This window comes from Vipera ursinii, assembly GCF_947247035.1.
Source record: "Vipera ursinii genome assembly, chromosome: 10".
Taxonomy (NCBI): Eukaryota; Metazoa; Chordata; class Lepidosauria; order Squamata; family Viperidae; genus Vipera; species Vipera ursinii.
In genome coordinates, this window is record NC_139520.1 from 605,193 (window position 1) to 749,371 (window position 144,179).

The window sequence follows — 144,179 nt, forward strand, 5'->3', positions numbered from 1 at the left end:
CTTTTGCAGATCTGATGTTTCCTTGCGGAGATAGCCAATGTTATATCTTGCATTTGTTAGGAAAAAGTGCTTATAGAATGAAAAGTACTCATTGCAGAAAGAGCTCAAATTCGAAAAACAAAAACATATTCATGTTCCCCATCCTCCCCGAAGACCAAAAAACCATAACGTTTGCAGATCTCATGTTTCCTTGCGTAGATAGCCCATGTTATATCATGCATTTGTTAGGAAAAACTGCTTATAGTATGAAAAGTGCCCATTGCAGAAAGAGCTCAAATTCGAAAAACAAACACATATTCATGTTCCCCCTCCTCCCCGAAGACCAAAAAACCATGAGTTGAGCAGATCTGATGTTTCCTTGCGGAGATTGCCAATTTTATAGCTTGCATTTGTTAGGAAAAACTGCTTATAGTATGAAAAGTGCCCATTGCAGAAAGATCTCAAATTCGAAAAACAAACACATATTCATGTTCCCCATCCTCCCCGAAGACCAAAAAACCATGAGTTGTGCAGATCTGATGTTTCCTTGCGGAGATAGCCAATGTTATATCTTGCATTTGTTAGGAAAAACTGCTTATAGCATGAAAAGTGCCCATTGCAGAAAGAGCTCAAATTCGAAAAACAATCACATATTCATGTTCCCCATCCTCCCCGAAGACCAAAAAACCATGAGTTGTGCAGATCTGATGTTTCCTTGCGGAGATAGCCAATGTTATATCTTGCATTTGTTAGGAAAAACTGCTTAGAGCATGAAAAGTGCTCATTTCAGATAGAGCTCAAATTCGAAAAACAAAAACATATTCATGTTCCCCATCCTCCCTGAAGACCAAAAAACCATTACGTTTGCAGACCTCATGTTTCCTTGCGGAGATAGCCCATGTTATATCTTGCATTTGTTAGGAAAAACTGCTTATAGTATGAAAAGTGCCCATTGCAGAAAGATCTCAAATTCGAAAAACAAACACATATTCATGTTCCCCCTCCTCCCAGAAGACCAAAAAACCATGAGTTGTGCAGATCTGATGTTTCGTTGCGGAGATAGCCAATGTTATATCTTGCATTTGTTAGGAAAAACTGCTTAGAGCATGAAAAGTGCTCATTTCAGATAGAGGTCAAATTCGAAAAACAAAAACATATTCATGTTCCCCATCCAACCCGAAGACCAAAAAACCATAACGTTTGCAGATCTCATGTTTCCTTGCGGAGATAGCCCATGTTATATCTTGCATTTGTTAGGAAAAACTGCTTATAGTATGAAAAGTGCCCATTGCAGAAAGATCTCAAATTCGAAAAAGAAACACATATTCATGTTCCCCATGCTCCCCGAAGACAAAAAAACCATAACTTTTGCAGATCTGATGTTTCCTTGCGGAGATAGCCAATGTTATATCTTGCATTTGTTAGGAAAAAGTGTAATAGCATGAAAAGTGCTCATTGCAGAAAGAGCTCAAATTCGAAAAACAAAAACATATTCATGTTCCCCATCCTCCCCGAAGACCAAAAAACCATAACGTTTGCAGATCTCATGTTTCCTTGCGTAGATAGCCCATGTTATATCATGCATTTGTTAGGAAAAACTGCTTATAGTATGAAAAGTGCCCATTGCAGAAAGAGCTCAAATTCGAAAAACAAACACATATTCATGTTCCCCCTCCTCCCCGAAGACCAAAAAACCATGAGTTGAGCAGATCTGATGTTTCCTTGCGGAGATTGCCAATGTTATAGCTTGCATTTGTTAGGAAAAACTGCTTATAGTATGAAAAGTGCCCATTGCAGAAAGATCTCAAATTCGAAAAACAAACACATATTCATGTTCCCCATCCTCCCCGAAGACCAAAAAACCATGAGTTGTGCAGATCTGATGTTTCCTTGCGGAGATAGCCCATGTTATATCTTGCATTTGTTAGGAAAAACTGCTTATAGTATGAAAAGTGCCCATTGCAGAAAGATCTCAAATTCGAAAAACAAACACATATTCATGTTCCCCCTCCTCCCCGAAGACCAAAAAACCATGAGTTGTGCAGATCTGATGTTTCGTTGCGGAGATAGCCAATGTTATATCTTGCATTTGTTAGGAAAAACTGCTTAGAGCATGAAAAGTGCTCATTTCAGATAGAGGTCAAATTCGAAAAACAAAAACATATTCATGTTCCCCATCCAACCCGAAGACCAAAAAACCATAACGTTTGCAGATCTCATGTTTCCTTGCGGAGATAGCCCATGTTATATCTTGCATTTGTTAGGAAAAACTGCTTATAGTATGAAAAGTGCCCATTGCAGAAAGATCTCAAATTCGAAAAACAAACACATATTCATGTTCCCCATGCTCCCCGAAGACCAAAAAACCATAACTTTTGCAGATCTGATGTTTCCTTGCGGAGATAGCCAATGTTATATCTTGCATTTGTTAGGAAAAAGTGCTTATAGCATGAAAAGTACTCATTGCAGAAAGAGCTCAAATTCGAAAAACAAAAACATATTCATGTTCCCCATCCTCCCCGAAGACCAAAAAACCATAACGTTTGCAGATCTCATGTTTCCTTGCGTAGATAGCCCATGTTATATCATGCATTTGTTAGGAAAAACTGCTTATAGTATGAAAAGTGCCCATTGCAGAAAGAGCTCAAATTCGAAAAACAAACACATATTCATGTTCCCCCTCCTCCCCGAAGACCAAAAAACCATGAGTTGAGCAGATCTGATGTTTCCTTGCGGAGATTGCCAATGTTATAGCTTGCATTTGTTAGGAAAAACTGCTTATAGTATGAAAAGTGCCCATTGCAGAAAGATCTCAAATTCGAAAAACAAACACATATTCATGTTCCCCATCCTCCCCGAAGACCAAAAAACCATGAGTTGTGCAGATCTGATGTTTCCTTGCGGAGATAGCCAATGTTATATCTTGCATTTGTTAGGAAAAACTGCTTATAGCATGAAAAGTGCCCATTGCAGAAAGAGCTCAAATTCGAAAAACAATCACATATTCATGTTCCCCATCCTCCCCGAAGACCAAAAAACCATGAGTTGTGCAGATCTCATGTTTCCTTGCGGAGATAGCCAGTGTTATATCTTGCATTTGTTAGGAAAAACTGCTTAGAGCATGAAAAGTGCTCATTTCAGATAGAGGTCAAATTCGAAAAACAAACACATATTCATGTTCCCCATCCTCCCCGAAGAACAAAAAACCATAACTTTTGCAGATCTCATGTTTCCTTGCGGAGATAGCCCATGTTATATCTTGCATTTGTTAGGAAAAACTGCTTATAGTATGAAAAGTGCCCATTGCAGAAAGAGCTCAAATTCGAAAAACAATCACATATTTATGTTCCCCATCCTCCCCGAAGACCAAAAAACCATGAGTTGTGCAGATCTGATGTTTCCTTGCGGAGATAGCCAATGTTATATCTTGCATTTGTTAGGAAAAACTGCTTAGAGCATGAAAAGTGCTCATTTCAGATAGAGCTCAAATTCGAAAAACAAAAACATATTCATGTTCCCCATCCTCCCTGAAGACCAAAAAACCATAACGTTTGCAGACCTCATGTTTCCTTGCGGAGATAGCCCATGTTATATCTTGCATTTGTTAGGAAAAACTGCTTATAGTATGAAAAGTGCCCATTGCAGAAAGATCTCAAATTCGAAAAACAAACACATATTCATGTTCCCCCTCCTCCCCGAAGACCAAAAAACCATGAGTTGTGCAGATCTGATGTTTCGTTGCGGAGATAGCCAATGTTATATCTTGCATTTGTTAGGAAAAACTGCTTAGAGCATGAAAAGTGCTCATTTCAGATAGAGGTCAAATTCGAAAAACAAAAACATATTCATGTTCCCCATCCAACCCGAAGACCAAAAAACCATAACGTTTGCAGATCTCATGTTTCCTTGCGGAGATAGCCCATGTTATATCTTGCATTTGTTAGGAAAAACTGCTTATAGTATGAAAAGTGCCCATTGCAGAAAGATCTCAAATTCGAAAAAGAAACACATATTCATGTTCCCCATGCTCCCCGAAGACAAAAAAACCATAACTTTTGCAGATCTGATGTTTCCTTGCGGAGATAGCCAATGTTATATCTTGCATTTGTTAGGAAAAAGTGCTTATAGCATGAAAAGTGCTCATTGCAGAAAGAGCTCAAATTCGAAAAACAAAAACATATTCATGTTCCCCATCCTCCCCGAAGACCAAAAAACCATAACGTTTGCAGATCTCATGTTTCCTTGCGTAGATAGCCCATGTTATATCATGCATTTGTTAGGAAAAACTGCTTATAGTATGAAAAGTGCCCATTGCAGAAAGAGCTCAAATTCGAAAAACAAACACATATTCATGTTCCCCCTCCTCCCCGAAGACCAAAAAACCATGAGTTGAGCAGATCTGATGTTTCCTTGCGGAGATTGCCAATGTTATAGCTTGCATTTGTTAGGAAAAACTGCTTATAGTATGAAAAGTGCCCATTGCAGAAAGATCTCAAATTCGAAAAACAAACACATATTCATGTTCCCCATCCTCCCCGAAGACCAAAAAACCATGAGTTGTGCAGATCTGATGTTTCCTTGCGGAGATAGCCAATGTTATATCTTGCATTTGTTAGGAAAAACTGCTTAGAGCATGAAAAGTGCTCATTTCAGATAGAGGTCAAATTCGAATAACAAACACATATTCATGTTCCCCATCCTCCCCGAAGAACAAAAAACCATAACTTTTGCAGATCTCATGTTTCCTTGCGGAGATAGCCCATGTTATATCTTGCATTTGTTAGGAAAAACTGCTTATAGTATGAAAAGTGCCCATTGCAGAAAGAGCTCAAATTCGAAAAACAATCACATATTCATGTTCCCCATCCTCCCCGAAGACCAAAAAACCATGAGTTGTGCAGATCTGATGTTTCCTTGCGGAGATAGCCAATGTTATATCTTGCATTTGTTAGGAAAAACTGCTTAGACCATGAAAAGTGCTCATTTCAGATAGAGCTCAAATTCGAAAAACAAAAACATATTCATGTTCCCCATCCTCCCCGAAGACCAAAAAACCATAACGTTTGCAGATCTCATGTTTCCTTGCGGAGATAGCCCATGTTATATCTTGCATTTGTTAGGAAAAACTGCTTATAGTATGAAAAGTGCCCATTGCAGAAAGAGCTCAAATTCGAAAAAGAAAAACATATTCATGTTCCCCATCCTCCTCGAAGACCAAAAAACCATGAGTTGTGCAGATCTGATGTTTCCTTGCGGAGATAGCCAATGTTATATCTTGCATTTGTTAGGAAAAACTGCTTAGAGCATGAAAAGTGCTCATTTCAGATAGAGGTCAAATTCGAATAACAAACACATATTCATGTTCCCCATCCTCCCCGAAGAACAAAAAACCATAACTTTTGCAGATCTCATGTTTCCTTGCGGAGATAGCCCATGTTATATCTTGCATTTGTTAGGAAAAACTGCTTATAGTATGAAAAGTGCCCATTGCAGAAAGAGCTCAAATTCGAAAAACAATCACATATTCATGTTCCCCATCCTCCCCGAAGACCAAAAAACCATGAGTTGTGCAGATCTGATGTTTCCTTGCGGAGATAGCCAATGTTATATCTTTCATTTGTTAGGAAAAACTGCTTAGAGCATGAAAAGTGCTCATTTCAGATAGAGCTCAAATTTGAAAAACAAAAACATATTCATGTTCCCCATCCTCCCCGAAGACCAAAAAACCATAACGTTTGCAGATCTCATGTTTCCTTGCGGAGATAGCCCATGTTATATCTTGCATTTGTTAGGAAAAACTGCTTATAGTATGAAAAGTGCCCATTGCAGAAAGAGCTCAAATTCGAAAAAGAAAAACATATTCATGTTCCCCATCCTCCTCGAAGACCAAAAAACCATGAGTTCTGCAGATCTGATGTTTCCTTGCGGAGATAGCCAATGTTATATCTTGCATTTGTTAGGAAAAACTGCTTAGAGCATGAAAAGTGCTCATTTCAGATAGAGGTCAAATTCGAAAAACAAAAACATATTCATGTTCCCCATCCAACCCGAAGACCAAAAAACCATAACGTTTGCAGATCTCATGTTTCCTTGCGGAGATAGCCCATGTTATATCTTGCATTTGTTAGGAAAAAGTGCTTATAGCATGAAAAGTGCTCATTGCAGAAAGAGCTCAAATTCGAAAAACAAAAACATATTCATGTTCCCCATCCTCCCCGAAGACCAAAAAACCATAACGTTTGCAGATCTCATGTTTCCTTGCGTAGATAGCCCATGTTATATCATGCATTTGTTAGGAAAAACTGCTTATAGTATGAAAAGTGCCCATTGCAGAAAGAGCTCAAATTCGAAAAACAAACACATATTCATGTTTCCCCTCCTCCCCGAAGACCAAAAAACCATGAGTTGAGCAGATCTGATGTTTCCTTGCGGAGATAGCCAATGTTATATCTTGCATTTGTTAGGAAAAACTGCTTATAGCATGAAAAGTGCCCATTGCAGAAAGAGCTCAAATTCGAAAAACAATCACATATTCATGTTCTCCATCCTCCCCGAAGACCAAAAAACCATGAGTTGTGCAGATCTGATGTTTCCTTGGGGAGATAGCCAATGTTATATCTTGCATTTGTTAGGAAAAACTGCTTAGAGCATGAAAAGTGCTCATTTCAGATAGAGGTCAAATTCGAAAAACAAACACATATTCATGTTCCCCATCCTCCCCGAAGACCAAAAAACCATAACTTTTGCAGATCTCATGTTTCGTTGCGGAGATAGCCCATGTTATATCTTGCATTTGTTAGGAAAAACTTCTTATTGCATGAAAAGTGCCCATTTCAGATAGAGGTCAAATTCGAAAAACAAACACATTTTCATGTTCCCCATCCTCCCCGAAGACCAAAAAACCATGAGTTGTGCAGATCTGATGTTTCCTTGCGGAGATAGCCAATGTTATATCTTGCATTTGTTAGGGAAAAGTGCTTATAGCATGAAAAGTGCTCATTGCAGAAAGAGCTCAAATTCGAAAAACAAAAACATATTCATGTTCCCCATCCTCCCCGAAGACCAAAAAACCATAACGTTTGCAGATCTCATGTTTCCTTGTGTAGATAGCCCATGTTATATCATGCATTTGTTAGGAAAAACTGCTTATAGTTTGAAAAGTGCCCATTGCAGAAAGAGCTCAAATTCGAAAAACAAATACATATTCATGTTCCCCCTCCTCCCCGAAGACCAAAAAACCATGAGTTGAGCAGATCTGATGTTTCCTTGCGGAGATTGCCAATGTTATAGCTTGAATTTGTTAGCAAAAACTGCTTATAGTATGAAAAGTGCCCATTGCAGAAAGATCTCAAATTCGAAAAACAAACACATATTCATGTTCCCCATCCTCCCCGAAGACCAAAAACCATGAGTTGTGCAGATCTGATGTTTCCTTGCGGAGATAGCCAATGTTATATCTTGCATTTGTTAGGAAAAACTGCTTATAGCATGAAAAGTGCCCATTGCAGAAAGAGCTCAAATTCGAAAAACAATCACATATTCATGTTCTCCATCCTCCCCGAAGACCAAAAAACCATGAGTTGTGCAGATCTGATGTTTCCTTGCGGAGATAGCCAATGTTATATCTTGCATTTGTTAGGAAAAACTGCTTAGAGCATGAAAAGTGCTCATTTCAGATAGAGCTCAAATTCGAAAAACAAAAACATATTCATGTTCCCCATCCTCCCCGAAGACCAAAAAACCATGAGTTGTGCAGATCTGATGTTTCCTTGCGGAGATAGCCAATGTTATATCTTGCATTTGTTAGGGAAAAGTGCTTATAGCATGAAAAGTGCTCATTGCAGAAAGAGCTCAAATTCGAAAAACAAAAACATATTCATGTTCCCCATCCTCCCCGAAGACCAAAAAACCATAACGTTTGCAGATCTCATGTTTCCTTGTGTTGATAGCCCATGTTATATCATGCATTTGTTAGGAAAAACTGCTTATAGTTTGAAAAGTGCCCATTGCAGAAAGAGCTCAAATTCGAAAAACAAATACATATTCATGTTCCCCCTCCTCCCCGAAGACCAAAAAACCATGAGTTGAGCAGATCTGATGTTTCCTTGCGGAGATTGCCAATGTTATAGCTTGAATTTGTTAGGAAAAACTGCTTATAGTATGAAAAGTGCCCATTGCAGAAAGATCTCAAATTCGAAAAACAAACACATATTCATGTTCCCCATCCTCCCCGAAGACCAAAAACCATGAGTTGTGCAGATCTGATGTTTCCTTGCGGAGATAGCCAATGTTATATCTTGCATTTGTTAGGAAAAACTGCTTATAGCATGAAAAGTGCCCATTGCAGAAAGAGCTCAAATTCGAAAAACAATCACATATTCATGTTCCCCATCCTCCCCGAAGACCAAAAAACCATGAGTTGTGCAGATCTGATGTTTCCTTGCGGAGATAGCCAATGTTATATCTTGCATTTGTTAGGAAAAACTGCTTAGAGCATGAAAAGTGCTCATTTCAGATAGAGCTCAAATTCGAAAAACAAAAACATATTCATGTTCCCCATCCTCCCCGAAGACCAAAAAACCATAACGCTTGCAGACCTCATGTTTCCTTGCGGAGATAGCCCATGTTATATCTTGCATTTGTTAGGAAAAACTTCTTATTGCATGAAAAGTGCCCATTTCAGATAGAGGTCAAATTCGAAAAACAAACACATTTTCATGTTCCCCATCCTCCCCGAAGACCAAAAAACCATGAGTTGTGCAGATCTGATGTTTCCTTGCGGAGATAGCCAATGTTATATCTTGCATTTGTTAGGGAAAAGTGCTTATAGCATGAAAAGTGCTCATTGCAGAAAGAGCTCAAATTCGAAAAACAAAAACATATTCATGTTCCCCATCCTCCCCGAAGACCAAAAAACCATAACGTTTGCAGATCTCATGTTTCCTTGTGTAGATAGCCCATGTTATATCATGCATTTGTTAGGAAAAACTGCTTATAGTTTGAAAAGTGCCCATTGCAGAAAGAGCTCAAATTCGAAAAACAAATACATATTCATGTTCCCCCTCCTCCCCGAAGACCAAAAAACCATGAGTTGAGCAGATCTGATGTTTCCTTGCGGAGATTGCCAATGTTATAGCTTGAATTTGTTAGCAAAAACTGCTTATAGTATGAAAAGTGCCCATAGCAGAAAGATCTCAAATTCGAAAAACAAACACATATTCATGTTCCCCATCCTCCCCGAAGACCAAAAACCATGAGTTGTGCAGATCTGATGTTTCCTTGCGGAGATAGCCAATGTTATATCTTGCATTTGTTAGGAAAAACTGCTTATAGCATGAAAAGTGCCCATTGCAGAAAGAGCTCAAATTCGAAAAACAATCACATATTCATGTTCTCCATCCTCCCCGAAGACCAAAAAACCATGAGTTGTGCAGATCTGATGTTTCCTTGCGGAGATAGCCAATGTTATATCTTGCATTTGTTAGGAAAAACTGCTTAGAGCATGAAAATTGCTCATTTCAGATAGAGCTCAAATTCGAAAAACAAAAACATATTCATGTTCCCCATCCTCCCCGAAGACCAAAAAACCATGAGTTGTGCAGATCTGATGTTTCCTTGCGGAGATAGCCAATGTTATATCTTGCATTTGTTAGGGAAAAGTGCTTATAGCATGAAAAGTGCTCATTGCAGAAAGAGCTCAAATTCGAAAAACAAAAACATATTCATGTTCCCCATCCTCCCCGAAGACCAAAAAACCATAACGTTTGCAGATCTCATGTTTCCTTGTGTTGATAGCCCATGTTATATCATGCATTTGTTAGGAAAAACTGCTTATAGTTTGAAAAGTGCCCATTGCAGAAAGAGCTCAAATTCGAAAAACAAATACATATTCATGTTCCCCCTCCTCCCCGAAGACCAAAAAACCATGAGTTGAGCAGATCTGATGTTTCCTTGCGGAGATTGCCAATGTTATAGCTTGAATTTGTTAGGAAAAACTGCTTATAGTATGAAAAGTGCCCATTGCAGAAAGATCTCAAATTCGAAAAACAAACACATATTCATGTTCCCCATCCTCCCCGAAGACCAAAAACCATGAGTTGTGCAGATCTGATGTTTCCTTGCGGAGATAGCCAATGTTATATCTTGCATTTGTTAGGAAAAACTGCTTATAGCATGAAAAGTGCCCATTGCAGAAAGAGCTCAAATTCGAAAAACAATCACATATTCATGTTCCCCATCCTCCCCGAAGACCAAAAAACCATGAGTTGTGCAGATCTGATGTTTCCTTGCGGAGATAGCCAATGTTATATCTTGCATTTGTTAGGAAAAACTGCTTAGAGCATGAAAAGTGCTCATTTCAGATAGAGCTCAAATTCGAAAAACAAAAACATATTCATGTTCCCCATCCTCCCCGAAGACCAAAAAACCATAACGCTTGCAGACCTCATGTTTCCTTGCGGAGATAGCCCATGTTATATCTTGCATTTGTTAGGAAAAACTTCTTATTGCATGAAAAGTGCCCATTTCAGATAGAGGTCAAATTCGAAAAACAAACACATTTTCATGTTCCCCATCCTCCCCGAAGACCAAAAAACCATGAGTTGTGCAGATCTGATGTTTCCTTGCGGAGATAGCCAATGTTATATCTTGCATTTGTTAGGGAAAAGTGCTTATAGCATGAAAAGTGCTCATTGCAGAAAGAGCTCAAATTCGAAAAACAAAAACATATTCATGTTCCCCATCCTCCCCGAAGACCAAAAAACCATAACGTTTGCAGATCTCATGTTTCCTTGTGTAGATAGCCCATGTTATATCATGCATTTGTTAGGAAAAACTGCTTATAGTTTGAAAAGTGCCCATTGCAGAAAGAGCTCAAATTCGAAAAACAAATACATATTCATGTTCCCCCTCCTCCCCGAAGACCAAAAAACCATGAGTTGAGCAGATCTGATGTTTCCTTGCGGAGATTGCCAATGTTATAGCTTGAATTTGTTAGCAAAAACTGCTTATAGTATGAAAAGTGCCCATAGCAGAAAGATCTCAAATTCGAAAAACAAACACATATTCATGTTCCCCATCCTCCCCGAAGACCAAAAACCATGAGTTGTGCAGATCTGATGTTTCCTTGCGGAGATAGCCAATGTTATATCTTGCATTTGTTAGGAAAAACTGCTTATAGCATGAAAAGTGCCCATTGCAGAAAGAGCTCAAATTCGAAAAACAATCACATATTCATGTTCTCCATCCTCCCCGAAGACCAAAAAACCATGAGTTGTGCAGATCTGATGTTTCCTTGCGGAGATAGCCAATGTTATATCTTGCATTTGTTAGGAAAAACTGCTTAGAGCATGAAAATTGCTCATTTCAGATAGAGCTCAAATTCGAAAAACAAAAACATATTCATGTTCCCCATCCTCCCCGAAGACCAAAAAACCATGAGTTGTGCAGATCTGATGTTTCCTTGCGGAGATAGCCAATGTTATATCTTGCATTTGTTAGGGAAAAGTGCTTATAGCATGAAAAGTGCTCATTGCAGAAAGAGCTCAAATTCGAAAAACAAAAACATATTCATGTTCCCCATCCTCCCCGAAGACCAAAAAACCATAACGTTTGCAGATCTCATGTTTCCTTGTGTTGATAGCCCATGTTATATCATGCATTTGTTAGGAAAAACTGCTTATAGTTTGAAAAGTGCCCATTGCAGAAAGAGCTCAAATTCGAAAAACAAATACATATTCATGTTCCCCCTCCTCCCCGAAGACCAAAAAACCATGAGTTGAGCAGATCTGATGTTTCCTTGCGGAGATTGCCAATGTTATAGCTTGAATTTGTTAGCAAAAACTGCTTATAGTATGAAAAGTGCCCATTGCAGAAAGATCTCAAATTCGAAAAACAAACACATATTCATGTTCCCCATCCTCCCCGAAGACCAAAAACCATGAGTTGTGCAGATCTGATGTTTCCTTGCGGAGATAGCCAATGTTATATCTTGCATTTGTTAGGAAAAACTGCTTATAGCATGAAAAGTGCCCATTGCAGAAAGAGCTCAAATTCGAAAAACAATCACATATTCATGTTCCCCATCCTCCCCGAAGACCAAAAAACCATGAGTTGTGCAGATCTGATGTTTCCTTGCGGAGATAGCCAATGTTATATCTTGCATTTGTTAGGAAAAACTGCTTAGAGCATGAAAAGTGCTCATTTCAGATAGAGCTCAAATTCGAAAAACAAAAACATATTCATGTTCCCCATCCTCCCCGAAGACCAAAAAACCATAACGCTTGCAGACCTCATGTTTCCTTGCGGAGATAGCCCATGTTATATCTTGCATTTGTTAGGAAAAACTTCTTATTGCATGAAAAGTGCCCATTTCAGATAGAGGTCAAATTCGAAAAACAAACACATTTTCATGTTCCCCATCCTCCCCGAAGACCAAAAAACCATGAGTTGTGCAGATCTGATGTTTCCTTGCGGAGATAGCCAATGTTATATCTTGCATTTGTTAGGGAAAAGTGCTTATAGCATGAAAAGTGCTCATTGCAGAAAGAGCTCAAATTCGAAAAACAAAAACATATTCATGTTCCCCATCCTCCCCGAAGACCAAAAAACCATAACGTTTGCAGATCTCATGTTTCCTTGTGTAGATAGCCCATGTTATATCATGCATTTGTTAGGAAAAACTGCTTATAGTTTGAAAAGTGCCCATTGCAGAAAGAGCTCAAATTCGAAAAACAAATACATATTCATGTTCCCCCTCCTCCCCGAAGACCAAAAAACCATGAGTTGAGCAGATCTGATGTTTCCTTGCGGAGATTGCCAATGTTATAGCTTGAATTTGTTAGCAAAAACTGCTTATAGTATGAAAAGTGCCCATTGCAGAAAGATCTCAAATTCGAAAAACAAACACATATTCATGTTCCCCATCCTCCCCGAAGACCAAAAACCATGAGTTGTGCAGATCTGATGTTTCCTTGCGGAGATAGCCAATGTTATATCTTGCATTTGTTAGGAAAAACTGCTTATGGTATGAAAAGTGCCCATTGCAGAAAGAGCTCAAATTCGAAAAACAATCACATATTTATGTTCCCCATCCTCCCCGAAGACCAAAAAACCATGAGTTGTGCAGATCTGATGTTTCCTTGCGGAGATAGCCAATGTTATATCTTGCATTTGTTAGGAAAAACTGCTTAGAGCATGAAAAGTGCTCATTTCAGATAGAGCTCAAATTCGAAAAACAAAAACATATTCATGTTCCCCATCCTCCCTGAAGACCAAAAAACCATAACGTTTGCAGACCTCATGTTTCCTTGCGGAGATAGCCCATGTTATATCTTGCATTTGTTAGGAAAAACTGCTTATAGTATGAAAAGTGCCCATTGCAGAAAGATCTCAAATTCGAAAAACAAACACATATTCATGTTCCCCCTCCTCCCCGAAGACCAAAAAACCATGAGTTGTGCAGATCTGATGTTTCGTTGCGGAGATAGCCAATGTTATATCTTGCATTTGTTAGGAAAAACTGCTTAGAGCATGAAAAGTGCTCATTTCAGATAGAGGTCAAATTCGAAAAACAAAAACATATTCATGTTCCCCATCCAACCCGAAGACCAAAAAACCATAACGTTTGCAGATCTCATGTTTCCTTGCGGAGATAGCCCATGTTATATCTTGCATTTGTTAGGAAAAACTGCTTATAGTATGAAAAGTGCCCATTGCAGAAAGATCTCAAATTCGAAAAACAAACACATATTCATGTTCCCCATGCTCCCCGAAGACAAAAAAACCATAACTTTTGCAGATCTGATGTTTCCTTGCGGAGATAGCCAATGTTATATCTTGCATTTGTTAGGAAAAAGTGCTTATAGCATGAAAAGTGCTCATTGCAGAAAGAGCTCAAATTCGAAAAACAAACACATATTCATGTTCCCCCTCCTCCCCGAAGACCAAAAAACCATGAGTTGAGCAGATCTGATGTTTCCTTGCGGAGATTGCCAATGTTATAGCTTGCATTTGTTAGGAAAAACTGCTTATAGTATGAAAAGTGCCCATTGCAGAAAGATCTCAAATTCGAAAAACAAACACATATTCATGTTCCCCATCCTCCCCGAAGACCAAAAAACCATGAGTTGTGCAGATCTGATGTTTCCTTGCGGAGATAGCCAATGTTATATCTTGCATTTGTTAGGAAAAACTGCTTAGAGCATGAAAAGTGCTCATTTCAGATAGAGGTCAAATTAGAATAACAAACACATATTCATGTTCCCCATCCTCCCCGAAGAAGAAAAAACCATAACTTTTGCAGATCTCATGTTTCCTTGCGGAGATAGCCCATGTTATATCTTGCATTTGTTAGGAAAAACTGCTTATAGTATGAAAAGTGCCCATTGCAGAAAGAGCTCAAATTCGAAAAACAATCACATATTCATGTTCTCCATCCTCCCCGAAGACCAAAAAACCATAACTTTTGCAGATCTCATGTTTCCTTGCGGAGATAGCCCATGTTATATCTTGCATTTGTTAGGAAAAACTTCTTATTGCATGAAAAGTGCCCATTTCAGATAGAGGTCAAATTCGAAAAACAAACACATTTTCATGTTCCCCATCCTCCCCGAAGACCAAAAAACCATGAGTTGTGCAGATCTGATGTTTCCTTGCGGAGATAGCCAATGTTATATCTTGCATTTGTTAGGGAAAAGTGCTTATAGCATGAAAAGTGCTCATTGCAGAAAGAGCTCAAATTCGAAAAACAAAAACATATTCATGTTCCCCATCCTCCCCGAAGACCAAAAAACCATAACGTTTGCAGATCTCATGTTTCCTTGTGTAGATAGCCCATGTTATATCATGCATGTTAGGAAAAACTGCTTATAGTTTGAAAAGTGCCCATTGCAGAAAGAGCTCAAATTCGAAAAACAAATACATATTCATGTTCCCCCTCCTCCCCGAAGACCAAAAAACCATGAGTTGAGCAGATCTGATGTTTCCTTGCGGAGATTGCCAATGTTATAGCTTGAATTTGTTAGCAAAAACTGCTTATAGTATGAAAAGTGCCCATTGCAGAAAGATCTCAAATTCGAAAAACAAACACATATTCATGTTCCCCATCCTCCCCGAAGACCAAAAACCATGAGTTGTGCAGATCTGATGTTTCCTTGCGGAGATAGCCAATGTTATATCTTGCATTTGTTAGGAAAAACTGCTTATAGCATGAAAAGTGCCCATTGCAGAAAGAGCTCAAATTCGAAAAACAATCACATATTCATGTTCCCCATCCTCCCCGAAGACCAAAAAACCATGAGTTGTGCAGATCTGATGTTTCCTTGCGGAGATAGCCAATGTTATATCTTGCATTTGTTAGGAAAAACTGCTTAGAGCATGAAAAGTGCTCATTTCAGATAGAGCTCAAATTCGAAAAACAAAAACATATTCATGTTCCCCATCCTCCCCGAAGACCAAAAAACCATAACGCTTGCAGACCTCATGTTTCCTTGCGGAGATAGCCCATGTTATATCTTGCATTTGTTAGGAAAAACTGCTTATAGCATGAAAAGTGCCCATTGCAGAAAGAGCTCAAATTCGAAAAACAATCACATATTCATGTTCCCCATCCTCCCCGAAGACCAAAAAACCATGAGTTGTGCAGATCTCATGTTTCCTTGCGGAGATAGCCCATGTTATATCTTGCATTTGTTAGGAAAAACTGCTTATAGTATGAAAAGTGCCCATTGCAGAAAGAGCTCAAATTCGAAAAACAATCACATATTCATGTTCCCCATCCTCCCCGAAGACCAAAAAACCATGAGTTGTGCAGATCTGATGTTTCCTTGCGGAGATAGCCAATGTTATATCTTGCATTTGTTAGGAAAAACTGCTTAGAGCATGAAAAGTGCTCATTTCAGATAGAGCTCAAATTCGAAAAACAAAAACATATTCATGTTCCCCATCCTCCCCGAAGACCAAAAAACCATAACGTTTGCAGATCTCATGTTTCCTTGCGGAGATAGCCCATGTTATATCTTGCATTTGTTAGGAAAAACTGCTTATAGTATGAAAAGTGCCCATTGCAGAAAGAGCTCAAATTCGAAAAAGAAAAACATATTCATGTTCCCCATCCTCCTCGAAGACCAAAAAACCATGAGTTGTGCAGATCTGATGTTTCCTTGCGGAGATAGCCAATGTTATATCTTGCATTTGTTAGGAAAAACTGCTTAGAGCATGAAAAGTGCTCATTTCAGGTAGAGGTCAAATTCGAAAAACAAAAACATATTCATGTTCCCCATCCAACCCGAAGACCAAAAAACCATAACGTTTGCAGATCTCATGTTTCCTTGCGGAGATAGCCCATGTTATATCTTGCATTTGTTAGGAAAAAGTGCTTATAGCATGAAAAGTGCTCATTGCAGAAAGAGCTCAAATTCGAAAAACAAAAACATATTCATGTTCCCCATCCTCCCCGAAGACCAAAAAACCATAACGTTTGCAGATCTCATGTTTCCTTGCGTAGATAGCCCATGTTATATCATGCATTTGTTAGGAAAAACTGCTTATAGTATGAAAAGTGCCCATTGCAGAAAGAGCTCAAATTCGAAAAACAAACACATATTCATGTTTCCCCTCCTCCCCGAAGTCCAAAAAACCATGAGTTGAGCAGATCTGATGTTTCCTTGCGGAGATAGCCAATGTTATATCTTGCATTTGTTAGGAAAAACTGCTTATAGCATGAAAAGTGCCCATTGCAGAAAGAGCTCAAATTCGAAAAACAATCACATATTCATGTTCTCCATCCTCCCCGAAGACCAAAAAACCATAACTTTTGCAGATCTCATGTTTCCTTGCGGAGATAGCCCATGTTATATCTTGCATTTGTTAGGAAAAACTTCTTATTGCATGAAAAGTGCCCATTTCAGATAGAGGTCAAATTCGAAAAACAAACACATTTTCATGTTCCCCATCCTCCCCGAAGACCAAAAAACCATGAGTTGTGCAGATCTGATGTTTCCTTGCGGAGATAGCCAATGTTATATCTTGCATTTGTTAGGGAAAAGTGCTTATAGCATGAAAACTGCTCATTGCAGAAAGAGCTCAAATTCGAAAAACAAAAACATATTCATGTTCCCCATCCTCCCCGAAGACCAAAAAACCATAACGTTTGCAGATCTCATGTTTCCTTGTGTAGATAGCCCATGTTATATCATGCATTTGTTAGGAAAAACTGCTTATAGTTTGAAAAGTGCCCATTGCAGAAAGAGCTCAAATTCGAAAAACAAATACATATTCATGTTCCCCCTCCTCCCCGAAGACCAAAAAACCATGAGTTGAGCAGATCTGATGTTTCCTTGCGGAGATTGCCAATGTTATAGCTTGAATTTGTTAGCAAAAACTGCTTATAGTATGAAAAGTGCCCATTGCAGAAAGATCTCAAATTCGAAAAACAAACACATATTCATGTTCCCCATCCTCCCCGAAGACCAAAAACCATGAGTTGTGCAGATCTGATGTTTCCTTGCGGAGATAGCCAATGTTATATCTTGCATTTGTTAGGAAAAACTGCTTATAGCATGAAAAGTGCCCATTGCAGAAAGAGCTCAAATTCGAAAAACAATCACATATTCATGTTCCCCATCCTCCCCGAAGACCAAAAAACCATGAGTTGTGCAGATCTGATGTTTCCTTGCGGAGATAGCCAATGTTATATCTTGCATTTGTTAGGAAAAACTGCTTAGAGCATGAAAAGTGCTCATTTAAGATAGAGCTCAAATTCGAAAAACAAAAACATATTCATGTTCCCCATCCTCCCCGAAGACCAAAAAACCATAACGCTTGCAGACCTCATGTTTCCTTGCGGAGATAGCCCATGTTATATCTTGCATTTGTTAGGAAAAACTGCTTATAGCATGAAAAGTGCCCATTGCAGAAAGAGCTCAAATTCGAAAAACAATCACATATTCATGTTCCCCATCCTCCCCGAAGACCAAAAAACCATGAGTTGTGCAGATCTCATGTTTCCTTGCGGAGATAGCCAGTGTTATATCTTGCATTTGTTAGGAAAAACTGCTTAGAGCATAAAAAGTGCTCATTTCAGATAGAGGTCAAATTCGAAAAACAAACACATATTCATGTTCCCCATCCTCCCCGAAGAACAAAAAACCATAACTTTTGCAGATCTCATGTTTCCTTGCGGAGATAGCCCATGTTATATCTTGCATTTGTTAGGAAAAACTGCTTATAGTATGAAAAGTGCCCATTGCAGAAAGAGCTCAAATTCGAAAAACAATCACATATTTATGTTCCCGATCCTCCCCGAAGACCAAAAAACCATGAGTTGTGCAGATCTGATGTTTCCTTGCGGAGATAGCCAATGTTATATCTTGCATTTGTTAGGAAAAACTGCTTAGAGCATGAAAAGTGCTCATTTCAGATAGAGCTCAAATTCGAAAAACAAAAACATATTCATGTTCCCCATCCTCCCTGAAGACCAAAAAACCATAACGTTTGCAGACCTCATGTTTCCTTGCGGAGATAGCCCATGTTATATCTTGCATTTGTTAGGAAAAACTGCTTATAGTATGAAAAGTGCCCATTGCAGAAAGATCTCAAATTCGAAAAACAAACACATATTCATGTTCCCCCTCCTCCCCGAAGACCAAAAAACCATGAGTTGTGCAGATCTGATGTTTCGTTGCGGAGATAGCCAATGTTATATCTTGCATTTGTTAGGAAAAACTGCTTAGAGCATGAAAAGTGCTCATTTCAGATAGAGGTCAAATTCGAAAAACAAAAACATATTCATGTTCCCCATCCAACCCGAAGACCAAAAAACCATAACGTTTGCAGATCTCATGTTTCCTTGCGGAGATAGCCCATGTTATATCTTGCATTTGTTAGGAAAAACTGCTTATAGTATGAAAAGTGCCCATTGCAGAAAGATCTCAAATTCGAAAAACAAACACATATTCATGTTCCCCATGCTCCCCGAAGACAAAAAAACCATAACTTTTGCAGATCTGATGTTTCCTTGCGGAGATAGCCAATGTTATATCTTGCATTTGTTAGGAAAAAGTGCTTATAGCATGAAAAGTGCTCATTGCAGAAAGATCTCAAATTCGAAAAACAAACACATATTCATGTTCCCCCTCCTCCCCGAAGACCAAAAAACCATGAGTTGAGCAGATCTGATGTTTCCTTGCGGAGATTGCCAATGTTATAGCTTGCATTTGTTAGGAAAAACTGCTTATAGTATGAAAAGTGCCCATTGCAGAAAGATCTCAAATTCGAAAAACAAACACATATTCATGTTCCCCATCCTCCCCGAAGACCAAAAAACCATGAGTTGTGCAGATCTGATGTTTCCTTGCGGAGATAGCCAATGTTATATCTTGCATTTGTTAGGAAAAACTGCTTAGAGCATGAAAAGTGCTCATTTCAGATAGAGGTCAAATTCGAATAACAAACACATATTCATGTTCCCCATCCTCCCTGAAGAACAAAAAACCATAACTTTTGCAGATCTCATGTTTCCTTGCGGAGATAGCCCATGTTATATCTTGCATTTGTTAGGAAAAACTGCTTATAGTATGAAAAGTGCCCATTGCAGAAAGAGCTCAAATTTGAAAAACAATCACATATTCATGTTCCCCATCCTCCCCGAAGACCAAAAAACCATGAGTTGTGCAGATCTGATGTTTCCTTGCGGAGATAGCCAATGTTATATCTTGCATTTGTTAGGAAAAACTGCTTAGAGCATGAAAAGTGCTCATTTCAGATAGAGCTCAAATTCGAAAAACAAAAACATATTCATGTTCCCCATCCTCCCCGAAGACCAAAAAACCATAACGTTTGCAGATCTCATGTTTCCTTGCGGAGATAGCCCATGTTATATCTTGCATTTGTTAGGAAAAACTGCTTATAGTATGAAAAGTGCCCATTGCAGAAAGAGCTCAAATTCGAAAAAGAAAAACATATTCATGTTCCCCATCCTCCTCGAAGACCAAAAAACCATGAGTTGTGCAGATCTGATGTTTCCTTGCGGAGATAGCCAATGTTATATCTTGCATTTGTTAGGAAAAACTGCTTAGAGCATGAAAAGTGCTCATTTCAGATAGAGGTCAAATTCGAAAAACAAAAACATATTCATGTTCCCCATCCAACCCGAAGACCAAAAAACCATAACGTTTGCAGATCTCATGTTTCCTTGCGGAGATAGCCCATGTTATATCTTGCATTTGTTAGGAAAAAGTGCTTATAGCATGAAAAGTGCTCATTGCAGAAAGAGCTCAAATTCGAAAAACAAAAACATATTCATGTTCCCCATCCTCCCCGAAGACCAAAAAACCATAACGTTTGCAGATCTCATGTTTCCTTGCGTAGATAGCCCATGTTATATCATGCATTTGTTAGGAAAAACTGCTTATAGTATGAAAAGTGCCCATTGCAGAAAGAGCTCAAATTCGAAAAACAAACACATATTCATGTTTCCCCTCCTCCCCGAAGACCAAAAAACCATGAGTTGAGCAGATCTGATGTTTCCTTGCGGAGATAGCCAATGTTATATCTTGCATTTGTTAGGAAAAACTGCTTATAGCATGAAAAGTGCCCATTGCAGAAAGAGCTCAAATTCGAAAAACAATCACATATTCATGTTCTCCATCCTCCCCGAAGACCAAAAAACCATGAGTTGTGCAGATCTGATGTTTCCTTGCGGAGATAGCCAATGTTATATCTTGCATTTGTTAGGAAAAACTGCTTAGAGCATGAAAAGTGCTCATTTCAGATAAAGGTCAAATTCGAAAAACAAACACATATTCATGTTCCCCATCCTCCCCGAAGACCAAAAAACCATAACTTTTGCAGATCTCATGTTTCCTTGCGGAGATAGCCCATGTTATATCTTGCATTTGTTAGGAAAAACTTCTTATTGCATGAAAAGTGCCCATTTCAGATAGAGGTCAAATTCGAAAAACAAACACATTTTCATGTTCCCCATCCTCCCCGAAGACCAAAAAACCATGAGTTGTGCAGATCTGATGTTTCCTTGCGGAGATAGCCAATGTTATATCTTGCATTTGTTAGGGAAAAGTGCTTATAGCATGAAAAGTGCTCATTGCAGAAAGAGCTCAAATTCGAAAAACAAAAACATATTCATGTTCCCCATCCTCCCCGAAGACCAAAAAACCATAACGTTTGCAGATCTCATGTTTCCTTGTGTAGATAGCCCATGTTATATCATGCATTTGTTAGGAAAAACTGCTTATAGTTTGAAAAGTGCCCATTGCAGAAAGAGCTCAAATTCGAAAAACAAATACATATTCATGTTCCCCCTCCTCCCCGAAGACCAAAAAACCATGAGTTGAGCAGATCTGATGTTTCCTTGCGGAGATTGCCAATGTTATAGCTTGAATTTGTTAGCAAAAACTGCTTATAGTATGAAAAGTGCCCATTGCAGAAAGATCTCAAATTCGAAAAACAAACACATATTCATGTTCCCCATCCTCCCCGAAGACCAAAAACCATGAGTTGTGCAGATCTGATGTTTCCTTGCGGAGATAGCCAATGTTATATCTTGCATTTGTTAGGAAAAACTGCTTAGAGCATGAAAAGTGCTCATTTCAGATAGAGCTCAAATTCGAAAAACAAAAACATATTCATGTTCCCCATCCTCCCCGAAGACCAAAAAACTATAACGCTTGCAGACCTCATGTTTCCTTGCGGAGATAGCCCATGTTATATCTTGCATTTGTTAGGAAAAACTGCTTATAGCATGAAAAGTGCCCATTGCAGAAAGAGCTCAAATTCGAAAAACAATCACATATTCATGTTCTCCATCCTCCCCGAAGACCAAAAAACCATGCGTTGTGCAGATCTGATGTTTCCTTGCGGAGATAGCCAATGTTATATCTTGCATTTGTTAGGAAAAACTGCTTAGAGCATGAAAAGTGCTCATTTCAGATAGAGGTCAAATTCGAAAAACAAACACATATTCATGTTCCCCATCCTCCCCGAAGCCCAAAAAACCATAACTTTTGCAGATCTCATGTTTCCTTGCGGAGATAGCCCATGTTATATCTTGCATTTGTTAGGAAAAACTTCTTATTGCATGAAAAGTGCCCATTTCAGATAGAGGTCAAATTCGAAAAACAAACACATTTTCATGTTCCCCATCCTCCCCGAAGACCAAAAAACCATGAGTTGTGCAGATCTGATGTTTCCTTGCGGAGATAGCCAATGTTATATCTTGCATTTGTTAGGGAAAAGTGCTTATAGCATGAAAAGTGCTCATTGCAGAAAGAGCTCAAATTCGAAAAACAAAAACATATTCATGTTCCCCATCCTCCCCGAAGACCAAAAAACCATAACGTTTGCAGATCTCATGTTTCCTTGCGTAGATAGCCCATGTTATATCATGCATTTGTTAGGAAAAACTGCTTATAGTATTAAAAGTGCCCATTGCAGAAAGAGCTCAAATTCGAAAAACAAATACATATTCATGTTCCCCCTCCTCCCCGAAGACCAAAAAACCATGAGTTGAGCAGATCTGATGTTTCCTTGCGGAGATTGCCAATGTTATAGCTTGAATTTGTTAGCAAAAACTGCTTATAGTATGAAAAGTGCCCATTGCAGAAAGATCTCAAATTCGAAAAACAAACACATATTCATGTTCCCCATCCTCCCCGAAGACCAAAAACCATGAGTTGTGCAGATCTGATGTTTCCTTGCGGAGATAGCCAATGTTATATCTTGCATTTGTTAGGAAAAACTGCTTATAGCATGAAAAGTGCCCATTGCAGAAAGAGCTCAAATTCGAAAAACAATCACATATTCATGTTCCCCATCCTCCCCGAAGACCAAAAAACCATGAGTTGTGCAGATCTGATGTTTCCTTGCGGAGATAGCCAATGTTATATCTTGCATTTGTTAGGAAAAACTGCTTAGAGCATGAAAAGTGCTCATTTCAGATAGAGCTCAAATTCGAAAAACAAAAACATATTCATGTTCCCCATCCTCCCCGAAGACCAAAAAACCATAACGCTTGCAGACCTCATGTTTCCTTGCGGAGATAGCCCATGTTATATCTTGCATTTGTTAGGAAAAACTGCTTATAGTATGAAAAGTGCCCATTGCAGAAAGATCTCAAATTCGAAAAACAAACACATATTCATGTTCCCCCTCCTCCCCGAAGACCAAAAAACCATGAGTTGTGCAGATCTGATGTTTCCTTGCGGAGATAGCCAATGTTATATCTTGCATTTGTTAGGAAAAACTTCTTAGAGCATGAAAAGTGCTCATTTCAGATAGAGGTCAAATTCGAAAAACAAAAACATATTCATGTTCCCCATCCAACCCGAAGACCAAAAAACCATAACGTTTGCAGATCTCATGTTTCCTTGCGGAGATAGCCCATGTTATATCTTGCATTTGTTAGGAAAAACTGCTTATAGCATGAAAAGTGCCCATTTCAGATAGAGGTCAAATTCGAAAAACAAACACATTTTAATGTTCCCCCGCCTCCCCGAAGAACAAAAAACCATGAGTTGTGCAGATCTGATGTTTCCTTGCGGAGATAGCCAATGTTATATCTTGCATTTGTTAGGAAAAAGTGCTTATAGCATGAAAAGTGCTCATTGCAGAAAGAGCTCAAATTCGAAAAACAAAAACATATTCATGTTCCCCATCCTCCCCGAAGACCAAAAAACCATAACGTTTGCAGATCTCATGTTTCCTTGCGTAGATAGCCCATGTTATATCATGCATTTGTTAGGAAAAACTGCTTATAGTATGAAAAGTGCCCATTGCAGAAAAAGCTCAAATTCGAAAAACAAACACATATTCATGTTCCCCCTCCTCCCCGAAGACCAAAAAACCATGAGTTGAGCAGATCTGATGTTTCCTTGCGGAGATTGCCAATGTTATAGCTTGCATTTGTTAGGAAAAACTGCTTATAGTATGAAAAGTGCCCATTGCAGAAAGATCTCAAATTCGAAAAACAAACACATATTCATGTTCCCCATCCTCCCCGAAGACCAAAAACCATGAGTTGTGCAGATCTGATGTTTCCTTGCGGAGATAGCCAATGTTATATCTTGCATTTGTTAGGAAAAACTGCTTATAGCATGAAAAGTGCCCATTGCAGAAAGAGCTCAAATTCGAAAAACAGTCACATATTCATGTTCCCCATCCTCCCCGAAGACCAAAAAACCATGAGTTGTGCAGATCTGATGTTTCCTTGCGGAGATAGCCAATGTTATATCTTGCATTTGTTAGGAAAAACTGCTTAGAGCATGAAAAGTGCTCATTTCAGATAGAGGTCAAATTCGAAAAACAAACACATATTCATGTTCCCCATCCTCCCCGAAGAACAAAAAACCATAACTTTTGCAGATCTCATGTTTCCTTGCGGAGATAGCCCATGTTATATCTTGCATTTGTTAGGAAAAACTGCCTATAGTATGAAAAGTGCCCATTGCAGAAAGAGCTCAAATTCGAAAAACAATCACATATTCATGTTCCCCATCCTCCCCGAAGACCAAAAAACCATGAGTTGTGCAGATCTGATGTTTCCTTGCGGAGATAGCCAATGTTATATCTTGCATTTGTTAGGAAAAACTGCTTAGAGCATGAAAAGTGCTCATTTCAGATAGAGCTCAAATTCGAAAAACAAAAACATATTCATGTTCCCCATCCTCCCCGAAGACCAAAAAACCATAACGTTTGCAGATCTCATGTTTCCTTGCGGAGATAGCCCATGTTATATCTTGCATTTGTTAGGAAAAACTGCTTATAGTATGAAAAGTGCCCATTGCAAAAAGAGCTCAAATTCGAAAAAGAAAAACATATTCATGTTCCCCATCCTCCTCGAAGACCAAAAAACCATGAGTTGTGCAGATCTGATGTTTCCTTGCGGAGATAGCCAATGTTATATCTTGCATTTGTTAGGAAAAACTGCTTAGAGCATGAAAAGTGCTCATTTCAGATAGAGGTCAAATTCGAAAAACAAAAACATATTCATGTTCCCCATCCAACCCGAAGACCAAAAAACCATAACGTTTGCAGATCTCATGTTTCCTTGCGGAGATAGCCCATGTTATTTCTTGCATTTGTTAGGAAAAAGTGCTTATAGCATGAAAAGTGCTCATTGCAGAAAGAGCTCAAATTCGAAAAACAAAAACATATTCATGTTCCCCATCCTCCCCGAAGACCAAAAAACCATAACGTTTGCAGATCTCATGTTTCCTTGCGGAGATAGCCCATGTTATATCATGCATTTGTTAGGAAAAACTGCTTATAGTATGAAAAGTGCCCATTGCAGAAAGAGCTCAAATTCGAAAAACAAACACATATTCATGTTTCCCCTCCTCCCCGAAGACCAAAAAACCATGAGTTGAGCAGATCTGATGTTTCCTTGCGGAGATAGCCAATGTTATATCTTGCATTTGTTAGGAAAAACTGCTTATAGCATGAAAAGTGCCCATTGCAGAAAGAGCTCAAATTCGAAAAACAATCACATATTCATGTTCTCCATCCTCCCCGAAGACCAAAAAACCATGAGTTGTGCAGATCTGATGTTTCCTTGCGGAGATAGCCAATGTTATATCTTGCATTTGTTAGGAAAAACTGCTTAGAGCATGAAAAGTGCTCATTTCAGATAGAGGTCAAATTCGAAAAACAAACACATATTCATGTTCCCCATCCTCCCCGAAGACCAAAAAACCATAACTTTTGCAGATCTCATGTTTCCTTGCGGAGATAGCCCATGTTATATCTTGCATTTGTTAGGAAAAACTTCTTATTGCATGAAAAGTGCCCATTTCAGATAGAGGTCAAATTCGAAAAACAAACACATTTTCATGTTCCCCATCCTCCCCGAAGACCAAAAAACCATGAGTTGTGCAGATCTGATGTTTCCTTGCGGAGATAGCCAATGTTATATCTTGCATTTGTTAGGGAAAAGTGCTTATAGCATGAAAAGTGCTCATTGCAGAAAGAGCTCAAATTCGAAAAACAAAAACATATTCATGTTCCCCATCCTCCCCGAAGACCAAAAAACCATAACGTTTGCAGATCTCATGTTTCCTTGTGTAGATAGCCCATGTTATATCATGCATTTGTTAGGAAAAACTGCTTATAGTTTGAAAAGTGCCCATTGCAGAAAGAGCTCAAATTCGAAAAACAAATACATATTCATGTTCCCCCTCCTCCCCGAAGACCAAAAAACCATGAGTTGAGCAGATCTGATGTTTCCTTGCGGAGATTGCCAATGTTATAGCTTGAATTTGTTAGCAAAAACTGCTTATAGTATGAAAAGTGCCCATTGCAGAAAGATCTCAAATTCGAAAAACAAACACATATTCATGTTCCCCATCCTCCCCGAAGACCAAAAACCATGAGTTGTGCAGATCTGATGTTTCCTTGCGGAGATAGCCAATGTTATATCTTGCATTTGTTAGGAAAAACTGCTTATAGCATGAAAAGTGCCCATTGCAGAAAGAGCTCAAATTCGAAAAACAATCACATATTCATGTTCCCCATCCTCCCCGAAGACCAAAAAACCATGAGTTGTGCAGATCTGATGTTTCCTTGCGGAGATAGCCAATGTTATATCTTGCATTTGTTAGGAAAAACTGCTTAGAGCATGAAAAGTGCTCATTTCAGATAGAGCTCAAATTCGAAAAACAAAAACATATTCATGTTCCCCATCCTCCCCGAAGACCAAAAAACCATAACGCTTGCAGACCTCATGTTTCCTTGCGGAGATAGCCCATGTTATATCTTGCATTTGTTAGGAAAAACTGCTTATAGTATGAAAAGTGCCCATTGCAGAAAGATCTCAAATCCGAAAAACAAACACATATTCATGTTCCCCCTCCTCCCCGAAGCCAAAAAACCATGAGTTGTGCAGATCTGATGTTTCGTTGCGGAGATAGCCAATGTTATATCTTGCATTTGTTAGGAAAAACTGCTTAGAGCATGAAAAGTGCTCATTTCAGATACAGGTCAAATTCGAAAAACAAAAACATATTCATGTTCCCCATCCAACCCGAAGACCAAAAAACCATAACGTTTGCAGATCTCATGTTTCCTTGCGGAGATAGCCCATGTTATATCTTGCATTTGTTAGGAAAAACTGCTTATAGCATGAAAAGTGCCCATTTCAGATAGAGGTCAAATTCGAAAAACAAACACATTTTAATGTTCCCCCGCCTCCCCGAAGAACAAAAAACCATGAGTTGTGCAGATCTGATGTTTCCTTGCGGAGATAGCCAATGTTATATCTTGCATTTGTTAGGAAAACGTGCTTATAGCATGAAAAGTGCTCATTGCAGAAAGAGCTCAAATTCGAAAAACAAAAACATATTCATGTTCCCCATCCTCCCCGAAGACCAAAAAACCATAACGTTTGCAGATCTCATGTTTCCTTGCGTAGATAGCCCATGTTATATCTTGCATTTGTTAGGAAAAACTGCTTATAGTATGAAAAGTGCCCATTGCAGAAAGAGCTCAAATTCGAAAAACAATCACATATTCATGTTCCCCATCCTCCCCGAAGACCAAAAAACCATGAGTTGTGCAGATCTGATGTTTCCTTGCGGAGATTGCCAATGTTATAGCTTGCATTTGTTAGGAAAAACTGCTTATAGTATGAAAAGTGCCCATTGCAGAAAGATCTCAAATTCGAAAAACAAACACATATTCATGTTCCCCATCCTCCCCGAAGACCAAAAACCATGAGTTGTGCAGATCTGATGTTTCCTTGCGGAGATAGCCAATGTTATATCTTGCATTTGTTAGGAAAAACTGCTTATAGCATGAAAAGTGCCCATTGCAGAAAGAGCTCAAATTCGAAAAACAGTCACATATTCATGTTCCCCATCCTCCCCGAAGACCAAAAAACCATGAGTTGTGCAGATCTGATGTTTCCTTGCGGAGATAGCCAATGTTATATCTTGCATTTGTTAGGAAAAACTGCTTAGAGCATGAAAAGTGCTCATTTCAGATAGAGCTCAAATTCGAAAAACAAAAACATATTCATGTTCCCCATCCTCCCCGAAGACCAAAAAACCATAACGCTTGCAGACCTCATGTTTCCTTGCGGAGATAGCCCATGTTATATCTTGCATTTGTTAGGAAAAACTGCTTATAGTATGAAAAGTGCCCATTGCAGAAAGATCTCAAATCCGAAAAACAAACACATATTCATGTTCCCCCTCCTCCCCGAAGCCAAAAAACCATGAGTTGTGCAGATCTGATGTTTCGTTGCGGAGATAGCCAATGTTATATCTTGCATTTGTTAGGAAAAACTGCTTAGAGCATGAAAAGTGCTCATTTCAGATACAGGTCAAATTCGAAAAACAAAAACATATTCATGTTCCCCATCCAACCCGAAGACCAAAAAACCATAACGTTTGCAGATCTCATGTTTCCTTGCGGAGATAGCCCATGTTATATCTTGCATTTGTTAGGAAAAACTGCTTATAGCATGAAAAGTGCCCATTTCAGATAGAGGTCAAATTCGAAAAACAAACACATTTTAATGTTCCCCCGCCTCCCCGAAGAACAAAAAACCATGAGTTGTGCAGATCTGATGTTTCCTTGCGGAGATAGCCAATGTTATATCTTGCATTTGTTAGGAAAACGTGCTTATAGCATGAAAAGTGCTCATTGCAGAAAGAGCTCAAATTCGAAAAACAAAAACATATTCATGTTCCCCATCCTCCCCGAAGACCAAAAAACCATAACGTTTGCAGATCTCATGTTTCCTTGCGTAGATAGCCCATGTTATATCTTGCATTTGTTAGGAAAAACTGCTTATAGTATGAAAAGTGCCCATTGCAGAAAGAGCTCAAATTCGAAAAACAATCACATATTCATGTTCCCCATCCTCCCCGAAGACCAAAAAACCATGAGTTGTGCAGATCTGATGTTTCCTTGCGGAGATTGCCAATGTTATAGCTTGCATTTGTTAGGAAAAACTGCTTATAGTATGAAAAGTGCCCATTGCAGAAAGATCTCAAATTCGAAAAACAAACACATATTCATGTTCCCCATCCTCCCCGAAGACCAAAAACCATGAGTTGTGCAGATCTGATGTTTCCTTGCGGAGATAGCCAATGTTATATCTTGCATTTGTTAGGAAAAACTGCTTATAGCATGAAAAGTGCCCATTGCAGAAAGAGCTCAAATTCGAAAAACAGTCACATATTCATGTTCCCCATCCTCCCCGAAGACCAAAAAACCATGAGTTGTGCAGATCTGATGTTTCCTTGCGGAGATAGCCAATGTTATATCTTGCATTTGTTAGGAAAAACTGCTTAGAGCATGAAAAGTGCTCATTTCAGATAGAGGTCAAATTCGAAAAACAAACACATATTCATGTTCCCCATCCTCCCCGAAGAACAAAAAACCATAACTTTTGCAGATCTCATGTTTCCTTGCGGAGATAGCCCATGTTATATCTTGCATTTGTTAGGAAAAACTGCTTATAGTTTGAAAAGTGCCCATTGCAGAAAGAGCTCAAATTCGAAAAACAATCACATATTCATGTTCCCCCTCCTCCCCGAAGACCAAAAAACCATGAGTTGAGCAGATCTGATGTTTCCTTGCAGAGATAGCCAATGTTATAGCTTGAATTTGTTAGCAAAAACTGCTTATAGTATGAAAAGTGCCCATTGCAGAAAGATCTCAAATTCGAAAAACAAACACATATTCATGTTCCCCATCCTCCCCGAAGACCAAAAACCATGAGTTGTGCATATCTGATGTTTCCTTGCGGAGATAGCCAATGTTATATCTTGCATTTGTTAGGAAAAACTGCTTATAGCATGAAAAGTGCCCATTGCAGAAAGAGCTCAAATTCGAAAAACAATCACATATTCATGTTCCCCATCCTCCCCGAAGACCAAAAAACCATGAGTTGTGCAGATCTGATGTTTCCTTGCGGAGATAGCCAATGTTATATCTTGCATTTGTTAGGAAAAACTGCTTAGAGCATGAAAAGTGCTCATTTCAGATAGAGCTCAAATTCGAAAAACAAAAACATATTCATGTTCCCCATCCTCCCCGAAGACCAAAAAACCATAACGCTTGCAGACCTCATGTTTCCTTGCGGAGATAGCCCATGTTATATCTTGCATTTGTTAGGAAAAACTGCTTATAGTATGAAAAGTGCCCATTGCAGAAAGATCTCAAATTCGAAAAACAAACACATATTCATGTTCCCCCTCCTCCCCGAAGACCAAAAAACCATGAGTTGTGCAGATCTGATGTTTCGTTGCGGAGATAGCCAATGTTATATCTTGCATTTGTTAGGAAAAACTGCTTAGAGCATGAAAAGTGCTCATTTCAGATAGAGGTCAAATTCGAAAAACAAAAACATATTCATGTTCCCCATCCAACCCGAAGACCAAAAAACCATAACGTTTGCAGATCTCATGTTTCCTTGCGGAGATAGCCCATGTTATATCTTGCATTTGTTAGGAAAAACTGCTTATAGCATGAAAAGTGCCCATTTCAGATAGAGGTCAAATTCGAAAAACAAACACATTTTAATGTTCCCCCGCCTCCCCGAAGAACAAAAAACCATGAGTTGTGCAGATCTGATGTTTCCTTGCGGAGATAGCCAATGTTATATCTTGCATTTGTTAGGAAAAAGTGCTTATAGCATGAAAAGTGCTCATTGCAGAAAGAGCTCAAATTCGAAAAACAAAAACATATTCATGTTCCCCATCCTCCCCGAAGACCAAAAAACCATAACGTTTGCAGATCTCATGTTTCCTTGCGTAGATAGCCCATGTTATATCATGCATTTGTTAGGAAAAACTGCTTATAGTATGAAAAGTGCCCATTGCAGAAAGAGCTCAAATTCGAAAAACAAACACATATTCATGTTCCCCCTCCTCCCCGAAGACCAAAAAACCATGAGTTGAGCAGATCTGATGTTTCCTTGCGGAGATTGCCAATGTTATAGCTTGCATTTGTTAGGAAAAACTGCTTATAGTATGAAAAGTGCCCATTGCAGAAAGATCTCAAATTCGAAAAACAAACACATATTCATGTTCCCCATCCTCCCCGAAGACCAAAAACCATGAGTTGTGCAGATCTGATGTTTCCTTGCGGAGATAGCCAATGTTATATCTTGCATTTGTTAGGAAAAACTGCTTATAGCATGAAAAGTGCCCATTGCAGAAAGAGCTCAAATTCGAAAAACAGTCACATATTCATGTTTCCCATCCTCCCCGAAGACCAAAAAACCATGAGTTGTGCAGATCTGATGTTTCCTTGCGGAGATAGCCAATGTTATATCTTGCAATTGTTAGGAAAAACTGCTTAGAGCATGAAAAGTGCTCATTTCAGATAGAGGTCAAATTCGAAAAACAAACACATATTCATGTTCCCCATCCTCCCCGAAGAACAAAAAACCATAACTTTTGCAGATCTCATGTTTCCTTGCGGAGATAGCCCATGTTATATCTTGCATTTGTTAGGAAAAACTGCTTATAGTATGAAAAGTGCCCATTGCAGAAAGAGCTCAAATTCGAAAAACAATCACATATTCATGTTCCCCCTCCTCCCCGAAGACCAAAAAACCATGAGTTGAGCAGATCTGATGTTTCCTTGCGGAGATAGCCAATGTTATATCTTGCATTTGTTAGGAAAAACTGCTTATAGTATGAAAAGTGCCCATTGCAGAAAGATCTCAAATTCGAAAAACAAACACATATTCATGTTCCCCATCCTCCCCGAAGACCAAAAACCATGAGTTGTGCAGATCTGATGTTTCCTTGCGGAGATAGCCAATGTTATATCTTGCATTTGTTAGGAAAAACTGCTTATAGCATGAAAAGTGCCCATTGCAGAAAGAGCTCAAATTCGAAAAACAGTCACATATTCATGTTTCCCATCCTCCCCGAAGACCAAAAAACCATGAGTTGTGCAGATCTGATGTTTCCTTGCGGAGATAGCCAATGTTATATCTTGCATTTGTTAGGAAAAACTGCTTAGAGCATGAAAAGTGCTCATTTCAGATAGAGGTCAAATTCGAAAAACAAACACATATTCATGTTCCCCATCCTCCCCGAAGAACAAAAAACCATAACTTTTGCAGATCTCATGTTTCCTTGCGGAGATAGCCCATGTTATATCTTGCATTTGTTAGGAAAAACTGCTTATAGTATGAAAAGTGCCCATTGCAGAAAGAGCTCAAATTCGAAAAACAATCACATATTCATGTTCCCCCTCCTCCCCGAAGACCAAAAAACCATGAGTTGTGCAGATCTGATGTTTCCTTGCGGAGATAGCCAATGTTATAGCTTGAATTTGTTAGCAAAAACTGCTTATAGTATGAAAAGTGCCCATTGCAGAAAGATCTCAAATTCGAAAAACAAACACATATTCATGTTCCCCATCCTCCCCGAAGACCAAAAACCATGAGTTGTGCATATCTGATGTTTCCTTGCGGAGATAGCCAATGTTATATCTTGCATTTGTTAGGAAAAACTGCTTATAGCATGAAAAGTGCCCATTGCAGAAAGAGCTCAAATTCGAAAAACAATCACATATTCATGTTCCCCATCCTCCCCGAAGACCAAAAAACCATGAGTTGTGCAGATCTGATGTTTCCTTGCGGAGATAGCCAATGTTATATCTTGCATTTGTTAGGAAAAACTGCTTATAGTATGAAAAGTGCCCATTGCAGAAAGATCTCAAATTCGAAAAACAAAAACATATTCATGTTCCCCATCCTCCCCGAAGACCAAAAAACCATAACGCTTGCAGACCTCATGTTTCCTTGCGGAGATAGCCCATGTTATATCTTGCATTTGTTAGGAAAAACTGCTTATAGTATGAAAAGTGCCCATTGCAGAAAGATCTCAAATTCGAAAAACAAACACATATTCATGTTCCCCCTCCTCCCCGAAGACCAAAAAACCATGAGTTGTGCAGATCTGATGTTTCGTTGCGGAGATAGCCAATGTTATATCTTGCATTTGTTAGGAAAAACTGCTTAGAGCATGAAAAGTGCTCATTTCAGATAGAGGTCAAATTCGAAAAACAAAAACATATTCATGTTCCCCATCCAACCCGAAGACCAAAAAACCATAACGTTTGCAGATCTCATGTTTCCTTGCGGAGATAGCCCATGTTATATCTTGCATTTGTTAGGAAAAACTGCTTATAGCATGAAAAGTGCCCATTTCAGATAGAGGTCAAATTCGAAAAACAAACACATTTTAATGTTCCCCCGCCTCCCCGAAGAACAAAAAACCATGAGTTGTGCAGATCTGATGTTTCCTTGCGGAGATAGCCAATGTTATATCTTGCATTTGTTAGGAAAAAGTGCTTATAGCATGAAAAGTGCTCATTGCAGAAAGAGCTCAAATTCGAAAAACAAAAACATATTCATGTTCCCCATCCTCCCCGAAGACCAAAAAACCATAACGTTTGCAGATCTCATGTTTCCTTGCGTAGATAGCCCATGTTATATCATGCATTTGTTAGGAAAAACTGCTTATAGTATGAAAAGTGCCCATTGCAGAAAGAGCTCAAATTCGAAAAACAAACACATATTCATGTTCCCCCTCCTCCCCGAAGACCAAAAAACCATGAGTTGAGCAGATCTGATGTTTCCTTGCGGAGATTGCCAATGTTATAGCTTGCATTTGTTAGGAAAAACTGCTTATAGTATGAAAAGTGCCCATTGCAGAAAGATCTCAAATTCGAAAAACAAACACATATTCATGTTCCCCATCCTCCCCGAAGACCAAAAACCATGAGTTGTGCAGATCTGATGTTTCCTTGCGGAGATAGCCAATGTTATATCTTGCATTTGTTAGGAAAAACTGCTTATAGCATGAAAAGTGCCCATTGCAGAAAGAGCTCAAATTCGAAAAACAGTCACATATTCATGTTTCCCATCCTCCCCGAAGACCAAAAAACCATGAGTTGTGCAGATCTGATGTTTCCTTGCGGAGATAGCCAATGTTATATCTTGCAATTGTTAGGAAAAACTGCTTAGAGCATGAAAAGTGCTCATTTCAGATAGAGGTCAAATTCGAAAAACAAACACATATTCATGTTCCCCATCCTCCCCGAAGAACAAAAAACCATAACTTTTGCAGATCTCATGTTTCCTTGCGGAGATAGCCCATGTTATATCTTGCATTTGTTAGGAAAAACTGCTTATAGTATGAAAAGTGCCCATTGCAGAAAGAGCTCAAATTCGAAAAACAATCACATATTCATGTTCCCCCTCCTCCCCGAAGACCAAAAAACCATGAGTTGAGCAGATCTGATGTTTCCTTGCGGAGATAGCCAATGTTATATCTTGCATTTGTTAGGAAAAACTGCTTATAGCATGAAAAGTGCCCATTGCAGAAAGAGCTCAAATTCGAAAAACAATCACATATTCATGTTCCCCATCCTCCCCGAAGACCAAAAAACCATGAGTTGTGCAGATCTGATGTTTCCTTGCGGAGATAGCCAATGTTATATCTTGCATTTGTTAGGAAAAACTGCTTAGAGCATGAAAAGTGCTCATTTCAGATAGAGGTCAAATTCGAAAAACAAACACATATTCATGTTCCCCATCCTCCCCGAAGAACAAAAAACCATAACTTTTGCAGATCTCATGTTTCCTTGCGGAGATAGCCCATGTTATATCTTGCATTTGTTAGGAAAAACTGCTTATAGTATGAAAAGTGCCCATTGCAGAAAGAGCTCAAATTCGAAAAACAATCACATATTCATGTTCCCCATCCTCCCCGAAGACCAAAATACCATGAGTTGTGCAGATCTGATGTTTCCTTGCGGAGATAGCCAATGTTATATCTTGCATTTGTTAGGAAAAACTGCTTAGAGCATGAAAAGTGCTCATTTCAGATAGAGCTCAAATTCGAAAAACAAAAACATATTCATGTTCCCCATCCTCCCCGAAGAACAAAAAACCATAACTTTTGCAGATCTCATGTTTCCTTGCGGAGATAGCCCATGTTATATCTTGCATTTGTTAGGAAAAACTGCTTATAAGCATGAAAAGTGCCCATTTCAGATAGAGGTCAAATTCGAAAAACAAACACATTTTCATGTTCCCCATCCTCCCCGAAGACCAAAAAACCATGAGTTGTGCAGATCTGATGTTTCCTTGCGGAGATAGCCAATGTTATATCTTGCATTTGTTAGGAAAAACTGCTTATAGCATGAAAAGTGCCCATTGCAGAAAGAGCTCAAATTCGAAAAACAAAAACATATTCATGTTCCCCATCCTCCCCGAAGACCAAAAAACCATAACGTTTGCAGATCTCATGTTTCCTTGCGGAGATAGCCCATGTTATATCTTGCATTTGTTAGGAAAAACTGCTTATAGTATGAAAAGTGCCAATTGCAGAAAGAGCTCAAATTCGAAAAACAAACACATATTCATGTTCCCCCTCCTCCCCGAAGACCAAAAAACCATGAGTTGAGCAGATCTGATGTTTCCTTGCGGAGATAGCCAATGTTATATCTTGCATTTGTTAGGAAAAAGTGCTTATAGCATGAAAAGTGCTCATTGCAGAAAGAGCTCAAATTCGAAAAACAAAAACATATTCATGTTCCCCATCCTCCCCGAAGACCAAAAAACCATAACGTTTGCAGATCTCATGTTTCCTTGCGGAGATAGCCCATGTTATATCATGCATTTGTTAGGAAAAACTGCTTATAGTATGAAAAGTGCCCATTGCAGAAAGAGCTCAAATTCGAAAAACAAACACATATTCATGTTCCCCCTCCTCCCCGAAGACCAAAAAACCATGAGTTGAGCAGATCTGATGTTTCCTTGCGGAGATTGCCAATGTTATAGCTTGCATTTGTTAGGAAAAACTGCTTATAGTATGAAAAGTGCTCATTTCAGATAGAGGTCAAATTCGAAAAACAAACACATATTCATGTTCCCCATCCTCCCCGAAGAACAAAAAACCATAACTTTTGCAGATCTCATGTTTCCTTGCGGAGATAGCCCATGTTATATCTTGCATTTGTTAGGAAAAACTGCTTATAGTATGAAAAGTGCCCATTGCAGAAAGAGCTCAAATTCGAAAAACAATCACATATTCATGTTCCCCCTCCTCCCCGAAGACCAAAAAACCATGAGTTGAGCAGATCTGATGTTTCCTTGCGGAGATAGCCAATGTTATATCTTGCATTTGTTAGGAAAAACTGCTTATAGCATGAAAAGTGCCCATTGCAGAAAGAGCTCAAATTCGAAAAACAATCACATATTCATGTTCCCCATCCTCCCCGAAGACCAAAAAACCATGAGTTGTGCAGATCTGATGTTTCCTTGCGGAGATAGCCAATGTTATATCTTGCATTTGTTAGGAAAAACTGCTTAGAGCATGAAAAGTGCTCATTTCAGATAGAGGTCAAATTCGAAAAACAAACACATATTCATGTTCCCCATCCTCCCCGAAGAACAAAAAACCATAACTTTTGCAGATCTCATGTTTCCTTGCGGAGATAGCCCATGTTATATCTTGCATTTGTTAGGAAAAACTGCTTATAGTATGAAAAGTGCCCATTGCAGAAAGAGCTCAAATTCGAAAAACAATCACATATTCATGTTCCCCATCCTCCCCGAAGACCAAAATACCATGAGTTGTGCAGATCTGATGTTTCCTTGCGGAGATAGCCAATGTTATATCTTGCATTTGTTAGGAAAAACTGCTTAGAGCATGAAAAGTGCTCATTTCAGATAGAGCTCAAATTCGAAAAACAAAAACATATTCATGTTGCCCATCCTCCCCGAAGAACAAAAAACCATAACTTTTGCAGATCTCATGTTTCCTTGCGGAGATAGCCCATGTTATATCTTGCATTTGTTAGGAAAAACTGCTTATAAGCATGAAAAGTGCCCATTTCAGATAGAGGTCAAATTCGAAAAACAAACACATTTTCATGTTCCCCATCCTCCCCGAAGAACAAAAAACCATAACTTTTGCAGATCTCATGTTTCCTTGCGGAGATAGCCCATGTTATATCTTGCATTTGTTAGGAAAAACTGCTTATAGTATGAAAAGTGCCCATTGCAGAAAGAGCTCAAATTCGAAAAACAATCACATATTCATGTTCCCCATCCTCCCCGAAGACCAAAATACCATGAGTTGTGCAGATCTGATGTTTCCTTGCGGAGATAGCCAATGTTATATCTTGCATTTGTTAGGAAAAACTGCTTAGAGCATGAAAAGTGCTCATTTCAGATAGAGCTCAAATTCGAAAAACAAAAACATATTCATGTTGCCCATCCTCCCCGAAGAACAAAAAACCATAACTTTTGCAGATCTCATGTTTCCTTGCGGAGATAGCCCATGTTATATCTTGCATTTGTTAGGAAAAACTGCTTATAAGCATGAAAAGTGCCCATTTCAGATAGAGGTCAAATTCGAAAAACAAACACATTTTCATGTTCCCCATCCTCCCCGAAGACCAAAAAACCATGAGTTGTGCAGATCTGATGTTTCCTTGCGGAGATAGCCAATGTTATATCTTGCATTTGTTAGGAAAAACTGCTTATAGCATGAAAAGTGCCCATTGCAGAAAGAGCTCAAATTCGAAAAACAAAAACATATTCATGTTCCCCATCCTCCCCGAAGACCAAAAAACCATAACGTTTGCAGATCTCATGTTTCCTTGCGGAGATAGCCCATGTTATATCTTGCATTTGTTAGGAAAAACTGCTTATAGTATGAAAAGTGCCAATTGCAGAAAGAGCTCAAATTCGAAAAACAAACACATATTCATGTTCCCCCTCCTCCCCGAAGACCAAAAAACCATGAGTTGAGCAGATCTGATGTTTCCTTGTGGAGATTGCCAATGTTATATCTTGCATTTGTTAGGAAAAACTGCTTATAGTATGAAAAGTGCCCATTGTAGAAAGATCTCAAATTCGAAAAACAAACACATATTCATGTTCCCCCTCCTCCCCGAAGACCAAAAAACCATGAGTTGTGCAGATCTGATGTTTCCTGGCGGAGATAGCCAATGTTATATCTTGCATTTGTTAGGAAAAACTGCTTAGAGCATGAAAAGTGCTAATTTCAGATAGAGGTCAAATTCGAAAAACAAACACATATTCATGTTCCCCATCCTCCCCGACGACCAAAAAAACCATGAGTTGTGCAGATCTGATGTTCCCTTGCGGAGATAGCCAATGTTATATCTTGCATTTGTTAGGAAAAACTGCTTATAAGCATGAAAAGTGCCCATTTCAGATAGAGGTCAAATTCGAAAAACAAACACATTTTCATGTTCCCCATCCTCCCCGAAGACCAAAAAACCATGAGTTGTGCAGATCTGATGTTTCCTTGCGGAGATAGCCAATGTTATATCTTGCATTTGTTAGGAAAAACTGCTTATAGCATGAAAAGTGCCCATTGCAGAAAGAGCTCAAATTCGAAAAACAAAAACATATTCATGTTCCCCATCCTCCCCGAAGACCAAAAAACCATAACGTTTGCAGATCTCATGTTTCCTTGCGGAGATAGCCCATGTTATATCTTGCATTTGTTAGGAAAAACTGCTTATAGTATGAAAAGTGCCCATTGCAGAAAGAGCTCAAATTCAAAAAAGAAAAACATATTCATGTTCCCCATCCTCCCCGAAGACCAAAAAACCATGAGTTGTGCAGATCTGATGTTTCCTTGCGGAGATAGCCAATGTTATATCTTGCATTTGTTCGGAAAAACTGCTTAGAGCATGAAAAGTGCTCATTTCAGATAGAGGTCAAATTCGAAAAACAAAAACATATTCATGTTCCCCATCCAACCCGAAGACCAAAAAACCATGACGTTTGCAGATCTCATGTTTCCTTGCGGAGATAGCCCATGTTATATCTTGCATTTGTTAGGAAAAACTGCTTAGAGCATGAAAAGTGCGCATTGCAGAAAGATCTCAAATTCGAAAAACAAACACATATTCATGTTCCCCCTCCTCCCCGAAGACCAAAAAACCATGAGTTGTGCAGATCTGATGTTTCCTTGCGGAGATAGCCAATGTTATATCTTGCATTTGTTAGGAAAAACTGCTTAGAGCATGAAAAGTGCTCATTTCAGATAGAGGTCAAATTTGAAACACAAACACATATTCATGTTCCCCATGCTCCCCGAAGACCAAAAAACCATAACTTTTGCAGATCTGATGTTTCCTTGCGTAGATAGCCCATGTTATATCATGCATTTGTTAGGAAAAACTGCTTATAGTATGAAAAGTGCCCATTGCAGAAAGAGCTCAAATTCGAAAAACAAACACATATTCATGTTCCCCCTCCTCCCCGAAGACCAAAAAACCATGAGTTGAGCAGATCTGATGTTTCCTTGCGGAGATTGCCAATGTTATAGCTTGCATTTGTTAGGAAAAACTGCTTATAGTATGAAAAGTGCCCATTGCAGAAAGATCTCAAATTCGAAAAACAAACACATATTCATGTTCCCCCTCCTCCCCGAAGACCAAAAAACCATGAGTTGTGCAGATCTGATGTTTCCTTGCGGAGATAGCCAATGTTATATCTTGCATTTGTTAGGAAAAACTGCTTAGAGCATGAAAAGTGCTCATTTCAGATAGAGGTCAAATTCGAAAAACAAACACATATTCATGTTCCCCCTCCTCCCCGAAGACCAAAAAACCATGAGTTGTGCAGATCTGATGTTTCCTTGCGGAGATAGCCAATGTTATATCTTGCATTTGTTAGGAAAAACTGCTTAGAGCATGAAAAGTGCTCATTTCAGATAGAGGTCAAATTCGAAAAACAAACACATATTCATGTTCCCCATGCTCCCCGAAGACCAAAAAACCATAACTTTTGCAGATCTGATGTTTCCTTGCGTAGATAGCCCATGTTATATCATGCATTTGTTAGGAAAAACTGCTTATAGTATGAAAAGTGCCCATTGCAGAAAGAGCTCAAATTCGAAAAACAAACACATATTCATGTTCCCCCTCCTCCCCGAAGACCAAAAAACCATGAGTTGAGCAGATCTGATGTTTCCTTGCGGAGATTGCCAATGTTATAGCTTGCATTTGTTAGGAAAAACTGCTTATAGTATGAAAAGTGCCCATTGCAGAAAGATCTCAAATTCGAAAAACAAACACATATTCATGTTCCCCCTCCTCCCCGAAGACCAAAAAACCATGAGTTGTGCAGATCTGATGTTTCCTTGCGGAGATAGCCAATGTTATATCTTGCATTTGTTAGGAAAAACTGCTTAGAGCATGAAAAGTGCTCATTTCAGATAGAGGTCAAATTCGAAAAACAAACACATATTCATGTTCCCCCTCCTCCCCGAAGACCAAAAAACCATGAGTTGTGCAGATCTGATGTTTCCTTGCGGAGATAGCCAATGTTATATCTTGCATTTGTTAGGAAAAACTGCTTAGAGCATGAAAAGTGCTCATTTCAGATAGAGGTCAAATTTGAAACACAAACACATATTCATGTTCCCCATGCTCCCCGAAGACCAAAAAACCATAACTTTTGCAGATCTGATGTTTCCTTGCGTAGATAGCCCATGTTATATCATGCATTTGTTAGGAAAAACTGCTTATAGTATGAAAAGTGCCCATTGCAGAAAGAGCTCAAATTCGAAAAACAAACACATATTCATGTTCCCCCTCCTCCCCGAAGACCAAAAAACCATGAGTTGAGCAGATCTGATGTTTCCTTGCGGAGATTGCCAATGTTATAGCTTGCATTTGTTAGGAAAAACTGCTTATAGTATGAAAAGTGCCCATTGAAGAAAGATCTCAAATTCGAAAAACAAACACATATTCATGTTCCCCCTCCTCCCCGAAGACCAAAAAACCATGAGTTGTGCAGATCTGATGTTTCCTTGCGGAGATAGCCAATGTTATATCTTGCATTTGTTAGGAAAAACTGCTTAGAGCATGAAAAGTGCTCATTTCAGATAGAGGTCAAATTCGAAAAACAAACACATATTCATGTTCCCCCTCCTCCCCGAAGACCAAAAAACCATGAGTTGTGCAGATCTGATGTTTCCTTGCGGAGATAGCCAATGTTATATCTTGCATTTGTTAGGAAAAACTGCTTAGAGCATGAAAAGTGCTAATTTCAGATAGAGGTCAAATTCGAAAAACAAACACATATTCATGTTCCCCATCCTCCCCGAAGACCAAAAAACCATAACTTTTGCAGATCTCATGTTTCCTTGCGGAGATTGCCAATGTTATATCTTGCATTTGTTAGGAAAAACTGCTTATAAGCATGAAAAGTGCCCATTTCAGATAGAGGTCAAATTCGAAAAACAAACACATTTTCATGTTCCCCATCCTCCCCGAAGACCAAAAAACCATGAGTTGTGCAGATCTGATGTTTCCTTGCGGAGATAGCCAATGTTATATCTTGCATTTGTTAGGAAAAACTGCTTAGAGCATGAAAAGTGCCCATTGCAGAAAGAGCTCAAATTCGAAAAACAATCACATATTCATGTTCCCCATCCTCCCCGAAGACCAAAAAACCATGAGTTGTGCAGATCTGATGTTTCCTTGCGGAGATAGCCAGTGTTATATCTTGCATTTGTTAGGAAAAACTGCTTAGAGCATGAAAAGTGCTCATTTCAGATAGAGGTCAAATTCGAAAAACAAACACATATTCATGTTCCCCATCCTCCCCGAAGAACAAAAAACCATAACTTTTGCAGATCTCATGTTTCCTTGCGGAGATAGCCCATGTTATATCTTGCATTTGTTAGGAAAAACTGCTTATAGTATGAAAAGTGCCCATTGCAGAAAGAGCTCAAATTCGAAAAACAATCACATATTTATGTTCCCCATCCTCCCCGAAGACCAAAAAACCATGAGTTGTGCAGATCTGATGTTTCCTTGCGGAGATAGCCAATGTTATATCTTGCATTTGTTAGGAAAAACTGCTTAGAGCATGAAAAGTGCTCATTTCAGATAGAGCTCAAATTCGAAAAACAAAAACATATTCATGTTCCCCATCCTCCCCGAAGACCAAAAAACCATAACGCTTGCAGACCTCATGTTTCCTTGCGGAGATAGCCCATGTTATATCTTGCATTTGTTAGGAAAAACTGCTTATAGTATGAAAAGTGCCCATTGCAGAAAGATCTCAAATTCGAAAAACAAACACATATTCATGTTCCCCCTCCTCCCCGAAGACCAAAAAACCATGAGTTGTGCAGATCTGATGTTTCGTTGCGGAGATAGCCAATGTTATATCTTGCATTTGTTCGGAAAAACTGCTTAGAGCATGAAAAGTGCTCATTTCAGATAGAGGTCAAATTCGAAAAACAAAAACATATTCATGTTCCCCATCCAACCCGAAGACCAAAAAACCATGACGTTTGCAGATCTCATGTTTCCTTGCGGAGATAGCCCATGTTATATCTTGCATTTGTTAGGAAAAACTGCTTATAGTATGAAAAGTGCCCATTGCAGAAAGATCTCAAATTCGAAAAACAAACACATATTCATGTTCCCCCTCCTCCCCGAAGACCAAAAAACCATGAGTTGTGCAGATCTGATGTTTCCTTGCGGAGATAGCCAATGTTATATCTTGCATTTGTTAGGAAAAACTGCTTAGAGCATGAAAAGTGCTCATTTCAGATAGAGGTCAAATTCGAAAAACAAACACATATTCATGTTCCCCATGCTCCCCGAAGACCAAAAAACCATAACTTTTGCAGATCTGATGTTTCCTTGCGTAGATAGCCCATGTTATATCATGCATTTGTTAGGAAAAACTGCTTATAGTATGAAAAGTGCCCATTGCAGAAAGAGCTCAAATTCGAAAAACAAACACATATTCATGTTCCCCCTCCTCCCCGAAGACCAAAAAACCATGAGTTGAGCAGATCTGATGTTTCCTTGCGGAGATTGCCAATGTTATAGCTTGCATTTGTTAGGAAAAACTGCTTATAGTATGAAAAGTGCCCATTGCAGAAAGATCTCAAATTCGAAAAACAAACACATATTCATGTTCCCCCTCCTCCCCGAAGACCAAAAAACCATGAGTTGTGCAGATCTGATGTTTCCTTGCGGAGATAGCCAATGTTATATCTTGCATTTGTTAGGAAAAACTGCTTAGAGCATGAAAAGTGCTCATTTCAGATAGAGGTCAAATTCGAAAAACAAACACATATTCATGTTCCCCCTCCTCCCCGAAGACCAAAAAACCATGAGTTGTGCAGATCTGATGTTTCCTTGCGGAGATAGCCAATGTTATATCTTGCATTTGTTAGGAAAAACTGCTTAGAGCATGAAAAGTGCTCATTTCAGATAGAGGTCAAATTTGAAACACAAACACATATTCATGTTCCCCATGCTCCCCGAAGACCAAAAAACCATAACTTTTGCAGATCTGATGTTTCCTTGCGTAGATAGCCCATGTTATATCATGCATTTGTTAGGAAAAACTGCTTATAGTATGAAAAGTGCCCATTGCAGAAAGAGCTCAAATTCGAAAAACAAACACATATTCATGTTCCCCCTCCTCCCCGAAGACCAAAAAACCATGAGTTGAGCAGATCTGATGTTTCCTTGCGGAGATTGCCAATGTTATAGCTTGCATTTGTTAGGAAAAACTGCTTATAGTATGAAAAGTGCCCATTGAAGAAAGATCTCAAATTCGAAAAACAAACACATATTCATGTTCCCCCTCCTCCCCGAAGACCAAAAAACCATGAGTTGTGCAGATCTGATGTTTCCTTGCGGAGATAGCCAATGTTATATCTTGCATTTGTTAGGAAAAACTGCTTAGAGCATGAAAAGTGCTCATTTCAGATAGAGGTCAAATTCGAAAAACAAACACATATTCATGTTCCCCCTCCTCCCCGAAGACCAAAAAACCATGAGTTGTGCAGATCTGATGTTTCCTTGCGGAGATAGCCAATGTTATATCTTGCATTTGTTAGGAAAAACTGCTTAGAGCATGAAAAGTGCTAATTTCAGATAGAGGTCAAATTCGAAAAACAAACACATATTCATGTTCCCCATCCTCCCCGAAGACCAAAAAACCATAACTTTTGCAGATCTCATGTTTCCTTGCGGAGATTGCCAATGTTATATCTTGCATTTGTTAGGAAAAACTGCTTATAAGCATGAAAAGTGCCCATTTCAGATAGAGGTCAAATTCGAAAAACAAACACATTTTCATGTTCCCCATCCTCCCCGAAGACCAAAAAACCATGAGTTGTGCAGATCTGATGTTTCCTTGCGGAGATAGCCAATGTTATATCTTGCATTTGTTAGGAAAAACTGCTTAGAGCATGAAAAGTGCCCATTGCAGAAAGAGCTCAAATTCGAAAAACAATCACATATTCATGTTCCCCATCCTCCCCGAAGACCAAAAAACCATGAGTTGTGCAGATCTGATGTTTCCTTGCGGAGATAGCCAGTGTTATATCTTGCATTTGTTAGGAAAAACTGCTTAGAGCATGAAAAGTGCTCATTTCAGATAGAGGTCAAATTCGAAAAACAAACACATATTCATGTTCCCCATCCTCCCCGAAGAACAAAAAACCATAACTTTTGCAGATCTCATGTTTCCTTGCGGAGATAGCCCATGTTATATCTTGCATTTGTTAGGAAAAACTGCTTATAGTATGAAAAGTGCCCATTGCAGAAAGAGCTCAAATTCGAAAAACAATCACATATTTATGTTCCCCATCCTCCCCGAAGACCAAAAAACCATGAGTTGTGCAGATCTGATGTTTCCTTGCGGAGATAGCCAATGTTATATCTTGCATTTGTTAGGAAAAACTGCTTAGAGCATGAAAAGTGCTCATTTCAGATAGAGCTCAAATTCGAAAAACAAAAACATATTCATGTTCCCCATCCTCCCCGAAGACCAAAAAACCATAACGCTTGCAGACCTCATGTTTCCTTGCGGAGATAGCCCATGTTATATCTTGCATTTGTTAGGAAAAACTGCTTATAGTATGAAAAGTGCCCATTGCAGAAAGATCTCAAATTCGAAAAACAAACACATATTCATGTTCCCCCTCCTCCCCGAAGACCAAAAAACCATGAGTTGTGCAGATCTGATGTTTCGTTGCGGAGATAGCCAATGTTATATCTTGCATTTGTTAGGAAAAACTGCTTAGAGCATGAAAAGTGCTCATTTCAGATAGAGGTCAAATTCGAAAAACAAAAACATATTCATGTTCCCCATCCAACCCGAAGACCAAAAAACCATAACGTTTGCAGATCTCATGTTTCCTTGCGGAGATAGCCCATGTTATATCTTGCATTTGTTAGGAAAAACTGCTTATAGTATGAAAAGTGCCCATTGCAGAAAGATCTCAAATTCGAAAAACAAACACATATTCATGTTCCCCATCCTCCCCGAAGACCAAAAAACCATGAGTTGTGCAGATCTGATGTTTCCTTGCGGAGATTGCCAATGTAATATCTTGCATTTGTTAGGAAAAACTGCTTATAGCATAAAAAGTGCCCATTGCAGAAAGAGCTCAAATTCGAAAAACAAAAACATATTCATGTTCCCCATCCTCCCCGAAGACCAAAAAACCATAACGTTTGCAGATCTCATGTTTCCTTGCGGAGATAGCCCATGTTATATCTTGCATTTGTTAGGAAAAACTGCTTATAGTATGAAAAGTGCCCATTGCAGAAAGAGCTCAAATTCAAAAAAGAAAAACATATTCATGTTCCCCATCCTCCCCGAAGACCAAAAAACCATGAGTTGTGCAGATCTGATGTTTCCTTGCGGAGATAGCCAATGTTATATCTTGCATTTGTTAGGAAAAACTGCTTAGAGCATGAAAAGTGCTCATTTCAGATAGAGGTCAAATTCGAAAAACAAAAACATATTCATGTTCCCCATCCAACCCGAAGACCAAAAAACCATGACGTTTGCAGATCTCATGTTTCCTTGCGGAGATAGCCCATGTTATATCTTGCATTTGTTAGGAAAAACTGCTTATAGTATGAAAAGTGCCCATTGCAGAAAGATCTCAAATTCGAAAAACAAACACATATTCATGTTCCCCCTCCTCCCCGAAGACCAAAAAACCATGAGTTGTGCAGATCTGATGTTTCCTTGCGGAGATAGCCAATGTTATATCTTGCATTTGTTAGGAAAAACTGCTTAGAGCATGAAAAGTGCTCATTTCAGATAGAGGTCAAATTCGAAACACAAACACATATTCATGTTCCCCATGCTCCCCGAAGACCAAAAAACCATAACTTTTGCAGATCTGATGTTTCCTTGCGTAGATAGCCCATGTTATATCATGCATTTGTTAGGAAAAACTGCTTATAGTATGAAAAGTGCCCATTGCAGAAAGAGCTCAAATTCGAAAAACAAACACATATTCATGTTCCCCCTCCTCCCCGAAGACCAAAAAACCATGAGTTGAGCAGATCTGATGTTTCCTTGCGGAGATTGCCAATGTTATAGCTTGCATTTGTTAGGAAAAACTGCTTATAGTATGAAAAGTGCCCATTGCAGAAAGATCTCAAATTCGAAAAACAAACACATATTCATGTTCCCCCTCCTCCCCGAAGACCAAAAAACCATGAGTTGTGCAGATCTGATGTTTCCTTGCGGAGATAGCCAATGTTATATCTTGCATTTGTTAGGAAAAACTGCTTAGAGCATGAAAAGTGCTCATTTCAGATAGAGGTCAAATTCGAAAAACAAACACATATTCATGTTCCCCCTCCTCCCCGAAGACCAAAAAACCATGAGTTGTGCAGATCTGATGTTTCCTTGCGGAGATAGCCAATGTTATATCTTGCATTTGTTAGGAAAAACTGCTTAGAGCATGAAAAGTGCTAATTTCAGATAGAGGTCAAATTCGAAAAACAAACACATATTCATGTTCCCCATCCTCCCCGAAGACCAAAAAACCATAACTTTTGCAGATCTCATGTTTCCTTGCGGAGATTGCCAATGTTATATCTTGCATTTGTTAGGAAAAACTGCTTATAAGCATGAAAAGTGCCCATTTCAGATAGAGGTCAAATTCGAAAAACAAACACATTTTCATGTTCCCCCTCCTCCCCAAAGACCAAAAAACCATGAGTTGTGCAGATCTGATGTTTCCTTGCGGAGATAGCCAATGTTATATCTTGCATTTGTTAGGAAAAACTGCTTATAGCATGAAAAGTGCCCATTGCAGAAAGAGCTCAAATTCGAAAAACAAAAACATATTCATGTTCCCCATCCTCCCCGAAGACCAAAAAACCATAACTTTTGCAGATCTCATGTTTCCTTGCGGAGATAGCCCATGTTATATCTTGCATTTGTTAGGAAAAACTGCTTATAGTATGAAAAGTGCCCATTGCAGAAAGAGCTCAAATTCGAAAAACAATCACATATTCATGTTCCCCATCCTCCCCGAAGACCAAAAAACCATGAGTTGTGCACATCTGATGTTTCTTTGCGGAGATAGCCAATGTTATATCTTGCATTTGTTAGGAAAAACTGCTTAGAGCATGAAAAGTGCTCATTTCAGATAGAGGTCAAATTCGAAAAACAAACACATATTCATGTTCCCCATCCTCCCCGAAGAACAAAAAAACATAACTTTTGCAGATCTCATTTTTCCTTGCGGAGATAGCCCATGTTATATCTTGCATTTGTTAGGAAAAACTGCTTATAGCATGAAAAGTGCCCATTTCAGATAGAGGTCAAATTCGAAAAACAAACACATTTTCATGTTCCCCATCCTCCCCGAAGACCAAAAAACCATGAGTTGTGCAGATCTGATGTTTCCTTGCGGAGATAGCCAATGTTATATCTTGCATTTGTTAGGAAAAACTGCTTATAGCATGAAAAGTGCCCATTGCAGAAAGAGCTCAAATTCGAAAAACAATCACATATTCATGTTCCCCATCCTCCCCGAAGACCAAAAAACCATGAGTTGTGCAGATCTGATGTTTCCTTGCGGAGATAGCCAGTGTTATATCTTGCATTTGTTAGGAAAAACTGCTTAGAGCATGAAAAGTGCTCATTTCAGATAGAGGTCAAATTCGAAAAACAAACACATATTCATGTTCCCCATCCTCCCCGAAGAACAAAAAACCATAACTTTTGCAGATCTCATGTTTCCTTGCGGAGATAGCCCATGTTATATCTTGCATTTGTTAGGAAAAACTGCTTATAGTATGAAAAGTGCCCATTGCAGAAAGAGCTCAAATTCGAAAAACAATCACATATTTATGTTCCCCATCCTCCCCGAAGACCAAAAAACCATGAGTTGTGCAGATCTGATGTTTCCTTGCGGAGATAGCCAATGTTATATCTTGCATTTGTTAGGAAAAACTGCTTAGAGCATGAAAAGTGCTCATTTCAGATAGAGCTCAAATTCGAAAAACAAAAACATATTCATGTTCCCCATCCTCCCCGAAGACCAAAAAACCATAACGCTTGCAGACCTCATGTTTCCTTGCGGAGATAGCCCATGTTATATCTTGCATTTGTTAGGAAAAACTGCTTATAGTATGAAAAGTGCCCATTGCAGAAAGATCTCAAATTCGAAAAACAAACACATATTCATGTTCCCCCTCCTCCCCGAAGACCAAAAAACCATGAGTTGTGCAGATCTGATGTTTCGTTGCGGAGATAGCCAATGTTATATCTTGCATTTGTTAGGAAAAACTGCTTAGAGCATGAAAAGTGCTCATTTCAGATAGAGGTCAAATTCGAAAAACAAAAACATATTCATGTTCCCCATCCAACCCGAAGACCAAAAAACCATAACGTTTGCAGATCTCATGTTTCCTTGCGGAGATAGCCCATGTTATATCTTGCATTTGTTAGGAAAAACTGCTTATAGTATGAAAAGTGCCCATTGCAGAAAGATCTCAAATTCGAAAAACAAACACATATTCATGTTCCCCATGCTCCCCGAAGACCAAAAAACCATAACTTTTGCAGATCTGATGTTTCCTTGCGGAGATAGCCAATGTTATATCTTGCATTTGTTAGGAAAAAGTGCTTATAGCATGAAAAGTGCTCATTGCAGAAAGAGCTCAAATTCGAAAAACAAAAACATATTCATGTTCCCCATCCTCCCCGAAGACCAAAAAACCATAACGTTTGCAGATCTCATGTTTCCTTGCGTAGATAGCCCATGTTATATCATGCATTTGTTAGGAAAAACTGCTTATAGTATGAAAAGTGCCCATTGCAGAAAGAGCTCAAATTCGAAAAACAAACACATATTCATGTTCCCCCTCCTCCCCGAAGACCAAAAAACCATGAGTTGAGCAGATCTGATGTTTCCTTGCGGAGATTGCCAATGTTATAGCTTGCATTTGTTAGGAAAAACTGCTTATAGTATGAAAAGTGCCCATTGCAGAAAGATCTCAAATTCGAAAAACAAACACATATTCATGTTCCCCATCCTCCCCGAAGACCAAAAAACCATGAGTTGTGCAGATCTGATGTTTCCTTGCGGAGATAGCCAATGTTATATCTTGCATTTGTTAGGAAAAACTGCTTATAGCATGAAAAGTGCCCATTGCAGAAAGAGCTCAAATTCGAAAAACAATCACATATTCATGTTCCCCATCCTCCCCGAAGACCAAAAAACCATGAGTTGTGCAGATCTGATGTTTCCTTGCGGAGATAGCCAGTGTTATATCTTGCATTTGTTAGGAAAAACTGCTTAGAGCATGAAAAGTGCTCATTTCAGATAGAGGTCAAATTCGAAAAACAAACACATATTCATGTTCCCCATCCTCCCCGAAGACCAAAAAACCATAACTTTTGCAGATCTCATGTTTCCTTGCGGAGATAGCCCATGTTATATCTTGCATTTGTTAGGAAAAACTGCTTATAGTATGAAAAGTGCCCATTGCAGAAAGAGCTCAAATTCGAAAAACAATCACATATTTATGTTCCCCATCCTCCCCGAAGACCAAAAAACCATGAGTTGTGCAGATCTGATGTTTCCTTGCGGAGATAGCCCATGTTATATCTTGCATTTGTTAGGAAAAACTGCTTAGAGCATGAAAAGTGCTCATTTCAGATAGAGCTCAAATTCGAAAAACAAAAACATATTCATGTTCCCCATCCTCCCTGAAGACCAAAAAACCATAACGTTTGCAGACCTCATGTTTCCTTGCGGAGATAGCCCATGTTATATCTTGCATTTGTTAGGAAAAACTGCTTATAGTATGAAAAGTGCCCATTGCAGAAAGATCTCAAATTCGAAAAACAAACACATATTCATGTTCCCCCTCCTCCCCGAAGACCAAAAAACCATGAGTTGTGCAGATCTGATGTTTCCTTGCGGAGATAGCCAATGTTATATCTTGCATTTGTTAGGAAAAACTGCTTATAGCATGAAAAGTGCCCATTGCAGAAAGAGCTCAAATTCGAAAAACAATCACATATTCATGTTCTCCATCCTCCCCGAAGACCAAAAAACCATGAGTTGTGCAGATCTGATGTTTCCTTGCGGAGATAGCCAATGTTATATCTTGCATTTGTTAGGAAAAACTGCTTAGAGCATGAAAAGTGCTCATTTCAGATAGAGGTCAAATTCGAATAACAAACACATATTCATGTTCCCCATCCTCCCCGAAGAACAAAAAACCATAACTTTTGCAGATCTCATGTTTCCTTGCGGAGATAGCCCATGTTATATCTTGCATTTGTTAGGAAAAACTGCTTATAGTATGAAAAGTGCCCATTGCAGAAAGAGCTCAAATTCGAAAAAGAAAAACATATTCATGTTCCCCATCCTCCTCGAAGACCAAAAAACCATGAGTTGTGCAGATCTGATGTTTCCTTGCGGAGATAGCCAATGTTATATCTTGCATTTGTTAGGAAAAACTGCTTAGAGCATGAAAAGTGCTCATTTCAGATAGAGGTCAAATTCGAAAAACAAAAACATATTCATGTTCCCCATCCAACCCGAAGACCAAAAAACCATAACGTTTGCAGATCTCATGTTTCCTTGCGGAGATAGCCCATGTTATATCTTGCATTTGTTAGGAAAAAGTGCTTATAGCATGAAAAGTGCTCATTGCAGAAAGAGCTCAAATTCGAAAAACAAAAACATATTCATGTTCCCCATCCTCCCCGAAGACCAAAAAACCATAACGTTTGCAGATCTCATGTTTCCTTGCGTAGATAGCCCATGTTATATCATGCATTTGTTAGGAAAAACTGCTTATAGCATGAAAAGTGCCCATTGCAGAAAGAGCTCAAATTCGAAAAACAATCACATATTCATGTTCTCCATCCTCCCCGAAGACCAAAAAACCATGAGTTGTGCAGATCTGATGTTTCCTTGCGGAGATAGCCAATGTTATATCTTGCATTTGTTAGGAAAAACTGCTTAGAGCATGAAAAGTGCTCATTTCAGATAGAGGTCAAATTCGAAAAACAAACACATATTCATGTTCCCCATCCTCCCCGAAGACCAAAAAACCATAACTTTTGCAGATCTCATGTTTCCTTGCGGAGATAGCCCATGTTATATCTTGCATTTGTTAGGAAAAACTTCTTATTGCATGAAAAGTGCCCATTTCAGATAGAGGTCAAATTCGAAAAACAAACACATTTTCATGTTCCCCATCCTCCCCGAAGACCAAAAAACCATGAGTTGTGCAGATCTGATGTTTCCTTGCGGAGATAGCCAATGTTATATCTTGCATTTGTTAGGGAAAAGTGCTTATAGCATGAAAAGTGCTCATTGCAGAAAGAGCTCAAATTCGAAAAACAAAAACATATTCATGTTCCCCATCCTCCCCGAAGACCAAAAAACCATAACGTTTGCAGATCTCATGTTTCCTTGTGTAGATAGCCCATGTTATATCATGCATTTGTTAGGAAAAACTGCTTATAGTTTGAAAAGTGCCCATTGCAGAAAGAGCTCAAATTCGAAAAACAAATACATATTCATGTTCCCCCTCCTCCCCGAAGACCAAAAAACCATGAGTTGAGCAGATCTGATGTTTCCTTGCGGAGATTGCCAATGTTATAGCTTGAATTTGTTAGCAAAAACTGCTTATAGTATGAAAAGTGCCCATTGCAGAAAGATCTCAAATTCGAAAAACAAACACATATTCATGTTCCCCATCCTCCCCGAAGACCAAAAACCATGAGTTGTGCAGATCTGATGTTTCCTTGCGGAGATAGCCAATGTTATATCTTGCATTTGTTAGGAAAAACTGCTTATAGCATGAAAAGTGCCCATTTCAGATAGAGCTCAAATTCGAAAAACAATCACATATTCATGTTCCCCATCCTCCCCGAAGACCAAAAAACCATGAGTTGTGCAGATCTGATGTTTCCTTGCGGAGATAGCCAATGTTATATCTTGCATTTGTTAGGAAAAACTGCTTAGAGCATGAAAAGTGCTCATTTCAGATAGAGGTCAAATTCGAAAAACAAACACATATTCATGTTCCCCATCCTCCCCGAAGAACAAAAAAACATAACTTTTGCAGATCTCATGTTTCCTTGCGGAGATAGCCCATGTTATATCTTGCATTTGTTAGGAAAAACTGCTTATAGCATGAAAAGTGCCCATTTCAGATAGAGGTCAAATTCGAAAAACAAACACATTTTCATGTTCCCCCGCCTCCCCGAAGAACAAAAAACCATGAGTTGTGCAGATCTGATGTTTCCTTGCGGAGATAGCCCATGTTATATCTTGCATTTGTTAGGAAAAACTGCTTATAGCATGAAAAGTGCCCATTGCAGAAAGAGCTCAAATTAGAAAAACAATCACATATTCATGTTCCCCATCCTCCCCGAAGACCAAAAAACCATGAGTTGTGCAGATCTGATGTTTCCTTGCGGAGATAGCCAATGTTATATCTTGCATTTGTTAGGAAAAACTGCTTAGAGCATGAAAAGTGCTCATTTCAGATAGAGGTCAAATTCGAAAAACAAACACATATTCATGTTCCCCATCCTCCCCGAAGAACAAAAAACCATAACTTTTGCAGATCTCATGTTTCCTTGCGGAGATAGCCCATGTTATATCTTGCATTTGTTAGGAAAAACTGCTTATAGTATGAAAAGTGCCCATTGCAGAAAGAGCTCAAATTCGAAAAACAATCACATATTCATGTTCCCCCTCCTCCCCGAAGACCAAAAAACCATGAGTTGAGCAGATCTGATGTTTCCTTGCGGAGATAGCCAATGTTATATCTTGCATTTGTTAGGAAAAACTGCTTAGAGCATGAAAAGTGCTCATTTCAGATAGAGGTCAAATTCGAAAAACAAACACATATTCATGTTCCCCATCCTCCCCGAAGAACAAAAAACCATAACTTTTGCAGATCTCATGTTTCCTTGCGGAGATAGCCCATGTTATATCTTGCATTTGTTAGGAAAAACTGCTTATAGTATGAAAAGTGCCCATTGCAGAAAGAGCTCAAATTCGAAAAAGAAAAACATATTCATGTTCCCCATCCTCCTCGAAGACCAAAAAACCATGAGTTGTGCAGATCTGATGTTTCCTTGCGGAGATAGCCAATGTTATATCTTGCATTTGTTAGGAAAAACTGCTTAGAGCATGAAAAGTGCTCATTTCAGATAGAGGTCAAATTCGAAAAACAAAAACATATTCATGTTCCCCATCCAACCCGAAGACCAAAAAACCATAACGTTTGCAGATCTCATGTTTCCTTGCGGAGATAGCCCATGTTATATCTTGCATTTGTTAGGAAAAAGTGCTTATAGCATGAAAAGTGCTCATTGCAGAAAGAGCTCAAATTCGAAAAACAAAAACATATTCATGTTCCCCATCCTCCCCGAAGACCAAAAAACCATAACGTTTGCAGATCTCATGTTTCCTTGCGTAGATAGCCCATGTTATATCATGCATTTGTTAGGAAAAACTGCTTATAGCATGAAAAGTGCCCATTGCAGAAAGAGCTCAAATTCGAAAAACAATCACATATTCATGTTCTCCATCCTCCCCGAAGACCAAAAAACCATGAGTTGTGCAGATCTGATGTTTCCTTGCGGAGATAGCCAATGTTATATCTTGCATTTGTTAGGAAAAACTGCTTAGAGCATGAAAAGTGCTCATTTCAGATAGAGGTCAAATTCGAAAAACAAACACATATTCATGTTCCCCATCCTCCCCGAAGACCAAAAAACCATAACTTTTGCAGATCTCATGTTTCCTTGCGGAGATAGCCCATGTTATATCTTGCATTTGTTAGGAAAAACTTCTTATTGCATGAAAAGTGCCCATTTCAGATAGAGCTCAAATTCGAAAAACAATCACATATTCATGTTCCCCATCCTCCCCGAAGACCAAAAAACCATGAGTTGTGCAGATCTGATGTTTCCTTGCGGAGATAGCCAATGTTATATCTTGCATTTGTTAGGAAAAACTGCTTAGAGCATGAAAAGTGCTCATTTCAGATAGAGGTCAAATTCGAAAAACAAACACATATTCATGTTCCCCATCCTCCCCGAAGACCAAAAAACCATAACGTTTGCAGATCTCATGTTTCCTTGTGTAGATAGCCCATGTTATATCATGCATTTGTTAGGAAAAACTGCTTATAGTTTGAAAAGTGCCCATTGCAGAAAGAGCTCAAATTCGAAAAACAAATACATATTCATGTTCCCCCTCCTCCCCGAAGACCAAAAAACCATGAGTTGAGCAGATCTGATGTTTCCTTGCGGAGATTGCCAATGTTATAGCTTGAATTTGTTAGCAAAAACTGCTTATAGTATGAAAAGTGCCCATTGCAGAAAGATCTCAAATTCGAAAAACAAACACATATTCATGTTCCCCATCCTCCCCGAAGACCAAAAACCATGAGTTGTGCAGATCTGATGTTTCCTTGCGGAGATAGCCAATGTTATATCTTGCATTTGTTAGGAAAAACTGCTTATAGCATGAAAAGTGCCCATTTCAGATAGAGCTCAAATTCGAAAAACAATCACATATTCATGTTCCCCATCCTCCCCGAAGACCAAAAAACCATGAGTTGTGCAGATCTGATGTTTCCTTGCGGAGATAGCCAATGTTATATCTTGCATTTGTTAGGAAAAACTGCTTAGAGCATGAAAAGTGCTCATTTCAGATAGAGGTCAAATTCGAAAAACAAACACATATTCATGTTCCCCATCCTCCCCGAAGAACAAAAAAACATAACTTTTGCAGATCTCATGTTTCCTTGCGGAGATAGCCCATGTTATATCTTGCATTTGTTAGGAAAAACTGCTTATAGCATGAAAAGTGCCCATTTCAGATAGAGGTCAAATTCGAAAAACAAACACATTTTCATGTTCCCCCGCCTCCCCGAAGAACAAAAAACCATGAGTTGTGCAGATCTGATGTTTCCTTGCGGAGATAGCCCATGTTATATCTTGCATTTGTTAGGAAAAACTGCTTATAGCATGAAAAGTGCCCATTGCAGAAAGAGCTCAAATTAGAAAAACAATCACATATTCATGTTCCCCATCCTCCCCGAAGACCAAAAAACCATGAGTTGTGCAGATCTGATGTTTCCTTGCGGAGATAGCCAATGTTATATCTTGCATTTGTTAGGAAAAACTGCTTAGAGCATGAAAAGTGCTCATTTCAGATAGAGGTCAAATTCGAAAAACAAACACATATTCATGTTCCCCATCCTCCCCGAAGAACAAAAAACCATAACTTTTGCAGATCTCATGTTTCCTTGCGGAGATAGCCCATGTTATATCTTGCATTTGTTAGGAAAAACTGCTTATAGTATGAAAAGTGCCCATTGCAGAAAGAGCTCAAATTCGAAAAACAATCACATATTCATGTTCCCCCTCCTCCCCGAAGACCAAAAAACCATGAGTTGAGCAGATCTGATGTTTCCTTGCGGAGATAGCCAATGTTATATCTTGCATTTGTTAGGAAAAACTGCTTAGAGCATGAAAAGTGCTCATTTCAGATAGAGGTCAAATTCGAAAAACAAACACATATTCATGTTCCCCATCCTCCCCGAAGAACAAAAAACCATAACTTTTGCAGATCTCATGTTTCCTTGCGGAGATAGCCCATGTTATATCTTGCATTTGTTAGGAAAAACTGCTTATAGTATGAAAAGTGCCCATTGCAGAAAGAGCTCAAATTCGAAAAACAATCACATATTCATGTTCCCCATCCTCCCCGAAGACCAAAATACCATGAGTTGTGCAGATCTGATGTTTCCTTGCGGAGATAGCCAATGTTATATCTTGCATTTGTTAGGAAAAACTGCTTAGAGCATGAAAAGTGCTCATTTCAGATAGAGCTCAAATTCGAAAAACAAAAACATATTCATGTTCCCCATCCTCCCCGAAGACCAAAAAACCATAACTTTTGCAGATCTCATGTTTCCTTGCGGAGATAGCCCATGTTATATCTTGCATTTGTTAGGAAAAACTGCTTATAGTATGAAAAGTGCCCATTGCAGAAAGAGCTCAAATTCGAAAAAGAAACACATATTCATGTTCCCCCTCCTCCCCGAAGACCAAAAAACCATGGGTTGAGCAGATCTGATGTTTCCTTGCGGAGATAGCCAATGTTAAATCTTGCATTTGTTAGGAAAAACTGCTTATAGTATGAAAAGTGCCCATTGCAGAAAGATCTCAAATTCGAAAAACAAACACATATTCATGTTCCCCCTCCTCCCCGAAGACCAAAAAACCATGAGTTGTGCAGATCTGATGTTTCCTTGCGGAGATAGCCAATGTTAAATCTTGCATTTGTTAGGAAAAATTGCTTATAGTATGAAAAGTGCCCATTGCAGAAAGATCTCAAATTCGAAAAACAAACACATATTCATGTTCCCCCTCCTCCCCGAAGACCAAAAAACCATGAGTTGTGCAGATCTGATGTTTCCTTGCGGAGATAGCCAATGTTATATCTTGCATTTGTTAGGAAAAACTGCTTAGAGCATGAAAAGTGCTCATTTCAGATAGAGGTCAAATTCGAAAAACAAACACATTTTCATGTTCCCCATCCTCCCCGAAGACCAAAAAACCATGAGTTGTGCAGATCTGATGTTTCCTTGCGGAGATAGCCAATGTTATATCTTGCATTTGTTAGGAAAAACTGCTTATAGCATGAAAAGTGCCCATTGCAGAAAGAGCTCAAATTCGAAGAACAATCACATATTCATGTTCTCCATCCTCCCCGAAGACCAAAAAACCATGAGTTGTGCAGATCTGATGTTTCCTTGCGGAGATAGCCAATGTTATATCTTGCATTTGTTAGGAAAAACTGCTTAGAGCATGAAAAGTGCTCATTTCAGATAGAGGTCAAATTCGAAAAACAAACACATATTCATGTTCCCCATCCTCCCCGAAGAACAAAAAACCATAACTTTTGCAGATCTGATGTTTCCTTGCGGAGATAGCCCATGTTATATCTTGCATTTGTTAGGAAAACCTTCTTATTGCATGAAAAGTGCCCATTTCAGATAGAGGTCAAATTCGAAAAACAAACACATTTTCATGTTCCCCATCCTCCCCGAAGACCAAAAAACCATGAGTTGTGCAGATCTGATGTTTCCTTGCGGAGATAGCCAATGTTATATCTTGCATTTGTTAGGGAAAAGTGCTTATAGCATGAAAAGTGCTCATTGCAGAAAGAGCTCAAATTCGAAAAACAAAAACATATTCATGTTCCCCATCCTCCCCGAAGACAAAAAACCATAACGTTTGCAGATCTCATGTTTCCTTGCGTAGATAGCCCATGTTATATCATGCATTTGTTAGGAAAAACTGCTTATAGTATTAAAAGTGCCCATTGCAGAAAGAGCTCAAATTCGAAAAACAAATACATATTCATGTTCCCCCTCCTCCCCGAAGACCAAAAAACCATGAGTTGAGCAGATCTGATGTTTCCTTGCGGAGATTGCCAATGTTATATCTTGCATTTGTTAGCAAAAACTGCTTATAGTATGAAAAGTGCTCATTTCAGATAGAGGTCAAATTCGAAAAACAAACACATATTCATGTTCCCCATCCTCCCCGAAGAACAAAAAACCATAACTTTTGCAGATCTCATGTTTCCTTGCGGAGATAGCCAATGTTATATCTTGCATTTGTTAGGAAAAACTGCTTATAGTATGAAAAGTGCCCATTGCAGAAAGAGCTCAAATTCGAAAAACAATCACATATTCATGTTCCCCATCCTCCCCGAAGACCAAAAAACCATGAGTTGTGCAGATCTGATGTTTCCTTGCGGAGATAGCCAATGTTATATCTTGCATTTGTTAGGAAAAACTGCTTAGAGCATGAAAAGTGCTCATTTCAGATAGAGGTCAAATTCGAAAAACAAACACATATTCATGTTCCCCATCCTCCCCGAAGAACAAAAAAACATAACTTTTGCAGATCTCATGTTTCCTTGCGGAGATAGCCCATGTTATATCTTGCATTTGTTAGGAAAAACTGCTTATAGCATGAAAAGTGCCCATTTCAGATAGAGGTCAAATTCGAAAAACAAACACATTTTCATGTTCCCCCGCCTCCCCGAAGAACAAAAAACCATGAGTTGTGCAGATCTGATGTTTCCTTGCGGAGATAGCCAATGTTATATCTTGCATTTGTTAGGAAAAAGTGCTTATAGCATGAAAAGTGCTCATTGCAGAAAGAGCTCAAATTCGAAAAACAAAAACATATTCATGTTCCCCATCCTCCCCGAAGACCAAAAAACCATAACGTTTGCAGATCTCATGTTTCCTTGCGTAGATAGCCCATGTTATATCATGCATTTGTTAGGAAAAACTGCTTATAGTATGAAAAGTGCCCATTGCAGAAAGAGCTCAAATTCGAAAAACAAACACATATTCATGTTCCCCCTCCTCCCCGAAGACCAAAAAACCATGAGTTGAGCAGATCTGATGTTTCCTTGCGGAGATTGCCAATGTTATAGCTTGCATTTGTTAGGAAAAACTGCTTATAGTATGAAAAGTGCCCATTGCAGAAAGATCTCAAATTCGAAAAACAATCACATATTCATGTTCCCCATCCTCCCCGAAGACCAAAAAACCATGAGTTGTGCAGATCTGATGTTTCCTTGCGGAGATAGCCAATGTTATATCTTGCATTTGTTAGGAAAAACTGCTTAGAGCATGAAAAGTGCTCATTTCAGATAGAGGTCAAATTCGAAAAACAAACACATATTCATGTTCCCCATCCTCCCCGAAGAACAAAAAACCATAACTTTTGCAGATCTCATGTTTCCTTGCGGAGATAGCCCATGTTATATCTTGCATTTGTTAGGAAAAACTGCTTATAGTATGAAAAGTGCCCATTGCAGAAAGAGCTCAAATTCGAAAAACAATCACATATTCATGTTCCCCATCCTCCCCGAAGACCAAAATACCATGAGTTGTGCAGATCTGATGTTTCCTTGCGGAGATAGCCAATGTTATATCTTGCATTTTTTAGGAAAAACTGCTTAGAGCATGAAAAGTGCTCATTTCAGATAGAGGTCAAATTCGAAAAACAAACACATATTCATGTTCCCCATCCTCCCCGAAGACCAAAAAACCATAACGTTTGCAGATCTCATGTTTCCTTGCGGAGATAGCCCATGTTATATCTTGCATTTGTTAGGAAAAACTGCTTATAGTATGAAAAGTGCCCATTGCAGAAAGAGCTCAAATTCGAAAAACAAACACATTTTCATGTTCCCCCGCCTCCCCGAAGAACAAAAAACCATGAGTTGTGCAGATCTGATGTTTCCTTGCGGAGATAGCCAATGTTATATCTTGCATTTGTTAGGAAAAAGTGCTTATAGCATGAAAAGTGCTCATTGCAGAAAGAGCTCAAATTCGAAAAACAAAAACATATTCATGTTCCCCATCCTCCCCGAAGACCAAAAAACCATAACGTTTGCAGATCTCATGTTTCCTTGCGTAGATAGCCCATGTTATATCATGCATTTGTTAGGAAAAACTGCTTATAGTATGAAAAGTGCCCATTGCAGAAAGAGCTCAAATTCGAAAAACAAACACATATTCATGTTCCCCCTCCTCCCCGAAGACCAAAAAACCATGAGTTGAGCAGATCTGATGTTTCCTTGCGGAGATTGCCAATGTTATAGCTTGCATTTGTTAGGAAAAACTGCTTATAGTATGAAAAGTGCCCATTGCAGAAAGATCTCAAATTCGAAAAACAAACACATATTCATGTTCCCCATCCTCCCCGAAGACCAAAAACCATGAGTTGTGCAGATCTGATGTTTCCTTGCGGAGATAGCCAATGTTATATCTTGCATTTGTTAGGAAAAACTGCTTATAGCATGAAAAGTGCCCATTGCAGAAAGAGCTCAAATTCGAAAAACAATCACATATTCATGTTCCCCATCCTCCCCGAAGACCAAAAAACCATGAGTTGTGCAGATCTGATGTTTCCTTGCGGAGATAGCCAATGTTATATCTTGCATTTGTTAGGAAAAACTGCTTAGAGCATGAAAAGTGCTCATTTCAGATAGAGGTCAAATTCGAAAAACAAACACATATTCATGTTCCCCATCCTCCCCGAAGAACAAAAAACCATAACTTTTGCAGATCTCATGTTTCCTTGCGGAGATAGCCCATGTTATATCTTGCATTTGTTAGGAAAAACTGCTTATAGTATGAAAAGTGCCCATTGCAGAAAGAGCTCAAATTCGAAAAACAATCACATATTCATGTTCCCCCTCCTCCCCGAAGACCAAAAAACCATGAGTTGATCAGATCTGATGTTTCCTTGCGGAGATAGCCAATGTTATATCTTGCATTTGTTAGGAAAAACTGCTTATAGCATGAAAAGTGCCCATTGCAGAAAGAGCTCAAATTCGAAAAACAATCACATATTCATGTTCCCCCTCCTCCCCGAAGACCAAAAAACCATGAGTTGAGCAGATCTGATGTTTCCTTGCGGAGATAGCCAATGTTATATCTTGCATTTGTTAGGAAAAACTGCTTAGAGCATGAAAAGTGCTCATTTCAGATAGAGGTCAAATTCGAAAAACAAACACATATTCATGTTCCCCATCCTCCCCGAAGAACAAAAAACCATAACTTTTGCAGATCTCATGTTTCCTTGCGGAGATAGCCCATGTTATATCTTGCATTTGTTAGGAAAAACTGCTTATAGTATGAAAAGTGCCCATTGCAGAAAGAGCTCAAATTCGAAAAACAATCACATATTCATGTTCCCCCTCCTCCCCGAAGACCAAAAAACCATGAGTTGAGCAGATCTGATGTTTCCTTGCGGAGATAGCCAATGTTATATCTTGCATTTGTTAGGAAAAAATGCTTATAGCATGAAAAGTGCCCATTGCAGAAAGAGCTCAAATTCGAAAAACAATCACATATTCATGTTCCCCATCCTCCCCGAAGACCAAAAAACCATGAGTTGTGCAGATCTGATGTTTCCTTGCGGAGATAGCCAATGTTATATCTTGCATTTGTTAGGAAAAACTGCTTAGAGCATGAAAAGTGCTCATTTCAGATAGAGGTCAAATTCGAAAAACAAACACATATTCATGTTCCCCATCCTCCCCGAAGAACAAAAAACCATAACTTTTGCAGATCTCATGTTTCCTTGCGGAGATAGCCCATGTTATATCTTGCATTTGTTAGGAAAAACTGCTTATAGTATGAAAAGTGCCCATTGCAGAAAGAGCTCAAATTCGAAAAACAATCACATATTCATGTTCCCCATCCTCCCCGAAGACCAAAATACCATGAGTTGTGCAGATCTGATGTTTCCTTGCGGAGATAGCCAATGTTATATCTTGCATTTGTTAGGAAAAACTGCTTAGAGCATGAAAAGTGCTCATTTCAGATAGAGCTCAAATTCGAAAAACAAAAACATATTCATGTTCCCCATCCTCCCCGAAGACCAAAAAACCATAACTTTTGCAGATCTCATGTTTCCTTGCGGAGATAGCCCATGTTATATCTTGCATTTGTTAGGAAAAACTGCTTATAGTATGAAAAGTGCCCATTGCAATAAGAGCTCAAATTCGAAAAACAAAAACATATTCATGTTCCCCATCCTCCCCGAAGACCAAAAAACCATAACGTTTGCAGATCTCATGTTTCCTTGCGTAGATAGCCCATGTTATATCATGCATTTGTTAGGAAAAACTGCTTATAGTATGAAAAGTGCCCATTGCAGAAAGAGCTCAAATTCGAAAAACAAATACATATTCATGTTCCCCCTCCTCCCCGAAGACCAAAAAACCATGAGTTGAGCAGATCTGATGTTTCCTTGCGGAGATTGCCAATGTTATAGCTTGCATTTGTTAGGAAAAACTGCTTAGAGCATGAAAAGTGCTCATTTCAGATAGAGGTCAAATTCGAAAAACAAACACATATTCATGTTCCCCATCCTCCCCGAAGAACAAAAAACCATAACTTTTGCAGATCTCATGTTTCCTTGCGGAGATAGCCAATGTTATATCTTGCATTTGTTAGGAAAAACTGCTTATAGTATGAAAAGTGCCCATTGCAGAAAGAGCTCAAATTCGAAAAACAATCACATATTCATGTTCCCCATCCTCCCCGAAGACCAAAAAACCATGAGTTGTGCAGATCTGATGTTTCCTTGCGGAGATAGCCAATGTTATATCTTGCATTTGTTAGGAAAAACTGCTTAGAGCATGAAAAGTGCTCATTTCAGATAGAGGTCAAATTCGAAAAACAAACACATATTCATGTTCCCCATCCTCCCCGAAGAACAAAAAAACATAACTTTTGCAGATCTCATGTTTCCTTGCGGAGATAGCCCATGTTATATCTTGCATTTGTTAGGAAAAACTGCTTATAGCATGAAAAGTGCCCATTTCAGATAGAGGTCAAATTCGAAAAACAAACACATTTTCATGTTCCCCCGCCTCCCCGAAGAACAAAAAACCATGAGTTGTGCAGATCTGATGTTTCCTTGCGGAGATAGCCAATGTTATATCTTGCATTTGTTAGGAAAAAGTGCTTATAGCATGAAAAGTGCTCATTGCAGAAAGAGCTCAAATTCGAAAAACAAAAACATATTCATGTTCCCCATCCTCCCCGAAGACCAAAAAACCATAACGTTTGCAGATCTCATGTTTCCTTGCGTAGATAGCCCATGTTATATCATGCATTTGTTAGGAAAAACTGCTTATAGTATGAAAAGTGCCCATTGCAGAAAGAGCTCAAATTCGAAAAACAAACACATATTCATGTTCCCCCTCCTCCCCGAAGACCAAAAAACCATGAGTTGAGCAGATGTGATGTTTCCTTGCGGAGATTGCCAATGTTATAGCTTGCATTTGTTAGGAAAAACTGCTTATAGTATGAAAAGTGCCCATTGCAGAAAGATCTCAAATTCGAAAAACAATCACATATTCATGTTCCCCATCCTCCCCGAAGACCAAAAAACCATGAGTTGTGCAGATCTGATGTTTCCTTGCGGAGATAGCCAATGTTATATCTTGCATTTGTTAGGAAAAACTGCTTAGAGCATGAAAAGTGCTCATTTCAGATAGAGGTCAAATTCGAAAAACAAACACATATTCATGTTCCCCATCCTCCCCGAAGAACAAAAAACCATAACTTTTGCAGATCTCATGTTTCCTTGCGGAGATAGCCCATGTTATATCTTGCATTTGTTAGGAAAAACTGCTTATAGTATGAAAAGTGCCCATTGCAGAAAGAGCTCAAATTCGAAAAACAATCACATATTCATGTTCCCCATCCTCCCCGAAGACCAAAATACCATGAGTTGTGCAGATCTGATGTTTCCTTGCGGAGATAGCCAATGTTATATCTTGCATTTGTTAGGAAAAACTGCTTAGAGCATGAAAAGTGCTCATTTCAGATAGAGCTCAAATTCGAAAAACAAAAACATATTCATGTTCCCCATCCTCCCCGAAGACCAAAAAACCATAACTTTTGCAGATCTCATGTTTCCTTGCGGAGATAGCCCATGTTATATCTTGCATTTGTTAGGAAAAACTGCTTATAGTATGAAAAGTGCCCATTGCAATAAGAGCTCAAATTCGAAAAACAAAAACATATTCATGTTCCCCATCCTCCCCGAAGACCAAAAAACCATAACGTTTGCAGATCTCATGTTTCCTTGCGTAGATAGCCCATGTTATATCATGCATTTGTTAGGAAAAACTGCTTATAGTATGAAAAGTGCCCATTGCAGAAAGAGCTCAAATTCGAAAAACAAATACATATTCATGTTCCCCCTCCTCCCCGAAGACCAAAAAACCATGAGTTGAGCAGATCTGATGTTTCCTTGCGGAGATTGCCAATGTTATAGCTTGCATTTGTTAGGAAAAACTGCTTAGAGCATGAAAAGTGCTCATTTCAGATAGAGGTCAAATTCGAAAAACAAACACATATTCATGTTCCCCATCCTCCCCGAAGAACAAAAAACCATAACTTTTGCAGATCTCATGTTTCCTTGCGGAGATAGCCAATGTTATATCTTGCATTTGTTAGGAAAAACTGCTTATAGTATGAAAAGTGCCCATTGCAGAAAGAGCTCAAATTCGAAAAACAATCACATATTCATGTTCCCCATCCTCCCCGAAGACCAAAAAACCATGAGTTGTGCAGATCTGATGTTTCCTTGCGGAGATAGCCAATGTTATATCTTGCATTTGTTAGGAAAAACTGCTTAGAGCATGAAAAGTGCTCATTTCAGATAGAGGTCAAATTCGAAAAACAAACACATATTCATGTTCCCCATCCTCCCCGAAGAACAAAAAAACATAACTTTTGCAGATCTCATGTTTCCTTGCGGAGATAGCCCATGTTATATCTTGCATTTGTTAGGAAAAACTGCTTATAGCATGAAAAGTGCCCATTTCAGATAGAGGTCAAATTCGAAAAACAAACACATTTTCATGTTCCCCCGCCTCCCCGAAGAACAAAAAACCATGAGTTGTGCAGATCTGATGTTTCCTTGCGGAGATAGCCAATGTTATATCTTGCATTTGTTAGGAAAAAGTGCTTATAGCATGAAAAGTGCTCATTGCAGAAAGAGCTCAAATTCGAAAAACAAAAACATATTCATGTTCCCCATCCTCCCCGAAGACCAAAAAACCATAACGTTTGCAGATCTCATGTTTCCTTGCGTAGATAGCCCATGTTATATCATGCATTTGTTAGGAAAAACTGCTTATAGTATGAAAAGTGCCCATTGCAGAAAGAGCTCAAATTCGAAAAACAAACACATATTCATGTTCCCCCTCCTCCCCGAAGACCAAAAAACCATGAGTTGAGCAGATGTGATGTTTCCTTGCGGAGATTGCCAATGTTATAGCTTGCATTTGTTAGGAAAAACTGCTTATAGTATGAAAAGTGCCCATTGCAGAAGGATCTCAAATTCGAAAAACAATCACATATTCATGTTCCCCATCCTCCCCGAAGACCAAAAAACCATGAGTTGTGCAGATCTGATGTTTCCTTGCGGAGATAGCCAATGTTATATCTTGCATTTGTTAGGAAAAACTGCTTAGAGCATGAAAAGTGCTCATTTCAGATAGAGGTCAAATTCGAAAAACAAACACATATTCATGTTCCCCATCCTCCCCGAAGAACAAAAAACCATAACTTTTGCAGATCTCATGTTTCCTTGCGGAGATAGCCCATGTTATATCTTGCATTTGTTAGGAAAAACTGCTTATAGTATGAAAAGTGCCCATTGCAGAAAGAGCTCAAATTCGAAAAACAATCACATATTCATGTTCCCCATCCTCCCCGAAGACCAAAATACCATGAGTTGTGCAGATCTGATGTTTCCTTGCGGAGATAGCCAATGTTATATCTTGCATTTGTTAGGAAAAACTGCTTAGAGCATGAAAAGTGCTCATTTCAGATAGAGGTCAAATTCGAAAAACAAACACATATTCATGTTCCCCATCCTCCCCGAAGACCAAAAAACCATAACGTTTGCAGATCTCATGTTTCCTTGCGGAGATAGCCCATGTTATATCTTGCATTTGTTAGGAAAAACTGCTTATAGTATGAAAAGTGCCCATTGCAGAAAGAGCTCAAATTCGAAAAACAAACACATTTTCATGTTCCCCCGCCTCCCCGAAGAACAAAAAACCATGAGTTGTGCAGATCTGATGTTTCCTTACGGAGATAGCCAATGTTATATCTTGCATTTGTTAGGAAAAAGTGCTTATAGCATGAAAAGTGCTCATTGCAGAAAGAGCTCAAATTCGAAAAACAAAAACATATTCATGTTCCCCATCCTCCCCGAAGACCAAAAAACCATAACGTTTGCAGATCTCATGTTTCCTTGCGTAGATAGCCCATGTTATATCATGCATTTGTTAGGAAAAACTGCTTATAGTATGAAAAGTGCCCATTGCAGAAAGAGCTAAAATTCGAAAAACAAACACATATTCATGTTCCCCCTCCTCCCCGAAGACCAAAAAACCATGAGTTGAGCAGATCTGATGTTTCCTTGCGGAGATTGCCAATGTTATAGCTTGCATTTGTTAGGAAAAACTGCTTATAGTATGAAAAGTGCCCATTGCAGAAAGATCTCAAATTCGAAAAACAAACACATATTCATGTTCCCCATCCTCCCCGAAGACCAAAAACCATGAGTTGTGCAGATCTGATGTTTCCTTGCGGAGATAGCCAATGTTATATCTTGCATTTGTTAGGAAAAACTGCTTATAGCATGAAAAGTGCCCATTGCAGAAAGAGCTCAAATTCGAAAAACAATCACATATTCATGTTCCCCATCCTCCCCGAAGACCAAAAAACCATGAGTTGTGCAGATCTGATGTTTCCTTGCGGAGATAGCCAATGTTATATCTTGCATTTGTTAGGAAAAACTGCTTAGAGCATGAAAAGTGCTCATTTCAGATAGAGGTCAAATTCGAAAAACAAACACATATTCATGTTCCCCATCCTCCCCGAAGAACAAAAAACCATAACTTTTGCAGATCTCATGTTTCCTTGCGGAGATAGCCCATGTTATATCTTGCATTTGTTAGGAAAAACTGCTTATAGTATGAAAAGTGCCCATTGCAGAAAGAGCTCAAATTCGAAAAACAATCACATATTCATGTTCCCCCTCCTCCCCGAAGACCAAAAAACCATGAGTTGATCAGATCTGATGTTTCCTTGCGGAGATAGCCAATGTTATATCTTGCATTTGTTAGGAAAAACTGCTTATAGCATGAAAAGTGCCCATTGCAGAAAGAGCTCAAATTCGAAAAACAATCACATATTCATGTTCCCCCTCCTCCCCGAAGACCAAAAAACCATGAGTTGAGCAGATCTGATGTTTCCTTGCGGAGATAGCCAATGTTATATCTTGCATTTGTTAGGAAAAACTGCTTAGAGCATGAAAAGTGCTCATTTCAGATAGAGGTCAAATTCGAAAAACAAACACATATTCATGTTCCCCATCCTCCCCGAAGAACAAAAAACCATAACTTTTGCAGATCTCATGTTTCCTTGCGGAGATAGCCCATGTTATATCTTGCATTTGTTAGGAAAAACTGCTTATAGTATGAAAAGTGCCCATTGCAGAAAGAGCTCAAATTCGAAAAACAATCACATATTCATGTTCCCCCTCCTCCCCGAAGACCAAAAAACCATGAGTTGAGCAGATCTGATGTTTCCTTGCGGAGATAGCCAATGTTATATCTTGCATTTGTTAGGAAAAACTGCTTATAGCATGAAAAGTGCCCATTGCAGAAAGAGCTCAAATTCGAAAAACAATCACATATTCATGTTCCCCATCCTCCCCGAAGACCAAAAAACCATGAGTTGTGCAGATCTGATGTTTCCTTGCGGAGATAGCCAATGTTATATCTTGCATTTGTTAGGAAAAACTGCTTAGAGCATGAAAAGTGCTCATTTCAGATAGAGGTCAAATTCGAAAAACAAACACATATTCATGTTCCCCATCCTCCCCGAAGAACAAAAAACCATAACTTTTGCAGATCTCATGTTTCCTTGCGGAGATAGCCCATGTTATATCTTGCATTTGTTAGGAAAAACTGCTTATAGTATGAAAAGTGCCCATTGCAGAAAGAGCTCAAATTCGAAAAACAATCACATATTCATGTTCCCCATCCTCCCCGAAGACCAAAATACCATGAGTTGTGCAGATCTGATGTTTCCTTGCGGAGATAGCCAATGTTATATCTTGCATTTGTTAGGAAAAACTGCTTAGAGCATGAAAAGTGCTCATTTCAGATAGAGCTCAAATTCGAAAAACAAAAACATATTCATGTTCCCCATCCTCCCCGAAGACCAAAAAACCATAACGTTTGCAGATCTCATGTTTCCTTGCGGAGATAGCCCATGTTATATCTTGCATTTGTTAGGAAAAACTGCTTATAGTATGAAAAGTGCCCATTGCAGAAAGAGCTCAAATTCGAAAAAGAAACACATATTCATGTTCCCCCTCCTCCCAGAAGACCAAAAAACCATGGGTTGAGCAGATCTGATGTTTCCTTGCGGAGATAGCCAATGTTAAATCTTGCATTTGTTAGGAAAAACTGCTTATAGTATGAAAAGTGCCCATTGCAGAAAGATCTCAAATTCGAAAAACAAACACATATTCATGTTCCCCCTCCTCCCCGAAGACCAAAAAACCATGAGTTGTGCAGATCTGATGTTTCCTTGCGGAGATAGCCAATGTTATATCTTGCATTTGTTAGGAAAAACTGCTTAGAGCATGAAAAGTGCTCATTTCAGATAGAGGTCAAATTCGAAAAACAAACACATTTTCATGTTCCCCATCCTCCCCGAAGACCAAAAAACCATGAGTTGTGCAGATCTGATGTTTCCTTGCGGAGATAGCCAATGTTATATCTTGCATTTGTTAGGAAAAACTGCTTATAGCATGAAAAGTGCCCATTGCAGAAAGAGCTCAAATTCGAAAAACAATCACATATTCATGTTCTCCATCCTCCCCGAAGACCAAAAAACCATGAGTTGTGCAGATCTGATGTTTCCTTGCGGAGATAGCCAATGTTATATCTTGCATTTGTTAGGAAAAACTGCTTAGAGCATGAAAAGTGCTCATTTCAGATAGCGGTCAAATTCGAAAAACAAACACATATTCATGTTCCCCATCCTCCCCGAAGAACAGAAAACCATAACTTTTGCAGATCTGATGTTTCCTTGCGGAGATAGCCCATGTTATATCTTGCATTTGTTAGGAAAAACTTCTTATTGCATGAAAAGTGCCCATTTCAGATAGAGGTCAAATTCGAAAAACAAACACATTTTCATGTTCCCCATCCTCCCCGAAGACCAAAAAACCATGAGTTGTGCAGATCTGATGTTTCCTTGCGGAGATAGCCAATGTTATATCTTGCATTTGTTAGGGAAAAGTGCTTATAGCATGAAAAGTGCTCATTGCAGAAAGAGCTCAAATTCGAAAAACAAAAACATATTCATGTTCCCCATCCTCCCCGAAGACCAAAAAACCATAACGTTTGCAGATCTCATGTTTCCTTGCGTAGATAGCCCATGTTATATCATGCATTTGTTAGGAAAAACTGCTTATAGTATTAAAAGTGCCCATTGCAGAAAGAGCTCAAATTCGAAAAACAAATACATATTCATGTTCCCCCTCCTCCCCGAAGACCAAAAAACCATGAGTTGAGCAGATCTGATGTTTCCTTGCGGAGATTGCCAATGTTATAGCTTGCATTTGTTAGCAAAAACTGCTTATAGTATGAAAAGTGCCCATTGCAGAAAGATCTCAAATTCGAAAAACAAACACATATTCATGTTCCCCATCCTCCCCGAAGACCAAAAACCATGAGTTGTGCAGATCTGATGTTTCCTTGCGGAGATAGCCAATGTTATATCTTGCATTTGTTAGGAAAAACTGCTTATAGCATGAAAAGTGCCCATTGCAGAAAGAGCTCAAATTCGAAAAACAATCACATATTCATGTTCCCCATCCTCCCCGAAGACCAAAAAACCATGAGTTGTGCAGATCTGATGTTTCCTTGCGGAGATAGCCAATGTTATATCTTGCATTTGTTAGGAAAAACTGCTTAGAGCATGAAAAGTGCTCATTTCAGATAGAGGTCAAATTCGAAAAACAAACACATATTCATGTTCCCCATCCTCCCCGAAGAACAAAAAACCATAACTTTTGCAGATCTCATGTTTCCTTGCGGAGATAGCCCATGTTATATCTTGCATTTGTTAGGAAAAACTGCTTATAGTATGAAAAGTGCCCATTGCAGAAAGAGCTCAAATTCGAAAAACAATCACATATTCATGTTCCCCCTCCTCCCCGAAGACCAAAAAACCATGAGTTGATCAGATCTGATGTTTCCTTGCGGAGATAGCCAATGTTATATCTTGCATTTGTTAGGAAAAACTGCTTATAGCATGAAAAGTGCCCATTGCAGAAAGAGCTCAAATTCGAAAAACAATCACATATTCATGTTCCCCCTCCTCCCCGAAGACCAAAAAACCATGAGTTGAGCAGATCTGATGTTTCCTTGCGGAGATAGCCAATGTTATATCTTGCATTTGTTAGGAAAAACTGCTTAGAGCATGAAAAGTGCTCATTTCAGATAGAGGTCAAATTCGAAAAACAAACACATATTCATGTTCCCCATCCTCCCCGAAGAACAAAAAACCATAACTTTTGCAGATCTCATGTTTCCTTGCGGAGATAGCCCATGTTATATCTTGCATTTGTTAGGAAAAACTGCTTATAGTATGAAAAGTGCCCATTGCAGAAAGAGCTCAAATTCGAAAAACAATCACATATTCATGTTCCCCCTCCTCCCCGAAGACCAAAAAACCATGAGTTGAGCAGATCTGATGTTTCCTTGCGGAGATAGCCAATGTTATATCTTGCATTTGTTAGGAAAAACTGCTTATAGCATGAAAAGTGCCCATTGCAGAAAGAGCTCAAATTCGAAAAACAATCACATATTCATGTTCCCCATCCTCCCCGAAGACCAAAAAACCATGAGTTGTGCAGATCTGATGTTTCCTTGCGGAGATAGCCAATGTTATATCTTGCATTTGTTAGGAAAAACTGCTTAGAGCATGAAAAGTGCTCATTTCAGATAGAGGTCAAATTCGAAAAACAAACACATATTCATGTTCCCCATCCTCCCCGAAGAACAAAAAACCATAACTTTTGCAGATCTCATGTTTCCTTGCGGAGATAGCCAATGTTATATCTTGCATTTGTTAGGAAAAACTGCTTATAGCATGAAAAGTGCCCATTGCAGAAAGAGCTCAAATTCGAAAAACAATCACATATTCATGTTCCCCATCCTCCCCGAAGACCAAAAAACCATGAGTTGTGCAGATCTGATGTTTCCTTGCGGAGATAGCCAATGTTATATCTTGCATTTGTTAGGAAAAACTGCTTATAGCATGAAAAGTGCCCATTGCAGAAAGAGCTCAAATTCGAAAAACAATCACATATTCATGTTCCCCATCCTCCCCGAAGACCAAAAAACCATGAGTTGTGCAGATCTGATGTTTCCTTGCGGAGATAGCCAATGTTATATCTTGCATTTGTTAGGAAAAACTGCTTAGAGCATGAAAAGTGCTCATTTCAGATAGAGGTCAAATTCGAAAAACAAACACATATTCATGTTCCCCATCCTCCCCGAAGAACAAAAAACCATAACTTTTGCAGATCTCATGTTTCCTTGCGGAGATAGCCCATGTTATATCTTGCATTTGTTAGGAAAAACTGCTTATAGTATGAAAAGTGCCCATTGCAGAAAGAGCTCAAATTCGAAAAACAATCACATATTCATGTTCCCCATCCTCCCCGAAGACCAAAATACCATGAGTTGTGCAGATCTGATGTTTCCTTGCGGAGATAGCCAATGTTATATCTTGCATTTGTTAGGAAAAACTGCTTAGAGCATGAAAAGTGCTCATTTCAGATAGAGCTCAAATTCGAAAAACAAAAACATATTCATGTTCCCCATCCTCCCCGAAGACCAAAAAACCATAACGTTTGCAGATCTCATGTTTCCTTGCGGAGATAGCCCATGTTATATCTTGCATTTGTTAGGAAAAACTGCTTATAGTATGAAAAGTGCCCATTGCAGAAAGAGCTCAAATTCGAAAAAGAAACACATATTCATGTTCCCCCTCCTCCCAGAAGACCAAAAAACCATGGGTTGAGCAGATCTGATGTTTCCTTGCGGAGATAGCCAATGTTAAATCTTGCATTTGTTAGGAAAAACTGCTTATAGTATGAAAAGTGCCCATTGCAGAAAGATCTCAAATTCGAAAAACAAACACATATTCATGTTCCCCCTCCTCCCCGAAGACCAAAAAACCATGAGTTGTGCAGATCTGATGTTTCCTTGCGGAGATAGCCAATGTTATATCTTGCATTTGTTAGGAAAAACTGCTTAGAGCATGAAAAGTGCTCATTTCAGATAGAGGTCAAATTCGAAAAACAAACACATTTTCATGTTCCCCATCCTCCCCGAAGACCAAAAAACCATGAGTTGTGCAGATCTGATGTTTCCTTGCGGAGATAGCCAATGTTATATCTTGCATTTGTTAGGAAAAACTGCTTATAGCATGAAAAGTGCCCATTGCAGAAAGAGCTCAAATTCGAAAAACAATCACATATTCATGTTCTCCATCCTCCCCGAAGACCAAAAAACCATGAGTTGTGCAGATCTGATGTTTCCTTGCGGAGATAGCCAATGTTATATCTTGCATTTGTTAGGAAAAACTGCTTAGAGCATGAAAAGTGCTCATTTCAGATAGAGGTCAAATTCGAAAAACAAACACATATTCATGTTCCCCATCCTCCCCGAAGACCAAAAAACCATAACTTTTGCAGATCTGATGTTTCCTTGCGGAGATAGCCCATGTTATATCTTGCATTTGTTAGGAAAAACTGCTTAGAGCATGAAAAGTGCTCATTTCAGATAGAGGTCAAATTCGAAAAACAAACACATATTCATGTTCCCCATCCTCCCCGAAGAACAAAAAACCATAACTTTTGCAGATCTCATGTTTCCTTGCGGAGATAGCCCATGTTATATCTTGCATTTGTTAGGAAAAACTGCTTATAGTATGAAAAGTGCCCATTGCAGAAAGAGCTCAAATTCGAAAAACAATCACATATTCATGTTCCCCATCCTCCCCGAAGACCAAAATACCATGAGTTGTGCAGATCTGATGTTTCCTTGCGGAGATAGCCAATGTTATATCTTGCATTTGTTAGGAAAAACTGCTTAGAGCATGAAAAGTGCTCATTTCAGATAGAGCTCAAATTCGAAAAACAAAAACATATTCATGTTCCCCATCCTCCCCGAAGACCAAAAAACCATAACGTTTGCAGATCTCATGTTTCCTTGCGGAGATAGCCCATGTTATATCTTGCATTTGTTAGGAAAAACTGCTTATAGTATGAAAAGTGCCCATTGCAGAAAGAGCTCAAATTCGAAAAAGAAACACATATTCATGTTCCCCCTCCTCCCAGAAGACCAAAAAACCATGGGTTGAGCAGATCTGATGTTTCCTTGCGGAGATAGCCAATGTTAAATCTTGCATTTGTTAGGAAAAACTGCTTATAGTATGAAAAGTGCCCATTGCAGAAAGATCTCAAATTCGAAAAACAAACACATATTCATGTTCCCCCTCCTCCCCGAAGACCAAAAAACCATGAGTTGTGCAGATCTGATGTTTCCTTGCGGAGATAGCCAATGTTATATCTTGCATTTGTTAGGAAAAACTGCTTAGAGCATGAAAAGTGCTCATTTCAGATAGAGGTCAAATTCGAAAAACAAACACATTTTCATGTTCCCCATCCTCCCCGAAGACCAAAAAACCATGAGTTGTGCAGATCTGATGTTTCCTTGCGGAGATAGCCAATGTTATATCTTGCATTTGTTAGGAAAAACTGCTTATAGCATGAAAAGTGCCCATTGCAGAAAGAGCTCAAATTCGAAAAACAATCACATATTCATGTTCTCCATCCTCCCCGAAGACCAAAAAACCATGAGTTGTGCAGATCTGATGTTTCCTTGCGGAGATAGCCAATGTTATATCTTGCATTTGTTAGGAAAAACTGCTTAGAGCATGAAAAGTGCTCATTTCAGATAGAGGTCAAATTCGAAAAACAAACACATATTCATGTTCCCCATCCTCCCCGAAGAACAAAAAACCATAACTTTTGCAGATCTGATGTTTCCTTGCGGAGATAGCCCATGTTATATCTTGCATTTGTTAGGAAAAACTTCTTATTGCATGAAAAGTGCCCATTTCAGATAGAGGTCAAATTCGAAAAACAAACACATTTTCATGTTCCCCATCCTCCCCGAAGACCAAAAAACCATGAGTTGTGCAGATCTGATGTTTCCTTGCGGAGATAGCCAATGTTATATCTTGCATTTGTTAGGGAAAAGTGCTTATAGCATGAAAAGTGCTCATTGCAGAAAGAGCTCAAATTCGAAAAACAAAAACATATTCATGTTCCCCATCCTCCCCGAAGACCAAAAAACCATAACGTTTGCAGATCTCATGTTTCCTTGCGTAGATAGCCCATGTTATATCATGCATTTGTTAGGAAAAACTGCTTATAGTATTAAAAGTGCCCATTGCAGAAAGAGCTCAAATTCGAAAAACAAATACATATTCATGTTCCCCCTCCTCCCCGAAGACCAAAAAACCATGAGTTGAGCAGATCTGATGTTTCCTTGCGGAGATTGCCAATGTTATAGCTTGCATTTGTTAGCAAAAACTGCTTATAGTATGAAAAGTGCCCATTGCAGAAAGATCTCAAATTCGAAAAACAAACACATATTCATGTTCCCCATCCTCCCCGAAGACCAAAAACCATGAGTTGTGCAGATCTGATGTTTCCTTGCGGAGATAGCCAATGTTATATCTTGCATTTGTTAGGAAAAACTGCTTATAGCATGAAAAGTGCCCATTGCAGAAAGAGCTCAAATTCGAAAAACAATCACATATTCATGTTCCCCATCCTCCCCGAAGACCAAAAAACCATGAGTTGTGCAGATCTGATGTTTCCTTGCGGAGATAGCCAATGTTATATCTTGCATTTGTTAGGAAAAACTGCTTAGAGCATGAAAAGTGCTCATTTCAGATAGAGGTCAAATTCGAAAAACAAACACATATTCATGTTCCCCATCCTCCCCGAAGAACAAAAAACCATAACTTTTGCAGATCTCATGTTTCCTTGCGGAGATAGCCCATGTTATATCTTGCATTTGTTAGGAAAAACTGCTTATAGTATGAAAAGTGCCCATTGCAGAAAGAGCTCAAATTCGAAAAACAATCACATATTCATGTTCCCCCTCCTCCCCGAAGACCAAAAAACCATGAGTTGATCAGATCTGATGTTTCCTTGCGGAGATAGCCAATGTTATATCTTGCATTTGTTAGGAAAAACTGCTTATAGCATGAAAAGTGCCCATTGCAGAAAGAGCTCAAATTCGAAAAACAATCACATATTCATGTTCCCCCTCCTCCCCGAAGACCAAAAAACCATGAGTTGAGCAGATCTGATGTTTCCTTGCAGAGATAGCCAATGTTATATCTTGCATTTGTTAGGAAAAACTGCTTAGAGCATGAAAAGTGCTCATTTCAGATAGAGGTCAAATTCGAAAAACAAACACATATTCATGTTCCCCATCCTCCCCGAAGAACAAAAAACCATAACTTTTGCAGATCTCATGTTTCCTTGCGGAGATAGCCCATGTTATATCTTGCATTTGTTAGGAAAAACTGCTTATAGTATGAAAAGTGCCCATTGCAGAAAGAGCTCAAATTCGAAAAACAATCACATATTCATGTTCCCCCTCCTCCCCGAAGACCAAAAAACCATGAGTTGAGCAGATCTGATGTTTCCTTGCGGAGATAGCCAATGTTATATCTTGCATTTGTTAGGAAAAACTGCTTATAGCATGAAAAGTGCCCATTGCAGAAAGAGCTCAAATTCGAAAAACAATCACATATTCATGTTCCCCATCCTCCCCGAAGACCAAAAAACCATGAGTTGTGCAGATCTGATGTTTCCTTGCGGAGATAGCCAATGTTATATCTTGCATTTGTTAGGAAAAACTGCTTAGAGCATGAAAAGTGCTCATTTCAGATAGAGGTCAAATTCGAAAAACAAACACATATTCATGTTCCCCATCCTCCCCGAAGAACAAAAAACCATAACTTTTGCAGATCTCATGTTTCTTTGCGGAGATAGCCCATGTTATATCTTGCATTTGTTAGGAAAAACTGCTTATAGTATGAAAAGTGCCCATTGCAGAAAGAGCTCAAATTCGAAAAACAATCACATATTCATGTTCCCCATCCTCCCCGAAGACCAAAATACCATGAGTTGTGCAGATCTGATGTTTCCTTGCGGAGATAGCCAATGTTATATCTTGCATTTGTTAGGAAAAACTGCTTAGAGCATGAAAAGTGCTCATTTCAGATAGAGCTCAAATTCGAAAAACAAAAACATATTCATGTTCCCCATCCTCCCCGAAGACCAAAAAACCATAACGTTTGCAGATCTCATGTTTCCTTGCGGAGATAGCCCATGTTATATCTTGCATTTGTTAGGAAAAACTGCTTATAGTATGAAAAGTGCCCATTGCAGAAAGAGCTCAAATTCGAAAAAGAAACACATATTCATGTTCCCCCTCCTCCCAGAAGACCAAAAAACCATGGGTTGAGCAGATCTGATGTTTCCTTGCGGAGATAGCCAATGTTAAATCTTGCATTTGTTAGGAAAAACTGCTTATAGTATGAAAAGTGCCCATTGCAGAAAGATCTCAAATTCGAAAAACAAACACATATTCATGTTCCCCCTCCTCCCCGAAGACCAAAAAACCATGAGTTGTGCAGATCTGATGTTTCCTTGCGGAGATAGCCAATGTTATATCTTGCATTTGTTAGGAAAAACTGCTTAGAGCATGAAAAGTGCTCATTTCAGATAGAGGTCAAATTCGAAAAACAAACACATTTTCATGTTCCCCATCCTCCCCGAAGACCAAAAAACCATGAGTTGTGCAGATCTGATGTTTCCTTGCGGAGATAGCCAATGTTATATCTTGCATTTGTTAGGAAAAACTGCTTATAGCATGAAAAGTGCCCATTGCAGAAAGAGCTCAAATTCGAAAAACAATCACATATTCATGTTCTCCATCCTCCCCGAAGACCAAAAAACCATGAGTTGTGCAGATCTGATGTTTCCTTGCGGAGATAGCCAATGTTATATCTTGCATTTGTTAGGAAAAACTGCTTAGAGCATGAAAAGTGCTCATTTCAGATAGAGGTCAAATTCGAAAAACAAACACATATTCATGTTCCCCATCCTCCCCGAAGAACAAAAAACCATAACTTTTGCAGATCTGATGTTTCCTTGCGGAGATAGCCCATGTTATATCTTGCATTTGTTAGGAAAAACTTCTTATTGCATGAAAAGTGCCCATTTCAGATAGAGGTCAAATTCGAAAAACAAACACATTTTCATGTTCCCCATCCTCCCCGAAGACCAAAAAACCATGAGTTGTGCAGATCTGATGTTTCCTTGCGGAGATAGCCAATGTTATATCTTGCATTTGTTAGGGAAAAGTGCTTATAGCATGAAAAGTGCTCATTGCAGAAAGAGCTCAAATTCGAAAAACAAAAACATATTCATGTTCCCCATCCTCCCCGAAGACCAAAAAACCATAACGTTTGCAGATCTCATGTTTCCTTGCGTAGATAGCCCATGTTATATCATGCATTTGTTAGGAAAAACTGCTTATAGTATTAAAAGTGCCCATTGCAGAAAGAGCTCAAATTCGAAAAACAAATACATATTCATGTTCCCCCTCCTCCCCGAAGACCAAAAAACCATGAGTTGAGCAGATCTGATGTTTCCTTGCGGAGATTGCCAATGTTATAGCTTGCATTTGTTAGCAAAAACTGCTTATAGTATGAAAAGTGCCCATTGCAGAAAGATCTCAAATTCGAAAAACAAACACATATTCATGTTCCCCATCCTCCCCGAAGACCAAAAACCATGAGTTGTGCAGATCTGATGTTTCCTTGCGGAGATAGCCAATGTTATATCTTGCATTTGTTAGGAAAAACTGCTTATAGCATGAAAAGTGCCCATTGCAGAAAGAGCTCAAATTCGAAAAACAATCACATATTCATGTTCCCCATCCTCCCCGAAGACCAAAAAACCATGAGTTGTGCAGATCTGATGTTTCCTTGCGGAGATAGCCAATGTTATATCTTGCATTTGTTAGGAAAAACTGCTTAGAGCATGAAAAGTGCTCATTTCAGATAGAGGTCAAATTCGAAAAACAAACACATATTCATGTTCCCCATCCTCCCCGAAGAACAAAAAACCATAACTTTTGCAGATCTCATGTTTCCTTGCGGAGATAGCCAATGTTATATCTTGCATTTGTTAGGAAAAACTGCTTATAGTATGAAAAGTGCCCATTGCAGAAAGAGCTCAAATTCGAAAAACAATCACATATTCATGTTCCCCATCCTCCCCGAAGACCAAAAAACCATGAGTTGTGCAGATCTGATGTTTCCTTGCGGAGATAGCCAATGTTATATCTTGCATTTGTTAGGAAAAACTGCTTAGAGCATGAAAAGTGCTCATTTCAGATAGAGGTCAAATTCGAAAAACAAACACATATTCATGTTCCCCATCCTCCCCGAAGAACAAAAAAACATAACTTTTGCAGATCTCATGTTTCCTTGCGGAGATAGCCCATGTTATATCTTGCATTTGTTAGGAAAAACTGCTTATAGCATGAAAAGTGCCCATTTCAGATAGAGGTCAAATTCGAAAAACAAACACATTTTCATGTTCCCCCGCCTCCCCGAAGAACAAAAAACCATGAGTTGTGCAGATCTGATGTTTCCTTGCGGAGATAGCCAATGTTATATCTTGCATTTGTTAGGAAAAAGTGCTTATAGCATGAAAAGTGCTCATTGCAGAAAGAGCTCAAATTCGAAAAACAAAAACATATTCATGTTCCCCATCCTCCCCGAAGACCAAAAAACCATAACGTTTGCAGATCTCATGTTTCCTTGCGTAGATAGCCCATGTTATATCATGCATTTGTTAGGAAAAACTGCTTATAGTATGAAAAGTGCCCATTGCAGAAAGAGCTCAAATTCGAAAAACAAACACATATTCATGTTCCCCCTCCTCCCCGAAGACCAAAAAACCATGAGTTGAGCAGATCTGATGTTTCCTTGCGGAGATTGCCAATGTTATAGCTTGCATTTGTTAGCAAAAACTGCTTATAGTATGAAAAGTGCCCATTGCAGAAAGATCTCAAATTCGAATAACAAACACATATTCATGTTCCCCATCCTCCCCGAAGACCAAAAACCATGAGTTGTGCAGATCTGATGTTTCCTTGCGGAGATAGCCAATGTTATATCTTGCATTTGTTAGGAAAAACTGCTTAGAGCATGAAAAGTGCTCATTTCAGATAGAGGTCAAATTCGAAAAACAAACACATATTCATGTTCCCCATCCTCCCCGAAGAACAAAAAACCATAACTTTTGCAGATCTCATGTTTCCTTGCGGAGATAGCCCATGTTATATCTTGCATTTGTTAGGAAAAACTGCTTATAGTATGAAAAGTGCCCATTGCAGAAAGAGCTCAAATTCGAAAAACAATCACATATTCATATTCCCCCTCCTCCCCGAAGACCAAAAAACCATGAGTTGAGCAGATCTGATGTTTCCTTGCGGAGATAGCCAATGTTATATCTTGCATTTGTTAGGAAAAACTGCTTATAGCATGAAAAGTGCCCATTGCAGAAAGAGCTCAAATTCGAAAAACAATCACATATTCATGTTCCCCATCCTCCCCGAAGACCAAAAAACCATGAGTTGTGCAGATCTGATGTTTCCTTGCGGAGATAGCCAATGTTATATCTTGCATTTGTTAGGAAAAAACTGCTTAGAGCATGAAAAGTGCTCATTTCAGATAGAGCTCAAATTCGAAAAACAAAAACATATTCATGTTCCCCATCCTCCCCGAAGACCAAAAAACCATAACGTTTGCAGATCTCATGTTTCCTTGCGGAGATAGCCCATGTTATATCTTGCATTTGTTAGGAAAAACTGCTTATAGTATGAAAAGTGCCCATTGCAGAAAGAGCTCAAATTCGAAAAAGAAACACATATTCATGTTCCCCCTCCTCCCAGAAGACCAAAAAACCATGGGTTGAGCAGATCTGATGTTTCCTTGCGGAGATAGCCAATGTTAAATCTTGCATTTGTTAGGAAAAATTGCTTATAATATGAAAAGTGCCCATTGCAGAAAGATCTCAAATTCGAAAAACAAACACATATTCATGTTCCCCCTCCTCCCCGAAGACCAAAAAACCATGAGTTGTGCAGATCTGATGTTTCCTTGCGGAGATAGCCAATGTTATATCTTGCATTTGTTAGGAAAAACTGCTTAGAGCATGAAAAGTGCTCATTTCAGATAGAGGTCAAATTCGAAAAACAAACACATTTTCATGTTCCCCATCCTCCCCGAAGACCAAAAAACCATGAGTTGTGCAGATCTGATGTTTCCTTGCGGAGATAGCCAATGTTATATCTTGCATTTGTTAGGAAAAACTGCTTATAGCATGAAAAGTGCCCATTGCAGAAAGAGCTCAAATTCGAAGAACAATCACATATTCATGTTCTCCATCCTCCCCGAAGACCAAAAAACCATGAGTTGTGCAGATCTGATGTTTCCTTGCGGAGATAGCCAATGTTATATCTTGCATTTGTTAGGAAAAACTGCTTAGAGCATGAAAAGTGCTCATTTCAGATAGAGGTCAAATTCGAAAAACAAACACATATTCATGTTCCCCATCCTCCCCGAAGAACAAAAAACCATAACTTTTGCAGATCTGATGTTTCCTTGCGGAGATAGCCCATGTTATATCTTGCATTTGTTAGGAAAACCTTCCTATTGCATGAAAAGTGCCCATTTCAGATAGAGGTCAAATTCGAAAAACAAACACATTTTCATGTTCCCCATCCTCCCCGAAGACCAAAAAACCATGAGTTGTGCAGATCTGATGTTTCCTTGCGGAGATAGCCAATGTTATATCTTGCATTTGTTAGGGAAAAGTGCTTATAGCATGAAAAGTGCTCATTGCAGAAAGAGCTCAAATTCGAAAAACAAAAACATATTCATGTTCCCCATCCTCCCCGAAGACCAAAAAACCATAACGTTTGCAGATCTCATGTTTCCTTGCGTAGATAGCCCATGTTATATCATGCATTTGTTAGGAAAAACTGCTTATAGTATTAAAAGTGCCCATTGCAGAAAGAGCTCAAATTCGAAAAACAAATACATATTCATGTTCCCCCTCCTCCCCGAAGACCAAAAAACCATGAGTTGAGCAGATCTGATGTTTCCTTGCGGAGATTGCCAATGTTATATCTTGCATTTGTTAGCAAAAACTGCTTATAGTATGAAAAGTGCCCATTGCAGAAAGATCTCAAATTCGAAAAACAAACACATATTCATGTTCCCCATCCTCCCCGAAGACCAAAAACCATGAGTTGTGCAGATCTGATGTTTCCTTGCGGAGATAGCCAATGTTATATCTTGCATTTGTTAGGAAAAACTGCTTATAGCATGAAAAGTGCCCATTGCAGAAAGAGCTCAAATTCGAAAAACAATCACATATTCATGTTCCCCATCCTCCCCGAAGACCAAAGAACCATGAGTTGTGCAGATCTGATGTTTCCTTGCGGAGATAGCCAATGTTATATCTTGCATTTGTTAGGAAAAACTGCTTAGAGCATGAAAAGTGCTCATTTCAGATAGAGGTCAAATTCGAAAAACAAACACATATTCATGTTCCCCATCCTCCCCGAAGAACAAAAAACCATAACTTTTGCAGATCTCATGTTTCCTTGCGGAGATAGCCAATGTTATATCTTGCATTTGTTAGGAAAAACTGCTTATAGTATGAAAAGTGCCCATTGCAGAAAGAGCTCAAATTCGAAAAACAATCACATATTCATGTTCCCCATCCTCCCCGAAGACCAAAAAACCATGAGTTGTGCAGATCTGATGTTTCCTTGCGGAGATAGCCAATGTTATATCTTGCATTTGTTAGGAAAAACTGCTTATAGCATGAAAAGTGCCCATTGCAGAAAGAGCTCAAATTCGAAAAACAATCACATATTCATGTTCCCCCTCCTCCCCGAAGACCAAAAAACCATGAGTTGTGCAGATCTGATGTTTCCTTGCGGAGATAGCCAATGTTATATCTTGCATTTGTTAGGAAAAACTGCTTAGAGCATGAAAAGTGCTCATTTCAGATAGAGGTCAAATTCGAAAAACAAACACATATTCATGTTCCCCATCCTCCCCGAAGAACAAAAAACCATAACTTTTGCAGATCTCATGTTTCCTTGCGGAGATAGCCAATGTTATATCTTGCATTTGTTAGGAAAAACTGCTTATAGTATGAAAAGTGCCCATTGCAGAAAGAGCTCAAATTCGAAAAACAATCACATATTCATGTTCCCCATCCTCCCCGAAGAACAAAAAACCATAACTTTTGCAGATCTCATGTTTCCTTGCGGAGATAGCCAATGTTATATCTTGCATTTGTTAGGAAAAACTGCTTAGAGCATGAAAAGTGCTCATTTCAGATAGAGGTCAAATTCGAAAAACAAACACATATTCATGTTCCCCATCCTCCCCGAAGAACAAAAAAACATAACTTTTGCAGATCTCATGTTTCCTTGCGGAGATAGCCCATGTTATATCTTGCATTTGTTAGGAAAAACTGCTTATAGCATGAAAAGTGCCCATTTCAGATAGAGGTCAAATTCGAAAAACAAACACATTTTCATGTTCCCCCGCCTCCCCGAAGAACAAAAAACCATGAGTTGTGCAGATCTGATGTTTCCTTGCGGAGATAGCCAATGTTATATCTTGCATTTGTTAGGAAAAAGTGCTTATAGCATGAAAAGTGCTCATTGCAGAAAGAGCTCAAATTCGAAAAACAAAAACATATTCATGTTCCCCATCCTCCCCGAAGACCAAAAAACCATAACGTTTGCAGATCTCATGTTTCCTTGCGTAGATAGCCCATGTTATATCATGCATTTGTTAGGAAAAACTGCTTATAGTATGAAAAGTGCCCATTGCAGAAAGAGCTCAAATTCGAAAAACAAACACATATTCATGTTCCCCCTCCTCCCCGAAGACCAAAAAACCATGAGTTGAGCAGATCTGATGTTTCCTTGCGGAGATTGCCAATGTTATAGCTTGCATTTGTTAGCAAAAACTGCTTATAGTATGAAAAGTGCCCATTGCAGAAAGATCTCAAATTCGAATAACAAACACATATTCATGTTCCCCATCCTCCCCGAAGACCAAAAACCATGAGTTGTGCAGATCTGATGTTTCCTTGCGGAGATAGCCAATGTTATATCTTGCATTTGTTAGGAAAAACTGCTTAGAGCATGAAAAGTGCTCATTTCAGATAGAGGTCAAATTCGAAAAACAAACACATATTCATGTTCCCCATCCTCCCCGAAGAACAAAAAACCATAACTTTTGCAGATCTCATGTTTCCTTGCGGAGATAGCCCATGTTATATCTTGCATTTGTTAGGAAAAACTGCTTATAGTATGAAAAGTGCCCATTGCAGAAAGAGCTCAAATTCGAAAAACAATCACATATTCATATTCCCCCTCCTCCCCGAAGACCAAAAAACCATGAGTTGAGCAGATCTGATGTTTCCTTGCGGAGATAGCCAATGTTATATCTTGCATTTGTTAGGAAAAACTGCTTATAGCATGAAAAGTGCCCATTGCAGAAAGAGCTCAAATTCGAAAAACAATCACATATTCATGTTCCCCATCCTCCCCGAAGACCAAAAAACCATGAGTTGTGCAGATCTGATGTTTCCTTGCGGAGATAGCCAATGTTATATCTTGCATTTGTTAGGAAAAAACTGCTTAGAGCATGAAAAGTGCTCATTTCAGATAGAGCTCAAATTCGAAAAACAAAAACATATTCATGTTCCCCATCCTCCCCGAAGACCAAAAAACCATAACGTTTGCAGATCTCATGTTTCCTTGCGGAGATAGCCCATGTTATATCTTGCATTTGTTAGGAAAAACTGCTTATAGTATGAAAAGTGCCCATTGCAGAAAGAGCTCAAATTCGAAAAAGAAACACATATTCATGTTCCCCCTCCTCCCAGAAGACCAAAAAACCATGGGTTGAGCAGATCTGATGTTTCCTTGCGGAGATAGCCAATGTTAAATCTTGCATTTGTTAGGAAAAATTGCTTATAGTATGAAAAGTGCCCATTGCAGAAAGATCTCAAATTCGAAAAACAAACACATATTCATGTTCCCCCTCCTCCCCGAAGACCAAAAAACCATGAGTTGTGCAGATCTGATGTTTCCTTGCGGAGATAGCCAATGTTATATCTTGCATTTGTTAGGAAAAACTGCTTAGAGCATGAAAAGTGCTCATTTCAGATAGAGGTCAAATTCGAAAAACAAACACATTTTCATGTTCCCCATCCTCCCCGAAGACCAAAAAACCATGAGTTGTGCAGATCTGATGTTTCCTTGCGGAGATAGCCAATGTTATATCTTGCATTTGTTAGGAAAAACTGCTTATAGCATGAAAAGTGCCCATTGCAGAAAGAGCTCAAATTCGAAGAACAATCACATATTCATGTTCTCCATCCTCCCCGAAGACCAAAAAACCATGAGTTGTGCAGATCTGATGTTTCCTTGCGGAGATAGCCAATGTTATATCTTGCATTTGTTAGGAAAAACTGCTTAGAGCATGAAAAGTGCTCATTTCAGATAGAGGTCAAATTCGAAAAACAAACACATATTCATGTTCCCCATCCTCCCCGAAGAACAAAAAACCATAACTTTTGCAGATCTGATGTTTCCTTGCGGAGATAGCCCATGTTATATCTTGCATTTGTTAGGAAAACCTTCCTATTGCATGAAAAGTGCCCATTTCAGATAGAGGTCAAATTCGAAAAACAAACACATTTTCATGTTCCCCATCCTCCCCGAAGACCAAAAAACCATGAGTTGTGCAGATCTGATGTTTCCTTGCGGAGATAGCCAATGTTATATCTTGCATTTGTTAGGGAAAAGTGCTTATAGCATGAAAAGTGCTCATTGCAGAAAGAGCTCAAATTCGAAAAACAAAAACATATTCATGTTCCCCATCCTCCCCGAAGACCAAAAAACCATAACGTTTGCAGATCTCATGTTTCCTTGCGTAGATAGCCCATGTTATATCATGCATTTGTTAGGAAAAACTGCTTATAGTATTAAAAGTGCCCATTGCAGAAAGAGCTCAAATTCGAAAAACAAATACATATTCATGTTCCCCCTCCTCCCCGAAGACCAAAAAACCATGAGTTGAGCAGATCTGATGTTTCCTTGCGGAGATTGCCAATGTTATATCTTGCATTTGTTAGCAAAAACTGCTTATAGTATGAAAAGTGCCCATTGCAGAAAGATCTCAAATTCGAAAAACAAACACATATTCATGTTCCCCATCCTCCCCGAAGACCAAAAACCATGAGTTGTGCAGATCTGATGTTTCCTTGCGGAGATAGCCAATGTTATATCTTGCATTTGTTAGGAAAAACTGCTTATAGCATGAAAAGTGCCCATTGCAGAAAGAGCTCAAATTCGAAAAACAATCACATATTCATGTTCCCCATCCTCCCCGAAGACCAAAAAACCATGAGTTGTGCAGATCTGATGTTTCCTTGCGGAGATAGCCAATGTTATATCTTGCATTTGTTAGGAAAAACTGCTTAGAGCATGAAAAGTGCTCATTTCAGATAGAGGTCAAATTCGAAAAACAAACACATATTCATGTTCCCCATCCTCCCCGAAGAACAAAAAACCATAACTTTTGCAGATCTCATGTTTCCTTGCGGAGATAGCCAATGTTATATCTTGCATTTGTTAGGAAAAACTGCTTATAGTATGAAAAGTGCCCATTGCAGAAAGAGCTCAAATTCGAAAAACAATCACATATTCATGTTCCCCATCCTCCCCGAAGACCAAAAAACCATGAGTTGTGCAGATCTGATGTTTCCTTGCGGAGATAGCCAATGTTATATCTTGCATTTGTTAGGAAAAACTGCTTATAGCATGAAAAGTGCCCATTGCAGAAAGAGCTCAAATTCGAAAAACAATCACATATTCATGTTCCCCATCCTCCCCGAAGACCAAAAAACCATGAGTTGTGCAGATCTGATGTTTCCTTGCGGAGATAGCCAATGTTATATCTTGCATTTGTTAGGAAAAACTGCTTAGAGCATGAAAAGTGCTCATTTCAGATAGAGGTCAAATTCGAAAAACAAACACATATTCATGTTCCCCATCCTCCCCGAAGAACAAAAAACCATAACTTTTGCAGATCTCATGTTTCCTTGCGGAGATAGCCAATGTTATATCTTGCATTTGTTAGGAAAAACTGCTTATAGTATGAAAAGTGCCCATTGCAGAAAGAGCTCAAATTCGAAAAACAATCACATATTCATGTTCCCCATCCTCCCCGAAGAACAAAAAACCATAACTTTTGCAGATCTCATGTTTCCTTGCGGAGATAGCCAATGTTATATCTTGCATTTGTTAGGAAAAACTGCTTAGAGCATGAAAAGTGCTCATTTCAGATAGAGGTCAAATTCGAAAAACAAACACATATTCATGTTCCCCATCCTCCCCGAAGAACAAAAAAACATAACTTTTGCAGATCTCATGTTTCCTTGCGGAGATAGCCCATGTTATATCTTGCATTTGTTAGGAAAAACTGCTTATAGCATGAAAAGTGCCCATTTCAGATAGAGGTCAAATTCGAAAAACAAACACATTTTCATGTTCCCCCGCCTCCCCGAAGAACAAAAAACCATGAGTTGTGCAGATCTGATGTTTCCTTGCGGAGATAGCCAATGTTATATCTTGCATTTGTTAGGAAAAAGTGCTTATAGCATGAAAAGTGCTCATTGCAGAAAGAGCTCAAATTCGAAAAACAAAAACATATTCATGTTCCCCATCCTCCCCGAAGACCAAAAAACCATAACGTTTGCAGATCTCATGTTTCCTTGCGTAGATAGCCCATGTTATATCATGCATTTGTTAGGAAAAACTGCTTATAGTATGAAAAGTGCCCATTGCAGAAAGAGCTCAAATTCGAAAAACAAACACATATTCATGTTCCCCCTCCTCCCCGAAGACCAAAAAACCATGAGTTGAGCAGATCTGATGTTTCCTTGCGGAGATTGCCAATGTTATAGCTTGCATTTGTTAGCAAAAACTGCTTATAGTATGAAAAGTGCCCATTGCAGAAAGATCTCAAATTCGAATAACAAACACATATTCATGTTCCCCATCCTCCCCGAAGAACAAAAAACCATAACTTTTGCAGATCTCATGTTTCCTTGCGGAGATAGCCCATGTTATATCTTGCATTTGTTAGGAAAAACTGCTTATAGTATGAAAAGTGCCCATTGCAGAAAGAGCTCAAATTCGAAAAACAATCACATATTCATGTTCCCCCTCCTCCCCGAAGACCAAAAAACCATGAGTTGAGCAGATCTGATGTTTCCTTGCGGAGATTGCCAATGTTATATCTTGCATTTGTTAGGAAAAACTGCTTAGAGCATGAAAAGTGCTCATTTCAGATAGAGGTCAAATTCGAAAAACAAACACATATTCATGTTCCCCATCCTCCCCGAAGAACAAAAAACCATAACTTTTGCAGATCTCATGTTTCCTTGCGGAGATAGCCCATGTTATATCTTGCATTTGTTAGGAAAAACTGCTTATAGTATGAAAAGTGCCCATTGCAGAAAGAGCTCAAATTCGAAAAACAATCACATATTCATATTCCCCCTCCACCCCGAAGACCAAAAAACCATGAGTTGAGCAGATCTGATGTTTCCTTGCGGAGATAGCCAATGTTATATCTTGCATTTGTTAGGAAAAACTGCTTATAGCATGAAAAGTGCCCATTGCAGAAAGAGCTCAAATTCGAAAAACAATCACATATTCATGTTCCCCATCCTCCCCGAAGACCAAAAAACCATGAGTTGTGCAGATCTGATGTTTCCTTGCGGAGATAGCCAATGTTATATCTTGCATTTGTTAGGAAAAAACTGCTTAGAGCATGAAAAGTGCTCATTTCAGATAGAGCTCAAATTCGAAAAACAAAAACATATTCATGTTCCCCATCCTCCCCGAAGACCAAAAAACCATAACGTTTGCAGATCTCATGTTTCCTTGCGGAGATAGCCCATGTTATATCTTGCATTTGTTAGGAAAAACTGCTTATAGTATGAAAAGTGCCCATTGCAGAAAGAGCTCAAATTCGAAAAAGAAACACATATTCATGTTCCCCCTCCTCCCAGAAGACCAAAAAAGCATGGGTTGAGCAGATCTGATGTTTCCTTGCGGAGATAGCCAATGTTAAATCTTGCATTTGTTAGGAAAAATTGCTTTATAGTATGAAAAGTGCCCATTGCAGAAAGATCTCAAATTCGAAAAACAAACACATATTCATGTTCCCCCTCCTCCCCGAAGATCAAAAAACCATGAGTTGTGCAGATCTGATGTTTCCTTGCGGAGATAGCCAATGTTATATCTTGCATTTGTTAGGAAAAACTGCTTAGAGCATGAAAAGTGCTCATTTCAGATAGAGGTCAAATTCGAAAAACAAACACATTTTCATGTTCCCCATCCTCCCCGAAGACCAAAAAACCATGAGTTGTGCAGATCTGATGTTTCCTTGCGGAGATAGCCAATGTTATATCTTGCATTTGTTAGGAAAAACTGCTTATAGCATGAAAAGTGCCCATTGCAGAAAGAGCTCAAATTCGAAGAACAATCACATATTCATGTTCTCCATCCTCCCCGAAGACCAAAAAACCATGAGTTGTGCAGATCTGATGTTTCCTTGCGGAGATAGCCAATGTTATATCTTGCATTTGTTAGGAAAAACTGCTTAGAGCATGAAAAGTGCTCATTTCAGATAGAGGTCAAATTCGAAAAACAAACACATATTCATGTTCCCCATCCTCCCCGAAGAACAAAAAACCATAACTTTTGCAGATCTGATGTTTCCTTGCGGAGATAGCCCATGTTATATCTTGCATTTGTTAGGAAAACCTTCTTATTGCATGAAAAGTGCCCATTTCAGATAGAGGTCAAATTCGAAAAACAAACACATTTTCATGTTCCCCATCCTCCCCGAAGACCAAAAAACCATGAGTTGTGCAGATCTGATGTTTCCTTGCGGAGATAGCCAATGTTATATCTTGCATTTGTTAGGGAAAAGTGCTTATAGCATGAAAAGTGCTCATTGCAGAAAGAGCTCAAATTCGAAAAACAAAAACATATTCATGTTCCCCATCCTCCCCGAAGACCAAAAAACCATAACGTTTGCAGATCTCATGTTTCCTTGCGTAGATAGCCCATGTTATATCATGCATTTGTTAGGAAAAACTGCTTATAGTATTAAAAGTGCCCATTGCAGAAAGAGCTCAAATTCGAAAAACAAATACATATTCATGTTCCCCCTCCTCCCCGAAGACCAAAAAACCATGAGTTGAGCAGATCTGATGTTTCCTTGCGGAGATTGCCAATGTTATATCTTGCATTTGTTAGCAAAAACTGCTTATAGTATGAAAAGTGCCCATTGCAGAAAGATCTCAAATTCGAAAAACAAACACATATTCATGTTCCCCATCCTCCCCGAAGACCAAAAACCATGAGTTGTGCAGATCTGATGTTTCCTTGCGGAGATAGCCAATGTTATATCTTGCATTTGTTAGGAAAAACTGCTTATAGCATGAAAAGTGCCCATTGCAGAAAGAGCTCAAATTCGAAAAACAATCACATATTCATGTTCCCCATCCTCCCCGAAGACCAAAAAACCATGAGTTGTGCAGATCTGATGTTTCCTTGCGGAGATAGCCAATGTTATATCTTGCATTTGTTAGGAAAAACTGCTTAGAGCATGAAAAGTGCTCATTTCAGATAGAGGTCAAATTCGAAAAACAAACACATATTCATGTTCCCCATCCTCCCCGAAGAACAAAAAACCATAACTTTTGCAGATCTCATGTTTCCTTGCGGAGATAGCCAATGTTATATCTTGCATTTGTTAGGAAAAACTGCTTATAGTATGAAAAGTGCCCATTGCAGAAAGAGCTCAAATTCGAAAAACAATCACATATTCATGTTCCCCATCCTCCCCGAAGACCAAAAAACCATGAGTTGTGCAGATCTGATGTTTCCTTGCGGAGATTGCCAATGTTATATCTTGCATTTGTTAGGAAAAACTGCTTAGAGCATGAAAAGTGCTCATTTCAGATAGAGGTCAAATTCGAAAAACAAACACATATTCATGTTCCCCATCCTCCCCGAAGAACAAAAAAACATAACTTTTGCAGATCTCATGTTTCCTTGCGGAGATAGCCCATGTTATATCTTGCATTTGTTAGGAAAAACTGCTTATAGCATGAAAAGTGCCCATTTCAGATAGAGGTCAAATTCGAAAAACAAACACATTTTCATGTTCCCCCGCCTCCCCGAAGAACAAAAAACCATGAGTTGTGCAGATCTGATGTTTCCTTGCGGAGATAGCCAATGTTATATCTTGCATTTGTTAGTAAAAAGTGCTTATAGCATGAAAAGTGCTCATTGCAGAAAGAGCTCAAATTCGAAAAACAAAAACATATTCATGTTCCCCATCCTCCCCGAAGACCAAAAAACCATAACGTTTGCAGATCTCATGTTTCCTTGCGTAGATAGCCCATGTTATATCATGCATTTGTTAGGAAAAACTGCTTATAGTATGAAAAGTGCCCATTGCAGAAAGAGCTCAAATTCGAAAAACAAACACATATTCATGTTCCCCCTCCTCCCCGAAGACCAAAAAACCATGAGTTGAGCAGATCTGATGTTTCCTTGCGGAGATTGCCAATGTTATAGCTTGCATTTGTTAGCAAAAACTGCTTATAGTATGAAAAGTGCCCATTGCAGAAAGATCTCAAATTCGAAAAACAAACACATATTCATGTTCCCCATCCTCCCCGAAGACCAAAAACCATGAGTTGTGCAGATCTGATGTTTCCTTGCGGAGATAGCCAATGTTATATCTTGCATTTGTTAGGAAAAACTGCTTAGAGCATGAAAAGTGCTCATTTCAGATAGAGGTCAAATTCGAAAAACAAACACATATTCATGTTCCCCATCCTCCCCGAAGAACAAAAAACCATAACTTTTGCAGATCTCATGTTTCCTTGCGGAGATAGCCCATGTTATATCTTGCATTTGTTAGGAAAAACTGCTTATAGTATGAAAAGTGCCCATTGCAGAAAGAGCTCAAATTCGAAAAACAATCACATATTCATGTTCCCCATCCTCCCCGAAGACCAAAAAACCATGAGTTGTGCAGATCTGATGTTTCCTTGCGGAGATAGCCAATGTTATATCTTGCATTTGTTAGGAAAAACTGCTTAGAGCATGAAAAGTGCTCATTTCAGATAGAGGTCAAATTCGAAAAACAAACACATATTCATGTTCCCCATCCTCCCCGAAGAACAAAAAAACATAACTTTTGCAGATCTCATGTTTCCTTGCGGAGATAGCCCATGTTATATCTTGCATTTGTTAGGAAAAACTGCTTATAGCATGAAAAGTGCCCATTTCAGATAGAGGTCAAATTCGAAAAACAAACACATTTTCATGTTCCCCCGCCTCCCCGAAGAACAAAAAACCATGAGTTGTGCAGATCTGATGTTTCCTTGCGGAGATAGCCCATGTTATATCTTGCATTTGTTAGGAAAAAGTGCTTATAGCATGAAAAGTGCTCATTGCAGAAAGAGCTCAAATTCGAAAAACAAAAACATATTCATGTTCCCCATCCTCCCCGAAGACCAAAAAACCATAACGTTTGCAGATCTCATGTTTCCTTGCGTAGATAGCCCATGTTATATCATGCATTTGTTAGGAAAAACTGCTTATAGTATGAAAAGTGCCCATTGCAGAAAGAGCTCAAATTCGAAAAACAAACACATATTCATGTTCCCCCTCCTCCCCGAAGACCAAAAAACCATGAGTTGAGCAGATCTGATGTTTCCTTGCGGAGATTGCCAATGTTATAGCTTGCATTTGTTAGCAAAAACTGCTTATAGTATGAAAAGTGCCCATTGCAGAAAGATCTCAAATTCGAATAACAAACACATATTCATGTTCCCCATCCTCCCCGAAGACCAAAAACCATGAGTTGTGCAGATCTGATGTTTCCTTGCGGAGATAGCCAATGTTATATCTTGCATTTGTTAGGAAAAACTGCTTAGAGCATGAAAAGTGCTCATTTCAGATAGAGGTCAAATTCGAAAAACAAACACATATTCATGTTCCCCATCCTCCCCGAAGAACAAAAAACCATAACTTTTGCAGATCTCATGTTTCCTTGCGGAGATAGCCCATGTTATATCTTGCATTTGTTAGGAAAAACTGCTTATAGTATGAAAAGTGCCCATTGCAGAAAGAGCTCAAATTCGAAAAACAATCACATATTCATATTCCCCCTCCTCCCCAAAGACCAAAAAACCATGAGTTGAGCAGATCTGATGTTTCCTTGCGGAGATAGCCAATGTTATATCTTGCATTTGTTAGGAAAAACTGCTTATAGCATGAAAAGTGCCCATTGCAGAAAGAGCTCAAATTCGAAAAACAATCACATATTCATGTTCCCCATCCTCCCCGAAGACCAAAAAACCATGAGTTGTGCAGATCTGATGTTTCCTTGCGGAGATAGCCAATATTATATCTTGCATTTGTTAGGAAAAAACTGCTTAGAGCATGAAAAGTGCTCATTTCAGATAGAGCTCAAATTCGAAAAACAAAAACATATTCATGTTCCCCATCCTCCCCGAAGACCAAAAAACCATAACGTTTGCAGATCTCATGTTTCCTTGCGGAGATAGCCCATGTTATATCTTGCATTTGTTAGGAAAAACTGCTTATAGTATGAAAAGTGCCCATTGCAGAAAGAGCTCAAATTCGAAAAAGAAACACATATTCATGTTCCCCCTCCTCCCAGAAGACCAAAAAACCATGGGTTGAGCAGATCTGATGTTTCCTTGCGGAGATAGCCAATGTTAAATCTTGCATTTGTTAGGAAAAATTGCTTATAGTATGAAAAGTGCCCATTGCAGAAAGATCTCAAATTCGAAAAACAAACACATATTCATGTTCCCCCTCCTCCCCGAAGACCAAAAAACCATGAGTTGTGCAGATCTGATGTTTCCTTGCGGAGATAGCCAATGTTATATCTTGCATTTGTTAGGAAAAACTGCTTAGAGCATGAAAAGTGCTCATTTCAGATAGAGGTCAAATTCGAAAAACAAACACATTTTCATGTTCCCCATCCTCCCCGAAGACCAAAAAACCATGAGTTGTGCAGATCTGATGTTTCCTTGCGGAGATAGCCAATGTTATATCTTGCATTTGTTAGGAAAAACTGCTTATAGCATGAAAAGTGCCCATTGCAGAAAGAGCTCAAATTCGAAGAACAATCACATATTCATGTTCTCCATCCTCCCCGAAGACCAAAAAACCATGAGTTGTGCAGATCTGATGTTTCCTTGCGGAGATAGCCAATGTTATATCTTGCATTTGTTAGGAAAAACTGCTTAGAGCATGAAAAGTGCTCATTTCAGATAGAGGTCAAATTCGAAAAACAAACACATATTCATGTTCCCCATCCTCCCCGAAGAACAAAAAACCATAACTTTTGCAGATCTGATGTTTCCTTGCGGAGATAGCCCATGTTATATCTTGCATTTGTTAGGAAAACCTTCTTATTGCATGAAAAGTGCCCATTTCAGATAGAGGTCAAATTCGAAAAACAAACACATTTTCATGTTCCCCATCCTCCCCGAAGACCAAAAAACCATGAGTTGTGCAGATCTGATGTTTCCTTGCGGAGATAGCCAATGTTATATCTTGCATTTGTTAGGGAAAAGTGCTTATAGCATGAAAAGTGCTCATTGCAGAAAGAGCTCAAATTCGAAAAACAAAAACATATTCATGTTCCCCATCCTCCCCGAAGACCAAAAAACCATAACGTTTGCAGATCTCATGTTTCCTTGCGTAGATAGCCCATGTTATATCATGCATTTGTTAGGAAAAACTGCTTATAGTATTAAAAGTGCCCATTGCAGAAAGAGCTCAAATTCGAAAAACAAATACATATTCATGTTCCCCCTCCTCCCCGAAGACCAAAAACCATGAGTTGTGCAGATCTGATGTTTCCTTGCGGAGATAGCCAATGTTATATCTTGCATTTGTTAGGAAAAACTGCTTATAGCATGAAAAGTGCCCATTGCAGAAAGAGCTCAAATTCGAAAAACAATCACATATTCATGTTCCCCATCCTCCCCGAAGACCAAAAAACCATGAGTTGTGCAGATCTGATGTTTCCTTGCGGAGATAGCCAATGTTATATCTTGCATTTGTTAGGAAAAACTGCTTAGAGCATGAAAAGTGCTCATTTCAGATAGAGGTCAAATTCGAAAAACAAACACATATTCATGTTCCCCATCCTCCCCGAAGAACAAAAAACCATAACTTTTGCAGATCTCATGTTTCCTTGCGGAGATAGCCAATGTTATATCTTGCATTTGTTAGGAAAAACTGCTTATAGTATGAAAAGTGCCCATTGCAGAAAGAGCTCAAATTCGAAAAACAATCACATATTCATGTTCCCCATCCTCCCCGAAGACCAAAAAACCATGAGTTGTGCAGATCTGATGTTTCCTTGCGGAGATAGCCAATGTTATATCTTGCATTTGTTAGGAAAAACTGCTTAGAGCATGAAAAGTGCTCATTTCAGATAGAGGTCAAATTCGAAAAACAAACACATATTCATGTTCCCCATCCTCCCCGAAGAACAAAAAAACATAACTTTTGCAGATCTCATGTTTCCTTGCGGAGATAGCCCATGTTATATCTTGCATTTGTTAGGAAAAACTGCTTATAGCATGAAAAGTGCCCATTTCAGATAGAGGTCAAATTCGAAAAACAAACACATTTTCATGTTCCCCCGCCTCCCCGAAGAACAAAAAACCATGAGTTGTGCAGATCTGATGTTTCCTTGCGGAGATAGCCAATGTTATATCTTGCATTTGTTAGGAAAAAGTGCTTATAGCATGAAAAGTGCTCATTGCAGAAAGAGCTCAAATTCGAAAAACAAAAACATATTCATGTTCCCCATCCTCCCCGAAGACCAAAAAACCATAACGTTTGCAGATCTCATGTTTCCTTGCATAGATAGCCCATGTTATATCATGCATTTGTTAGGAAAAACTGCTTATAGTATGAAAAGTGCCCATTGCAGAAAGAGCTCAAATTCGAAAAACAAACACATATTCATGTTCCCCCTCCTCCCCGAAGACCAAAAAACCATGAGTTGAGCAGATCTGATGTTTCCTTGCGGAGATTGCCAATGTTATAGCTTGCATTTGTTAGCAAAAACTGCTTATAGTATGAAAAGTGCCCATTGCAGAAAGATCTCAAATTCGAATAACAAACACATATTCATGTTCCCCATCCTCCCCGAAGACCAAAAACCATGAGTTGTGCAGATCTGATGTTTCCTTGCGGAGATAGCCAATGTTATATCTTGCATTTGTTAGGAAAAACTGCTTAGAGCATGAAAAGTGCTCATTTCAGATAGAGGTCAAATTCGAAAAACAAACACATATTCATGTTCCCCATCCTCCCCGAAGAACAAAAAACCATAACTTTTGCAGATCTCATGTTTCCTTGCGGAGATAGCCCATGTTATATCTTGCATTTGTTAGGAAAAACTGCTTATAGTATGAAAAGTGCCCATTGCAGAAAGAGCTCAAATTCGAAAAACAATCACATATTCATATTCCCCCTCCTCCCCGAAGACCAAAAAACCATGAGTTGAGCAGATCTGATGTTTCCTTGCGGAGATAGCCAATGTTATATCTTGCATTTGTTAGGAAAAACTGCTTATAGCATGAAAAGTGCCCATTGCAGAAAGATCTCAAATTCGAAAAACAAACACATATTCATGTTCCCCATCCTCCCCGAAGACCAAAAACCATGAGTTGTGCAGATCTGATGTTTCCTTGCGGAGATAGCCAATGTTATATCTTGCATTTGTTAGGAAAAACTGCTTATAGCATGAAAAGTGCCCATTGCAGAAAGAGCTCAAATTCGAAAAACAATCACATATTCATGTTCCCCATCCTCCCCGAAGACCAAAAAACCATGAGTTGTGCAGATCTGATGTTTCCTTGCGGAGATAGCCAATGTTATATCTTGCATTTGTTAGGAAAAACTGCTTAGAGCATGAAAAGTGCTCATTTCAGATAGAGGTCAAATTCGAAAAACAAACACATATTCATGTTCCCCATCCTCCCCGAAGAACAAAAAACCATAACTTTTGCAGATCTCATGTTTCCTTGCGGAGATAGCCAATGTTATATCTTGCATTTGTTAGGAAAAACTGCTTATAGTATGAAAAGTGCCCATTGCAGAAAGAGCTCAAATTCGAAAAACAATCACATATTCATGTTCCCCATCCTCCCCGAAGACCAAAAAACCATGAGTTGTGCAGATCTGATGTTTCCTTGCGGAGATTGCCAATGTTATATCTTGCATTTGTTAGGAAAAACTGCTTAGAGCATGAAAAGTGCTCATTTCAGATAGAGGTCAAATTCGAAAAACAAACACATATTCATGTTCCCCATCCTCCCCGAAGAACAAAAAAACATAACTTTTGCAGATCTCATGTTTCCTTGCGGAGATAGCCCATGTTATATCTTGCATTTGTTAGGAAAAACTGCTTATAGCATGAAAAGTGCCCATTTCAGATAGAGGTCAAATTCGAAAAACAAACACATTTTCATGTTCCCCCGCCTCCCCGAAGAACAAAAAACCATGAGTTGTGCAGATCTGATGTTTCCTTGCGGAGATAGCCAATGTTATATCTTGCATTTGTTAGGAAAAAGTGCTTATAGCATGAAAAGTGCTCATTGCAGAAAGAGCTCAAATTCGAAAAACAAAAACATATTCATGTTCCCCATCCTCCCCGAAGACCAAAAAACCATAACGTTTGCAGATCTCATGTTTCCTTGCGTAGATAGCCCATGTTATATCATGCATTTGTTAGGAAAAACTGCTTATAGTATGAAAAGTGCCCATTGCAGAAAGAGCTCAAATTCGAAAAACAAACACATATTCATGTTCCCCCTCCTCCCCGAAGACCAAAAAACCATGAGTTGAGCAGATCTGATGTTTCCTTGCGGAGATTGCCAATGTTATAGCTTGCATTTGTTAGCAAAAACTGCTTATAGTATGAAAAGTGCCCATTGCAGAAAGATCTCAAATTCGAAAAACAAACACATATTCATGTTCCCCATCCTCCCCGAAGACCAAAAACCATGAGTTGTGCAGATCTGATGTTTCCTTGCGGAGATAGCCAATGTTATATCTTGCATTTGTTAGGAAAAACTGCTTAGAGCATGAAAAGTGCTCATTTCAGATAGAGGTCAAATTCGAAAAACAAACACATATTCATGTTCCCCATCCTCCCCGAAGAACAAAAAACCATAACTTTTGCAGATCTCATGTTTCCTTGCGGAGATAGCCCATGTTATATCTTGCATTTGTTAGGAAAAACTGCTTATAGTATGAAAAGTGCCCATTGCAGAAAGAGCTCAAATTCGAAAAACAATCACATATTCATGTTCCCCATCCTCCCCGAAGACCAAAAAACCATGAGTTGTGCAGATCTGATGTTTCCTTGCGGAGATAGCCAATGTTATATCTTGCATTTGTTAGGAAAAACTGCTTAGAGCATGAAAAGTGCTCATTTCAGATAGAGGTCAAATTCGAAAAACAAACACATATTCATGTTCCCCATCCTCCCCGAAGAACAAAAAAACATAACTTTTGCAGATCTCATGTTTCCTTGCGGAGATAGCCCATGTTATATCTTGCATTTGTTAGGAAAAACTGCTTATAGCATGAAAAGTGCCCATTTCAGATAGAGGTCAAATTCGAAAAACAAACACATTTTCATGTTCCCCCGCCTCCCCGAAGAACAAAAAACCATGAGTTGTGCAGATCTGATGTTTCCTTGCGGAGATAGCCCATGTTATATCTTGCATTTGTTAGGAAAAAGTGCTTATAGCATGAAAAGTGCTCATTGCAGAAAGAGCTCAAATTCGAAAAACAAAAACATATTCATGTTCCCCATCCTCCCCGAAGACCAAAAAACCATAACGTTTGCAGATCTCATGTTTCCTTGCGTAGATAGCCCATGTTATATCATGCATTTGTTAGGAAAAACTGCTTATAGTATGAAAAGTGCCCATTGCAGAAAGAGCTCAAATTCGAAAAACAAACACATATTCATGTTCCCCCTCCTCCCCGAAGACCAAAAAACCATGAGTTGAGCAGATCTGATGTTTCCTTGCGGAGATTGCCAATGTTATAGCTTGCATTTGTTAGCAAAAACTGCTTATAGTATGAAAAGTGCCCATTGCAGAAAGATCTCAAATTCGAATAACAAACACATATTCATGTTCCCCATCCTCCCCAAAGACCAAAAACCATGAGTTGTGCAGATCTGATGTTTCCTTGCGGAGATAGCCAATGTTATATCTTGCATTTGTTAGGAAAAACTGCTTAGAGCATGAAAAGTGCTCATTTCAGATAGAGGTCAAATTCGAAAAACAAACACATATTCATGTTCCCCATCCTCCCCGAAGAACAAAAAACCATAACTTTTGCAGATCTCATGTTTCCTTGCGGAGATAGCCCATGTTATATCTTGCATTTGTTAGGAAAAACTGCTTATAGTATGAAAAGTGCCCATTGCAGAAAGAGCTCAAATTCGAAAAACAATCACATATTCATATTCCCCCTCCTCCCCGAAGACCAAAAAACCATGAGTTGAGCAGATCTGATGTTTCCTTGCGGAGATAGCCAATGTTATATCTTGCATTTGTTAGGAAAAACTGCTTATAGCATGAAAAGTGCCCATTGCAGAAAGAGCTCAAATTCGAAAAACAATCACATATTCATGTTCCCCATCCTCCCCGAAGACCAAAAAACCATGAGTTGTGCAGATCTGATGTTTCCTTGCGGAGATAGCCAATATTATATCTTGCATTTGTTAGGAAAAAACTGCTTAGAGCATGAAAAGTGCTCATTTCAGATAGAGCTCAAATTCGAAAAACAAAAACATATTCATGTTCCCCATCCTCCCCGAAGACCAAAAAACCATAACGTTTGCAGATCTCATGTTTCCTTGCGGAGATAGCCCATGTTATATCTTGCATTTGTTAGGAAAAACTGCTTATAGTATGAAAAGTGCCCATTGCAGAAAGAGCTCAAATTCGAAAAAGAAACACATATTCATGTTCCCCCTCCTCCCAGAAGACCAAAAAACCATGGGTTGAGCAGATCTGATGTTTCCTTGCGGAGATAGCCAATGTTAAATCTTGCATTTGTTAGGAAAAATTGCTTATAGTATGAAAAGTGCCCATTGCAGAAAGATCTCAAATTCGAAAAACAAACACATATTCATGTTCCCCCTCCTCCCCGAAGACCAAAAAACCATGAGTTGTGCAGATCTGATGTTTCCTTGCGGAGATAGCCAATGTTATATCTTGCATTTGTTAGGAAAAACTGCTTAGAGCATGAAAAGTGCTCATTTCAGATAGAGGTCAAATTCGAAAAACAAACACATTTTCATGTTCCCCATCCTCCCCGAAGACCAAAAAACCATGAGTTGTGCAGATCTGATGTTTCCTTGCGGAGATAGCCAATGTTATATCTTGCATTTGTTAGGAAAAACTGCTTATAGCATGAAAAGTGCCCATTGCAGAAAGAGCTCAAATTCGAAGAACAATCACATATTCATGTTCTCCATCCTCCCCGAAGACCAAAAAACCATGAGTTGTGCAGATCTGATGTTTCCTTGCGGAGATAGCCAATGTTATATCTTGCATTTGTTAGGAAAAACTGCTTAGAGCATGAAAAGTGCTCATTTCAGATAGAGGTCAAATTCGAAAAACAAACACATATTCATGTTCCCCATCCTCCCCGAAGAACAAAAAACCATAACTTTTGCAGATCTGATGTTTCCTTGCGGAGATAGCCCATGTTATATCTTGCATTTGTTAGGAAAACCTTCTTATTGCATGAAAAGTGCCCATTTCAGATAGAGGTCAAATTCGAAAAACAAACACATTTTCATGTTCCCCATCCTCCCCGAAGACCAAAAAACCATGAGTTGTGCAGATCTGATGTTTCCTTGCGGAGATAGCCAATGTTATATCTTGCATTTGTTAGGGAAAAGTGCTTATAGCATGAAAAGTGCTCATTGCAGAAAGAGCTCAAATTCGAAAAACAAAAACATATTCATGTTCCCCATCCTCCCCGAAGACCAAAAAACCATAACGTTTGCAGATCTCATGTTTCCTTGCGTAGATAGCCCATGTTATATCATGCATTTGTTAGGAAAAACTGCTTATAGTATTAAAAGTGCCCATTGCAGAAAGAGCTCAAATTCGAAAAACAAATACATATTCATGTTCCCCCTCCTCCCCGAAGACCAAAAAACCATGAGTTGAGCAGATCTGATGTTTCCTTGCGGAGATTGCCAATGTTATATCTTGCATTTGTTAGCAAAAACTGCTTATAGTATGAAAAGTGCCCATTGCAGAAAGATCTCAAATTCGAAAAACAAACACATATTCATGTTCCCCATCCTCCCCGAAGACCAAAAACCATGAGTTGTGCAGATCTGATGTTTCCTTGCGGAGATAGCCAATGTTATATCTTGCATTTGTTAGGAAAAACTGCTTATAGCATGAAAAGTGCCCATTGCAGAAAGAGCTCAAATTCGAAAAACAATCACATATTCATGTTCCCCATCCTCCCCGAAGACCAAAAAACCATGAGTTGTGCAGATCTGATGTTTCCTTGCGGAGATAGCCAATGTTATATCTTGCATTTGTTAGGAAAAACTGCTTAGAGCATGAAAAGTGCTCATTTCAGATAGAGGTCAAATTCGAAAAACAAACACATATTCATGTTCCCCATCCTCCCCGAAGAACAAAAAACCATAACTTTTGCAGATCTCATGTTTCCTTGCGGAGATAGCCAATGTTATATCTTGCATTTGTTAGGAAAAACTGCTTATAGTATGAAAAGTGCCCATTGCAGAAAGAGCTCAAATTCGAAAAACAATCACATATTCATGTTCCCCATCCTCCCCGAAGACCAAAAAACCATGAGTTGTGCAGATCTGATGTTTCCTTGCGGAGATAGCCAATGTTATATCTTGCATTTGTTAGGAAAAACTGCTTAGAGCATGAAAAGTGCTCATTTCAGATAGAGGTCAAATTCGAAAAACAAACACATATTCATGTTCCCCATCCTCCCCGAAGAACAAAAAAACATAACTTTTGCAGATCTCATGTTTCCTTGCGGAGATAGCCCATGTTATATCTTGCATTTGTTAGGAAAAACTGCTTATAGCATGAAAAGTGCCCATTTCAGATAGAGGTCAAATTCGAAAAACAAACACATTTTCATGTTCCCCCGCCTCCCCGAAGAACAAAAAACCATGAGTTGTGCAGATCTGATGTTTCCTTGCGGAGATAGCCCATGTTATATCTTGCATTTGTTAGGAAAAAGTGCTTATAGCATGAAAAGTGCTCATTGCAGAAAGAGCTCAAATTCGAAAAACAAAAACATATTCATGTTCCCCATCCTCCCCGAAGACCAAAAAACCATAACGTTTGCAGATCTCATGTTTCCTTGCGTAGATAGCCCATGTTATATCATGCATTTGTTAGGAAAAACTGCTTATAGTATGAAAAGTGCCCATTGCAGAAAGAGCTCAAATTCGAAAAACAAACACATATTCATGTTCCCCCTCCTCCCCGAAGACCAAAAAACCATGAGTTGAGCAGATCTGATGTTTCCTTGCGGAGATTGCCAATGTTATAGCTTGCATTTGTTAGCAAAAACTGCTTATAGTATGAAAAGTGCCCATTGCAGAAAGATCTCAAATTCGAATAACAAACACATATTCATGTTCCCCATCCTCCCCAAAGACCAAAAACCATGAGTTGTGCAGATCTGATGTTTCCTTGCGGAGATAGCCAATGTTATATCTTGCATTTGTTAGGAAAAACTGCTTAGAGCATGAAAAGTGCTCATTTCAGATAGAGGTCAAATTCGAAAAACAAACACATATTCATGTTCCCCATCCTCCCCGAAGAACAAAAAACCATAACTTTTGCAGATCTCATGTTTCCTTGCGGAGATAGCCCATGTTATATCTTGCATTTGTTAGGAAAAACTGCTTATAGTATGAAAAGTGCCCATTGCAGAAAGAGCTCAAATTCGAAAAACAATCACATATTCATATTCCCCCTCCTCCCCGAAGACCAAAAAACCATGAGTTGAGCAGATCTGATGTTTCCTTGCGGAGATAGCCAATGTTATATCTTGCATTTGTTAGGAAAAACTGCTTATAGCATGAAAAGTGCCCATTGCAGAAAGAGCTCAAATTCGAAAAACAATCACATATTCATGTTCCCCATCCTCCCCGAAGACCAAAAAACCATGAGTTGTGCAGATCTGATGTTTCCTTGCGGAGATAGCCAATATTATATCTTGCATTTGTTAGGAAAAAACTGCTTAGAGCATGAAAAGTGCTCATTTCAGATAGAGCTCAAATTCGAAAAACAAAAACATATTCATGTTCCCCATCCTCCCCGAAGACCAAAAAACCATAACGTTTGCAGATCTCATGTTTCCTTGCGGAGATAGCCCATGTTATATCTTGCATTTGTTAGGAAAAACTGCTTATAGTATGAAAAGTGCCCATTGCAGAAAGAGCTCAAATTCGAAAAAGAAACACATATTCATGTTCCCCCTCCTCCCAGAAGACCAAAAAACCATGGGTTGAGCAGATCTGATGTTTCCTTGCGGAGATAGCCAATGTTAAATCTTGCATTTGTTAGGAAAAATTGCTTATAGTATGAAAAGTGCCCATTGCAGAAAGATCTCAAATTCGAAAAACAAACACATATTCATGTTCCCCCTCCTCCCCGAAGACCAAAAAACCATGAGTTGTGCAGATCTGATGTTTCCTTGCGGAGATAGCCAATGTTATATCTTGCATTTGTTAGGAAAAACTGCTTAGAGCATGAAAAGTGCTCATTTCAGATAGAGGTCAAATTCGAAAAACAAACACATTTTCATGTTCCCCATCCTCCCCGAAGACCAAAAAACCATGAGTTGTGCAGATCTGATGTTTCCTTGCGGAGATAGCCAATGTTATATCTTGCATTTGTTAGGAAAAACTGCTTATAGCATGAAAAGTGCCCATTGCAGAAAGAGCTCAAATTCGAAGAACAATCACATATTCATGTTCTCCATCCTCCCCGAAGACCAAAAAACCATGAGTTGTGCAGATCTGATGTTTCCTTGCGGAGATAGCCAATGTTATATCTTGCATTTGTTAGGAAAAACTGCTTAGAGCATGAAAAGTGCTCATTTCAGATAGAGGTCAAATTCGAAAAACAAACACATATTCATGTTCCCCATCCTCCCCGAAGAACAAAAAACCATAACTTTTGCAGATCTGATGTTTCCTTGCGGAGATAGCCCATGTTATATCTTGCATTTGTTAGGAAAACCTTCTTATTGCATGAAAAGTGCCCATTTCAGATAGAGGTCAAATTCGAAAAACAAACACATTTTCATGTTCCCCATCCTCCCCGAAGACCAAAAAACCATGAGTTGTGCAGATCTGATGTTTCCTTGCGGAGATAGCCAATGTTATATCTTGCATTTGTTAGGGAAAAGTGCTTATAGCATGAAAAGTGCTCATTGCAGAAAGAGCTCAAATTCGAAAAACAAAAACATATTCATGTTCCCCATCCTCCCCGAAGACCAAAAAACCATAACGTTTGCAGATCTCATGTTTCCTTGCGTAGATAGCCCATGTTATATCATGCATTTGTTAGGAAAAACTGCTTATAGTATTAAAAGTGCCCATTGCAGAAAGAGCTCAAATTCGAAAAACAAATACATATTCATGTTCCCCCTCCTCCCCGAAGACCAAAAAACCATGAGTTGAGCAGATCTGATGTTTCCTTGCGGAGATTGCCAATGTTATATCTTGCATTTGTTAGCAAAAACTGCTTATAGTATGAAAAGTGCCCATTGCAGAAAGATCTCAAATTCGAAAAACAAACACATATTCATGTTCCCCATCCTCCCCGAAGACCAAAAACCATGAGTTGTGCAGATCTGATGTTTCCTTGCGGAGATAGCCAATGTTATATCTTGCATTTGTTAGGAAAAACTGCTTATAGCATGAAAAGTGCCCATTGCAGAAAGAGCTCAAATTCGAAAAACAATCACATATTCATGTTCCCCATCCTCCCCGAAGACCAAAAAACCATGAGTTGTGCAGATCTGATGTTTCCTTGCGGAGATAGCCAATGTTATATCTTGCATTTGTTAGGAAAAACTGCTTAGAGCATGAAAAGTGCTCATTTCAGATAGAGGTCAAATTCGAAAAACAAACACATATTCATGTTCCCCATCCTCCCCGAAGAACAAAAAACCATAACTTTTGCAGATCTCATGTTTCCTTGCGGAGATAGCCAATGTTATATCTTGCATTTGTTAGGAAAAACTGCTTATAGTATGAAAAGTGCCCATTGCAGAAAGAGCTCAAATTCGAAAAACAATCACATATTCATGTTCCCCATCCTCCCCGAAGACCAAAAAACCATGAGTTGTGCAGATCTGATGTTTCCTTGCGGAGATAGCCAATGTTATATCTTGCATTTGTTAGGAAAAACTGCTTAGAGCATGAAAAGTGCTCATTTCAGATAGAGGTCAAATTCGAAAAACAAACACATATTCATGTTCCCCATCCTCCCCGAAGAACAAAAAAACATAACTTTTGCAGATCTCATGTTTCCTTGCGGAGATAGCCCATGTTATATCTTGCATTTGTTAGGAAAAACTGCTTATAGCATGAAAAGTGCCCATTTCAGATAGAGGTCAAATTCGAAAAACAAACACATTTTCATGTTCCCCCGCCTCCCCGAAGAACAAAAAACCATGAGTTGTGCAGATCTGATGTTTCCTTGCGGAGATAGCCAATGTTATATCTTGCATTTGTTAGGAAAAAGTGCTTATAGCATGAAAAGTGCTCATTGCAGAAAGAGCTCAAATTCGAAAAACAAAAACATATTCATGTTCCCCATCCTCCCCGAAGACCAAAAAACCATAACGTTTGCAGATCTCATGTTTCCTTGCATAGATAGCCCATGTTATATCATGCATTTGTTAGGAAAAACTGCTTATAGTATGAAAAGTGCCCATTGCAGAAAGAGCTCAAATTCGAAAAACAAACACATATTCATGTTCCCCCTCCTCCCCGAAGACCAAAAAACCATGAGTTGAGCAGATCTGATGTTTCCTTGCGGAGATTGCCAATGTTATAGCTTGCATTTGTTAGCAAAAACTGCTTATAGTATGAAAAGTGCCCATTGCAGAAAGATCTCAAATTCGAATAACAAACACATATTCATGTTCCCCATCCTCCCCGAAGACCAAAAACCATGAGTTGTGCAGATCTGATGTTTCCTTGCGGAGATAGCCAATGTTATATCTTGCATTTGTTAGGAAAAACTGCTTAGAGCATGAAAAGTGCTCATTTCAGATAGAGGTCAAATTCGAAAAACAAACACATATTCATGTTCCCCATCCTCCCCGAAGAACAAAAAACCATAACTTTTGCAGATCTCATGTTTCCTTGCGGAGATAGCCCATGTTATATCTTGCATTTGTTAGGAAAAACTGCTTATAGTATGAAAAGTGCCCATTGCAGAAAGAGCTCAAATTCGAAAAACAATCACATATTCATATTCCCCCTCCTCCCCGAAGACCAAAAAACCATGAGTTGAGCAGATCTGATGTTTCCTTGCGGAGATAGCCAATGTTATATCTTGCATTTGTTAGGAAAAACTGCTTATAGCATGAAAAGTGCCCATTGCAGAAAGAGCTCAAATTCGAAAAACAATCACATATTCATGTTCCCCATCCTCCCCGAAGACCAAAAAACCATGAGTTGTGCAGATCTGATGTTTCCTTGCGGAGATAGCCAATGTTATATCTTGCATTTGTTAGGAAAAAACTGCTTAGAGCATGAAAAGTGCTCATTTCAGATAGAGCTCAAATTCGAAAAACAAAAACATATTCATGTTCCCCATCCTCCCCGAAGACCAAAAAACCATAACGTTTGCAGATCTCATGTTTCCTTGCGGAGATAGCCCATGTTATATCTTGCATTTGTTAGGAAAAACTGCTTATAGTATGAAAAGTGCCCATTGCAGAAAGAGCTCAAATTCGAAAAAGAAACACATATTCATGTTCCCCCTCCTCCCAGAAGACCAAAAAACCATGGGTTGAGCAGATCTGATGTTTCCTTGCGGAGATAGCCAATGTTAAATCTTGCATTTGTTAGGAAAAATTGCTTATAGTATGAAAAGTGCCCATTGCAGAAAGATCTCAAATTCGAAAAACAAACACATATTCATGTTCCCCCTCCTCCCCGAAGACCAAAAAACCATGAGTTGTGCAGATCTGATGTTTCCTTGCGGAGATAGCCAATGTTATATCTTGCATTTGTTAGGAAAAACTGCTTAGAGCATGAAAAGTGCTCATTTCAGATAGAGGTCAAATTCGAAAAACAAACACATTTTCATGTTCCCCATCCTCCCCGAAGACCAAAAAACCATGAGTTGTGCAGATCTGATGTTTCCTTGCGGAGATAGCCAATGTTATATCTTGCATTTGTTAGGAAAAACTGCTTATAGCATGAAAAGTGCCCATTGCAGAAAGAGCTCAAATTCGAAGAACAATCACATATTCATGTTCTCCATCCTCCCCGAAGACCAAAAAACCATGAGTTGTGCAGATCTGATGTTTCCTTGCGGAGATAGCCAATGTTATATCTTGCATTTGTTAGGAAAAACTGCTTAGAGCATGAAAAGTGCTCATTTCAGATAGAGGTCAAATTCGAAAAACAAACACATATTCATGTTCCCCATCCTCCCCGAAGAACAAAAAACCATAACTTTTGCAGATCTGATGTTTCCTTGCGGAGATAGCCCATGTTATATCTTGCATTTGTTAGGAAAACCTTCTTATTGCATGAAAAGTTCCCATTTCAGATAGAGGTCAAATTCGAAAAACAAACACATTTTCATGTTCCCCATCCTCCCCGAAGACCAAAAACCATGAGTTGTGCAGATCTGATGTTTCCTTGCGGAGATAGCCAATGTTATATCTTGCATTTGTTAGGAAAAACTGCTTATAGCATGAAAAGTGCCCATTGCAGAAAGAGCTCAAATTTGAAAAACAATCACATATTCATGTTCCCCATCCTCCCCGAAGACCAAAAAACCATGAGTTGTGCAGATCTGATGTTTCCTTGCGGAGATAGCCAATGTTATATCTTGCATTTGTTAGGAAAAACTGCTTAGAGCATGAAAAGTGCTCATTTCAGATAGAGGTCAAATTCGAAAAACAAACACATATTCATGTTCCCCATCCTCCCCGAAGAACAAAAAACCATAACTTTTGCAGATCTCATGTTTCCTTGCGGAGATAGCCAATGTTATATCTTGCATTTGTTAGGAAAAACTGCTTATAGTATGAAAAGTGCCCATTGCAGAAAGAGCTCAAATTCGAAAAACAATCACATATTCATGTTCCCCATCCTCCCCGAAGACCAAAAAACCATGAGTTGTGCAGATCTGATGTTTCCTTGCGGAGATAGCCAATGTTATATCTTGCATTTGTTAGGAAAAACTGGTAGAGCATGAAAAGTGCTCATTTCAGATAGAGGTCAAATTCGAAAAACAAACACATATTCATGTTCCCCATCCTCCCCGAAGAACAAAAAAACATAACTTTTGCAGATCTCATGTTTCCTTGCGGAGATAGCCCATGTTATATCTTGCATTTGTTAGGAAAAACTGCTTATAGCATGAAAAGTGCCCATTTCAGATAGAGGTCAAATTCGAAAAACAAACACATTTTCATGTTCCCCCGCCTCCCCGAAGAACAAAAAACCATGAGTTGTGCAGATCTGATGTTTCCTTGCGGAGATAGCCAATGTTATATCTTGCATTTGTTAGGAAAAAGTGCTTATAGCATGAAAAGTGCTCATTGCAGAAAGAGCTCAAATTCGAAAAACAAAAACATATTCATGTTCCCCATCCTCCCCGAAGACCAAAAAACCATAACATTTGCAGATCTCATGTTTCCTTGCGTAGATAGCCCATGTTATATCATGCATTTGTTAGGAAAAACTGCTTATAGTATGAAAAGTGCCCATTGCAGAAAGAGCTCAAATTCGAAAAACAAACACATATTCATGTTCCCCCTCCTCCCCGAAGACCAAAAAACCATGAGTTGAGCAGATCTGATGTTTCCTTGCGGAGATTGCCAATGTTATAGCTTGCATTTGTTAGCAAAAACTGCTTATAGTATGAAAAGTGCCCATTGCAGAAAGATCTCAAATTCGAAAAACAAACACATATTCATGTTCCCCATCCTCCCCGAAGACCAAAAACCATGAGTTGTGCAGATCTGATGTTTCCTTGCGGAGATAGCCAATGTTATATCTTGCATTTGTTAGGAAAAACTGCTTATAGTATGAAAAGTGCCAATTGCAGAAAGAGCTCAAATTCGAAAAACAAACACATATTCATGTTCCCCCTCCTCCCCGAAGACCAAAAAACCATGAGTTGAGCAGATCTGATGTTTCCTTGCGGAGATTGCCAATGTTATATCTTGCATTTGTTAGGAAAACCTTCTTATTGCATGAAAAGTGCCCATTTCAGATAGAGGTCAAATTCGAAAAACAAACACATTTTCATGTTCCCCATCCTCCCCGAAGACCAAAAAACCATGAGTTGTGCAGATCTGATGTTTCCTTGCGGAGATAGCCAATGTTATATCTTGCATTTGTTAGGGAAAAGTGCTTATAGCATGAAAAGTGCTCATTGCAGAAAGAGCTCAAATTCGAAAAACAAAAACATATTCATGTTCCCCATCCTCCCCGAAGACCAAAAAACCATAACGTTTGCAGATCTCATGTTTCCTTGCGTAGATAGCCCATGTTATATCATGCATTTGTTAGGAAAAACTGCTTATAGTATTAAAAGTGCCCATTGCAGAAAGAGCTCAAATTCGAAAAACAAATACATATTCATGTTCCCCCTCCTCCCCGAAGACCAAAAAACCATGAGTTGAGCAGATCTGATGTTTCCTTGCGGAGATTGCCAATGTTATATCTTGCATTTGTTAGCAAAAACTGCTTATAGTATGAAAAGTGCCCATTGCAGAAAGATCTCAAATTCGAAAAACAAACACATATTCATGTTCCCCATCCTCCCCGAAGACCAAAAACCATGAGTTGTGCAGATCTGATGTTTCCTTGCGGAGATAGCCAATGTTATATCTTGCATTTGTTAGGAAAAACTGCTTATAGCATGAAAAGTGCCCATTGCAGAAAGAGCTCAAATTCGAAAAACAATCACATATTCATGTTCCCCATCCTCCCCGAAGACCAAAAAACCATGAGTTGTGCAGATCTGATGTTTCCTTGCGGAGATAGCCAATGTTATATCTTGCATTTGTTAGGAAAAACTGCTTAGAGCATGAAAAGTGCTCATTTCAGATAGAGGTCAAATTCGAAAAACAAACACATATTCATGTTCCCCATCCTCCCCGAAGAACAAAAAACCATAACTTTTGCAGATCTCATGTTTCCTTGCGGAGATAGCCAATGTTATATCTTGCATTTGTTAGGAAAAACTGCTTATAGTATGAAAAGTGCCCATTGCAGAAAGAGCTCAAATTCGAAAAACAATCACATATTCATGTTCCCCATCCTCCCCGAAGACCAAAAAACCATGAGTTGTGCAGATCTGATGTTTCCTTGCGGAGATAGCCAATGTTATATCTTGCATTTGTTAGGAAAAACTGCTTAGAGCATGAAAAGTGCTCATTTCAGATAGAGGTCAAATTCGAAAAACAAACACATATTCATGTTCCCCATCCTCCCCGAAGAACAAAAAAACATAACTTTTGCAGATCTCATGTTTCCTTGCGGAGATAGCCCATGTTATATCTTGCATTTGTTAGGAAAAACTGCTTATAGCATGAAAAGTGCCCATTTCAGATAGAGGTCAAATTCGAAAAACAAACACATTTTCATGTTCCCCCGCCTCCCCGAAGAACAAAAAACCATGAGTTGTGCAGATCTGATGTTTCCTTGCGGAGATAGCCAATGTTATATCTTGCATTTGTTAGGAAAAAGTGCTTATAGCATGAAAAGTGCTCATTGCAGAAAGAGCTCAAATTCGAAAAACAAAAACATATTCATGTTCCCCATCCTCCCCGAAGACCAAAAAACCATAACGTTTGCAGATCTCATGTTTCCTTGCATAGATAGCCCATGTTATATCATGCATTTGTTAGGAAAAACTGCTTATAGTATGAAAAGTGCCCATTGCAGAAAGAGCTCAAATTCGAAAAACAAACACATATTCATGTTCCCCCTCCTCCCCGAAGACCAAAAAACCATGAGTTGAGCAGATCTGATGTTTCCTTGCGGAGATTGCCAATGTTATAGCTTGCATTTGTTAGCAAAAACTGCTTATAGTATGAAAAGTGCCCATTGCAGAAAGATCTCAAATTCGAATAACAAACACATATTCATGTTCCCCATCCTCCCCGAAGACCAAAAACCATGAGTTGTGCAGATCTGATGTTTCCTTGCGGAGATAGCCAATGTTATATCTTGCATTTGTTAGGAAAAACTGCTTAGAGCATGAAAAGTGCTCATTTCAGATAGAGGTCAAATTCGAAAAACAAACACATATTCATGTTCCCCATCCTCCCCGAAGAACAAAAAACCATAACTTTTGCAGATCTCATGTTTCCTTGCGGAGATAGCCCATGTTATATCTTGCATTTGTTAGGAAAAACTGCTTATAGTATGAAAAGTGCCCATTGCAGAAAGAGCTCAAATTCGAAAAACAATCACATATTCATATTCCCCCTCCTCCCCGAAGACCAAAAAACCATGAGTTGAGCAGATCTGATGTTTCCTTGCGGAGATAGCCAATGTTATATCTTGCATTTGTTAGGAAAAACTGCTTATAGCATGAAAAGTGCCCATTGCAGAAAGAGCTCAAATTCGAAAAACAATCACATATTCATGTTCCCCATCCTCCCCGAAGACCAAAAAACCATGAGTTGTGCAGATCTGATGTTTCCTTGCGGAGATAGCCAATGTTATATCTTGCATTTGTTAGGAAAAAACTGCTTAGAGCATGAAAAGTGCTCATTTCAGATAGAGCTCAAATTCGAAAAACAAAAACATATTCATGTTCCCCATCCTCCCCGAAGACCAAAAAACCATAACGTTTGCAGATCTCATGTTTCCTTGCGGAGATAGCCCATGTTATATCTTGCATTTGTTAGGAAAAACTGCTTATAGTATGAAAAGTGCCCATTGCAGAAAGAGCTCAAATTCGAAAAAGAAACACATATTCATGTTCCCCCTCCTCCCAGAAGACCAAAAAACCATGGGTTGAGCAGATCTGATGTTTCCTTGCGGAGATAGCCAATGTTAAATCTTGCATTTGTTAGGAAAAATTGCTTATAGTATGAAAAGTGCCCATTGCAGAAAGATCTCAAATTCGAAAAACAAACACATATTCATGTTCCCCCTCCTCCCCGAAGACCAAAAAACCATGAGTTGTGCAGATCTGATGTTTCCTTGCGGAGATAGCCAATGTTATATCTTGCATTTGTTAGGAAAAACTGCTTAGAGCATGAAAAGTGCTCATTTCAGATAGAGGTCAAATTCGAAAAACAAACACATTTTCATGTTCCCCATCCTCCCCGAAGACCAAAAAACCATGAGTTGTGCAGATCTGATGTTTCCTTGCGGAGATAGCCAATGTTATATCTTGCATTTGTTAGGAAAAACTGCTTATAGCATGAAAAGTGCCCATTGCAGAAAGAGCTCAAATTCGAAGAACAATCACATATTCATGTTCTCCATCCTCCCCGAAGACCAAAAAACCATGAGTTGTGCAGATCTGATGTTTCCTTGCGGAGATAGCCAATGTTATATCTTGCATTTGTTAGGAAAAACTGCTTAGAGCATGAAAAGTGCTCATTTCAGATAGAGGTCAAATTCGAAAAACAAACACATATTCATGTTCCCCATCCTCCCCGAAGAACAAAAAACCATAACTTTTGCAGATCTGATGTTTCCTTGCGGAGATAGCCCATGTTATATCTTGCATTTGTTAGGAAAACCTTCTTATTGCATGAAAAGTTCCCATTTCAGATAGAGGTCAAATTCGAAAAACAAACACATTTTCATGTTCCCCATCCTCCCCGAAGACCAAAAACCATGAGTTGTGCAGATCTGATGTTTCCTTGCGGAGATAGCCAATGTTATATCTTGCATTTGTTAGGAAAAACTGCTTATAGCATGAAAAGTGCCCATTGCAGAAAGAGCTCAAATTTGAAAAACAATCACATATTCATGTTCCCCATCCTCCCCGAAGACCAAAAAACCATGAGTTGTGCAGATCTGATGTTTCCTTGCGGAGATAGCCAATGTTATATCTTGCATTTGTTAGGAAAAACTGCTTAGAGCATGAAAAGTGCTCATTTCAGATAGAGGTCAAATTCGAAAAACAAACACATATTCATGTTCCCCATCCTCCCCGAAGAACAAAAAACCATAACTTTTGCAGATCTCATGTTTCCTTGCGGAGATAGCCAATGTTATATCTTGCATTTGTTAGGAAAAACTGCTTATAGTATGAAAAGTGCCCATTGCAGAAAGAGCTCAAATTCGAAAAACAATCACATATTCATGTTCCCCATCCTCCCCGAAGACCAAAAAACCATGAGTTGTGCAGATCTGATGTTTCCTTGCGGAGATAGCCAATGTTATATCTTGCATTTGTTAGGAAAAACTGGTAGAGCATGAAAAGTGCTCATTTCAGATAGAGGTCAAATTCGAAAAACAAACACATATTCATGTTCCCCATCCTCCCCGAAGAACAAAAAAACATAACTTTTGCAGATCTCATGTTTCCTTGCGGAGATAGCCCATGTTATATCTTGCATTTGTTAGGAAAAACTGCTTATAGCATGAAAAGTGCCCATTTCAGATAGAGGTCAAATTCGAAAAACAAACACATTTTCATGTTCCCCCGCCTCCCCGAAGAACAAAAAACCATGAGTTGTGCAGATCTGATGTTTCCTTGCGGAGATAGCCAATGTTATATCTTGCATTTGTTAGGAAAAAGTGCTTATAGCATGAAAAGTGCTCATTGCAGAAAGAGCTCAAATTCGAAAAACAAAAACATATTCATGTTCCCCATCCTCCCCGAAGACCAAAAAACCATAACGTTTGCAGATCTCATGTTTCCTTGCGTAGATAGCCCATGTTATATCATGCATTTGTTAGGAAAAACTGCTTATAGTATGAAAAGTGCCCATTGCAGAAAGAGCTCAAATTCGAAAAACAAACACATATTCATGTTCCCCCTCCTCCCCGAAGACCAAAAAACCATGAGTTGAGCAGATCTGATGTTTCCTTGCGGAGATTGCCAATGTTATAGCTTGCATTTGTTAGCAAAAACTGCTTATAGTATGAAAAGTGCCCATTGCAGAAAGATCTCAAATTCGAAAAACAAACACATATTCATGTTCCCCATCCTCCCCGAAGACCAAAAACCATGAGTTGTGCAGATCTGATGTTTCCTTGCGGAGATAGCCAATGTTATATCTTGCATTTGTTAGGAAAAACTGCTTAGAGCATGAAAAGTGCTCATTTCAGATAGAGGTCAAATTCGAAAAACAAACACATATTCATGTTCCCCATCCTCCCCGAAGAACAAAAAACCATAACTTTTGCAGATCTCATGTTTCCTTGCGGAGATAGCCCATGTTATATCTTGCATTTGTTAGGAAAAACTGCTTATAGTATGAAAAGTGCCCATTGCAGAAAGAGCTCAAATTCGAAAAACAATCACATATTCATATTCCCCCTCCTCCCCGAAGACCAAAAAACCATGAGTTGAGCAGATCTGATGTTTCCTTGCGGAGATAGCCAATGTTATATCTTGCATTTGTTAGGAAAAACTGCTTATAGCATGAAAAGTGCCCATTGCAGAAAGAGCTCAAATTCGAAAAACAATCACATATTCATGTTCCCCATCCTCCCCGAAGACCAAAAAACCATGAGTTGTGCAGATCTGATGTTTCCTTGCGGAGATAGCCAATGTTATATCTTGCATTTGTTAGGAAAAACTGCTTAGAGCATGAAAAGTGCCCATTTCAGATAGAGGTCAAATTCGAAAAACAAACACATATTCATGTTCCCCATCCTCCCCGAAGAACAAAAAACCATAACTTTTGCAGATCTCATGTTTCCTTGCGGAGATAGCCCATGTTATATCTTGCATTTGTTAGGAAAAACTGCTTATAGTATGAAAAGTGCCCATTGCAGAAAGAGCTCAAATTCGAAAAACAATCACATATTCATGTTCCCCATCCTCCCCGAAGACCAAAATACCATGAATTGTGCAGATCTGATGTTTCCTTGTGGAGATAGCCAATGTTATATCTTGCATTTGTTAGGAAAAACTGCTTAGAGCATGAAAAGTGCTCATTTCAGATAGAGGTCAAATTCGAAAAACAAACACATATTCATGTTCCCCATCCTCCCCGAAGACCAAAAAACCATAACGTTTGCAGATCTCATGTTTCCTTGCGGAGATAGCCCATGTTATATCTTGCATTTGTTAGGAAAAACTGCTTATAGTATGAAAAGTGCCCATTGCAGAAAGAGCTCAAATTCGAAAAACAAACACATATTCATGTTCCCCCTCCTCCCCGAAGACCAAAAAACCATGAGTTGTGCAGATCTGATGTTTCCTTGCGGAGATAGCCAATGTTATATCTTACATTTGTTAGGAAAAACTGCTTAGAGCATGAAGAGTGCTCATTTCAGATAGAGGTCAAATTCGAAAAACAAACACATATTCATGTTCCCCATCCTCCCCGAAGAACAAAAAACCATAACTTTTGCAGATCTCATGTTTCCTTGCGGAGATAGCCCATGTTATATCTAGCATTTGTTAGGAAAAACTGCTTATAGCATGAAAAGTGCCCATTGCAGAAAGAGCTCAAATTCGAAAAACAAAAACATATTCATGTTCCCCATCCTCCCCGAAGACCAAAAAACCATAACGTTTGCAGATCTCATGTTTCCTTGCGGAGATAGCCCATGTTATATCTTGCATTTGTTAGGAAAAACTGCTTATAGTATGAAAAGTGCCAATTGCAGAAAGAGCTCAAATTCGAAAAACAAACACATATTCATGTTCCCCCTCCTCCCCGAAGACCAAAAAACCATGAGTTGAGCAGATCTGATGTTTCCTTGCGGAGATTGCCAATGTTATATCTTGCATTTGTTAGGAAAAACTGCTTATAGTATGAAAAGTGCCCATTGCAGAAAGATCTCAAATTCGAAAAACAAACACATATTCATGTTCCCCCTCCTCCCCGAAGACCAAAAAACCATGAGTTGTGCAGATCTGATGTTTCCTGGCGGAGATAGCCAATGTTATATCTTGCATTTGTTAGGAAAAACTGCTTAGAGCATGAAAAGTGCTCATTTCAGATAGAGGTCAAATTCGAAAAACAAACACATATTCATGTTCCCCATCCTCCCCGACGACCAAAAAACCATGAATTGTGCAGATCTGATGTTTCCTTGCGGAGAAAGCCAATGTTATATCTTGCATTTGTTAGGAAAAACTGCTTATAGTATGAAAAGTGCCCATTGCAGAAACAGCTCAAATTCGAAAAACAATCACATATTCATGTTCCCCATCCTCCCCGAAGACCAAAAAACCATGAGTTGTGCAGATCTGATGTTTCCTTGCGGAGATAGCCAATGTTATATCTTGCATTTGTTAGGAAAAACTGCTTAGAGCATGAAAAGTGCTCATTTCAGATAGAGGTCAAATTCGAAAAACAAACACATATTCATGTTCCCCATCCTCCCCGAAGAACAAAAAAACATAACTTTTGCAGATCTCATGTTTCCTTGCGGAGATAGCCCATGTTATATCTTGCATTTGTTAGGAAAAACTGCTTATAGCATGAAAAGTGCCCATTTCAGATAGAGGTCAAATTCGAAAAACAAACACATTTTCATGTTCCCCCGCCTCCCCGAAGAACAAAAAACCATGAGTTGTGCAGATCTGATGTTTCCTTGCGGAGATAGCCAATGTTATATCTTGCATTTGTTAGGAAAAAGTGCTTATAGCATGAAAAGTGCTCATTGCAGAAAGAGCTCAAATTCGAAAAACAAAAACATATTCATGTTCCCCATCCTCCCCGAAGACCAAAATACCATGAGTTGTGCAGATCTGATGTTTCCATGCGGAGATAGCCCATGTTATATCTTGCATTTGTTAGGAAAAACTGCTTAGAGCATGAAAAGTGCTCATTTCAGATAGAGCTCAAATTCGAAAAACAAAAACATATTCATGTTCCCCATCCTCCCCGAAGACCAAAAAACCATAACGTTTGCAGATCTCATGTTTCCTTGCGGAGATAGCCCATGTTATATCTTGCATTTGTTAGGAAAAACTGCTTATAGTATGAAAAGTGCCCATTGCAGAAAGAGCTCAAATTCGAAAAAGAAACACATATTCATGTTCCCCCTCCTCCCCGAAGACCAAAAAACCATGAGTTGTGCAGATCTGATGTTTCCTTGCGGAGATAGCCAATGTTATATCTTGCATTTGTTAGGAAAAACTGCTTAGAGCATGAAAAGTGCTCATTTCAGATAGAGGTCAAATTCGAAAAACAAACACATATTCATGTTCCCCATCCTCCCCGAAGAACAAAAAACCATAACTTTTGCAGATCTCATGTTTCCTTGCGGAGATAGCCCATGTTATATCTTGCATTTGTTAGGAAAAACTGCTTATAGCATGAAAAGTGCCCATTGCAGAAAGAGCTCAAATTCGAAAAACAAAAACATATTCATGTTCCCCATCCTCCCCGAACACCAAAAAACCATAACGTTTGCAGATCTCATGTTTCCTTGCGGAGATAGCCCATGTTATATCTTGCATTTGTTAGGAAAAACTGCTTATAGTATGAAAAGTGCCAATTGCAGAAAGAGCTCAAATTCGAAAAACAAACACATATTCATGTTCCCCCTCCTCCCCGAAGACCAAAAAACCATGAGTTGAGCAGATCTGATGTTTCCTTGCGGAGATTGCCAATGTTATATCTTGCATTTGTTAGGAAAAACTGCTTATATTATGAAAAGTGCCCATTGCAGAAAGATCTCAAATTCGAAAAACAAACACATATTCATGTTCCCCCTCCTCCCCGAAGACCAAAAAACCATGAGTTGTGCAGATCTGATGTTTCCTGGCGGAGATAGCCAATGTTATATCTTGCATTTGTTAGGAAAAACTGCTTAGAGCATGAAAAGTGCTCATTTCAGATAGAGGTCAAATTCGAAAAACAAACACATATTCATGTTCCCCATCCTCCCCGACGACCAAAAAACCATGAATTGTGCAGATCTGATGTTTCCTTGCGGAGATAGCCAATGTTATATCTTGCATTTTTTAGGAAAAACTGCTTATAGTATGAAAAGTGCCCATTGCAGAAAGAGCTCAAATTCGAAAAACAATCACATATTCATGTTCCCCATCCTCCCCGAAGACCAAAAAACCATGAGTTGTGCAGATCTGATGTTTCCTTGCGGAGATAGCCAATGTTATATCTTGCATTTGTTAGGAAAAACTGCTTATAGCATGAAAAGTGCCCATTTCAGATAGAGGTCAAATTCGAAAAACAAACACATTTTCATGTTCCCCCGCCTCCCCGAAGAACAAAAAACCATGAGTTGTGCAGATCTGATGTTTCCTTGCGGAGATAGCCAATGTTATATCTTGCATTTGTTAGGAAAAAGTGCTTATAGCATGAAAAGTGCTCATTGCAGAAAGAGCTCAAATTCGAAAAACAAAAACATATTCATGTTCCCCATCCTCCCCGAAGACCAAAAAACCATAACGTTTGCAGATCTCATGTTTCCTTGCGTAGATAGCCCATGTTATATCATGCATTTGTTAGGAAAAACTGCTTATAGTATGAAAAGTGCCCATTGCAGAAAGAGCTCAAATTCGAAAAACAAACACATATTCATGTTCCCCCTCCTCCCCGAAGACCAAAAAACCATGAGTTGAGCAGATCTGATGTTTCCTTGCGGAGATTGCCTATGTTATAGCTTGCATTTGTTAGCAAAAACTGCTTATAGCATGAAAAGTGCCCATTGCAGAAAGATCTCAAATTCGAAAAACAAACACATATTCATGTTCCCCATCCTCCCCGAAGACCAAAAACCATGAGTTGTGCAGATCTGATGTTTCCTTGCGGAGATAGCCAATGTTATATCTTGCATTTGTTAGGAAAAACTGCTTAGAGCATGAAAAGTGCTCATTTCAGATAGAGGTCAAATTCGAAAAACAAACACATATTCATGTTCCCCATCCTCCCTGAAGAACAAAAAACCATAACTTTTGCAGATCTCATGTTTCCTTGCGGAGATAGCCCATGTTATATCTTGCATTTGTTAGGAAAAACTGCTTATAGTATGAAAAGTGCCCATTGCAGAAAGAGCTCAAATTCGAAAAACAATCACATATTCATATTCCCCCTCCTCCCCGAAGACCAAAAAACCATGAGTTGAGCAGATCTGATGTTTCCTTGCGGAGATAGCCAATGTTATATCTTGCATTTGTTAGGAAAAACTGCTTATAGCATGAAAAGTGCCCATTGCAGAAAGAGCTCAAATTCGAAAAACAATCACATATTCATGTTCCCCATCCTCCCCGAAGACCAAAAAACCATGAGTTGTGCAGATCTGATGTTTCCTTGCGGAGATAGCCAATGTTATATCTTGCATTTGTTAGGAAAAACTGCTTAGAGCATGAAAAGTGCCCATTTCAGATAGAGGTCAAATTCGAAAAACAAACACATATTCATGTTCCCCATCCTCCCCGAAGAACAAAAAACCATAACTTTTGCAGATCTCATGTTTCCTTGCGGAGATAGCCCATGTTATATCTTGCATTTGTTAGGAAAAACTGCTTATAGTATGAAAAGTGCCCATTGCAGAAAGAGCTCAAATTCGAAAAACAATCACATATTCATGTTCCCCATCCTCCCCGAAGACCAAAATACCATGAATTGTGCAGATCTGATGTTTCCTTGCGGAGATAGCCAATGTTATATCTTGCATTTGTTAGGAAAAACTGCTTAGAGCATGAAAAGTGCTCATTTCAGATAGAGGTCAAATTCGAAAAACAAACACATATTCATGTTCCCCATCCTCCCCGAAGACCAAAAAACCATAACGTTTGCAGATCTCATGTTTCCTTGCGGAGATAGCCCATGTTATATCTTGCATTTGTTAGGAAAAACTGCTTATAGTATGAAAAGTGCCCATTGCAGAAAGAGCTCAAATTCGAAAAACAAACACATATTCATGTTCCCCCTCCTCCCCGAAGACCAAAAAACCATGAGTTGTGCAGATCTGATGTTTCCTTGCGGAGATAGCCAATGTTATATCTTGCATTTGTTAGGAAAAACTGCTTAGAGCATGAAGAGTGCTCATTTCAGATAGAGGTCAAATTCGAAAAACAAACACATATTCATGTTCCCCATCCTCCCCGAAGAACAAAAAACCATAACTTTTGCAGATCTCATGTTTCCTTGCGGAGATAGCCCATGTTATATCTAGCATTTGTTAGGAAAAACTGCTTATAGCATGAAAAGTGCCCATTGCAGAAAGAGCTCAAATTCGAAAAACAAAAACATATTCATGTTCCCCATCCTCCCCGAAGACCAAAAAACCATAACGTTTGCAGATCTCATGTTTCCTTGCGGAGATAGCCCATGTTATATCTTGCATTTGTTAGGAAAAACTGCTTATAGTATGAAAAGTGCCAATTGCAGAAAGAGCTCAAATTCGAAAAACAAACACATATTCATGTTCCCCCTCCTCCCCGAAGACCAAAAAACCATGAGTTGAGCAGATCTGATGTTTCCTTGCGGAGATTGCCAATGTTATATCTTGCATTTTTTAGGAAAAACTGCTTATAGTATGAAAAGTGCCCATTGCAGAAAGATCTCAAATTCGAAAAACAAACACATATTCATGTTCCCCCTCCTCCCCGAAGACCAAAAAACCATGAGTTGTGCAGATCTGATGTTTCCTGGCGGAGATAGCCAATGTTATATCTTGCATTTGTTAGGAAAAACTGCTTAGAGCATGAAAAGTGCTCATTTCAGATAGAGGTCAAATTCGAAAAACAAACACATATTCATGTTCCCCATCCTCCCCGACGACCAAAAAACCATGAATTGTGCAGATCTGATGTTTCCTTGCGGAGATAGCCAATGTTATATCTTGCATTTGTTAGGAAAAACTGCTTATAGTATGAAAAGTGCCCATTGCAGAAACAGCTCAAATTCGAAAAACAATCACATATTCATGTTCCCCATCCTCCCCGAAGACCAAAAAACCATGAGTTGTGCAGATCTGATGTTTCCTTGCGGAGATAGCCAATGTTATATCTTGCATTTGTTAGGAAAAACTGCTTAGAGCATGAAAAGTGCTCATTTCAGATAGAGGTCAAATTCGAAAAACAAACACATATTCATGTTCCCCATCCTCCCCGAAGAACAAAAAAACATAACTTTTGCAGATCTCATGTTTCCTTGCGGAGATAGCCCATGTTATATCTTGCATTTGTTAGGAAAAACTGCTTATAGCATGAAAAGTGCCCATTTCAGATAGAGGTCAAATTCGAAAAACAAACACATTTTCATGTTCCCCCGCCTCCCCGAAGAACAAAAAACCATGAGTTGTGCAGATCTGATGTTTCCTTGCGGAGATAGCCAATGTTATATCTTGCATTTGTTAGGAAAAAGTGCTTATAGCATGAAAAGTGCTCATTGCAGAAAGAGCTCAAATTCGAAAAACAAAAACATATTCATGTTCCCCATCCTCCCCGAAGACCAAAATACCATGAGTTGTGCAGATCTGATGTTTCCTTGCGGAGATAGCCAATGTTATATCTTGCATTTGTTAGGAAAAACTGCTTAGAGCATGAAAAGTGCTCATTTCAGATAGAGCTCAAATTCGAAAAACAAAAACATATTCATGTTCCCCATCCTCCCCGAAGACCAAAAAACCATAACGTTTGCAGATCTCATGTTTCCTTGCGGAGATAGCCCATGTTATATCTTGCATTTGTTAGGAAAAACTGCTTATAGTATGAAAAGTGCCCATTGCAGAAAGAGCTCAAATTCGAAAAAGAAACACATATTCATGTTCCCCCTCCTCCCCGAAGACCAAAAAACCATGAGTTGTGCAGATCTGATGTTTCCTTGCGGAGATAGCCAATGTTATATCTTGCATTTGTTAGGAAAAACTGCTTAGAGCATGAAAAGTGCTCATTTCAGATAGAGGTCAAATTCGAAAAACAAACACATATTCATGTTCCCCATCCTCCCCGAAGAACAAAAAACCATAACTTTTGCAGATCTCATGTTTCCTTGCGGAGATAGCCCATGTTATATCTTGCATTTGTTAGGAAAAACTGCTTATAGCATGAAAAGTGCCCATTGCAGAAAGAGCTCAAATTCGAAAAACAAAAACATATTCATGTTCCCCATCCTCCCCGAACACCAAAAAACCATAACGTTTGCAGATCTCATGTTTCCTTGCGGAGATAGCCCATGTTATATCTTGCATTTGTTAGGAAAAACTGCTTATAGTATGAAAAGTGCCAATTGCAGAAAGAGCTCAAATTCGAAAAACAAACACATATTCATGTTCCCCCTCCTCCCCGAAGACCAAAAAACCATGAGTTGAGCAGATCTGATGTTTCCTTGCGGAGATTGCCAATGTTATATCTTGCATTTGTTAGGAAAAACTGCTTATAGTATGAAAAGTGCCCATTGCAGAAAGATCTCAAATTCGAAAAACAAACACATATTCATGTTCCCCCTCCTCCCCGAAGACCAAAAAACCATGAGTTGTGCAGATCTGATGTTTCCTGGCGGAGATAGCCAATGTTATATCTTGCATTTGTTAGGAAAAACTGCTTAGAGCATGAAAAGTGCTCATTTCAGATAGAGGTCAAATTCGAAAAACAAACACATATTCATGTTCCCCATCCTCCCCGACGACCAAAAAACCATGAATTGTGCAGATCTGATGTTTCCTTGCGGAGATAGCCAATGTTATATCTTGCATTTGTTAGGAAAAACTGCTTATAGTATGAAAAGTGCCCATTGCAGAAAGAGCTCAAATTCGAAAAACAATCACATATTCATGTTCCCCATCCTCCCCGAAGACCAAAAAACCATGAGTTGTGCAGATCTGATGTTTCCTTGCGGAGATAGCCAATGTTATATCTTGCATTTGTTAGGAAAAACTGCTTAGAGCATGAAAAGTGCTCATTTCAGATAGAGGTCAAATTCGAAAAACAAACACATATTCATGTTCCCCATCCTCCCCGAAGAACAAAAAAACATAACTTTTGCAGATCTCATGTTTCCTTGCGGAGATAGCCCATGTTATATCTTGCATTTGTTAGGAAAAACTGCTTATAGCATGAAAAGTGCCCATTTCAGATAGAGGTCAAATTCGAAAAACAAACACATTTTCATGTTCCCCCGCCTCCCCGAAGAACAAAAAACCATGAGTTGTGCAGATCTGATGTTTCCTTGCGGAGATAGCCAATGTTATATCTTGCATTTGTTAGGAAAAAGTGCTTATAGCATGAAAAGTGCTCATTGCAGAAAGAGCTCAAATTCGAAAAACAAACACATATTCATGTTCCCCATCCTCCCCGAAGAACAAAAAACCATAACTTTTGCAGATCTCATGTTTCCTTGCGGAGATAGCCCATGTTATATCTTGCATTTGTTAGGAAAAACTGCTTATAGCATGAAAAGTGCCCATTGCAGAAAGAGCTCAAATTCGAAAAACAAAAACATATTCATGTTCCCCATCCTCCCCGAACACCAAAAAACCATAACGTTTGCAGATCTCATGTTTCCTTGCGGAGATAGCCCATGTTATATCTTGCATTTGTTAGGAAAAACTGCTTATAGTATGAAAAGTGCCAATTGCAGAAAGAGCTCAAATTCGAAAAACAAACACATATTCATGTTCCCCCTCCTCCCCGAAGACCAAAAAACCATGAGTTGAGCAGATCTGATGTTTCCTTGCGGAGATTGCCAATGTTATATCTTGCATTTGTTAGGAAAAACTGCTTATAGTATGAAAAGTGCCCATTGCAGAAAGATCTCAAATTCGAAAAACAAACACATATTCATGTTCCCCCTCCTCCCCGAAGACCAAAAAACCATGAGTTGTGCAGATCTGATGTTTCCTGGCGGAGATAGCCAATGTTATATCTTGCATTTGTTAGGAAAAACTGCTTAGAGCATGAAAAGTGCTCATTTCAGATAGAGCTCAAATTCGAAAAACAAAAACATATTCATGTTCCCCATCCTCCCCGAAGACCAAAAAACCATAACGTTTGCAGATCTCATGTTTCCTTGCGGAGATAGCCCATGTTATATCTTGCATTTGTTAGGAAAAACTGCTTATAGTATGAAAAGTGCCCATTGCAGAAAGAGCTCAAATTCGAAAAAGAAACACATATTCATGTTCCCCCTCCTCCCCGAAGACCAAAAAACCATGAGTTGTGCAGATCTGATGTTTCCTTGCGGAGATAGCCAATGTTATATCTTGCATTTGTTAGGAAAAACTGCTTAGAGCATGAAAAGTGCTCATTTCAGATAGAGGTCAAATTCGAAAAACAAACACATATTCATGTTCCCCATCCTCCCCGAAGAACAAAAAACCATAACTTTTGCAGATCTCATGTTTCCTTGCGGAGATAGCCCATGTTATATCTTGCATTTGTTAGGAAAAACTGCTTATAGCATGAAAAGTGCCCATTGCAGAAAGAGCTCAAATTCGAAAAACAAAAACATATTCATGTTCCCCATCCTCCCCGAACACCAAAAAACTATAACGTTTGCAGATCTCATGTTTCCTTGCGGAGATAGCCCATGTTATATCTTGCATTTGTTAGGAAAAACTGCTTATAGTATGAAAAGTGCCAATTGCAGAAAGAGCTCAAATTCGAAAAACAAACACATATTCATGTTCCCCCTCCTCCCCGAAGACCAAAAAACCATGAGTTGAGCAGATCTGATGTTTCCTTGCGGAGATTGCCAATGTTATATCTTGCATTTGTTAGGAAAAACTGCTTATAGTATGAAAAGTGCCCATTGCAGAAAGAGCTCAAATTCGAAAAACAATCACATATTCATGTTCCCCATCCTCCCCGAAGACCAAAAAACCATGAGTTGTGCAGATCTGATGTTTCCTTGCGGAGATAGCCAATGTTATATCTTGCATTTGTTAGGAAAAACTGCTTAGAGCATGAAAAGTGATCATTTCAGATAGAGGTCAAATTCGAAAAACAAACACATATTCATGTTCCCCATCCTCCCCGAAGAACAAAAAAACATAACTTTTGCAGATCTCATGTTTCCTTGCGGAGATAGCCCATGTTATATCTTGCATTTGTTAGGAAAAACTGCTTATAGCATGAAAAGTGCCCATTTCAGATAGAGGTCAAATTCGAAAAACAAACACATTTTCATGTTCCCCCGCCTCCCCGAAGAACAAAAAACCATGAGTTGTGCAGATCTGATGTTTCCTTGCGGAGATAGCCAATGTTATATCTTGCATTTGTTAGGAAAAAGTGCTTATAGCATGAAAAGTGCTCATTGCAGAAAGAGCTCAAATTCGAAAAACAAACACATATTCATGTTCCCCATCCTCCCCGAAGAACAAAAAACCATAACTTTTGCAGATCTCATGTTTCCTTGCGGAGATAGCCCATGTTATATCTTGCATTTGTTAGGAAAAACTGCTTATAGCATGAAAAGTGCCCATTGCAGAAAGAGCTCAAATTCGAAAAACAAAAACATATTCATGTTCCCCATCCTCCCCGAACACCAAAAAACCATAACGTTTGCAGATCTCATGTTTCCTTGCGGAGATAGCCCATGTTATATCTTGCATTTGTTAGGAAAAACTGCTTATAGTATGAAAAGTGCCAATTGCAGAAAGAGCTCAAATTCGAAAAACAAACACATATTCATGTTCCCCCTCCTCCCCGAAGACCAAAAAACCATGAGTTGAGCAGATCTGATGTTTCCTTGCGGAGATTGCCAATGTTATATCTTGCATTTGTTAGGAAAAACTGCTTATAGTATGAAAATTGCCCATTGCAGAAAGATCTCAAATTCGAAAAACAAACACATATTCATGTTCCCCATCCTCCCCGAAGACCAAAATACCATGAATTGTGCAGATCTGATGTTTCCTTGCGGAGATAGCCAATGTTATATCTTGCATTTGTTAGGAAAAACTGCTTAGAGCATGAAAAGTGCTCATTTCAGATAGAGGTCAAATTCGAAAAACAAACACATATTCATGTTCCCCATCCTCCCCGAAGACCAAAAAACCATAACGTTTGCAGATCTCATGTTTCCTTGCGGAGATAGCCCATGTTATATCTTGCATTTGTTAGGAAAAACTGCTTATAGTATGAAAAGTGCCCATTGCAGAAAGAGCTCAAATTCGAAAAACAAACACATATTCATGTTCCCCCTCCTCCCCGAAGACCAAAAAACCATGAGTTGTGCAGATCTGATGTTTCCTTGCGGAGATAGCCAATGTTATATCTTGCATTTGTTAGGAAAAACTGCTTAGAGCATGAAGAGTGCTCATTTCAGATAGAGGTCAAATTCGAAAAACAAACACATATTCATGTTCCCCATCCTCCCCGAAGAACAAAAAACCATAACTTTTGCAGATCTCATGTTTCCTTGCGGAGATAGCCCATGTTATATCTAGCATTTGTTAGGAAAAACTGCTTATAGCATGAAAAGTGCCCATTGCAGAAAGAGCTCAAATTCGAAAAACAAAAACATATTCATGTTCCCCATCCTCCCCGAAGACCAAAAAACCATAACGTTTGCAGATCTCATGTTTCCTTGCGGAGATAGCCCATGTTATATCTTGCATTTGTTAGGAAAAACTGCTTATAGTATGAAAAGTGCCAATTGCAGAAAGAGCTCAAATTCGAAAAACAAACACATATTCATGTTCCCCCTCCTCCCCGAAGACCAAAAAACCATGAGTTGAGCAGATCTGATGTTTCCTTGCGGAGATTGCCAATGTTATATCTTGCATTTTTTAGGAAAAACTGCTTATAGTATGAAAAGTGCCCATTGCAGAAAGATCTCAAATTCGAAAAACAAACACATATTCATGTTCCCCCTCCTCCCCGAAGACCAAAAAACCATGAGTTGTGCAGATCTGATGTTTCCTGGCGGAGATAGCCAATGTTATATCTTGCATTTGTTAGGAAAAACTGCTTAGAGCATGAAAAGTGCTCATTTCAGATAGAGGTCAAATTCGAAAAACAAACACATATTCATGTTCCCCATCCTCCCCGACGACCAAAAAACCATGAATTGTGCAGATCTGATGTTTCCTTGCGGAGATAGCCAATGTTATATCTTTGTTAGGAAAAACTGCTTATAGTATGAAAAGTGCCCATTGCAGAAACAGCTCAAATTCGAAAAACAATCACATATTCATGTTCCCCATCCTCCCCGAAGACCAAAAAACCATGAGTTGTGCAGATCTGATGTTTCCTTGCGGAGATAGCCAATGTTATATCTTGCATTTGTTAGGAAAAACTGCTTAGAGCATGAAAAGTGCTCATTTCAGATAGAGGTCAAATTCGAAAAACAAACACATATTCATGTTCCCCATCCTCCCCGAAGAACAAAAAAACATAACTTTTGCAGATCTCATGTTTCCTTGCGGAGATAGCCCATGTTATATCTTGCATTTGTTAGGAAAAACTGCTTATAGCATGAAAAGTGCCCATTTCAGATAGAGGTCAAATTCGAAAAACAAACACATTTTCATGTTCCCCCGCCTCCCCGAAGAACAAAAAACCATGAGTTGTGCAGATCTGATGTTTCCTTGCGGAGATAGCCAATGTTATATCTTGCATTTGTTAGGAAAAAGTGCTTATAGCATGAAAAGTGCTCATTGCAGAAAGAGCTCAAATTCGAAAAACAAAAACATATTCATGTTCCCCATCCTCCCCGAAGACCAAAATACCATGAGTTGTGCAGATCTGATGTTTCCTTGCGGAGATAGCCAATGTTATATCTTGCATTTGTTAGGAAAAACTGCTTAGAGCATGAAAAGTGCTCATTTCAGATAGAGCTCAAATTCGAAAAACAAAAACATATTCATGTTCCCCATCCTCCCCGAAGACCAAAAAACCATAACGTTTGCAGATCTCATGTTTCCTTGCGGAGATAGCCCATGTTATATCTTGCATTTGTTAGGAAAAACTGCTTATAGTATGAAAAGTGCCCATTGCAGAAAGAGCTCAAATTCGAAAAAGAAACACATATTCATGTTCCCCCTCCTCCCCGAAGACCAAAAAACCATGAGTTGTGCAGATCTGATGTTTCCTTGCGGAGATAGCCAATGTTATATCTTGCATTTGTTAGGAAAAACTGCTTAGAGCATGAAAAGTGCTCATTTCAGATAGAGGTCAAATTCGAAAAACAAACACATATTCATGTTCCCCATCCTCCCCGAAGAACAAAAAACCATAACGTTTGCAGATCTCATGTTTCCTTGCGGAGATAGCCCATGTTATATCTTGCATTTGTTAGGAAAAACTGCTTATAGTATGAAAAGTGCCAATTGCAGAAAGAGCTCAAATTCGAAAAACAAACACATATTCATGTTCCCCCTCCTCCCCGAAGACCAAAAAACCATGAGTTGAGCAGATCTGATGTTTCCTTGCGGAGATTGCCAATGTTATATCTTGCATTTGTTAGGAAAAACTGCTTATAGTATGAAAAGTGCCCATTGCAGAAAGATCTCAAATTCGAAAAACAAACACATATTCATGTTCCCCCTCCTCCCCGAAGACCAAAAAACCATGAGTTGTGCAGATCTGATGTTTCCTGGCGGAGATAGCCAATGTTATATCTTGCATTTGTTAGGAAAAACTGCTTAGAGCATGAAAAGTGCTCATTTCAGATAGAGGTCAAATTCGAAAAACAAACACATATTCATGTTCCCCATCCTCCCCGACGACCAAAAAACCATGAATTGTGCAGATCTGATGTTTCCTTGCGGAGATAGCCAATGTTATATCTTGCATTTGTTAGGAAAAACTGCTTATAGTATGAAAAGTGCCCATTGCAGAAAGAGCTCAAATTCGAAAAACAATCACATATTCATGTTCCCCATCCTCCCCGAAGACCAAAAAACCATGAGTTGTGCAGATCTGATGTTTCCTTGCGGAGATAGCCAATGTTATATCTTGCATTTGTTAGGAAAAACTGCTTAGAGCATGAAAAGTGCTCATTTCAGATAGAGGTCAAATTCGAAAAACAAACACATATTCATGTTCCCCATCCTCCCCGAAGAACAAAAAAACATAACTTTTGCAGATCTCATGTTTCCTTGCGGAGATAGCCCATGTTATATCTTGCATTTGTTAGGAAAAACTGCTTATAGCATGAAAAGTGCCCATTTCAGATAGAGGTCAAATTCGAAAAACAAACACATTTTCATGTTCCCCCGCCTCCCCGAAGAACAAAAAACCATGAGTTGTGCAGATCTGATGTTTCCTTGCGGAGATAGCCAATGTTATATCTTGCATTTGTTAGGAAAAAGTGCTTATAGCATGAAAAGTGCTCATTGCAGAAAGAGCTCAAATTCGAAAAACAAACACATATTCATGTTCCCCATCCTCCCCGAAGAACAAAAAACCATAACTTTTGCAGATCTCATGTTTCCTTGCGGAGATAGCCCATGTTATATCTTGCATTTGTTAGGAAAAACTGCTTATAGCATGAAAAGTGCCCATTGCAGAAAGAGCTCAAATTCGAAAAACAAAAACATATTCATGTTCCCCATCCTCCCCGAACACCAAAAAACCATAACGTTTGCAGATCTCATGTTTCCTTGCGGAGATAGCCCATGTTATATCTTGCATTTGTTAGGAAAAACTGCTTATAGTATGAAAAGTGCCAATTGCAGAAAGAGCTCAAATTCGAAAAACAAACACATATTCATGTTCCCCCTCCTCCCCGAAGACCAAAAAACCATGAGTTGAGCAGATCTGATGTTTCCTTGCGGAGATTGCCAATGTTATATCTTGCATTTGTTAGGAAAAACTGCTTATAGTATGAAAAGTGCCCATTGCAGAAAGATCTCAAATTCGAAAAACAAACACATATTCATGTTCCCCCTCCTCCCCGAAGACCAAAAAACCATGAGTTGTGCAGATCTGATGTTTCCTGGCGGAGATAGCCAATGTTATATCTTGCATTTGTTAGGAAAAACTGCTTAGAGCATGAAAAGTGCTCATTTCAGATAGAGCTCAAATTCGAAAAACAAAAACATATTCATGTTCCCCATCCTCCCCGAAGACCAAAAAACCATAACGTTTGCAGATCTCATGTTTCCTTGCGGAGATAGCCCATGTTATATCTTGCATTTGTTAGGAAAAACTGCTTATAGTATGAAAAGTGCCCATTGCAGAAAGAGCTCAAATTCGAAAAAGAAACACATATTCATGTTCCCCCTCCTCCCCGAAGACCAAAAAACCATGAGTTGTGCAGATCTGATGTTTCCTTGCGGAGATAGCCAATGTTATATCTTGCATTTGTTAGGAAAAACTGCTTAGAGCATGAAAAGTGCTCATTTCAGATAGAGGTCAAATTCGAAAAACAAACACATATTCATGTTCCCCATCCTCCCCGAAGAACAAAAAACCATAACTTTTGCAGATCTCATGTTTCCTTGCGGAGATAGCCCATGTTATATCTTGCATTTGTTAGGAAAAACTGCTTATAGCATGAAAAGTGCCCATTGCAGAAAGAGCTCAAATTCGAAAAACAAAAACATATTCATGTTCCCCATCCTCCCCGAACACCAAAAAACTATAACGTTTGCAGATCTCATGTTTCCTTGCGGAGATAGCCCATGTTATATCTTGCATTTGTTAGGAAAAACTGCTTATAGTATGAAAAGTGCCAATTGCAGAAAGAGCTCAAATTCGAAAAACAAACACATATTCATGTTCCCCCTCCTCCCCGAAGACCAAAAAACCATGAGTTGAGCAGATCTGATGTTTCCTTGCGGAGATTGCCAATGTTATATCTTGCATTTGTTAGGAAAAACTGCTTATAGTATGAAAAGTGCCCATTGCAGAAAGATCTCAAATTCGAAAAACAAACACATATTCATGTTCCCCCTCCTCCCCGAAGACCAAAAAACCATGAGTTGTGCAGATCTGATGTTTCCTGGCGGAGATAGCCAATGTTATATCTTGCATTTGTTAGGAAAAACTGCTTAGAGCATGAAAAGTGCTCATTTCAGATAGAGGTCAAATTCGAAAAACAAACACATATTCATGTTCCCCATCCTCCCCGACGACCAAAAAACCATGAATTGTGCAGATCTGATGTTTCCTTGCGGAGATAGCCAATGTTATATCTTGCATTTGTTAGGAAAAACTGCTTATAGTATGAAAAGTGCCCATTGCAGAAAGAGCTCAAATTCGAAAAACAATCACATATTCATGTTCCCCATCCTCCCCGAAGACCAAAAAACCATGAGTTGTGCAGATCTGATGTTTCCTTGCGGAGATAGCCAATGTTATATCTTGCATTTGTTAGGAAAAACTGCTTAGAGCATGAAAAGTGATCATTTCAGATAGAGGTCAAATTCGAAAAACAAACACATATTCATGTTCCCCATCCTCCCCGAAGAACAAAAAAACATAACTTTTGCAGATCTCATGTTTCCTTGCGGAGATAGCCCATGTTATATCTTGCATTTGTTAGGAAAAACTGCTTATAGCATGAAAAGTGCCCATTTCAGATAGAGGTCAAATTCGAAAAACAAACACATTTTCATGTTCCCCCGCCTCCCCGAAGAACAAAAAACCATGAGTTGTGCAGATCTGATGTTTCCTTGCGGAGATAGCCAATGTTATATCTTGCATTTGTTAGGAAAAAGTGCTTATAGCATGAAAAGTGCTCATTGCAGAAAGAGCTCAAATTCGAAAAACAAACACATATTCATGTTCCCCATCCTCCCCGAAGAACAAAAAACCATAACTTTTGCAGATCTCATGTTTCCTTGCGGAGATAGCCCATGTTATATCTTGCATTTGTTAGGAAAAACTGCTTATAGCATGAAAAGTGCCCATTGCAGAAAGAGCTCAAATTCGAAAAACAAAAACATATTCATGTTCCCCATCCTCCCCGAACACCAAAAAACCATAACGTTTGCAGATCTCATGTTTCCTTGCGGAGATAGCCCATGTTATATCTTGCATTTGTTAGGAAAAACTGCTTATAGTATGAAAAGTGCCAATTGCAGAAAGAGCTCAAATTCGAAAAACAAACACATATTCATGTTCCCCCTCCTCCCCGAAGACCAAAAAACCATGAGTTGAGCAGATCTGATGTTTCCTTGCGGAGATTGCCAATGTTATATCTTGCATTTGTTAGGAAAAACTGCTTATAGTATGAAAATTGCCCATTGCAGAAAGATCTCAAATTCGAAAAACAAACACATATTCATGTTCCCCCTCCTCCCCGAAGACCAAAAAACCATGAGTTGTGCAGATCTGATGTTTCCTGGCGGAGATAGCCAATGTTATATCTTGCATTTGTTAGGAAAAACTGCTTAGAGCATGAAAAGTGCTCATTTCAGATAGAGGTCAAATTCGAAAAACAAACACATATTCATGTTCCCCATCCTCCCCGACGACCAAAAAACCATGAATTGTGCAGATCTGATGTTTCCTTGCGGAGATAGCCAATGTTATATCTTGCATTTGTTAGGAAAAACTGCTTATAGTATGAAAAGTGCCCATTGCAGAAAGAGCTCAAATTCGAAAAACAATCACATATTCATGTTCCCCATCCTCCCCGAAGACCAAAAAACCATGAGTTGTGCAGATCTGATGTTTCCTTGCGGAGATAGCCAATGTTATATCTTGCATTTGTTAGGAAAAACTGCTTAGAGTATGAAAAGTGATCATTTCAGATAGAGGTCAAATTCGAAAAACAAACACATATTCATGTTCCCCATCCTCCCCGAAGAACAAAAAAACATAACTTTTGCAGATCTCATGTTTCCTTGCGGAGATAGCCCATGTTATATCTTGCATTTGTTAGGAAAAACTGCTTATAGCATGAAAAGTGCCCATTTCAGATAGAGGTCAAATTCGAAAAACAAACACATTTTCATGTTCCCCCGCCTCCCCGAAGAACAAAAAACCATGAGTTGTGCAGATCTGATGTTTCCTTGCGGAGATAGCCAATGTTATATCTTGCATTTGTTAGGAAAAAGTGCTTATAGCATGAAAAGTGCTCATTGCAGAAAGAGCTCAAATTCGAAAAACAAAAACATATTCATGTTCCCCATCCTCCCCGAAGACCAAAAAACCATAACGTTTGCAGATCTCATGTTTCCTTGCGTAGATAGCCCATGTTATATCATGCATTTGTTAGGAAAAACTGCTTATAGTATGAAAAGTGCCCATTGCAGAAAGAGCTCAAATTCGAAAAACAAACACATATTCATGTTCCCCCTCCTCCCCGAAGACCAAAAAACCATGAGTTGAGCAGATCTGATGTTTCCTTGCGGAGATTGCCAATGTTATAGCTTGCATTTGTTAGGAAAAACTGCTTATAGTATGAAAAGTGCCCATTGCAGAAAGATCTCAAATTCGAAAAACAAACACATATTCATGTTCCCCCTCCTCCCCGAAGACCAAAAACCATGAGTTGTGCAGATCTGATGTTTCCTTGCGGAGATAGCCAATGTTATATCTTGCATTTTTTAGGAAAAACTGCTTATAGCATGAAAAGTGCCCATTGCAGAAAGAGCTCAAATTCGAAAAACAATCACATATTCATGTTCCCCATTCTCCCCGAAGACCAAAAAACCATGAGTTGTGCAGATCTGATGTTTCCTTGCGGAGATAGCCAATGTTATATCTTGCATTTGTTAGGGAAAACTGCTTAGAGCATGAAAAGTGCTCATTTCAGATAGAGGTCAAATTCGAAAAACAAACACAAATTAATGTTCCCCATCCTCCCCGAAGAACAAAAAACCATAACTTTTGCAGATCTCATGTTTCCTTGCGGAGATAGCCCATGTTATATCTTGCATTTGTTAGGAAAAACTGCTTATAGTATGAAAAGTGCCCATTGCAGAAAGAGCTCAAATTCGAAAAAGAAACACATATTCATGTTCCCCCTCCTCCCCGAAGACCAAAAAACCATGGGTTGAGCAGATCTGATGTTTCCTTGCGGAGATAGCCAATGTTAAATCTTGCATTTGTTAGGAAAAACTGCTTATAGTATGAAAAGTGCCCATTGCAGAAAGATCTCAAATTCGAAAAACAAACACATATTCATGTTCCCCCTCCTCCCCGAAGACCAAAAAACCATGAGTTGTGCAGATCTGATGTTTCCTTGCGGAGATAGCCAATGTTATATCTTGCATTTGTTAGGAAAAACTGCTTAGAGCATGAAAAGTGCTCATTTCAGATAGAGGTCAAATTCGAAAAACAAACACATATTCATGTTCCCCATCCTCCCCGAAGAACAAAAAACCATAACTTTTGCAGATCTCATGTTTCCTTGCGGAGATAGCCCATGTTATATCTTGCATTTGTTAGGAAAAACTGCTTATAAGCATGAAAAGTGCCCATTTCAGATAGAGGTCAAATTCGAAAAACAAACACATTTTCATGTTCCCCATCCTCCCCGAAGACCAAAAAACCATGAGTTGTGCAGATCTGATGTTTCCTTGCGGAGATAGCCAATGTTATATCTTGCATTTGTTAGGAAAAACTGCTTATAGCATGAAAAGTGCCCATTGCAGAAAGAGCTCAAATTCGAAAAACAAAAACATATTCATGTTCCCCATCCTCCCCGAAGACCAAAAAACCATAACGTTTGCAGATCTCATGTTTCCTTGCGGAGATAGCCCATGTTATATCTTGCATTTGTTAGGAAAAACTGCTTATAGTATGAAAAGTGCCAATTGCAGAAAGAGCTCAAATTCGAAAAACAAACACATATTCATGTTCCCCCTCCTCCCCGAAGACCAAAAAACCATGAGTTGAGCAGATCTGATGTTTCCTTGCGGAGATTGCCAATGTTATATCTTGCATTTGTTAGGAAAAACTGCTTATAGTATGAAAAGTGCCCATTGCAGAAAGATCTCAAATTCGAAAAACAAACACATATTCATGTTCCCCCTCCTCCCCGAAGACCAAAAAACCATGAGTTGTGCAGATCTGATGTTTCCTGGCGGAGATAGCCAATGTTATATCTTGCATTTGTTAGGAAAAACTGCTTAGAGCATGAAAAGTGCTCATTTCAGATAGAGGTCAAATTCGAAAAACAAACACATATTCATGTTCCCCATCCTCCCCGACAACCAAAAAACCATGAATTGTGCAGATCTGATGTTTCCTTGCGGAGATAGCCAATGTTATATCTTGCATTTGTTAGGAAAAACTGCTTATAAGCATGAAAAGTGCCCATTGCAGATAGAGGTCAAATTCGAAAAACAAACACATTTTCATGTTCCCCCTCCTCCCCGAAGACCAAAAAACCATGGGTTGAGCAGATCTGATGTTTCCTTGCGGAGATAGCCAATGTTAAATCTTGCATTTGTTAGGAAAAACTGCTTATAGTATGAAAAGTGCCCATTGCAGAAAGATCTCAAATTCGAAAAACAAACACATATTCATGTTCCCCCTCCTCCCCGAAGACCAAAAAACCATGAGTTGTGCAGATCTGATGTTTCCTTGCGGAGATAGCCAATGTTATATCTTGCATTTGTTAGGAAAAACTGCTTAGAGCATGAAAAGTGCTCATTTCAGATAGAGGTCAAATTCGAAAAACAAACACATATTCATGTTCCCCATCCTCCCCGAAGAACAAAAAACCATAACTTTTGCAGATCTCATGTTTCCTTGCGGAGATAGCCCATGTTATATCTTGCATTTGTTAGGAAAAACTGCTTATAAGCATGAAAAGTGCCCATTTCAGATAGAGGTCAAATTCGAAAAACAAACACATTTTCATGTTCCCCATCCTCCCCGAAGACCAAAAAACCATGAGTTGTGCAGATCTGATGTTTCCTTGCGGAGATAGCCAATGTTATATCTTGCATTTGTTAGGAAAAACTGCTTATAGCATGAAAAGTGCCCATTGCAGAAAGAGCTCAAATTCGAAAAACAAAAACATATTCATGTTCCCCATCCTCCCCGAAGACCAAAAAACCATAACGTTTGCAGATCTCATGTTTCCTTGCGGAGATAGCCCATGTTATATCTTGCATTTGTTAGGAAAAACTGCTTATAGTATGAAAAGTGCCAATTGCAGAAAGAGCTCAAATTCGAAAAACAAACACATATTCATGTTCCCCCTCCTCCCCGAAGACCAAAAAACCATGAGTTGAGCAGATCTGATGTTTCCTTGCGGAGATTGCCAATGTTATATCTTGCATTTGTTAGGAAAAACTGCTTATAGTATGAAAAGTGCCCATTGCAGAAAGATCTCAAATTCGAAAAACAAACACATATTCATGTTCCCCCTCCTCCCCGAAGACCAAAAAACCATGAGTTGTGCAGATCTGATGTTTCCTGGCGGAGATAGCCAATGTTATATCTTGCATTTGTTAGGAAAAACTGCTTAGAGCATGAAAAGTGCTCATTTCAGATAGAGGTCAAATTCGAAAAACAAACACATATTCATGTTCCCCATCCTCCCCGACAACCAAAAAACCATGAATTGTGCAGATCTGATGTTTCCTTGCGGAGATAGCCAATGTTATATCTTGCATTTGTTAGGAAAAACTGCTTATAAGCATGAAAAGTGCTCATTTCAGATAGAGGTCAAATTCGAAAAACAAACACATATTCATGTTCCCCATCCTCCCCGAAGAACAAAAAACCATAACTTTTGCAGATCTCATGTTTCCTTGCGGAGATAGCCCATGTTATATCTTGCATTTGTTAGGAAAAACTGCTTATAGTATGAAAAGTGCCCATTGCAGAAAGAGCTCAAATTCGAAAAACAATCACATATTCATATTCCCCCTCCTCCCCGAAGACCAAAAAACCATGAGTTGAGCAGATCTGATGTTTCCTTGCGGAGATAGCCAATGTTATATCTTGCATTTGTTAGGAAAAACTGCTTATAGCATGAAAAGTGCCCATTGTAGAAAGAGCTCAAATTCGAAAAACAATCACATATTCATGTTCCCCATCCTCCCCGAAGACCAAAATACCATGAGTTGTGCAGATCTGATGTTTCCTTGCGGAGATAGCCAATGTTATATCTTGCATTTGTTAGGAAAAACTGCTTAGAGCATGAAAAGTGCTCATTTCAGATAGAGCTCAAATTCGAAAAACAAAAACATATTCATGTTCCCCATCCTCCCCGAAGACCAAAAAACCATAACGTTTGCAGATCTCATGTTTCCTTGCGGAGATAGCCCATGTTATATCTTGCATTTGTTAGGAAAAACTGCTTATAGTATGAAAAGTGCCCATTGCAGAAAGAGCTCAAATTCGAAAAACAAACACATATTCATGTTCCCCCTCCTCCCCGAAGACCAAAAAACCATGAGTTGAGCAGATCTGATGTTTCCTTGCGGAGATTGCCAATGTTATATCTTGCATTTGTTAGGAAAAACTGCTTAGAGCATGAAAAGTGCTCATTTCAGATAGAGGTCAAATTCGAAAAAAAAACACATATTCATGTTCCCCATCCTCCCCGACAACCAAAAAACCATGAGTTGTGCAGATCTGATGTTTCCTTGCGGAGATAGCCAATGTTATATCTTGCATTTGTTAGGAAAAACTGCTTAGAGCATGAAAAGTGCTCATTTCAGATAGAGGTCAAATTCGAAAAACAAACACATTTTCATGTTCCCCATCCTCCCCGAAGTCCAAAAAACCATGAGTTGTGCAGATCTGATGTTTCCTTGCGGAGATAGCCAATGTTATATCTTGCATTTGTTAGGAAAAACTGCTTATAGCATGAAAAGTGCCCATTGCAGAAAGAGCTCAAATTCGAAAAACAAAAACATATTCATGTTCCCCATCCTCCCCGAAGACCAAAAAACCATAACGTTTGCAGATCTCATGTTTCCTTGCGGAGATAGCCCATGTTATATCTTGCATTTGTTAGGAAAAACTGCTTATAGTATGAAAAGTGCCAATTGCAGAAAGAGCTCAAATTCGAAAAACAAACACATATTCATGTTCCCCCTCCTCCCCGAAGACCAAAAAACCATGAGTTGAGCAGATCTGATGTTTCCTTGCGGAGATTGCCAATGTTATATCTTGCATTTGTTAGGAAAAACTGCTTATAGTATGAAAAGTGCCCATTGCAGAAAGATCTCAAATTCGAAAAACAAACACATATTCATGTTCCCCCTCCTCCCCGAAGACCAAAAAACCATGAGTTGTGCAGATCTGATGTTTCCTGGCGGAGATAGCCAATGTTATATCTTGCATTTGTTAGGAAAAACTGCTTAGAGCATGAAAAGTGCTCATTTCAGATAGAGGTCAAATTCGAAAAACAAACACATATTCATGTTCCCCATCCTCCCCGACGACCAAAAAACCATGAATTGTGCAGATCTGATGTTTCCTTGCGGAGATAGCCAATGTTATATCTTGCATTTGTTAGGAAAAACTGCTTATAGTATGAAAAGTGCCCATTGCAGAAAGAGCTCAAATTCGAAAAACAATCACATATTCATGTTCCCCATCCTCCCCGAAGACCAAAAAACCATGAGTTGTGCAGATCTGATGTTTCCTTGCGGAGATAGCCAATGTTATATCTTGCATTTGTTAGGAAAAACTGCTTAGAGCATGAAAAGTGATCATTTCAGATAGAGGTCAAATTCGAAAAACAAACACATATTCATGTTCCCCATCCTCCCCGAAGAACAAAAAAACATAACTTTTGCAGATCTCATGTTTCCTTGCGGAGATAGCCCATGTTATATCTTGCATTTGTTAGGAAAAACTGCTTATAGCATGAAAAGTGCCCATTTCAGATAGAGGTCAAATTCGAAAAACAAACACATTTTCATGTTCCCCCGCCTCCCCGAAGAACAAAAAACCATGAGTTGTGCAGATCTGATGTTTCCTTGCGGAGATAGCCAATGTTATATCTTGCATTTGTTAGGAAAAAGTGCTTATAGCATGAAAAGTGCTCATTGCAGAAAGAGCTCAAATTCGAAAAACAAACACATATTCATGTTCCCCATCCTCCCCGAAGAACAAAAAACCATAACTTTTGCAGATCTCATGTTTCCTTGCGGAGATAGCCCATGTTATATCTTGCATTTGTTAGGAAAAACTGCTTATAGCATGAAAAGTGCCCATTGCAGAAAGAGCTCAAATTCGAAAAACAAAAACATATTCATGTTCCCCATCGTCCCCGAAGACCAAAAAACCATAACGTTTGCAGATCTCATGTTTCCTTGCGGAGATAGCCCATGTTATATCTTGCATTTGTTAGGAAAAACTGCTTATAGTATGAAAAGTGCCCATTGCAGAAAGATCTCAAATTCGAAAAACAAACACATATTCATGTTCCCCCTCCTCCCCGAAGACCAAAAAACCATGAGTTGTGCAGATCTGATGTTTCCTGGCGGAGATAGCCAATGTTATATCTTGCATTTGTTAGGAAAAACTGCTTAGAGCATGAAAAGTGCTCATTTCAGATAGAGGTCAAATTCGAAAAACAAACACATATTCATGTTCCCCATCCTCCCCGACGACCAAAAAACCATGAATTGTGCAGATCTGATGTTTCCTTGCGGAGATAGCCAATGTTATATCTTGCATTTGTTAGGAAAAACTGCTTATAGTATGAAAAGTGCCCATTGCAGAAAGAGCTCAAATTCGAAAAACAATCACATATTCATGTTCCCCATCCTCCCCGAAGACCAAAAAACCATGAGTTGTGCAGATCTGATGTTTCCTTGCGGAGATAGCCAATGTTATATCTTGCATTTGTTAGGAAAAACTGCTTAGAGCATGAAAAGTGATCATTTCAGATAGAGGTCAAATTCGAAAAACAAACACATATTCATGTTCCCCATCCTCCCCGAAGAACAAAAAAACATAACTTTTGCAGATCTCATGTTTCCTTGCGGAGATAGCCCATGTTATATCTTGCATTTGTTAGGAAAAACTGCTTATAGCATGAAAAGTGCCCATTTCAGATAGAGGTCAAATTCGAAAAACAAACACATTTTCATGTTCCCCCGCCTCCCCGAAGAACAAAAAACCATGAGTTGTGCAGATCTGATGTTTCCTTGCGGAGATAGCCAATGTTATATCTTGCATTTGTTAGGAAAAAGTGCTTATAGCATGAAAAGTGCTCATTGCAGAAAGAGCTCAAATTCGAAAAACAAAAACATATTCATGTTCCCCATCCTCCCCGAAGACCAAAAAACCATAACGTTTGCAGATCTCATGTTTCCTTGCGTAGATAGCCCATGTTATATCATGCATTTGTTAGGAAAAACTGCTTATAGTATGAAAAGTGCCCATTGCAGAAAGAGCTCAAATTCGAAAAACAAACACATATTCATGTTCCCCCTCCTCCCCGAAGACCAAAAAACCATGAGTTGAGCAGATCTGATGTTTCCTTGCGGAGATAGCCAATGTTATATCTTGCATTTGTTAGGAAAAACTGCTTAGAGCATGAAAAGTGCTCATTTCAGATAGAGGTCAAATTCGAAAAACAAACACATATTCATGTTCCCCATCCTCCCCGAAGAACAAAAAACCATAACTTTTGCAGATCTCATGTTTCCTTGCGGAGATAGCCCATGTTATATCTTGCATTTGTTAGGAAAAACTGCTTATAGTATGAAAAGTGCCCATTGCAGAAAGAGCTCAAATTCGAAAAACAATCACATATTCATGTTCCCCATCCTCCCCGAAGACCAAAATACCATGAGTTGTGCAGATCTGATGTTTCCTTGCGGAGATAGCCAATGTTATATCTTGCATTTGTTAGGAAAAACTGCTTAGAGCATGAAAAGTGCTCATTTCAGATAGAGCTCAAATTCGAAAAACAAAAACATATTCATGTTCCCCATCCTCCCCGAAGACCAAAAAACCATAACGTTTGCAGATCTCATGTTTCCTTGCGGAGATAGCCCATGTTATATCTTGCATTTGTTAGGAAAAACTGCTTATAGTATGAAAAGTGCCCATTGCAGAAAGAGCTCAAATTCGAAAAAGAAACACATATTCATGTTCCCCCTCCTCCCCGAAGACCAAAAAACCATGGGTTGAGCAGATCTGATGTTTCCTTGCGGAGATAGCCAATGTTAAATCTTGCATTTGTTAGGAAAAACTGCTTATAGTATGAAAAGTGCCCATTGCAGAAAGATCTCAAATTCGAAAAACAAACACATATTCATGTTCCCCCTCCTCCCCGAAGACCAAAAAACCATGAGTTGTGCAGATCTGATGTTTCCTTGCGGAGATAGCCAATGTTATATCTTGCATTTGTTAGGAAAAACTGCTTAGAGCATGAAAAGTGCTCATTTCAGATAGAGGTCAAATTCGAAAAACAAACACATATTCATGTTCCCCATCCTCCCCGAAGAACAAAAAACCATAACTTTTGCAGATCTCATGTTTCCTTGCGGAGATAGCCCATGTTATATCTTGCATTTGTTAGGAAAAACTGCTTATAAGCATGAAAAGTGCCCATTTCAGATAGAGGTCAAATTCGAAAAACAAACACATTTTCATGTTCCCCATCCTCCCCGAAGACCAAAAAACCATGAGTTGTGCAGATCTGATGTTTCCTTGCGGAGATAGCCAATGTTATATCTTGCATTTGTTAGGAAAAACTGCTTATAGCATGAAAAGTGCCCATTGCAGAAAGAGCTCAAATTCGAAAAACAAAAACATATTCATGTTCCCCATCCTCCCCGAAGACCAAAAAACCATGAGTTGAGCAGATCTGATGTTTCCTTGCGGAGATTGCCAATGTTATATCTTGCATTTGTTAGGAAAAACTGCTTAGAGCATGAAAAGTGCTCATTTCAGATAGAGGTCAAATTCGAAAAAAAAACACATATTCATGTTCCCCATCCTCCCCGACAACCAAAAAACCATGAGTTGTGCAGATCTGATGTTTCCTTGCGGAGATAGCCAATGTTATATCTTGCATTTGTTAGGAAAAACTGCTTAGAGCATGAAAAGTGCTCATTTCAGATAGAGGTCAAATTCGAAAAACAAACACATTTTCATGTTCCCCATCCTCCCCGAAGTCCAAAAAACCATGAGTTGTGCAGATCTGATGTTTCCTTGCGGAGATAGCCAATGTTATATCTTGCATTTGTTAGGAAAAACTGCTTATAGCATGAAAAGTGCCCATTGCAGAAAGAGCTCAAATTCGAAAAACAAAAACATATTCATGTTCCCCATCCTCCCCGAAGACCAAAAAACCATAACGTTTGCAGATCTGATGTTTCCTTGCGGAGATAGCCCATGTTATATCTTGCATTTGTTAGGAAAAACTGCTTATAGTATGAAAAGTGCCAATTGCAGAAAGAGCTCAAATTCGAAAAACAAACACATATTCATGTTCCCCCTCCTCCCCGAAGACCAAAAAACCATGAGTTGAGCAGATCTGATGTTTCCTTGCGGAGATTGCCAATGTTATATCTTGCATTTGTTAGGAAAAACTGCTTAGAGCATGAAAAGTGCTCATTTCAGATAGAGGTCAAATTCGAAAAAAAAACACATATTCATGTTCCCCATCCTCCCCGACGACCAAAAAACCATGAGTTGTGCAGATCTGATGTTTCCTTGCGGAGATAGCCAATGTTATATCTTGCATTTGTTAGGAAAAACTGCTTAGAGCATGAAAAGTGCTCATTTCAGATAGAGGTCAAATTCGAAAAACAAACACATTTTCATGTTCCCCATCCTCCCCGAAGTCCAAAAAACCATGAGTTGTGCAGATCTGATGTTTCCTTGCGGAGATAGCCAATGTTACATCTTGCATTTGTTAGGAAAAACTGCTTATAGCATGAAAAGTGCCAATTGCAGAAAGAGCTCAAATTCGAAAAACAAACACATATTCATGTTCCCCCTCCTCCCCGAAGACCAAAAAACCATGAGTTGTGCAGATCTGATGTTTCCTGGCGGAGATAGCCAATGTTATATCTTGCATTTGTTAGGAAAAACTGCTTATAAGCATGAAAAGTGCCCATTTCAGATAGAGGTCAAATTCGAAAAACAAACACATTTTCATGTTCCCCATCCTCCCCGAAGACCAAAAAACCATGAGTTGTGCAGATCTGATGTTTCCTTGCGGAGATAGCCAATGTTATATCTTGCATTTGTTAGGAAAAACTGCTTAGAGCATGAAAAGTGCTCATTTCAGATAGAGGTCAAATTTGAAAAACAAACACATATTCATGTTCCCCATCCTCCACGAAGAACAAAAAACCATAACTTTTGCAGATCTCATGTTTCCTTGCGGAGATAGCCCATGTTATATCTTACATTTGTTAGGAAAAACTGCTTATAGTATGAAAAGTGCCCATTGCAGAAAGAGCTCAAATTCGAAAAACAATCACATATTCATATTCCCCCTCCTCCCCGAAGACCAAAAAACCATGAGTTGAGCAGATCTGATGTTTCCTTGCGGAGATAGCCAATGTTATATCTTGCATTTGTTAGGAAAAACTGCTTATAGCATGAAAAGTGCCCATTGCAGAAAGAGCTCAAATTCAAAAAACAATCACATATTCATGTTCCCCATCCTCCCCGAAGACCAAAAAACCATGAGTTGCGCAGATCTGATGTTTCCTTGCGGAGATAGCCAATGTTATATCTTGCATTTGTTAGGAAAAACTGCTTAGAGCATGAAAAGTGCTCATTTCAGATAGAGGTCAAATTCGAAAAACAAACACATATTCATGTTCCCCATCCTCCCCGAAGAACAAAAAACCATAACTTTTGCAGATCTCATGTTTCCTTGCGGAGATAGCCCATGTTATATCTTGCATTTGTTAGGAAAAACTGCTTATAGTATGAAAAGTGCCCATTGCAGAAAGAGCTCAAATTCGAAAAACAATCACATATTCATGTTCCCCATCCTCCCCGAAGACCAAAATACCATGAGTTGTGCAGATCTGATGTTTCCTTGCGGAGATAGCCAATGTTATATCTTGCATTTGTTAGGAAAAACTGCTTAGAGCATGAAAAGTGCTCATTTCAGATAGAGCTCAAATTCGAAAAACAAAAACATATTCATGTTCCCCATCCTCCCCGAAGACCAAAAAACCATAACGTTTGCAGATCTGATGTTTCCTTGCGGAGATAGCCCATGTTATATCTTGCATTTGTTAGGAAAAACTGCTTAGAGCATGAAAAGTGCCCATTGCAGAAAGAGCTCAAATTCAAAAAACAATCACATATTCATGTTCCCCATCCTCCCCGAAGACCAAAAAACCATGAGTTGCGCAGATCTGATGTTTCCTTGCGGAGATAGCCAATGTTATATCTTGCATTTGTTAGGAAAAACTGCTTAGAGCATGAAAAGTGCTCATTTCAGATAGAGGTCAAATTCGAAAAACAAACACATATTCATGTTCCCCATCCTCCCCGAAGAACAAAAAACCATAACGTTTGCAGATCTGATGTTTCCTTGCGGAGATAGCCCATGTTATATCTTGCATTTGTTAGGAAAAACTGCTTATAG